This window comes from Acanthaster planci, linkage group LG10 (genome assembly GCF_054643075.1).
Source record: "Acanthaster planci isolate LZ-2023a linkage group LG10, COTS_SCS, whole genome shotgun sequence".
Lineage (NCBI taxonomy): Eukaryota > Metazoa > Echinodermata > Asteroidea > Valvatida > Acanthasteridae > Acanthaster > Acanthaster planci.
In genome coordinates this window covers 5,370,064-5,501,770 of record NC_141786.1, presented here as the reverse complement: position 1 = coordinate 5,501,770, position 131,707 = coordinate 5,370,064, and the positions used below count along the sequence as shown (strand labels likewise).

The window sequence follows — 131,707 nt, the reverse complement described above, 5'->3', positions numbered from 1 at the left end:
AACAATGACCAACGCAAAGGTGGGGGGGGGCTCGCTCTGTCCCATAGTTTGCACCCAGTGTGATTTGATGACTGAAACTATATGAATAGTTTTAAATGTTAAATTAATACCTTCGGGTGTATAATCGGTGCAGATGCTCGACAGATGTTCAGGTATCCGCCTGGTCGCCCAACAAACCTTGTTAAAATTCCTTGCTGCACAAATACTTGGGTAAGGAGGCCGTACCACGGTTTGTAGACCGGAACTGTGTATAGACCTGTACTGGCTGCGCCCGAGGGACCGAAAAAGTACCCGTCTGTCATCAGAGCATGTTGGGACCATTAGAATACCAGCACATATTAACGTACTGCCAAAGATTTATTCAACTTGTCCAGATTGTAAATCAAGCTGGTGTTTTTTTCCCGTCTGCTCTCAATTCAGATTCCTAAATATAGTCCGGCTACACACACCTGTTTTATGACCCATGACCTTGGTGATTGTTATGGCTCCAAAAAGGTCCTAAAAATAGCCATTTCCGATTTGTTTTTTCCTGGGTGTATGGACCAATGACGTCAATGGTGGTGGTGTGGGGGGGGGGCTTTTCAAAATTATTCTTCGTCTTTTTGCAAGACATCCCATATCCCCTTGAAGCCTAAGGACAATGGTTCGATGATCTAGGCACGTTGCAGAACTGTTTCGTGGAGGAGTGCTGTGTATTCCTGCACTTTGCGCGTAAACAAATCTTCAGCTTTTGGGGGAAACAAAACAAAGGAAAACAGACGTGTCGCAAGTTTCTCAAACATGCACTCACCACGTATCGAGGCTTGCAGCTGTCCTGTCACGCAAAGACCCTGAGTTCGTGCGAACTCAGTCGGAAATCTGTGTTTTTTTGGGGGGGGTTTCTTCGAAATTTTCACCCGAGAAGCAACAATGTGCACATGATGCCATCTCTCTGGCCCGCCGGAGACGGCACACGTAACATCCTGATTATTACAAGTCATTGTGGCCTGTACGTGGGGTCGGCTCTTTCCACACCGCGGTCCTGATTTTGCCAACCAGTGGTGGTTAAAGCAATGACTAAGCGTCACTACCAAAGTAAAAGATTCATTTTCACAAAATCACGAAAGTTTCACTGAAATTTATTGAAATAATAAACACTGCACTTCTGAAATACTAAATAAAAATACAACTCTCTTGGAGAGTAATGAGTCAAATGGACATTTGGAGGCAACAGTGAAAATTCTACAAACGTTGGCAACCCACACTTGTCGTAGGCAGTGTAAGTCGGTCTTGAAGTCAAATTGGATTTGTTTACCAACGAGGCAAGTTAAAGTGGGTTCGAATCCTACGAAAGTACCACAAATCCCATCTATGGAGAACCACATCAAAATCTGGGTTGCTCCAGTCCAGCAGTCCTGTACGTGTGGGGTGGGGTACACCCCTCCCCTTAACGCCCGTTGCCTGTGCAGATTAGCATGGCACCCATCTTCCCGGTCAGTGCTTTTGTTAGGCCTACGTGAGGGGGGTATGAACAAAAGTCTACTCATGTGGATTTCTGTGGAGCAAACACACCGTCCTGGAAGATGGCTGCCATGCACGACCTCTTTGAGTCTGAAATTAAAGAGAACTGTGAGTTTTCGGATCTACAAAGACGATCGTTGCTTATGGGCTGGGGAACCCATATATTGGCAGCTACCTTCTCACGTGATATCCAGAGATGGTCGATCTCTTTGCCCGGCCTGCGTAATCTGCATCCCCCCAAGTAGATGTGATACTGTGCAATCTGGGGTAACAAAAATCATGTGACACGCTTCGGTTCTCTGTCAACAGCGTAACGTAAACGCATACGTTAATTTAAATGCATCGTAAACTTGCTGAGGGAATGCCATTGGAGGATAATCTCCAACTGGAGAATAAATTTTAGTTCGTGTATTTGAGAAGATCAAGCACAGGTACTTAACATTATTCGGGTCCCCCACATTAATCTAGACACCGCCCCCTCTGTGCATGCGCCGACAGAATGTGCCGGCGGTCTACACCCCTAACATTTGCGGACTGAAAGTTTTAGAGTGAAACGCGTCTGAGAGAATCAGCGCAACAATGAATCGGCTAAAAATAGTCAATGTTTTCCCAAATTAATAGGTTCCTGTTGCCTGCTCGATAATGCGGAGCCAAGGTTACAGAAAGGTAAAGTAGGTGATAAAAGACGCAGAAGGAGGATGGAAGGCGAATAAACCGTCTTTTCTGTTAGGGCCTATTTCGCCACTTTTCAAAATGGCAACGGCTGTTTTGTGCCGACCAAGATACAAACCAGAACAAGGACTAACAAAAGCTTTAGGCCTACACAGGCGTGCTTCAATAGGTTCGTTTCCAATTATGCCGGTTTAAGGCGTGAATATGCTGCCGTGGATGTGTTGTCTCGGAACATACTCAATGCTACAGGACAACTCCACAAAAGTTCTGATTTAGTTATTCACGATTTGAGGACTTATTCAGGACACATTTTTGTCATTTCATGTCGCATTATAAAGCACAATTTCAAGATCGATAGCTATGTTCAAAAACTGCCGAGGAAGTCCGAAGAACAAATACCTGCTATGCTTCTATTAATTATTCCACCAAGAGCATATAAAAAGATAAGAGGACCTCTCTGCGGGGGGATATTTCATGTTATTCGTCCTTGAACTGCATAGTTTGAAAAAGCTTTTTGGTTGCAATTCTTTTGCTTTTGGATCAGCAGTATATAAAACATATTAAGCTTACAAGTTGACTGCTTCACCTACCGGCGTCTCAATCCAGTGTAAATTAGTGAAAATAATTAACAAATGAAAGATAACGTGAATTTGTAATTTTGACTTGGAGAACGTATGACTTTTAATCACGTAACCTACACAAACGCCTCAAATGATTCTCCTTTACGTCAACGTTCGCTTTACGTCATTTAGCTCGTGTGTCATTGCCGAATCGAGCTGAAAGCTCCTTCAATAAAACACAGTCACCATATCCTGCGTTGTGAAATTTACAGGATGAATGTACCGTCAACTTCTGTTCTGGGGGTGTTCAGAGGTTGTCATAGAACCTTAGCGTACCCCCAAACTAAAAATGAGATCATGGGAAAGAAAAAAGGATGAATGAAGGAGCATTCTCTCGACACTAAAGAGTTGGGCAACCCTGGACGTTTTTCCTTCAAGACCACTGTTATTTTGCTCCTCACCAAGAAGAAGGACAAGTGTTAAAGTGGTGTTTCGCGATTTGATGCCGGCTTTGTATGGTGGATAATTCCTCCGAAAATGTCAAATGTTCGTCCTAACTGCACTCACTCAAGGCTACTTCGTTCATTATTAATGTTTGAGGCTATTCGGTGGATGTTGTGGGCCTAAAACCAGGATGTTTTTAAATAATGATGCAGGGGTTATAACATTTGTCATTATACTACTGCAAAGACCTGAAGGGAAAGTCCTCTTTTACCACAAGGGTGCATGTAAATTGATCATAAATTTGCACTATAATAATGACTGGCCATGCAAACCCAGTTATATAACATGTACAGGTATAGAGGCGAATCCAGGTTTGGAGATCGGATGGGGGCGGGGCAAGAGGGGGACTTTTCTCTCAAAGTGACTTTTCAAAAAAAAATTTCATTTTTGAAAATCTAGAAACTTCACCCAGGAAAAATGGTAGTGTCTTTCACTGCAAAAAAGTTTAAAATTTATCATTTTTACGTTAGGATTTTTGGTGATGTGTCAACATTGCTGGTGTTACTTTTAACACCCTCCAGTGCATTACAACACTTGTATGGGTGTAAAGTAACACCAGTGGTGCTAAAGTAAACACATTTCGGCTTGGTCATCTGACATTGTTGTATTCGAGACCATCACAAGTTCCTTCACAAGGCCAGTCAGACGTTCCTTCACCAGGCCAGTCACAAGTTCCTTCCCCATGCCAATCAGAAGTAACTGGGTGAACTATGACAAAAGGATTTTTTGGTACAGCTAATTTTCAATAGCTTGTGAATTGGCTTAAGACTGAATGACATGTGATGGACTGGTGATGGACGTACAGGGACTTGTGATGGACTCGAATACAACACTGCCATCTGGTGACACCATAAAGTCACCATAAAGTGTTGTTGTAACACCAGAGTTTTGCAGTGTGCCGTTTCTAAAGTGTTAACTGGGGATTGTCCCCCTATGCCCCAACACACTACTGTGTACATGTACAGAGCAGGACATTTATTGTATCATTAAACATCTGCATGCCCCCTCATATTGGCAAATATTTCCGAATTATGGTCGATTAAAGTGACCCGTCGTTTCATGCAGTGTATACTGGCGAATGGCAATCACCAATAATACGCAAGACACCAAGGAGCCTGAGTACAAATGGATCATGGCCTCGACACAGATGTTCCGTTGTACTAAACAAAATGTGAGAGCCGTGTCGTCGTGCAGACGAACTTGAATTCGCTGCTGTCGCGTCACAGAGCAAACTGTCATGAAGTAGAATTGTTCCAAATCCACATTATGGCTGGGAACGTACCATGGTGCTATTGAACATTTTTATGAATGACGTGGGAGGGAATCTCAAAATTTGTTCGAAGCGTCGAAGCAATACTCCCACAATGGCCTTTACCGCTCGTGGCGAGACACATTCAAAGTAACGCCGGGTGCAAAGCCTCAACAAATCCGGTCTATTCATTTTTGGAACTAAACTTCATCCTAAAGGGGATTAATCATTTCCAAGACCCCGCAGGTAATGAAATGAGCGCCGATCTTGTTTTTTTTGTTTGTAATCAAAATCGAAGAAAAACAATCATTGTTGAGGAAACCAAGCCGTGGTTTAGCGCCTTGCATTTCTACGGATTCAGAATACTGCGCGTCTGAATTCGTCTGAGTGCAAACGGTCAATTTGATGAGGTTAATCCCCCAATGATGAATAAAGCTTTCATCTTTTTTCCGCCTTTATTCGCTATACCCTCGGGCATACTTCGTGTTTCCCTCAGGAACACTTTTGTAATAAAAGCAATGCAATTATTACATTTGCAATATCTGTAATATTCCAACGAAGTAACCCTATTTTCCCCAAATGAAATTTAACGCTATTTAGGAAATCTGTATCAAACCAAAATACAATCTTTTCCAGCAGTCTTCAGATCAAGGAATTGTGAGCTTTCATAATGCCTGTGAACGACGAAGTTCCACACACTGATTAAAACGCCAAAACCTGTTTGATAACTGATTAAGCACAGTGTATCGTGACAAAGTGCGGACTTGCTACCCAAAATGAGGATTACCGCCATTAAAAAAAAATCTATCGTGACAAAGTGCGGACTTGCAACCCAAAATGAGGATTACCGCCATTAAAAAAAATCTAGTCTGTTTCCAGCAATATAATTATAGGCCTACAGGACATGTCAGAGGCAATGTAAGAGCGTTCATTAGGTTTACTGACAGCACAAACCTTTTCAGTACTTTGCAGTACCGACGTGATATTACGTTTGGGGGCGCTATATTATTTATGCCGTGGACTAGCTTCCCGGCCACGCACGGGTAGCATGCAGGTCTTCGGTATACGGCCAGTTCATACTTCAGGCGAAAACAAAACAAATTTGACATCACGAACAATTTGCAGCGAAATTTCGCCTAAGTTCTTATGTGTTGGAACTTTACTAAGTCGCAACGCGAATATTATTTACCCTGACGTCACAAATTGGAGTTCGTGTTTTCTTTCGCGTTCAGCATGAACCCGGCTAAGTTTTAGTCAGCACAGGGAGAGAGTAGCACGTTACAGGAAGCCATACACCTGGTCTTCTTGCAAAACATTGGCATTTAGGTGTGACAGATTACAGGTGTGTGTTTGACTCTGAGTACAGGGCTTTTTCTTTCTAGAAAATGCCAGTTGTAGGCGCAACATTACCGTTGTATACTTAAACTTAAATAAATTGTTTGCCATGCATAAAGTGCATTCTATGATTTGACACCTGTTGACGCAGTAGAAGACAAAAACACACTCGTTATTACACTCAACATTTGATAACATCGCACTACACAGAATTAGTTGATTTGATTTTGCGATTTTTTTTCTGGCCAGAAATAGCGACGTTTTGATTTGCCCACCCTATAGCCCGGAATGACTGAGAAAATTGGAACTAGACTGAATGACTGGACTTTTGGTTGCAGTTTCAAATCAACAAGAGGCATTTATAAAACAACCAGCACGTTCACTTGTAGCTAATATATCATTCCTACAAGCCAAACGTCAATATAAATTACACGAACAAAAACCGGCAACGGCCTTCCAAGGTACTATAAAAGTGCAGCTTCTTCGTATCTCTACTCTCACAGCATACGGTGTAATAGTAATTAACCTACGGGGTCCGACAACAACAGCCTCGGCCCAGAAAACAAACCATGCATTTCCGTTGAGGCTACAGCGTGTCTGGACCGGTATGATAAAACCGTCGTGACCTACCGGGATCCAAGGTGTGCATCCCCCGATAAGCACTCCGGGGAAAACTGCATAATCATGAAAGCGTGGGTGATATGGACACAATGAATAGGCATCCTTTTGTTGTTTTTTTCTGTGGAGGTAAGAAAAAACACATGACCCTAAACCCAATAACCACGAAGCAACAAAGCTTGAAAATGAAATGAAACCAAAGATGTTTGATATTATTACAAAGATAATGCTTTATCGAACAAGGCCTAAATGCGTGACCGAACAGGACTTCTAGTATTTACGTTCATCAAACTGAAAAAAAGTTTATAGTAATTCGATTTTTTTCTTTCGTAAAATTGTAGAATGCGGCCACTTAATTACAAAAATCAAATGAGTTACATTCTCAGAAAGACTTCTGCTAGGTTACAAGTTTTAAATGCCAAACTGCGTAAATTGACTGAATTATGAAGAAAACGTGGCATACATTATAAACCTGGACAAAATAAAGTTATATTAATTGCTATAACGGTACCTTTACCAGCAAAAATTGCCAAATTAGTCATCAAATTCCTGAGTGTTTCACTCTGTGGATGGGGAATCCGTATCGCTGAGACATTGTTTCGGCACTTGCTTCGGAGATGTCGCATTCTGTGTTATGGTATGTATTGCTGGTTGCTTCTCTGGTTTTTACAAGAAGTCCCTGATATGAAAGGTGAAGGTCCCTATTTCAAGTCATTATTTCTGCACAAGCTTATTAAATATGAAAAGTATCAAGGGAGTTTCTTTTGAAAAAATCCTAGGATCAACTCCATGGGAGTGGGCTTCCATCTGAGGGCAGAACTGGTAAAATTACAGTTGAAAATGGGTCCAAAGATGGACTATCACATTTGGCGAGTGAGTTTGTTTTGGGGGATGTAATTTGCTAATCCATGCATCAGAAATTGACATGTGGCATGATGAAGGACAAAATAATATTTGATTTTTTTTCCTTTCTGGAACCCCATCTTGCCTGTTATTTGGCCATGATGTTTGTTGATGTCACCCCGTTTTAATGAGACTTTCATTGGTGGACGCGTTGCTCTTGCAGTATCGCAGTGCATAAGTAGAGGGCGCTAATATATTGCTCTGATATACACAGCTCCATGACTGTTGCCATGGAGGCGTAAGCATGCTGGGTCCCTTGAAGAACACGCATTATTTCGGCTTACTGTTTGGGGGAAAGGTGCATCAAACAAAGTTCAATAGCAACAGAAACAACAACCAAATGAAAAAGAAATCTGAAATAGGGAGAAGAAAAACAAAGAACGAATGAAAGAAAAAGACCCTGCCGACATTGATATTAAACTTTATCGTTGAAAATGAATACGGATAAATATCATCCGGGTATGTGACCGTGGCATCAGTTTCAACTGAAAACACCCATGTACATGTAATAAAAAAAAAATCACGTGACAAGGAGACATGCTCGCATCGTTGAGAGTGCCTCGTCCGTATCCACATACAGGTCAACATTGAATGATTTCAGGAAAAGAAGTTGGACAATTACATGCGGCGATTGAGCACTGTTTCTGGTAGAACAACGTCAGATCAGTGTTTCTGCCATGGACAGGACTAGCATTTGGATCTGAAGCAGTGTATTCTTTGACACTTCATGCGTGATGGAACTATTCTGTGGTAGTCTTTATGTAGAAACTGACATGGAACAAAGAACAAAAGGAAAATTCTAAGATCGAAAGTGCATTTAAGATCATTTAAGTTAATGTTAAGGTTTATATCTCCGTCTTGCCTTAGTCCTTATATTCTATAATTGTACCCGGGCGTGGAATGTTTAGGTTACCCCTGGTGGTGGGGGGAGGTAGGTCCATAATCCAGTGTTGGGTGATGAGGCACCAAGTATACCCCCCGACCCCAAGGATTGAGTCGGACACCGGATGTGCAAGTAATCTTTCGTTTAAATTGATGATTCATGGGTCTCATCTCAGCACATCAAGAAAGATCCCCATTGCACATCAAAACAACCCTCTATATAAAATAATTACAGAATTATTTTAAATTAAACGAGCGAAATATTGTACACAAAGTACGATATAGTACTTCCATTATAGTGGAATTATTTTTCTTCACATCATCAAAACAGTGGTCCGGCAGAACATGTAACTGAAATTGTAACATAGCACTTTGGTGAATTTGGTGTCATAAATGCACTCATTGAAAAGCGGCTTGCAACCACTTTTGCACCCACGAAAATATTGCCACATATTATGACAGGGCTATCAACCTTTTCGTTTTACGACTCCGCATAACTTATTCGGAAAAATGAAGGATCATTTGCACCAACACGATTCTGCCTTGCCCCACAGGTCTGGCGCTGCAACTGCGCCATGAGAGTTGTCAAAGTAAAATCTAAATTTCTAATAGCAGAAATTTGAGTTTTTGAAAGTGAAGTAGTTGACGGAAATTAAAAAAACCCTGAAAATCTACTAGCAGAAAATGAAACACGTGGTTTGCCCATTGCACTCTAGGCCTTGGCTACAAGAAGGAAAACCTGATTGGAAAAAAGGATTAGAAGAATCCCGCTGGCTATTTAAATCAACTAACATTCGTAAATTCTTTGGGTATATAGACAGAGGGAAATATGCTATATTACATACATGTGTTTATTTCTCGTCCTTTTGTGTTATTTTCGTGATACTGATTTGGAGTGTTTCTTTGGTGTAATTTTGTATTGCTTTGTTTTTGTGTAAATTTTGGCGTTTTCATACTTTTAAATATCATTTTTGTATTTAAGTGCTCATCTCTCTTAAAATTGATTTTTCTTTAATCGTGTTTCCAGTGTACCTTATGTGTAATTCTACCGCTAAGGTGCGGCACATTGGACCTTTTGATATAATTTTACCATTGTAAAGTTAGTCTCTCATTTACAGATATTCAAAACGTGTTGCTGAAAAAGCACACTGGGTCTAGAGATGGTTATGGGACTAAACTCGCTGCGAAATCTTTTTCTGTCAAGCTGTCATTTTGAAGAAAACAATGAAAGAGGGTTCTTATATTTCCAAGGATGTGTCTTGAGACGCCTTTCTGAATTTTTGCAGCAAGCAGATCGCATTTAATTCCGCGAAGCGCGCGCAAGAGTTGACGCAGGTAGCTATCATAATTTTACGATCACGAAGGTGCAGTCTGCCAAATTTGTCCGTAAGTGTGCCGGACTGAATTTGGAAGCAATTCAAAACATGACGCGTCAATTTTTGATTTGATATAGAGACCCTATATATTGTTTTGTTTGGCATATCTTTCACCGAGATGAGACGTCGTCAGGTTTCTAAGACATCCTCATTTTTTATTTGAACATTTTAAGGCCTCAAAGGAAGATAATGCACCAATATTAATGATTTGTCGTATCTTTAAATTCGCACACGACATAGGCCGTCCTTGCCATCCTAAAGACACGAAATTAAAGGCTGTTCTGATACTAAAACTGAGGTGTGGGTGCCGCTGCACATTGCCGCCCTTTTTGGAAACAAAATTATTTAAAAGAAGCCCGATGTTTTTGATGGCCTCTACTTCACACGTCCCCATAGTAACGATGGAAGACATGGCTTGCCAGAAAAAAAATGGTTCATAATTATTCTACGTAGCACTGAGCGAATGGATCACAGGCAATGCCTTGAACATAATTGGTTTTCCAAGCATTCTTTTGCTACATCGCAACCCCCATTTGCTTCAAAAATCGGAAAAGTTTTAAACATTTGTTCTTCCTGTGTGTGTTTTCCTTGGCTTTCAATCTAAAAAACGAAGTTACAATATATCTTACATGGCATCAAATCATCGTCCCTTGTCGCATAGTTTGGGGGGGGGGCTTGAGAATCTTGAGCCATTTGGGGTAAATTCTGGTCTACGCCACCCCCCCTCCGAACTAATCCTGGGTGTGCCATGGAGCTGCTGCACTGTTACAGCCCACAACTGATGTAGGCCTATTCAATTAGTGTGCAATAATAAAGCACGCTGCCCGGATGAGGAATTTCTTGAATAATTGTTTAAATTCATTCTTTCCCGTGTTTTATTATGTGAATATTTTGCCTTAGTGGTTTTTTTTTGTTCTCGGTAAAGAGGCAGAAGTGAGATTTACTCTTGTTAAATACAGTAAATTGAGGACCGAGCAATTCCAAGAACTTTTCTTTGCGAGGACTATATCCGACACATAAGTATACCTAGATTTGTGTGGTTACCTGTAGATTGTACATTTTCTGAAAAACTGAATATCGCCATCATTCGGCCACACGTAATAAAGAGAGTTTTATGGTCTTATTAGGTTTTTTGCAGGTTTGTCATCCTGTCGAGGGTCATGCATGCTGGATTGGCGAAGAGCTTAATCTTGCATCTAGTTGCTCTCGGTGGGTGTTACCTGCTGACGAAGCTACTTGCCAGTGTACGTCTTTGAAACTGGGCGGATTCAACAGTAACCCCGACGGCCGTTGCATGTACCATTCTTTGATATACCCCTAGGATTACCTGCTATCAAAAGGTAACTCAACTGCACAACTGAAGAAGGTACGTCGGTAGTAACGAAATGGAGGGGGCATCGATCGTCACAGCAAAATGAGAGAGCTAGGGCGCCCTCAACATCTGCAGCTAAATCCCGAAAATACGAACAAAGAAACACTATAATTATAAGCCCTATTTTGTCTTAATCTGGCTCAAAATTTTAATTAAAAAAATATCCGATTTTGGAAGTAAGTTGTGCCCATTTTGCCACGCACCGACCTTCCACTGTATGTGCCTCGTGCGTACGTGTTGCAGACCGATTACGCCCATTGAGTCACGCCATAAGTGCACCAACAGATGAAGCCGGTGGTCGGTGAAGCACTCGGACTATTGTACTGATGCGCCTAGCACTACACCGAAAATGGGCTTTATTTTGGGTAACCACACTTTGCTATGGGAGGACGCCATGATTATTGACGTTTTGATACCTTCTGTACATTACTTACTGGGCCCAATCAGTCTGTGTGAAGTATAGAAATAGCTACGTGCGGCCTACTGATACTCGAACGTTGGGTGTGCTCAGGCATTCGTGTTTGGGCTTGGAAATCGTACGAAGAGCCCAAAACAATTGGCAACAGAATGAGCACAAGCGTTTTGGGTTGTGGATATCGTAATGCTGTTGGTTACGGACAGATTTGATCTTCATACAATGTATCACCAATTCACAATTGGTTGGTCATTACTTCTCCAATTCTTCAGCATGTCTGAAAGCGGCACCTCTTGGTGTAGAGGATCGTCGAATTCCAGACGATCGCATCGCGGTCTCCAGGCAATTCCGCACGCTCAATACCCCATGGCAGGCTCGCCTAACTGTGGGTAACTTGGTGACATTATTCACTTTCGAAGCTTTTTCCTGATTGGACGTTGCCTTTAAATTCTGTGGGCAAGCTACCACCCGTGAGCATTAAGAATGGACTATACAGATAATTGAAATTAAAGATAATAAAAACATTTCATTGAGAGTTTGAAAACCAGCCTCCGGTCCATAATTGACTGCTTTGCACGTTCATCGAACGATACGTTTTGTGATTCTTAGCAAGGGGTGTGCCGATACATAGGTCTGCACTTCATTCACAACCTTACTTTTAGAGTGGATTTTACAGCAGGTGTTGTGTCATTTGACTGAAAACACTTATTTCTTTGCACGGGACACTCCAGGTGTCTTTGTGTTTTGAGGTGAGAAACGCCTTAGACTCAGCCCAGACTCAGGCCCAGAGTAAGATGGGACTGAGAGTCAGGCCAATACTCAGACTCATGATTAGACCGTCACATGACTGTTTACGCAATGCAGGAGAAACATCTATAAGGACTGGCCTTTTACATATGACCACTTCAAGTTGGTTGGTCCTCATTGTGAAGCATTACATTTGGAAAAGAGAGCGATCGTCCAATCTGCTCCATGCCTAGCTCTGACTTAATTTAAATTCTAAGATAGGACATGGGAAAGCTCCTCTCTGATACACACATCGTTTGCTGTTTAGGTACATTCTCCATATGGTGTTCATTTAAAAGAGAAGACCCTGCCCCGTGGATTCAAAAGAGTATTTTCCGCAAAAAGATCACAAAGTTTCGGACGCCATTTTGTTGCCATGCACCGTCTCTTCTGTTCGTGTCTGCGTCTTCTCGTCTTGCGAACCGTTTGCCTTACACACTACCACACGGAAACCAGGCTTTAACCGACCTGTTATGAGTGCACAGATTCGTTCTCGTCAATGCCTTGCACCGAAAGGAGCTTGCATTTTGTGTAAGGTCTTAATGATAACATTGAGTAGCGCCATCTATAGTCACTGTTGGCAACATGATCCGTTTCCAACACTGGCAGGGCTGCGTGATACCGTAGATTGATGAAAAAAAAAAGAGTTATGTACAGTAAGACACAGTAAAATGTCGCCTGTGTAATAATGACTTATCCTGGATAATTGTATGCATGCTAAAGTCACCGCTGTCTTGGGAATGAGCAGTCGCTATAGGAATCACTCCGGAAGACTCCAGAAGTCAAACGGCGCATATGTTAAAAGGATTTCGTAGAATGCAGTACATCAACAAACGATTCCCCTTCAATCCGCACCAGCATGCCAACAAATTTGCTACAAATCGTGGCAATCACATGCATAAGTTTGTGCACACGGGTAAAGAAGAAACACATCACAGACATCTCGATGTCTCCATGCTTAACATCTACTGTGGCCCGAATTGGTTGATACATGTTGTGGACATTGTGTTGATATTTATGATTAGTGGCAGCCCCTTTACCTGAGTGGCTCATATGCCCTAGCTCGCCGCCTATCGTACAATCCGGCTGTGCAAAAGACTCGTAGTTTATCCACTGAGCTTAAACAAAGAGTCTTTCGTCTCTGGTCAGCGCGCTTCGATTTCAACCGGGCGTCATTTCTCTCTCTCTCTCTCTGGAAGCGCTGCTACAGCGCCCTCTATTGCTGCACCTCCTCAATAATTGGGAGGACAGCTCGATCTTTTACTCAGGGCGATAGATCGCGATGAGATCGATATTGAACAGTGATAGTAGGCTATGGATACGAAATTTCTTGTTGTTAGCTTATCATAATAAAGCTGGTATAGTCCCATGACTCGACAACGTGTGTCTGTAATTGTGCAATCCAACCCTGGAGGAGAGGGGGAAAAGCCGTGTTGCCGCATCAATTCCGGAACATCAGTACGACCAGAGACTAATTTTGCGGACCTAAATCTTTAGGTTATTGATAGACCAAGACACACTCACAGCCTTTAAGTTATTGGAATTTGTACAGTTTCATCAATGTTGTCAGTAACTTTGTCAAGCACGTTATTAAAGAGCTATGGTTGAGATATTTCGTGTCGGAAGTTGTTTCGATATTTCTCTGCGTGCAAGGACTAAGAAATATATTCACAGAACTGAAATTCATCTGTAGTCACAGTGAGTGATTTTTGTGCAACTTGGAATGGTAAATACATATTTTAGAATCTAAGATTAACACCTTGCAACAGCTCAGCGCAACGGAAGTCGCTCACAGGGATGGATCAAGCTGCTATGTATGAACAGCGCCCTCTAATCTAAGAAATAAAATCCTGGGGCGACGTCCATCTTGGCGGGGCACCAATGAAAATCGCCAGCTTATTTCCCGAAGAGCTGGACAATCCATTTGAGTGAATATACATTCCTTGTTCTCTTCATAGTATTTCCACTGTCTGCGTATTGTACGAATTGCCTAAGATCACGCTGAGACATTTTGTTAATAAATTTCAACCTCAACAAAATAGTGGAGTGGACAAAGTTTAAATTAACATCGAAACCAAGGGCTCAAATTCCTCTTTTGTCGCGAGAAATGAAAAAAAAACAACAACTAATAAACCTCTTACGTTGATTTAATTAGGCCTCAGGTGTAGGCCAGTGTCAAAATTCGTCGACAGAAATTGAAGATGGATCTATTCATATGGAATACAAAATATTGAACAAAATGTGATTTTGTAGCGAACAATAGCTCCACCCAAAGTTATATTGTCTAATTAAAGAGTTTGATGGAGGATTTTACATCGTTAGTGAGATGTAGAAATGTTTCAGTGATAGGATATACTAAGTGCATGATTGAAGTGGCGTTTGCCCTTGTCGGTACCTGCTAAAATAAAAATAGAAAAATTGATCGCTGTTAAGTCAGCACACCTGTCTTTGATTATGGCCTCCTCCACTTTGTTAACCAAAATATCTGGGAGAAAAATGGGTCGACCTTGTGTGGACGGGGCAGTGGTTTATTAGCGGCAACCGCCGGACGGAAGACAGCGAATCTTGGCAGGGATAAGGAGTGCTGGGAAAAGATTGCCAATTACCTCGTTAGAATTAACATCCTTTGACTGGTGCCCGGTAATTATGTATTTTGTGGTCCGACCAGGGCTCCTGATTGTGCATGTCTATTTATATATACGCGTCCAGGGAACATGGGTTTCCCGTGTAGAAAGTAATTTACAAGGCAATTAAAAATCACATTTTTAGAACGCCGTGAAGTTGACGAGAGCACTAACGCAGATTGGGGTGAAAGAAGAAATAATTAATGAAATCCGAAGGTTGGCTAGAAAAAGGTCCACACTACCAGAGGAATTCGTGCAACCTTCAGCGATTCAGTTAATTGGTTTTAATTAAAGTAATGATATGTATCATCAGGCCAATCTACCCAATGAAGACATTTTAACATGACCGAATATTGATCTTCCTTTTGTGTGGAAGGGGAAGACAGAAAGGCGATTTGGGGGTCAATGTAGAGGCACTCAGGCGAGTATTGCTTTCTTAATACATTGCCATCACTGGACCATGACGAGTGGACCCACCAAAAGTGTGAGCTGAACACACTCCTTGTCCCTCTGCGCTATGATGTCACAAGCGAGTCCAGTACACCTGCCGAAGCTGGAGAACGTTTTATTGAAGTCACTCGAGATTTTCTTTCGTCCAGGCAAGAATTCCAGACTGAAAGAAACTGGGTCCCCGGATACGTGGAACATGTAAGTCAACACCTTGAAGAAAGCCAAGACAGCCAAAAATGCCCTTCGCAAGAAAGCCTTTGAAAATAACGCAACAAACGAGGACAAAAAAGCCTTCCGGCAGGCTGTTAAAACCAATAACGACTATAAAAATTTTAGGAAATTTTCAAAACAGTGTGCAGAAGGGCATATCGGTCACAAAACTATTTCTCCAAAATTTGGTGTCAGCCTTGCTAATCGGCATTTTCCCGAGAAGTACAGCTCACCAAGCCCGGTTGCCTTACCTTCCAGTTCACGGGGATTCTCTTGTTGGATATAATCTCAGCCCAGTTCGTCCAAGGGATATCCGTTCGATCCTTATAAAATAAAAAAGCGACTTCTGCACCATGCCCCGATGGACTATAACCTATGGTATTTTGCGAAAGTTGCCTGCAACACACCATTTTCTTGCAACATTATTTAGCACACCTCTGGCTACCGGAAACCCTCCCAGCAACTGGTCCAGAAGTAAGGTAACTCTCATTCATGAATCATTCGACACGGATAAACCGGAAACCTTTCGAATGATTTCGCTTACATCTTGTGTCAGGAAACTTTTCCACCAAATTTTGTCCGATCGCATTGCCGACTATTTGCTTCAGAATAGGCTGATGAAACAGAAACGCAAAAGCCTTTCTCAAGGGAATCAACGGATACGTGCAACATGCTTTCGTCATGAACGAACTTTTGGCGAATGCTAGAAATAAAAAAAAAACGAACGAACGAACCCTGCATGTTACGTTCTTCGATTTAGCCGATGCATTCGGGTCCGTTGAACATAATCTTATCTGTTATACGATGAAACGCAACAGAATCCCTGACCCTGTTTGCCTGTACATTCAAAATCTTTACTCAAGGCTTCGGGGTGAGGTAAAGGGACCTAGATGGCAGTCCGATTCTTCCAGTTTTCGTCGAGGAGTCTTCCAAGGTGACCCGCTGTCACTCATAATATTCCTGGCAGTTTTCAATCCCATCATCTCACATCTCAAGCTGAAAGAAGAAACTCATGGCTATTGCCTGGAAGGAAAGCGTTACATAACGTTGCCATTCGCGGATGATTTTTGCCTGCTGACGACTGATAAAAGGAAACACCAAAAACTGATGGCAGAGGTTTCGAACTTACCAAGGTCCGTGAACTTGTCTCTCAAACCAGTAAAATGTAAGACCTTTATCTGTTTTAATCGTAGTCCTGACGATTGTACTTTTGTAATTGGCAATACAACTCTCAAGTCCGTGAAGTTTGATTACTTTCAAAGACAAAACCAAGGATATTTTCGATGGTGTGAAAACCAAATTGAGTCGTGTTATCAACAGTATTAATGATTCTATGGTAAGGGATGAGTTCAAACTGCGTGTTTATTCTAACTATGCTGTGCCTTCTCTGAGATTTATGCTCACAGTCCACAAGCTGTGTGATACTCAACTTGAAATGCTTGACCATGTTCACACCAATGCCATTAAAAGTTGGCTTGGCCTTACGACCCTTGGCACTACCCCTGCTTTTGTTCATAGTCCAGATGGACTAGCCTTGCCCAGGCTATCTGACATTTACATATGTATCTAGAAACTCATACGTTAGTCTATGCAAGGCGCTTGGTTAAGGCAGATCCTCGGGTCACCCATGCACTCGCTTGCAAATTGGAACGAGAATCTCAGTGGACTCGAAATATGGGTAAATTTGGATCGAGGCAGTGGCACCAAATCTATACCGATGCCTCCTCCAGATTAGAGCAGTCGACATGGTCAAGAATAGGATTATGACTGAGATTAAAAATATAATTTATGACGATCGACTCAAATGTTGGCGTACGTGCATAAGCCCCCTTGTTCAACAAGGTAACTTGCTAAAACTAATGCACATTCAATCACCGGACCTTACGTGGAGACCATTAATTTATAATTTGCCTAGAGGGGTTCTAAGCTTTGCTGTTCGTGCATCTAGCGAATTTTTACCTACACTCAGTAACTTGTGTTCTTGGGACAAGAGAACTACCGCTAATTGCAACTTATGTGGAAATATGGAAACCCTGAACCATGTTTTGAATTCTTTCCCAGTATCTCTTGAACAAGGCCGGTTTATACTTGGCGCCATAACTCAGCATTTATCTCTGTTAATTAGAGCATATAAATCCAAGTTCGATACTGCTGTGGTGTATTCAGATATTCCAGATCATTCCATTGCTGATGGTACAGTCCCTCCTAACATTTTAGTCACTAGTTTAAAGCCCGACATGGTTGTGCTACATGATAAGAATGCCCATTGAAATAATTGAACTTAGGCCCTACTTTACCTTTTGAAATGAACATAGACTCCGCTCGTGATCGTAAAGTGTCTAAATATAAAACCTTAATTGACGACCTTACAAAGGAAGGTTACAGTCCTCGGCTCTACTGTATTGAAGTAGGTAGCCGTGGGTTGATCTCACTAGAGAATAGAAGGCGTCTACAGGCTACGTTCCAAGCCAGTAAAAAACAAATACAAAATCTCAAGAAGGATTTAGCCGAATAGCTTTGCTCTTCAGCTACACTATTTGGAATATCCGCCACAACATTGCCTGGGAAAACTGTCCCTACTTGAAATTGTAGATTTTTAGCGAATCAAGCTCCCCAGCAGTTAACTCGATTTGTTTTAAATTGGGGGGGGGTCATAACCTTTTTAATATAGTCCACTTTTTACTGTCTACAGTACAGATTTTTGTATGGTGGAAGTTTTTTTTTATTTTTAATTAGTGTTGTTTCGTTTTCGTCCATACCCAGCATGTGTTTCTGTTTCGAAACCGTGCCCAGGGTTCTGTGTACATTCTTAATCTTGTAAAATAAAGACTGAATTTGAAAAAAAACATGTGTATATAAATATTAAACATAATTATGTGACACATACATGTACTCTAATCACAATCACCTCATAGCAAAAGGCAGTGAAACAATCGTGCGACGAATAGCCAAGAAGATCTACTTCAGCAGGTAAAAGAGGATTCGATCGTGGGCCTAACTGCGAACGTTTGAAGTGAATTGAACAAAGAGGACGCGATTTCCGGAATCCTCGTGGCAAATTTGGGAGACACATTTTTGTCTCGATTATCAAATTTCCCGGAATTCCTGAAAACATTCGCCGCTTTATTCGACAGTGAGAAAGTGGGAAGAAATGAGATATTCTTTCCTTGTATCCCGTCTCCCAGATAAAGACCTCACCTACCCGTGGGGATCGTGTATTTGTAATATTTCAAGGAATCCTGTTGAACATGCACCCCAAAATAAACCAGATATCTGCAAGGGTTCAAGATGTTGCACTGGATACAGCCTAGACAACATTAGAGTAAAAAGTGAGTCTCTCGATTATAAAAAAGAAAATTAAAATCAACAACAAGATAGATCTGTCTTTCATTTTTCCTATAATTATACCGCGTGCGTTTCAAATTTCAGAAGGGATTCTTTGTATAGTTGACAGTTGTTGCTCGTATTCACTTCATTGTGATTTTCAATTAAGTAAGTGGCTTGGAATTATCGTTGTCAGTGTTCGGCTATATTTAAAGACAACAAAACGCTTAGTGGTTTTACAGATGAGAAGAAGGATGTTTCGTTTCAGAAACAACTGCTTCAACTGGACTCGAGGGACAGCTATTGGCTTTTCGTCTCTGACTGAATAATTTAAGTTAACGATGTGCATGCGTCGCAATGGTGCCATTGCGAGGGTCGAATTTTCTCGTCACCATTTGTCAATTCCCGGCCCTCAATTTGTCATGTTAATTGTTCCCTACCTTTATTGTGCTTTCCCAAGACACTTGCATTCCAAACGTTTTATTATTTTTCCCACGCTGATCACTGATGACTCCTCTCCAAAGAAGAACAGGGTGAAATCAAATCCTTCAGCAGAAAACCTAATCAAGTCATCAGGCCTTTCCAGCACTGACCCGGCGTCTTAAACGAGCTCATTGTTCCCCGGCACGCGTGACCAAATCCCCGCCACGCGTGAGTCGTCCGCGCCCGCTCAGTTCTCCTCGTCCGTCGTTCTCGCTTCATGGATTTTAAAAGATTACGACCCTGTTTGTGGAAAAAAGGGATAAAAATATCCGTGGCTGGAGTTTTAACTGTTGCTGATTTTATTATTCTGTTTCTTCTGTTGGGGGAAATTCTTTGTTTTGTTTCTCGACAGGGGGCTGTTGGAGCTCGTGTCCATTCTTTGGTATTTGCATTGATGAATCGAAGGTCCGGCCCAGGAGGCTAGCAGTGGGACTAGTTGGCGCGGTTCGATGTATTTTGTGGTCAGGAAGCTTTCCCACACGGTTGCTGGTGTGTGGTGAGGTGTTGTAAACTGAGCCGTTAAATCCACAGCCAAATGTGATCGACACGCATATTCTCTCAACGACTGGAAACAATCTCTGGCGACATGTCATCGGGTTTATTTGAATTAATGCTTTAGTACTCCCCGCCATGCCTCTATGCGCCCGCTTACTCGGATGAGTAATGTGTGTATACGTCCGTCAGACCTGTACTAGTGTCACCTGTTGACCTTGAATAAATGAACTGATAATTGATTATGTTCATGTAACAGGTGTTTCGTGCACCTTTCCCCCTTTGTGATTTTCTCGCGCCATTTCCTAAAAAAATGCGTTTTCCGTTTCTGCTATAATGGTACAACTAATTGCCTATCGGCATCACGGTTGACAACGGTTGCAAGTTCCTTGCGTCTGCACCCTCGTCCCCATGGTGTCGAGTAGTGCGCGCCCACGGCTACCTGCTCTCACCCTGTAATTGGATCTTTTGCATATGTCCAAAATTTGGGATACGTATGTTAATGAGGAATATTCTGGTTCCTGACTGTGCCTTCAGTTAGTGTTTACTGTAGCATACGGTTTGTGGTATTAACACTCAATAATCTCTTCACTGTGTGATGTGATGTATCCGGGAGTTCGATTTTAAAGATATTTAAAAGATAAAAAGAACTTAATACCAATGATTGTATTTTAATGATTAACAGGAGGGAAAGTAGACGTAACAATAAAAGTCACAGTAAACATGAAATTACGTGCAATAAACGTTGAAATTATCAACACCAAAACAGTGAGAAAAATTTGTTTCCTGGCTGTGCTGTTGCAGCACTGAATCAGGGTAGAGGAGGAAATTTCCTTTCCAAGGTCACCATTGGATATTGCTGGAAATAGACTATAACCACTGAGGATGAGGTTGTTGCGCGTGTTTATACCTTTATGAATCCCTTCACCGAACGGCGAAATACAAATACCTCTCACTTGAGGCGGCACAACGGATGTATATCTTTGTCATGAAGGCCACTTGTGAGTTTTCTTTTTTTAACCAATGTGCACTGGTGAAATTACTTTTTATGCCTGTTACATTCCTTTAAAACAGTGTGCAGGAGACTGAAATGCCACTGCTGAAGCGACTCTTGTAGAAATCGATTTTAGAGAAATAAAACTTCACATCAAGTGTTTCATATGAAATCACACATTGGTATGGGTCACCCGATTGTGTATCCCCGAATTTCAAAAGAATTTCCTAGGAACGAGCTTACCAATAATTATAAGCGAGGTGCACTCCGAATCTCTTCGCCGAGCATACATCATGAGCGATCTCCGTTAAAACGTAATGTTTCTTTAAAAAGTAAAAATAACTCCGGTCACTTTTTAAAACTGTGCCGATATATGTTTCACTGATAATGACCACAAATAATGAATGATGTACAGGGGTTTACAGTTGTGTGGAAGGCGGAACCATGGGTGTGAAGTCCTAGTTTAAAACTGCTTTAGTTGGACATGTCTTATCGACACTGAAAGAGGGTTGGAGTTAATCCTCAGGCGGGTGGATTAGATCGATTTCCAATTAATCGCCTAGAACTTACCTTTGCCAGCTATCTTGTCGTGCTAGCGGAGGGATTACCCCAAGAAATTGCTTCTTGCTGTTGTCCGGATTATCACTGCGCAAGCTATGACGTAACCAGTCTGCCCGCGCAGTTGAATGGTGGGAACTTACATGGCAGGAAGAGCAGTGGATGTATCTCTCAAACCTCGGATTCGTTTCATTTGGGAAGCTGAAACAGACAGTAGACTTGGATTATAAAGCAAGACAGACAAGAGCCCAAGATCTGGCCTTGTGTCTTACGATTCCTTGCTCCTCTGACCGTGAACGTTTTTCCGAGAGGGGGTGCGGGGCAGAGCTCCAACGGTTGTAGGGGTCAATTCCAAGTCATTTCTGAGCCATTTGACGAGTTGCTTCCCCCCCCCTCAGTTCTATGTTTCTTTCGCCTTTGTCTTTTTATATACATATAAGCAAGGCCGAACAGACGCTTAGATGCGGGCCTACATGTGGACACTGAAGACAGATGGAAACAGCACTCGTATTTATGCCAAGAAATCAATTAGACGATCTCTAAACCGTAATGGACAAAACTGTACAAATGCAGCATGCACTAAAAATATCACCCATTTTGTCTGGAGAAGTCCATTTAACCACACAAAGCTTAATGTAGATAGGGGTTCAGAATGGTTTGTTCTTTAAATTGCCCCCCAAGAAAAAAAGGCCATAATTTTAGGCCTAGCCTTCAATTGTACACTGTGTTCTGGAAAAAGAGATGGGCATGTGAAGGGATTTGGTGAGCGAAAGAATATTGAAAAAGTCATGCTGCATTTTTCCCACATGTGAATAAAGTTTATTGTATCAGAGCCTGTAGGCTTTTGTGCCATTATCACAGATGTCCATTATTGTCTGATTTTGTTCGATTTTGTTCGATTTAAGGCTACCCCAGCCCAATCCTGAGTCACATTTGAAGAGTTCTAGTTCTACTTTACACTAGTTCTCAATTATGCGTCCATTCAGAAATGTAACTATAAGGTATCAGCGAAAAGCAAGCCATGCACTCAGTTCATAATGCGGATATCAAGTTTTTATTGGTAAGATTACAGTTTAGCATATTAACCATTAGATTAAGATTAATATTGAGATTGTTTTTTTCCTTGAAACACCTTATCTTATATAAGGCCAAATACATAGGCCTAAGCGTAACAAAGGTAAGCTTTTCCTTTTTTCCCCTGAAACTTACAGTTTAGCAACGAACCCTACGGTATAGTAATTCAGTGTCTTCAACTGTTCAAACCTTGTCTTTTCTTGGCTTTGCGGGCTTTTTGTGAATTGAATTGCCCGAATTCTATCTATATTTAATGCTGAACATAAGCTTTCATCTTTGTTTGAAGTTATATTTGAAACTCAGGTTGGCGTATCGAAATACAGGTCAATTTGGCAGGTCCGAGACTGAATTAGATTTCGGTTGAAAGTGATAGAAACTATTTTATTGGATTCTATTGAGACGCATGAATCACTGTTGTATTTGGTATCTCGGCTAAGAGAGGAGATACAAAACCAGCAGGAATGAACAACTGCAGAAAAGAAGCTCGAATTTCAAGCAATTTGGGTGTGCTTTATTGCTTAAGTACACGCACACCCCCTGCATATAGAGATGTATGTATGTATCGCTGGGCCGCAACAAAAAGCGGTGTTATCCATCCCGAGAAGAATCACTCAAAGTTCAATAACGGCCCAACAATAGCGGCATCGAAATCAATTTTGCTGGTCAAGGTCAGGTATCAAATCTGTTTTTGTGTCTCTCTGTTCCCGCTAAATTATCCCCGCGACTTAATTCTTTCTCTCTCTTTTTTTGTACATTTTGATAGATGACCTGAGCAGTTGAGCGTCTTTTTTCTGCTTTTTTTTTTTCCTGTACGAACGCCCCGGGCGGTGCTTGCGCGTGTTGGCCCCCGAATAAGACGCGAGCTGGGAGGTTGGAAGTCGGAACGGAAATTGGTGAAACTTGAGGGAGCTTTTTAAAAACGTAGTCTTCGATCCAGTACTCCGTTAAGTGTGTATACGAGGGAAGACAAGATCATCTATGCCGGAGGGGGAGCAGCAGAGTGACAATGAGACAAGAGTCTACGATGGAAGGACGAAGCACACAAGATTGTGGGTTTGAGGTTTGGGGTCTTATTTCGTCTTTGTTTTTACATTTTCATTAAATTCCAGCAGTTGATTGCATTTTTAGTTTTTAGGATAAATATGCCCACTTACTGCCCTTTTTAGCTATGTGATACGTCAGAAGCTGCAGTGGAAATGGCAGTGACATCTCGCCATCTTTGACGTCTAGAAATCAGAACTTAAAATGGGATTTCGTTCGAGAAAAGAAGTTATGTCAATGATGTTTCTTACGCATGACTCTATCTGGTTTCTCCGGTTTCTTTAAACACAGGATGACGGTATGACAATGTTCTTCTCAAAGATTTTGCCTTGTGCCTGTTTCCATCCATCGGCCTCGTGACTAGTCAACGTTAACCTAGCTAGCCAAGCCGTATCAGTACCTTCCATGTTCAAGTTACAGCTTAGGTTATGTCGCCAATAACGCGATGCACTGACTAGCCGTAGCCGATGATGGAAACAAAACAGTACTATCCAAGAAACTGACTTGCTCGTGTCGGTCTGGGCACAGATTGTCCCGGGCCACAAGGTCAGGCTACACGGACAGAGTTCAACTCTGCTTCGGCCGCGACACGTCAGAGTTACAGGGGTCAGTTTGAAAGGCTGATTGGAATGCCCACAACAAGAAAAATAAACATAAAAATGAAAAAGATATTATGTAACTGCATGGAATCAACCAGCTCTCAGGACAAACTGGCCATTGACTGACCTACGGGGAGGTTATGAGAGCATGTTGGTCGCAGATCTAAAGGTATACAGTTGGTGCCCCGTGCTCATTGCCACGTTAAGGGGTCGACTTCCCTACGTTTAAAAGTTAAAAGACCCCATAAAAAGCATGAACCATTTAAAAGTCTTGTGTTGCATGTTGACAGTTAAGGACAGAACCAAGAGATTAAATGACTTCACCACAGTGACAAGTACATGTAGTAAACCCCTCCCCTTCCCCTTTCCCTGTAAAAAAAATAAAAAATACCCCGGCAAACTATCTTGCATCCTCTCCTGCATGTGAACTATGACTAGAGCTACTTCGGTGGCATGTTTTTTTTCTCCATGGTCTTTGCTTCGATTGCCTTTCTGGGGGTTACTGCATAATACAAAACACTCAAAAATAAGGAGACTCAGTTCGGTGAACACCCAGAATTATTTCGATATCATCATAACCATTTCCATATTTGTCGTCTCCACAAGCAAACATCATAGCGCTGATGTTTTTTTCGTATCGGGTTTAACCTGTCACCATACTTGTGGTTTGAATCCGTGCAAGGAACGGGGGATGGTGGACGACTTACACGAAAAGAAATTGCATGGCCGTGGATATTCACAAGGTGTGTGCGGGGGGGGGGATTGCTGGACACCACATACGCTGGGGGCGCTGTTTACGATACAGCTAATATGGCTTTTCATGTATACTTACATCCATGAACCTTACATCAAAACACCATATTGAAAATTCTTGTACTCTTCGTCCCTTTTTAGCTCTGTTGCATACATTTCAGTTGTTAGGAAGTTCGGAAATGCATATACCTCAAAATCTGCCTTTTTCTCACCACGAACTTGTGCGTCTGGGGGATAGCCAAACAGCTAAGTCCCCGGTCAAAAAGGAAGGGGTGTAGGATTTGGGCATGGATTTACACCCAAGGTGTTACTTTCAGGTTTGGCACTCAAAAGTCACGTAAACCATAACAGTGGTAACTATTCGAGATGGCGACTTGCGTTGGATTTTACAAGGCCTATAGGCAAAGGAATCTCATTCTCTGTTACGTTTCGATCACAACCTCAGACGTTGGAAATATTGTTGAATTCTGTTACATACTGTTAGAGGCCCGCAATATTACTTGCACGTCCTGTTTGTTTTCTTAATCTCATCATAAAAGCAAACACCTGGTGTAAACCCATAAAATGTTCAGCTCAATGAATGACTAACGCCCCAGTCAAAGAAATTAAACTCGGGCAAGAAGCATACCCTCTCTGATGGGTTCTGTAGCTCTTCAAATTTATAACCAGAAAAGAAAAAAAAATCCACAAACCTTCCGCGAGAGAGAGAGAGGGAAGAAATATTGTGTGTCTGTGCACAGGCTGAGCACGAGGTGAAGTCCATAATAGCTGTAGGCCCACTGCCTACAGAGACCAAGAGATATCATGTTATTGCATTTAATATCAGCAATTGAACAAGTGCGTGGACGGTCGTCACCTATCTTGAAGCGGGGGGCCCGTGAGGCTTTGAAAGACAACCCTCCGTGTTCGGTCGGACTCCGGCGGGCTCGCATAATTGAATATCTTAGGTATCCGGATCAGATTGCAATAAAATTAAGGAAAAAAGTCTTGCCCACCGCTTAAAAAAAATGGAAGATGAAGAAGTTGAGGAACAGAAATCCGTGGCAGAAGAGTAAAGACTGAGTGTGTGTGTGAGAGAGAGAGGGGCACAGCAGAGAAATTGCGCCCGGGGCGTGATATGCATCATGATACGAAATGACGGATTGTGTTCGGGCCCAGCACCGGCAGGTAGGCGGTCTACCGCGCGCTCCCGCCAGCGCCGACCGGTTGGACGGGCTATTGTCACCGCGGGGTCGCGCTGCACTCTGCCGCCCATTTTTTTCTTCACTCGTACTGCTTATCGACTGTGTGGCCGTCCTTAATTGAGCGCATTTCGAGGTGATATCCTATTGTGGGCGCTAATGGCCTGCTCCATTCCCCTCCCCTCCGAAAACAGGTGTTTTTGTTGGCAATCAGACACATTTTTGGGCTGTTTGTTGTGGTTACGTTCTCAAAACGGCAAGAGGGATAATTTAATCGATTGTGTTGCAGGCGCCGCTGAAACCGGTGCCATTTACTCCCGGGGAGTTGGCAATTACTCTTGTGTGAATTAAAAAAAAATAATTGAAAATCATTATTCCTCGAATGTGAGAACACAACATGAATGTTTGAACCTTCTATTATAAAGGTTAGTTAATTATTCAACAGTTCTTAGGTCTGTGTTATTATAAAATAGGTAATAAATGCATCTACATCATATGGATTTCACATGAATATGATCAACATGTAAATCTAAAGAAATAGTGAGAAAGTGTTTCGATATTCTAGGGAGAAAAATGTTAGGCATGATGACTGCCTTTAATTTTAAAAATACCCCAAAAAGGTTACCCCAAAAATGTTTTAAAATAAAAGCATCCACTTAATGATGATACCCCCCTTCTGTGGACAACGACGATAACATGTATATTGGATTTGCTGTGATTTTTAAAACAAGATGAATCAACAAAATGCGCTCTTATTTGCCGGATGTAGCTGAGCGACTTTAGGAGTCCCCAATGTGGAACTGGCTTACAAACTAATTTCGATCTGATTGGAAAAACTGTATGTGCAAGACATGAAATCGTTGTAGTTTTAAAGGTGTATGAAACAAAATAGTTGAGAGTCCAAAACGGTGCCAAACAAATTACGGTGGACAAGGATAGCTGACATAATATTGAAAACAAGGCCTTTCAAATTTCCACCCCTGATATGTCTCAGTTTGGAGAAAATTCTAAAAATAACTACAAGCCAAGTGGCTGAGAGACAGTTAAAATAATTTTCACCTTCAACGTCTCGCACAATGAAGCTCCAGAAAATTTCTCTGTATTCGTTTATTTATTTTTGTAATGTCAACCGTCCCTAGCTTTATACAAGCTCAAAGGTGCTCAACCTAAACACACCGATTCATGATAGTTTGGTCCTATAATAAACACAAACATTTACAGCAAAACTCAATTAAGGTAAGATAATAATTCGTAGGAGTGTTTTTTTATACAGTCTGGAATGTAAGAAAAATCAACGTGATCAGAACATAACTATCATTATATTAGTATATATTTATCTTTTCAGCTAAATTCTCTAAACTTTAACAGACACTTGATTTCAGTGAAAATGGAGGTATATGATTCGAAGTGGGTCTTGCCAGCAACGGGGGAGTGGTCAATTTGACTCGTAAGTGGGCTTGATGCCTCACCATGCTTCTCAGGTGCGGCAATAGAGTGACACAAACCACTCATGTTTCATGAGGAATGTTCACGATGACCACGTGATGAAAAAGAGATGCACTCTCAGTAACTATCTAAGGGGTCTGCTATGATGTAAAACTGTGGTGCACTGTTAACGACATATAACCGGGCGGTGTCTTTATTTCATAGACGTTTCCTTGCAACTCATTCCGCTGGCAACTTCGACTCATACCTGATTCACCATAAAACTATACAACAGCAATAAATTATCAAGTGCTATTCTTTTTTTGTTTTCAATTCATTCTAGCGTCTTGAGAAAAAGCCTACGACTGCACGCAAAAGTGAAGTCAGGCCATCTTTTCAAAATACTAGTAAAAAAGGATTTTTCAAACAATATTTACAAAGATACAAAAGTAGACGGCTTTTCACAGAATGCCGCCTCTCGTTATCTCGGTATTGCGGAGTAAAAAGTTTGCTATAGACTAATATATTATTCATTTCAATTGATTCCTTTAAGTATCCAGGCTGACTGACCCCTCATCCAATCAGTCCATTCAATCAATGTACATCAAATGTTAGGCTTCTAATTTCTAAAAAGTTCTACGTTACATTACACAAAGGGTTAATTAAGCTGGAAACGATATTAAAGTCGACGTTTTAGAAAGATTATTCAAATAAAACTATCACGGTGTTTTCCGCTTCGTCACTTCTTCGATGACAGCGCAATGACGTAATGGAATCTTGGAATTAAACATAAAGTGTCCGCCTATGTGTACATTATTGCAATAAAATAAAATTCAGACCAAAGAAAAGGAAAGATTTTCCCCAGATTTCAATACTCATTTCTTTATGTAGGAACGTAACATTTCATAAGTTTGGAATGTAGCACACAATCATGACATCTTTCATTATCTACAATTATACACTTCTTGAAAGAAATTTGACAAAAACTAACTCAACATAGCGTACCAGGTGGCGCTCCAAAATTGCCTGTCTTGTTTAGAAATATACCCGTACTTATTCAAACAAGATTTAATGCTTTTAGCAAAAGTTCGAACAGAAATACAAACCAAAACGTAGCATGGGACAAATCTAACCGAAACAAGTATCACGTGGTCATTCTATACGCGCCACGCAACTGTTGTCACCAGTATGTCTAAAATATCCTCTAGAGAAATGCTTATGAGAGTCCCCCAAAATTGGCACAGCCAACTGCAATACGAAAAATAATCATAACTTAAAAAGTATTCACTCAGTATCTATATTCTATTTAAATAATAAATAGCAAGGGATGTGCTGCACAAAAATAACTTTGTAAGAAGTATTCACGAGCCGTGTGAGCAATAGAACTATAAAATATAGGTTACAGATACACGTTAAAAGAGGTTCTAAAATATCTATTTACAAGATTTTCTGTCGTAATCGGTAACATATGGCATTGCACAATGTTTTAGGCACCGCTTTTTTTCCTGACCTTTTATCCGGCTTTTCTTGAGAAAGAACAATCGTATTTTACACATAGAAAGTAAATAAAACAAAAGCCTGAAAATTAAATGAGGTCTTGCGTGTCCCTGACCTGACAACAAAAATGTACACATTCGCAAAATCAGCAAAAAAGAAGAAGATATAAATCTCAAGCGGGGTCAGGTTGTACGAGGCGAAAACTGGAGAAAAAAACACTGGAGCAGGATTTGTATTTGACTGAAAACGTGGAATGGTTGACTGATGATTATTGTTACAGGCAGTTTGCAATTCCAAAATGATGAGAACAACAGCTATTCCACACAAACAACCTATGGGATAGCCATAGGAGACATCAAAGACGTTCAACCTCGTGCAATGGTTCAAGTTGAATCTTTACTTTTCAATATTCAGTCTTTCGATTTAGAACGCGTCCAAAATGACTTGGCTGCGGCTAGCAAAAATGCCATCCCTGTTGCAGCCGCAAGCTCGTGGCTGCACCCATTTTCCACAGACTCGTGCGTTACGTGTAGCCGCAGCCAGGTGAGTCAGACACGACCGCGATGGTGTCTCCTTTCCCGAGGCAATGGATACCAGTTCCGTGTCGATTGCTTAACTTTACCACTGTGTGGATAAGTCCTCTAATTTGCAAAGTAATACATGCCTTTAAATGGAATGTTAAGAGCTTTTATCTGTCTCTGTCGGTTATTTACACACAAAGCTCCAGTTCACGCGCACTGAATCATGGGACGGCTCCTTAGAAGTATTCGGCTGGTTCCGCATGATACCCGCTTGGTAATGCACGCACGGTACAAGCCACGAAGCTATGTCACCATCTGTGGTGCTCGTTGAAACGTTGAGCAATATCTTGGAATGTACAAAACAAATGGAATCCCTACGGGAAAACGTGGAAAACCTTCTCATCCGATTTATTTCAATATAACGTTAATATTTGACGGTCCTCTAAACCCCTTCACACACATCGAAAATAATGGCCCGATATGACGGTATCGGTATAAGTCGATCTAATACCAAGTGGCATATACGCTTTGCTCATGTTCGACTGAGGGAAAAGTGCTTGTGGATCGTACGTCAGCGACAAAGTCAATTTAAGGGTGTACGAGTGGCCGTGAGAAACGTTATGGTATCTAGTATCGCTTCTGCCAAGCAACCAAGTGTGCATGGCATATGGAGCACTGTTCCAGTTGAGTTACGTTTACAGGTGATTTCAGGATACGAAACTCACTCAACTGTGACGTATCTTTGCTGATCGATTTGGAGTTCCTTTTTCTTCTACCCAACTGGTTTACAACGCCAACAGATATTTCTGCCGAAGTGAAATGCGACACATAATCGTTTAACCTTTACCAAGTAGCAACATGTTGCTCCATGTTGTACCATTCCGACCTGCGCCTGCGTAACAGCTTTTAAATGCGCACAGCTGCCGACATAAGTTCCAACAACATTTCACTTAAAAAAAAATCTCCACCAAGACGAAGACATTTCTATTCTCAACAGACCTGACGTGGCTTCGAGCGGCAGAAAACGGGGAAATCATTCTGAAATTAAAATAAATGACCTCAAAACTGAATAGAATAATACAGATAAATCTGTAAAAAGCTTTCTTCTCTTTTATTCTTCTGTAGTTGGAGGAACGTACTAGTTGCGCGGGGATTCCGGCGTCCAACGGTTCGTCTCTCTGGCGCCAGACTGATTAAGGTTCGTCTGGGTCGGTATCGCCGGTCGCATTTTGCCTCGGCCGGTTAGCGACGATCTTAATGAGTCAACCGATCCATCCCGGGAAGCAAAGAAAGACGGCTGATGCGCAAGGCACACCTTACTAGCAAAATGACAAGTAGATTACATCGATAGATGTTGAAGAAAAGGAAACCAAACAAAAAGTAAGTAGAGATGCCGAGAGATACTATGTTGGCCAATTTTCATCGATCGCTTTTTTCGTCAGGATGGTAAATTCCACTGGTTTTGTTTTTAACACGAAGCGCCGTTTCAGGAAGCCATTATGGAAATTTACATTGATTTGCGATCTGGAACTACCGATAAATAAATTATACTTCGTTGCCTTTAAAACCCGAGTCTCATGATTTTTTTCAAAGAAAGTAAAACCCCAGCATGCATATTAAGACCTGTTTTTAGGCCTCTAGAAAATGACATCTGTATACTGTTGTGATTTTCAGTGAAATACACTCCATTATGAATTTACAAAACTAGCGATTTTCTCAATGGTTTAGATCAATGTTGCTCGATGAATATTATGCCAAGTAACTTTGTCGACCTGGTAATATCTTGCATCAGTTTTGTTAACCCTTGACCGCAACTTCAGCGGCTACCAATAATCCTCGGAAGAAGACACCCTCTAAATCAAACAGATTGGAGTAAGTTGTTACATTTGTATCATCGATGTTCGACATTTTACAACCATGGCACTTTTCAAATGTGTCAGTCAGAACAGAACTCCGCCATCATCTACCCGTAATAGGTCCCTATGTGCGGTGACACGTGACTGTGCGGATGTGCCACGTGACTGCTCGGGTAGATATTGGCGGCGCTGGGCGATGACCAATAGGAGCCATGGGAGCTGAAGAGACCTGCATTGGTCGAAGGGATGGGTGTGCCCACAAAGTTGATCTTGCTGGGATGATGGTAGCCTTGGGCCAGGTAGCTCAAGTCCGACTGGTAGCGGTAGACGCTCGGATCAGCCTGTACCGGCTGCATGGCCTGGGCCAGGCCGGCGAAATCGAACTTGTAGGCGTAGCGCTTGCCATGGACCTTGGTCATAATGTTCTTGTCGTAGTAGTAGCGGAGGGCGCGGCTCAGCTTGTCGTAGTTCATGTTGGGCTTGCTCTTTCGCTCGCCCCAGCGGCGGGCCACCTCGTCTGGGTCCGTCATCTTGAACTCGCCGTTGGTGCCCTCCCACGTGATGCAGTTGGCGTTGGAGCTGTCGGACAAGAGTTCCAACAGAAACTGCCACAGTTGGATCTGCCCACTCCCTGCACATGTATTAAAGAAAGCACACAGGAATAACGTTACTGCTCGGGCAAGGAGGAGGCATAGTCTGCCAACTACAATGTAAAAACACAGAGAACTAGGTGAATGAAAAAAAATGTGCAAACAAGACTTTCTACAGTCGGTGAGTAAAAATGAGAAACATTTGCTCATTGTATCAGGAGAAAAATCATCAAGGTCGGGTAAACTGTGCCAAACAGTTCACCGATTTACCTGTGTAGGAAACAAAAATGAGCAGCGTTTTCACTAAGTATAGACCATAATCAGACTAAGCAGTCGATATACGATCTTAGGCAGGTGTTGCGCACGCATTACGTGCTTCTTAAACCACAAAGGTGTCCTGATTTGCCAAAGAGCGGGCGCCCCAAACTTGAGAACGCGCGCGTGAATGCGGTGCCGCCGCGGTAACAGTGTCTCCACGGACTACTCTCTCAAATAACTGGCGCTTAAGATGTTGCCTTGTCCGTCGCCAGGGCCATGCGTTGGCCATTACCAAGAACCTGTCCCGGTGCAGATCACTTAATAACAGCCCGGACTGGTCTGAAATTGCACGTCTGATTTTATCATGGGTCGTGCTCAGCAAAAACTTTAAGCAATTCATGATTAATGTAGAGTACCGTTCTGGTGCATTCCGAATACATTGAACACTTTTCAACGGAAACAACCGCATTTTATTAATATTGATGTGTTTTGTGGTGCAAGTTTTACAATACTTGGCACAAAAGAATGAAAATAAATGCACCTCTAATAGTAAGAACTCTTGAAACAAACCGTGCCGACATTTGAGGCACTGGATGGAAAGAATACAAGCCATGTATTACCAGAGGATATCGTGCTTTCTGGGTTTCACAAACTGTTCACACAAATTTACATCATCTACACGTTTTCTTGCACTATAGGCACAGACATTCACCTGGGTTATTAACCGTCTTTATTTCTCGGCAATATATTATGGGAAATATCCGTAGATTCGGGGCAGGGCTTGGCTCCAACTTTTAAAAAAGAATTAATGATAATGACAAGAATTTGGAAAAATGCTTACGGTTCCAGACATGTCCTCCTAAGCTGCTTGCTGGGTTTTCTGCATGAGGCGAAAAAATACCGAATTTTCTCTTCAATAATTGGTCGCAAATTCAAAAGTCATTCCAAAATTATTCAAAAATTAATCAGTGTGGTTTGGCATTTCTTCTTTTTTGGGAAGAATCAAGGATCGTTATGCATGACTTTCTAACCAAAAGAATGTGTTAGTGGTTTTTTCAACTGACTCGTTGACATTAGATGGATGGGTATATGTTTATTAGTACTGGGTAGGATTAGTCATCGTGTTGATTTCAAGACAATGGACTGATATTTCCCATAATTCATTGCGTCAAATGACGTCATTGCCAGGGCACAAGAATGGAGGACAAACAACACTGAATGGAAAGAAATGAATGACATGAAGTGGAATGAACTGCATGCACAGAAAAGGCAAGGACAACCGTTAGCACACGCAGACACCTATCCCTTCAGAAACTGACAGGCCTATCACTCGACGGTTGGCAGCAAGTTCGACTTGAAATACAAGTTCGAAGTTACAGCGAGAGGGGAAAAGTTGGCGGATAAAACAGGATGGACAAGATATTCCGTCTGTCAAGCTTGAGTCTGATTGATTCTCGCCGCCTTAGCGGCCGGTAACATTAGAATTACGGCCGCTTGTACGGAATCGATCGAGCGCGGGGAAAAGAGGAAAAAAAAGTCAAACGTAAGGAGTCACGTTTGGAAAGGGGAAAAAAAGTGGGGGGGGATTACGGTAATAGATTAAACAAAAAAACTAGAGGTGCTCTGTAACCTGGAAGAATGGATCTAAACCTGACTGCCAAACCAAACCGGGTAATTGAAAAACGAAAGGTGGGAGATGATATTACAGACATGTTGAGATCTCCTCAAGTTTACAGTCCGTGATGTGCACGTTGCCTGTATTCCCCTGCCTTTGCATTGCATTGCACCCCGTGTGTCGTTTGTCATTTCTGTCTTGTACGCGCATGGGTGTTAAGTTTCATTCGATGGTTTGATTTTCTTGTCGCTACAAGGAGAGAGTGAGTGCACGTTCGGAACAACGAGTCTTGTAAACTCTTTTCAACTTCGTAAACCGATTTTCCAGAGGATTTGCAAGTGCACCAGCGACCAGAAGAAGTCAAAAACAAATCTTAAAAACACACACACACTCATTGGTAATTCTGGCGAAAGAAAATAACTTATTCTCGCTATTTAGACGGCATCATATGAAAGCGAGATGAATCACGCACTGCTGAATACGTGGGGTCACAAGTTTCAAAAGCCGTTCATCCCAATGCAAGTTCGTCAAATCAGCAAAGGATTTGGCTTGATAAAAATGTCCATAAACTGTTGAATACAAATTGAAGACTTCTGAAAGAATACCAGGAACTGTGCCAACTTTGCATTACGACAAACCAAAGAAATTTCACCGTTGTACTGATTTTGTTTTTCAGTCTCACCAAAAGAGCCCATTAATTGATCACCAAAGAATGGAAGACATTATGAGACGCTGGGTGGCGGCAAACATTTCTAATGACACCTCGAAGTGGAGCGGTAACATGAAACCGATACGTTTGTCCCCACCAAGAGTCTCATCTTCAAACTCTCCCACTGACTGGTTAATTTTCCAGCCCATATTACAGTGTGGAAAGCGTTAACGTGTTTATGAAAAAGCTTTATTGAAGAATGTAATAAAATCTGATGTGAACAACATCACATAACATTTCCTACGATTCTATCCAAGAGAATTGCACTGTAAAGCAGAAACAAAAAAGTATCAAATAAGTGCAACTTGATATCTTCATTAAAAAGAGTCGCTCGGTACACGCGCAGCGCTATGTTGATCATAGAAATGAATTTAACATTTCAGTCGGGGATCTTTTATCGGTCGTCATGTATCCCGGCTTCACAGAGTCAACAGCAGGACAATAATGGAGAAAGCCGTTCACGACAACCGATAATTACATTCCCCGAAAAAAACCTATAACCGTGCGTCCACAAAATGACGCAGTCATGTGTAATGTATGCACAACACACGCGCGCACGCAAATTGGCTGATGTTATGTTTTCCTACCCGCGCCGGCCGTGGCTCGTTGATATTGACTCTTAGCATTTAAAAAAAAAATCTTCTCTGCTCTTTCTTTCCCCGAGATAGAGAGACAGAGAGAGTGGTGTTCGGGACTTGGAGACTGGAACCAGAGTTAATTAAGGAGGCCTCAGTCTGATCGTGATTATTGGAGTCACGTATTCCCAAGTCATCCATCACAGCGATGCTGGGGTATCAGGCCAAGGTAAAAGCAGAAATGGGACGATAACGTTGATCAAAGACTCAGACATCAAGTACGAGACGGCCAAAGAGAGGCGCGGAACGCATTTTACAAGGCAGCGTGGGTTTTCTTTAGCCGCTTTTTCGCTCAGTGTAGACAGACGGGTACTTTTCATTTTCAAATCCACAGGAGCTTGACTCAAGCACTTTTTGCCATCGAAACACGGACACTCAAATTTAAATGAGAGAAAACGAAGCCGGGAAGAAAACGGCCTTCAAACCAGGATAGATGCAAGGGTTTGGGTGAATGAGAAGATTAGAATTGCAACCTACTAGCAACATGTTATCACCATCCTGCTGTAAGCCAGTCAGAAGTCATCCGACTTACCGACCCTAAACATAAAGAACTAACAAACAAACACATAAGGAACGCAGACCCTCAAAATTATAACATATGCAATAAAGCACTACAGCGCCAAAGCTGAAATCGAAGCTGACTGATTATACGGGGTGTACCATGCTCAAATATAAGAGATTTGAAGCAAACACATCAGCCATTTTCGCTTGCTCATATACCCAGCTATATATTATATTGAATTCGCCACCTCTTTCTTGTGCAGAGAGACGTGAAACAACATCTATAATCCCCCACAGCGCCTACACAGATAAAATCCATTAAAGCTTCTTTTATTTTTACACGGTTTTTTTCTTAACTCCCGCCGCACTCCGCCGATGTATTTCTTTTTTTTTTTTTTGGCGCCCACTGATTGCTGGAACTGCCCGGCTCTCTCCAGCTCAATCGCGCGCGCCACTGAACATGCGCGTGGTCGGCGGGTTGTACACGTTCGGCCCTCCAGGTAACTGGGCCCCGAAATCAAAATCGCATTATCTGGAGTCACGCACACACCGTATAGGATTCGGGTCCATTAACGACGTCGGGGCTAAGGTTGCCTTTTAAGATGGCGATTAAGTGGGGGAAGATTTTTTTTTCCCCTCTCCTAACCGAATAAAATAAAACCAAGAAATGAAGCTTGGAATCGCCTACCGCACGTTGGCGTCCCATCCCCGTGTCATTTTTAGACGTCTAATCTTCTCTTTTCTGTCCCTTCAGTTAGTGGCAAAGTCCTCAAACAGGCAACTGTTTTTAAAACGAGCTCCTTTTAGGCCTACATGTAGACTAAACTGTTCGTCCACCCTTTTTTCTTTAAAAACAAACACACACCAGGAAAGACGACCCCTAGATAAAACCGACAATGTACAACAACATCATCAAGTCACTTTGCCAGTGTTGCAGAAACATCTTTTTGAAAATCAGACACGAGCCATTTCAATCACAAAACAATTCCTGTTGCTCTTCGCCGAGATACGATATACGTTCTACGCACAGTCTGACTTATGGTATGAAGGACAACGGCTATTGGAACAGATCGAGTTAGTGGCATAAATCACATTATCCCAACCCGTCGGGGCGGGAATAATTGAAGATAATGCAGTCTCACAACAAGGCAGTGATTCGATTTCCAATCGCTTTGCTGCCCCCACCCATGTTTCTCTGCTCAACGCATCTGAATTGTGTGTTTGTAGTATCACAGCTGAAAAGCGTGAGGAATTCAACCAACATGGTGCCGAGGTCAATATTGAGATGGTCATGCGTTCCTTTTACGTTTCCGTGGGATGGTGGAATACTTTTCGGATACCTTCCGTGGTGTGTTCACCTAAGATACCTGGAGTGGTCAGAGAAGACTTCCAAATGTCGTGAAGTGAGGCTCGATTCCCCGTTCTTGGGCCGACAGACATCTCCAAAATAATTAAATTTTGGCATGTTTATAATGGAATTCTATCAACCCATTTTGGTATATGTAAAAGAGACAAGATCCGTAAAGCAGTGCATTCAACTTTAGATAACTCATTTGAGTCTGGTTACAAGTTTATGGAAGATGAAGTTGAAATCTGAAGTGTAATTATCAGGATAGAATTACGATCGATGCAATCTCGGTGTGGGTACTGGACTATCTCGGTGCGTGGCCTTCCGTTCACCCATTTTGATTTATGTGCGCAGGAAAGTCTACGTCACCAGACTGGGAATGCAGTCACCATTAGCGGATTGATCTAGAGGCTAGCCGACACTTCCGCAGAAAAGTCCGCAGAAAAGAAAAGAATCTAACCAAAGAAAACATTCGATGATCTGCAAATGTTGATTTTGAGAAGGCAGTTGTTTCAAAATTCAAACCTACAATCCTATTCACCTTTTGCCCCGAATTCAAGTCTTACCGCCATGTCAGATTTTATCATAGCCAATTAAAAAGTACTCCATTGTAAACCATCTCCATCGCTTGTGCGCTGACTGTGAAATATGATTGTAAAGTGTGTCCTTTTTCCAGTGGACTTGCCACAGAAATACCCTAGAAATTCGATGTGGTTTTTCAATAATCCTAGCATGGTATTGATTCTACAGCCACTCCAAATCCACACGCACAAGAATGACAGGGCAGTGTCATCGCACATGTAACCTCATCACTGTTGCCCATCGCCGTCCTTCCGTGGAACACGATACGCGAGCACGATGTTTTCCCCTCTCCGCGTCCGGGGGAGATAGATGGACGGTCCGGTCGGCCATCCGCGGCGAGCGTGCTCCGGGCCGAGTTGGCGTTAACGAATTCTCAGCGCTGCGATCCCAAACGGTAACCAAACCCCTCACAATCTCAACTTCGTCCAAACACGTTCATCTTTCAATGTTCTCCCTTCTCGTCCTAGCCTGTGGCCTGTCAGTATACGCTTTCTGATAAAAACACTTGTAGGGAAAAGCGAAACGCTTCTCTTTTTAGTCGGCGTGGTGAACTCCGACGGGCGGAAATGTCGAACTCACAACGAATTTCCAGCTCTCGCTCTTGTCCCTACACCGCTACTAGAAAACTTCATTTGTTCACTCGAATTCCCCTGAAAATATCGTCGTACTTTTTTACTTCAACAAAGACTAGATTTTTCATTCAGTCCAATTCTGCATCAACCGACGGTTCTCTATCACGCGGCCATTTAATTTCGAATGTTTTCCTTTTCTTGTGTATAACAATCCTCCAGGGTAACTCCCATCGTTTCTGTACAGCACTCGTGCAAAGTCCTTTTGAAATGATGTTTTTTTTCTTCTACGTCTTCTCGCGTTCTTCTTGTATCAATATCTTCTGGGCCCTTTGTGGCCATTGTGGCTTTGCGATAGAAGGTATTGTAAAAACTGTTCAATGGTATCCCCGAGAAGACGGGAAACTCGACACTCATGGAAAATACGAAATTAATCAACTAATAGTTAATTTAGCATGGGGACAGGGCATTCGGTAGAGATATCCGCATTCGGGCTGGCCACTTATTCACTGACTCACGTACAAAATGCCGCGAAATAGTGCCAGCCCAGCCCCAGACAAAGTCGGGAAAGGGCAACCAACTTTCCCGCCTGAATATGCTTCATGGTGTGTCTTTGCATCGCCAAAGCTTGCAGCTTGAATCACATCTGCCTCCCTCTTTACCTATCACGGCGCATACAATGAAACAGTCTCCGCCAAATAATTTTCAGATCCGTACTTTCCGTTCCGCATTCGCAGGATCTCATTTCCAACTTCATTAGACGACATTCAATCGGTAGTATCACTGAAATATCGTCCGAACACGTGTTCGTGCAAAATAACATTATCACCCCCAAAACATACACCGACTTTGTTCCCGAGAGGGAGAAAGACCTCTGGCAAAGATCCCACCCAGAGCACTGAATTAAGTGAAGGAAACAAGTAGCAAATAAAACAAGAAAATCCAAATAAATTAAATAGCAGCAAGAGCAAGTTCGTTGGACCTCACTGATTGGCGTTTTGAGCTTATAAAGTAACGCACAACTTTGCCCCGGATAAGATTTAAGTATGGGTTCGAAGTTGAAACATTCGTTACACCATTAGTTTTTTGTAAACGTTTGTAAAAATTGGGTTCATCCGGCGACAGCAAATGTGTCAGCGATAATTGGGGGCGCTATAACATCGTAGAGATTGTTTTTGGAGTTTGGGGATTTGCCAGCGACGCTATTGAATACAGGTAATTATATTGATTATTAAGTACTCCAGTCTTCCTCTGTAGTGGAATGGAGCCACTCGTGTGATTGATGACAAAGCTGAGCGTATACGGCTTTAAAGTACAGAAGGATATTCTTGTGAATTCACCCAGACTTAGGACTTCTATTTTTTACCATGCAAAGATCATCTTATGTGCGCTTTTGTGTAATAAGCCAAAACGAGTTCAAGATTAACGACTCAAATACCAATGAGTTGATGCTGATTTGAAATGAGCTACTAGTTTACTTTTACATGAAGACGGGAAGAAAAACATTCCAAAGAGAAGGTCTGTGTTTGATTGTAGGACCTCCCCAAAACAGAGTCACCATAAGGACATTATATGATCCACATCAACTGATAGAGATCACCTTACGCGGGTCGCCATTTTAGAAAGGTCCTCTCCTTTTTTCTCTCTCTCTCTCGCTCGGATGACTACGAATGAGCCGACAAAGCCGTCGTTTAAAATGATCTCACTGCCTTTCAGTCGATTAGTGAACTTGATAATCACAGTTTAAAGTCACGACCAATGATGCATACGGTACATCGAGGGAGAAAGACCGAGCGCTTCACAATGTACCCGCGCAGAGATAGCAGCGAGTGGCCGGGACCGCTTTCGGTGTAAAGTCACCCCTCGCCCCCGGGCAAATCGGCCGGTTAACCCGGCGATGAGAAGACCGCGGCACGGGTGCTAGACAGCCCATCGTGCGGTAACTTAAGACGGTCGAGTGGCCACTACAGGCCTGGTACCTCGCCTAGCGCACGCTACTTGACGCCAATATTGCCGTCGGTCTGCTGGGCCGCGGATAAGCATTTGGTTGGGGAGTTGGTGACTCACTGTACATTTGCATCCACTACCCGACTCAATTTTTGTTTCCCTTTTGCGCCTGTGCAGTCTCTTTTCCAGACTCACAGGATATCAGCAGTATACCTGTCGTCTTAACAAGGTCTAGCGCTGCTCGCATGTTCTTTTCACACATGTAGTCAAACCGTACAAGGTCAGAAGAGACCAAAACAGCGAAAAAAAAACATTCAAGGTTTTAGATGCAAAGCAACCTGAATTAAATTAATTAATTCATGTCCAATTTAGAACTATGTAATAACATTCCTGCTACTCGGAATCCCGAAGAGACAAATGGCTGTTTCCTATAAAATAGACCTGGAACAGACAGCCTCGCTAAAGCAATAACTCCCCCAATACCGGAAAACAACCAGCAGGTAGGCCTTATTCCTTCATCAAGAGCAAAAAATTTAACCATTGTATATTGTCCTATTTGATAACGGAAACACTGGGAAAAGGCTGCAAATCGTCCTAAGACATGGCTGATTAAAACTTGGTGCATTGTTTGCGTGACGAGAGAAATGGGCAAACTCAGTCCCGAAATTAAGTTCTGAGAACATTCCAAGGTTGTGTAATTGGTTTTTCTATCACCGTTTATATTTGTAATTTGAAAGAAAACAAGGTTACATTGACGGCAAAGCGACGGCGGTTGCAATATTGGCTCATGACACCATCATCTTCATTTGTCTTCCGAACAGCCGACCGCGAATTGTCTAGGCGGCGGAAAATAATGAAGAAAGACCGGAGGCCGACATTACACCCCACACAAAATTACATTTTCGCCATTATGTCGCAATTTCCCCTGGAACAACTATTCCGTTATCGGGATATTGAAAGCCTTTAGGGTGTTGGACAACTTCTTTCGAGACGACAGCGACCCCAAACCTGTCTTTAAGCTTCATCCGACGTCATACAAACGCATCGATCACAGCATCTGACTCTTAACGTCTAATAAAACTTACTGTCGAAAACTACCCCCTCCCCGTTTCCCAGGAAATTTGCTGCAGAACGTCTGTGACCACGGGACTATCAGCTTCACGTGTACAGAGGAACGACCGACCTCACATATTAACTCTATCAAAGAAAATTTAATTGTGCCTGTTTCAGAGTAATTTAAAACAGGCCACAACCTCGCTTTCCTTTATCACCCCCCCCGGAAATTTGCACCTTTACGGTCATGACAGAAATGAACAAAGTCTAGGCTCAGATTGTGCCGCGCTTTCGACCCCTACGGCCCCGCAGTATAGCTCTGCAAACATCATCAGCTAGCCAGCCGTGCTTCCGAGCTACAAGGCCTTTCTTTCCTTTTCTCTTTGCCGCCCAAATTAATGCCAACCTCACTCAACTTCCCCGCCATTTCTTCATCCTCCGCCGCATCATGAAACATTTTTGCTACCTTCATGTATATCCTTAATTTGTACTGTAAAAAGGGTCCGTGTGGTTGTTCAGTCATCGCTCTGACACAGAGCTGTGGATGAAGCAAGAGTAAGTCGCCAGTTCTTGTGATGAAAAGTTTGACTGGGTATCTCGAGAGTATGCCCGACGCTAATGAACGTCGTCCTCGTCAGGAAAAATAAAGACTTCGAGAGCGGGTTCGATTCATAGAGAGCATTTCTCACTTCTTACGAGGCATTTTGTCCGATACATTTCCAATTGGTGGATGGAAAAACGCGGTACGGACAACAAACCTGACCGTAAGGTGAATTTACCTATCCCCGTGGAAACATTAGCCAAAAGACAAATGAAAATCCTATTTCAGCTGCCATTTAAAAAAACCCTAAAAACTACAAAAACACCTCTCACATAAGCTACGAACGATGAAACGAAATAGCAGCACGAAGAGAAATGGAAGAAGTGGTGAGATTTTTTTCAAGAATGCCACATCCACCATGTTGGAAATATACGCTACATTGAAATGCTGCATTAAAAGAACGTGTTGAAGTCAATGTGCCTTTTATGCCTTTGTCATAGCTCCCATAACATAACAAGGTCGTCAACGGGCCTACACTTTCGATTTTTGTCTGCTTTCCCTAATTTCCAACATGATGGCCTGAGTTGTCTAATAATGGACAAAATGATAATGTGTGAAATGACTGGAAGGAGAAATGAACGAACGAAATAGACGAAACTGGGGGGAAAGACGAATGTTTTTACAGGAAGACTTACCTGGATTTGCAAGCGTTCTGCTAGTGGGTCCGAAGACTTGGTACGGATCTGCGAAAACAGTGCCAGAGAACGTGGAGTTATAGCCCAGACCCATTTCGGTGTCGAAACTTTGTAAAACTTGTGATGGCTTGTGAGTGTTAACAGAACGGCGCCCTTTGTTGGCAAACTGTTGACTGCATTTAACGCCGGAGAGAAAGGTTTACCGTCGTTGCTTGTTCACGGTTAAGATGGCAACAATCGTTAAACCCTCCCGATCGCTCTGAACGGTGAGCTATAGAGCGACCGAGCTTAGTCTGAAAGGCTGGGGGACCGGGACATCCCGTTCTTGAATATAAAGAGCAGGGAAAAGAGAGTAAAGCTTACGGGACACCAATCCTATTAGCGAGCAAGTGTTTGACTTGCGAATCGGCTGTAAAGATGTTCAAAGGCTAACAAAGGGTGGTGGCACGCGCCGGTGTCAAAGATTCCACGCGCCCGGAGAGTTAAAACCCGGAACTCACGCTGGATTATGACAGGATCTCCGGAGCAGTTTGTAAAAAAAAAAAAAAGCTAGGGGACAAATATTTATCCAGGGGTGCTCTGACAGGGGGTCCAGGCCGATGAGAACAGGGCGGAAGACAATGGGATCGATATTGCATAAAAATGACGTCACTGGCTGCTGAACGGTATGGATTATTTGGCGGTCAGGGTTCTTATTGTTTTTTTTTGGGGGGGGGAGCTGGTAAGTACTTGGGATTTAGTGAATCGGTGAGAAGTTGTGAAGGATGAATAGCACAATTTGTTTCAGCTTATCGGCTCGTAAGTGCACAGGGTTACTGTCCTTAATCGGGAGGGATTTCATGACCGCATGAATGTATACCGTCCCGTTGTGGCATCCCGATAAGTACAGTTTGCTAATATCCCTCGTCGCTTTGTATTATGAATAACTATAAGGACCACATTTCAGGGACTTGCGCAGCACCGATATATTTTACTATGGGTAAAGAGCACCAGAAAGCCGCTAGCTGATCGGACGTCGTTAAATTGATATATGTTGCTTACGGCGGATTCGAGGCTGATTGCTTGGTATAGAATTTGCTGCCCTCATCTATTCAGACGCTCCATGAAACTGGGTACAGTTGCAGACAACAGAAAAGCTTCCACTCCCTATCGCGCTTACAAACACCAACAGGACTAAGAAACCATGACAAAATGTTTCGAAGGAAGTAAACGCGTCGAAAAGCCTTCTGAGTAGCTGCATACTATCTTAAATGATTGGGGGTGATGACATTTTACCATGCGACTTCATCTACCAGAAATCCTTAGGAATAAGGATGAACACTACGTATTTGATAGTAGTTTACCCCTGATATACCCTTTGTTGGTAGCTTAATGCATCGCATGTCATTCCAGTCAGTTGTTGGCTCCTGTGTTTTTTGAACTGTAAACATTCTCTTCACAAATTGGATTCGATTTCATCTTTTTCCTCCTGTATCCTGTGTGTATATACTTGACGATTGGCCGAGCAGATCAGAGTTTGTTCTCAGAGAGGATCCTGAGGGGTTTAAGAAAGTTCTCGATCGAGCAGCTAGCGAGACTTAACCAAGTGCGGACAATAACGTAACGGTTAATACCCGTGACTAAAAAGCCCACACAAATAGCGTCCGTTGGGAGACTGGATTGCTCGTGTGCCGCTGTACAAGGAGGTATTACGGCTGACCACGCGCTGAGCCTGACGAATATAAAGCGCGCTCCCTTCCCTCGCCAGAGAGCACTTAACCACTATAGCAGAAGAAAATCGCCCACAATGAAATGCACTTGCGGTTGGCGTTGGCGAATGCCATTAGTGACCTTTAAAATCAATTTGTCAGGGAGTGAGCTGGCGTTGAGGGCCAAGACGGGAGACTCGTCGTGACGCTGAAAGGACGGCCGAGGAAGGGAAAAGTGGGGGAGGAACGATTATTAAAGATGGGGAATCGAGAGCACAAACAGTCACCAGAAACTGACTACTTCTTCAGTGACAAAGAAAGCAAGACCAACCACAACACATACCGTATACGGCAACGACAGCGACAACAGAAGACGCAATGACGACGACAACTGACAGAAAAGACGGTGATTGTATCAACAGACGGTACATACTGTAACGACGAGTGCAACGGTTATAAGGACGGAATGCAAATACGACACTGGAAAATTGATTAATCTCACGACAAAACAACAAAACAATGAAGACGATAAATGATTATGACACTGACAAAGACAGCGGCGATACCAATGGAAACAAAAAGATCACACACAGTGGTAGGCTGTAAACAGTCTGGACGTCCAACATTTAAAACGCTCTAGGCACTGAACAGATGTTAGTGGGATTTAAAGCGCAAAGAATAAATGGAAATCTGCTTCCCTTGCAATGATATGCTCAGGATTTAGTTGTGTTGTTTAATTTTTTGGGGGTGGAGGGGGTTCTCTTTGAACCCGTCTGGTTCAATTGACCAATGAGGGTCAATGACTTGGGTGCATGCGTGCCTGGCAACGTTATCTTACAAAGGCTGCTGCACATACCAGCCACATGTCGACACATGACTCGCGACGTAGAACGCGATCGACTGGCAGAGGAAATTAATGGGAAGGAAGGAAGGAAGGACGGAAAAGGGGGAAATCAGGGAGACGGATAATCAATGGGAGACAGGGAGGGGAGAGGAGTGGAATTGGGAAGGGGGGGGGAGGTGGTACACAGAGGGTGGAGTGAAACAGGTGGAGAGGGGTACAACCCTGAGTGTGTAAGGGGGAAGATGTTGGCTCAGGGGCTATAGGGTGTGGACCGGGGGAGGGGAATAAACCAGATAAACAATTTTGAATCCATGGAATAACGTCAGGTGGACAATAAAAGATTGAGTTTGAACGGAGTGACGCGATGATACGTAACCGTGGTGCACATGGGACAGCATCCGAGATGGGAATTCTGATCTTTAGTTGGATGGGAAATTAGAGGGATCCTACCTGGTCGGATCTGGGTCGAGGATTCGATGCCGGCCTTTGGAATTGACGTTGTCGTCTGGGTGAATCCTGCCGAGAAACAATGATAGAATGATTGTGAACACTTTGACAAGACGCTACCACTACAGGCTACCTAAGGTTGTTCCAGTCTCGATTTAACCGGTCCTGATCAAATCATCCCTTTGAACACGTTACGTGCATCATTTCATTTGCATACTGGGAACTACGAACCCAAGATGACAATTTGACAAACAAAATAAATTCGTTGGGAAAACGTTAGTTTGCTGCGTACATATTTACCACTTTACTATCTACATATCATAATCATGTTCATAGAACAAAGTCACCCCTTTCTTCTGAAGTCACGTAGCCTTACTACAGAAAGCAATTATTAACAAAATGAGCAACAGCATACAGAAAGAAAACAGGGCCGAATATTTTCCATTAGGTACCAGTGGTCTACACACTGCTAAATGCACACCATCTGTGAACGAAGACTACTCGTACAGACTGAGACGTAAAGAGCACTGGTAAAGAAGACCAATAGAATCACAGAGAGCAGGGGAAAACATGAATTTTCCACTGGACTTCGATTTGGAGGCTTCAGCGCGTAGAAATATACGAGCGTAAGTAATGCCATTTCGAGGCAAAGCTCGGTAAGGGGTCCCGATGTTTAAGAGCTATGAATACATGAGGAGAACAAACCAAACCCTTATTTTTTTTCGGGGAGCTGCATTTAAGAGAGAGAGAGAGAGAAGGGGGATGTCTAGAACGCGCGGATGGCTAAGTGGACGGCTTTTACGCACCTGGGGAGAAAAGGAAGGGATAATACCCGGATGGCAGGAAGTGTTACTCGCTCGGCACGCATGGGGAGCCGTGCCGCAGAGTACCTGCATTTGATGTGCGATCGCCCATGAATGCTCATCTCGACGGAGGGAATAAAGAGGCAGACGACGGGTAACAAGAGAGACTGAGAGAGGGGAGAGAGGAGAATGGACTAGAATCTAAATGTACTCATGGAATCCCAGGCCGCCTGTCGTATGTGCTGAGGAAACACGGAGTCTGACTCGGTGGATTTTTTTCTTTTTTCGCCAGTCTCGCCGATCGTGCAATCGGACTGCACGGTGCGCTGCGGCTGGAAGCCGCGATCGAGCGGATTATGAAAAATTCAGCGGGGAAAAATGGTTGGTTTGTTAAAATCTCGAGGGACAAGAGACACATCAAATATTCATCAGCCGAGTTACATAAACACGACAAAAGTACACCACAGCAAAGGCAGATCAGATTTAAAAATCAAATACACTTCATGTACATGTGATAATGTTTTCATGCAGTCACAATAAAGAGATGCAGGCCACAGCTTGGCGCATTTTTAAAACTTTTGTTTTGAGATTTTTGCGATCGACGTAGTATTGACGATATTTCGTTGGGTCTAGCATCTTTGTGAAACCTCCCAAAATATTCAAATTTTGTTTAGTTCTATCCGTCTGGTATTGAGAGGATAAAAAGCGATCTTTGTGATTCACTAGTGGGAAATAATGAATATTTATCGTATAGTTGGAGAGATTTTGAGTGACCACAGAGAAACTAGGAACAAGGTAAGAAGGGCACATTAGAATTTCAGTTATCTACGAGTTATTTGCTGAGTTAGTGCATGGAAGAAAAGAAGAAACGGTGGAAGGAGTTTTCCATACACGAACTACAGGACTGAAAACTGATGCTACTGCATTGCCCCACAGCAAACAGATTACACAATCTCTCAGGCGGAACAGAAAAGCAACAAACCCGCAAGGCAATGTCTTCAAATACCAAAACACCACACCAGTCCCTTGCCCTGGGGCACGGCTGGCCATATCGGTGCCGAATCAATCCGGTCCCCAAACGCACGGGGGCATGGATGCAGAATTGAATGCATTGCGCAACGTGGAGCCAGCGTACGCAAATCGGAAATCCACGCTGTTTGGCCGGCCGATATACGCAGCGAAGGAGAAAGAAAACTCCGACGGAGGACCTCAGATGGCTTGCTCCTCCAGCGTCGGCTCGCAGAAACCGACAGAACAAAGCGGGAAAGGGGGGGGGGTTGTCTTCGTTCTTTCTTCTCGTTTTCCGCCCCCTCCTCCTTAGTTGCAGATTGTTTTGTGGAGTCGCTCCCACTCATTGTGCACGTCTGGCTGGTTAAGCCGGCGAGTTTTAAGGGTCCCTTGGTAATTTATTTATTATTTTTTTTATCGGGGTGAAATTAGCCGCTGGATGAGATGTTAAATACACCGGGGAACTGCTGAGAGTGATGGAGCCCTGCGAGATTGTGCTCCAAGCACCGGGTACAGATGGCGCGTGTTTTGAGAGAGAAAGCTCGTTTGCCTATGGAGCGCTAAAGAGAGGTTGGGACATTTCCTTCTAACCTTGCTAACGCACTGCCTGAATGTAGGAGAAAAATGAAAACCCCATTAACTACCGTAGTCATTATGTGCAAAGCTTAAGTGCAGCTTTTATCAACTGCGAAGACAGAACATGCTCACACAAATGGTCCTAGATGGGAAAGAGACCAAATAAGGAATCTAGAATTTGGACATCCTCGGCTCTGTCTCCAGCAACGAGGCACTTTTTATGTTAATCCTTTGATATGTCCAGAACCAAACGCACTATCTCCACGCCATGGAAGAAAGCGAACTAATGTCCCTGGAGCAGACACTGACACATGCAGAGCTTCGATTGGGTCTCTCCGGAGTCGACGCCCTAAAATCTCGAAGCTTGGAAGCCGCGAGTCGAGCTGACGAATGGTTATGCGCTGCAGCTCTGATCCCTTACCAAACATAAGTCGAGGACACAAATGGTATATTGGCAAAAGAGGCATTTCTATACAACTCAGTTCAAAAGGTCGTTTCTCTATGAATACACTGGCCGTCATTGTAGTCCAAAAGGAGGGTGGTAGCACAGTGCAAGGATATCTCTGATATATCGTTCTAAAAGACCCGGAGGTTACTCAGTGTTTTGGACAGTATCCCCCCTTTCATCCCCAGAATGACGTGAAAGGAATCAATTACCGCTAAATGTTTCGAATGCCTTGTTGTTTTATTCACAACAAAGATTTCATTAGCTATTGTTGAATCCCCAGGATTTTTACTGCGTAATTAAATGATTCACAACTTTGGTGGGCATTTGATACGACGCTCAAAAAAACAACAACAGACTTTGTATTTTTGTCCAAAAAGCAAAACAGAAGAAGAAGCAATTTGAGCCTTACTGAGGGTTATATCCGATGGAAATTTCATTTCCAGCGCTATTGATTTGCTCCATTCTCCGCTGATTTTTAGGACCATTCGAGGTCATTAGTTTTCCCCGCACCGGAACAATAGAAAAATCGCCGAGAACAATAGCGCGCCCCTCCGGCGTCGCAGACGCGCGCGCACACGGCCGGGTCCCCCTCCCCTCTGTCAGTGCTCACTATATCGATCGCCTTGTACACGGCTATTTACAAGTCATGCGAGCTGAAAATATTGAAGGCTCGCTGGTTCTGGGTGGCCAATAAAAGCGTGGGCACGCATGCTAAGAGAGAATGATGGAACAACGGCGGAGAAGCGTGGGGAAGATAGCACGGTCGGCACCGGTCGATATTATGGAAATGAGGAGGCTAAAGATGGTGCTTAAGTGACTTCCTTGGCGCTGAACTTGACTGTCTTTTGCCTTGGTGTGGTAATTGGCGATATTTATTTGTCCAAATGAAGCATCCTATATTACAATCAAGCCTGCGAGGTGAGAACACAATAAAGCCAAAGTCCTTTGTAATTTCACTCAAATGAAAATAATATGCCAACATAATATCTTCTAAGGTTGTCCCAATGGACAGCAGTAATGATGTTTCTAATGAAATCATTGCTGTAAACGAGTAGAAAAATGGCTAATACTCTCCCCTCTGACCTGACATATTTGGTGCATTAGTAATCATTATTCGAATACTCGCAGTTCTGTTACAGATAAACAATTATTGGGTGTAAAATTACAAGTGAGATGCGATTTTGCACAAACATGAAGAGAAACCTGCACTTCTTATATAACTGTTATTGATTAATGCGTTTATTAAGTTTGCAAAAATTATCGTTGAAAAAGGAAGGCTTCGACAAATCCCGACGGTATGGTAACTGGTGAACATAATCACAGGCAGTTTGTGGCACAGAGCTAATCAAACGAATGTCGACATTAAGTTGAAACATTTTCAGTGAGTAGTTTGTTGGAGATTACTTGTATTTATACTTTTATCCTCAAAGTCAGAATCTTTATTATTTTCCATGCACCTATTTCTTTCTATTTCATGAATGGCATTTTTCTAGTTTCTTTGGGTTGAACTATAACATTTCAGAAGAATTTTGCCGAAGTATAGGTATTAAGTTCTTTGACAAACGTTGGGCGAGACATCATTTTTGTTGGGGAATAACTAGCGACTGTGTTAGGGTGTAGCACGAATTGACCCGGAGAGTGACGCTTTTATTTTTCATTTTAGGGTAAACAGACACATTAACAAGCGTTTATTTCAATCCACAGGAGTAAGCTAAGTCTCAGATCGAACAAGAGGTCTGGCTTACTGTCTCAGTAACCGCGGTCGCCGAGCACCGTGTTCTCATATCGTTCGCATCATTCATCAATGGCCATGGATGGAACGGACAAGTATATTGGAAGCTGTTTCGACAAGTGCTATCGAGGCCCGCTCTCAAACAAATAGGGCTTGCGCGCGAGTGTGCGCTCTGGCCAGCACGCTAGATGCAGGTCCACGGTCACGCCTGGCACCAAAAAAAAAAAAAAATGATCACGATTTAGTTCCTGTAGACCATTCAGCGCGAGCTGAAGGTGCACAGCATGTGTGCCTTTTTGCCCTTCGTGCCTTCTCCAGAAAAAAAAAAAAACGCACGCGAGCGCCCATCTTATCGCACCTACTCAGTAAACATTGCCATATTTATTAGTCAAATATGGATACCTTATTAGGAGTGGCGGGCTTTCGGCTGTACAATACGCGACAGCTGTACCAATGCGCTGTGAATGCATTAGGCGGGATTTAGCGCTGCTCTGTCATGTACGAACAAGGGGACGACATCACTCCACCACTTGAGTGTAGTAGGACTTTTCATTAATGAACATATGGACCGGTATTTAAATAGACGCTAAGCATATTTATGATCCGCAAATTTATAAGGGGACCAAACAGAACAGAGGATACCACATCAAAATGGACTATTTTGTTACCTTTGATTTTCTTTGCAATTGAAAGCTTTTGGTACTCGTATCTTATTAATCTTCCAAAAGTTCCGGATAGGCTCAGCGATGAGTTTTTAGTTGATTTGGCATATCACATATTACATGAAATCAAATTTGAACTAGGATCACGATGAACTTGTAACATGGGATGTTTCAAGTGGAGGTTTTTAAATCTAAAATTAAGATTTCGAGTAGGGTAATTTCTTTTTACACGTTCCTTTTTTCCAGACTGGTTTTATCGTAAGCTGACAAATCAAAGAGGAGCCATCTATTTCCTTCAACCTCTTCCCCAGTAACAGCCTTTCAGTTTCTGATTTGGAGTGTAAATCAGCATTAAAAGTCAATAATCTCATCAAATAAGGCCCGTACTTCATTTTCTCTTCTAGCGCCGTATCGGGGACAGTAATTGCTAAAGGCCGGGGATACATAAGTGTGAGGGTTCCTGGGACAATCCTGAAGTAGCTGGCGCACGCGCGAAGGAGGACCCCGGCTGAAGCGGAGGGAGCGCGGCCGGTTGAAAATTCCGACCCCGCGACAGCTCCTGCCGAAGAATGCGGCGAGGGGCCGGCTCCCCCCGTCCGCGTGCGACCATCTGCTCGCTGTCGCCCCGTGTTTACACGCAGTGCCCCCTGATTGGTGTCGATATGCCCAGGAACAGCTGCCCCGATTAATGTCGCATCGATCCCTCAGGATGCATGAGTTACAAGGGCGAGCTTGTTTAGAAACCGACTGCGATATATGAACGGTGGGGATGTTCAAGTTCATACGGAGGAGATTGGATACATCTCCAATAAAAGAGCTTACCTAATAAAGACCGTTGCGTATGGCTTTCTCCTTAGCACAAATTAACGTCTTGTTTGCTGGTTTGTTTCTTCGAACTAAATAAGGCAGCATTTCCATTCCTTTTCATCAACACGAAACACAAGTCGCTGTTTTGAAAGCAATCCCAACACTGAAAACTTGGAGTGGATAAAAATTCTTGTGCATAGCTAATATTTTGATTCAGATTCTTCAAGCATTTACCCAACGGTGACATGATTAGCTAAGTGAAAAATGTAATAGGACTTTGACCGCACGACCCTAAGGATTTTGCCTGTCCCGTAACAAAGCTGTTTTCAACTTTGACTATGGACTGTAAACATTCATTCCGAGTTTATCCTTGAAAGATTCAATTCGATAGTTCCCACCCATTGGGCACGGTCAACGGGAAAAGCTAAAATCCTTGCATTGCCTGCCTTGAGAAATTGTTGTCGAAGTGATTGCAAAACATCATCCGAAAAACATCGCTGAGGCAGATAATGTGGGCAGAATAATTTCTATCGCCACACCTTTAACACAAACGAGTCATTCCTGATGTAAGATATCTGCTAGACAATGCGAGCAAACATGAACCATTTTCCGTTAGTTATGTCCACGCTCGAAGGCGTAATCGGTTGGCGATCGGGGAAGACAACCGGCTCATTACATACACGACACCGCAATTTTTTTTCTCTCTCTGGCGCGCAAATCCTGAGCTACACAGCATCGCCCCAAAATAGGCGAGGCATATGGCGCAGAAAAAGGGCCATAAAAACCCCACTCCAATCCAGCGAATTCGGGGCCCTACTGTGTTTACCCAGGTCCCACAAATTTCCATAATTATTGGCGGTGATATCCACGGGCTATCTTGTCCCTTTTTTTAGCGAAGATACGACCGGAAGACTACCGTGGGTTAGCTCAGGTTGCCGGTGGAGAGAGGCAGAGAGAAACAGAGAGAGAAAGAGAGAGAGAGAGAGATGAAGAGAGTGAGACGGTGGAAACCAACTTTTTCATCGGAACCAGGGGAAGGCCAGTGCAGATGACTCTAACATGATCGTAAAGGATAGCATTTTATTGGCATAGCGGGTCTTCAAATATGGAATTTGACCCTCTGGAGAGCCTCTTGCTCAGATAATGGGGGGACATTACGAATACAGTCAGGCCAGACATTACTCAATGAACATCAGTCAACCCAATTGGTCATTATTCACTGCTGATATTTTCTTTTCCAATTATGACAGCTACTTCTTGATTTAGGAATTACAGGTCACGATCGAAGCAGGGGTGGATCCAGGAATTTTTCCTGAGGGGGGTCCGGTCACTCAGACATTTTTAATGTCCGATTGTTGTTTATTGTTACCGATGTTCACGTGATGATCCTTTATAAGATGTCAATTCTTTACTTTTTTTTTTTTCAATAATTTCTTCTTGTTTATGTCACAGCGGGGGTGTCCCCTATGGATTTGCGCCTGTGCAGTGCGACTCCCTAAGACTGAAATCCATATACTCACAAAAGCGTACAGACCACCTAAAACAAACGGTCTCGATGATTAATTGCCTTCACTGTCATAGTTTGGTGCCGAAGTTCGCTCGGATCTGAGCAAAGAACCGGGGGGGTCAGCACTGGGAATGTACAAAGACAATGTTCACAGACAGAACTCCTGAATTCCAACTCTCCTTTCAGATTCAGCATACCTTCCCATTTGAAACAAGTACCCAATTACCTGCAATCGACCAACTGCGGCTCAGCTCAGACTCGGTCGTGTGAGGCTCATCATGAACTATGCATACAAACACGTTTAGTTGAATGAAAAAGGGACACTTCCATTAATTCAATACAGAAAGCTACTGCAAACGGTTTTCATGAAAGACACAGGAATCAATGCCTTCAAGACTGGGCCCATGCCGCGGCATCACTGTCCAAGAGAAGACAGTTTCACTGAAATTTTAAACAAATTTGAATCACACATCAAATGCAGATGAGCCTCAATTTTGAAGTAGTCTATCCTAGGAGAAAGGAGCACCCATTTTAGAAATTGTAGGCCTTTACTTTGAAAAAAAAAACAATACAGCACTGCTAAGCCAAAGTGAATTAACATTTAATATCAGCACATCGAACGATGTGCACTTTTTTGGACTTGTACAAAGCTAACCGATAGTACGCAGATATCTGCTAAGCAGGCCTTATATTAACAGACGATCCGCCGGCGTTTGGGCTGAGTTATACCTTATTGCCTTATTTGCTAAGTAGAAGTTCGTTATCACCACGAAATGACTTCTTAGATATGTTGGAATAACATTTAACATTTTGATCCGTCGAGTTGGCCTGTACATAATGAACAAGAATTATCACCTTAATAATGAACCCTTCCCCTAAAACAGTGCCTACTGTTCTTCCTCAGTACTGGAAGTATCAACTTCAGCGGCATCCGGCATGCAGCAGCCGAGCACACCAAGACAGCGGGAAATACAGTCCCTCTTGACGGTACGAGTTTGCCCCCCATCACCGGGGCCGCGGCACTTGAGCATCCCGGCGTTTGCAAGTGGCTGCCAGCGTCTCTCTCCGTCTCGGAAGTAGTCCAAGATGGCGTAAAGCTACTCGGCGCGCTAGCACTTGACCCACCGAGAGGCCAAAACGAATGCATAATTCTATTTCTTCTCTTTCTCTCTCTCCGTTAGTTTCAAACCCTTAGCCGATCCATTGAAAACGCACTGCACCTATTCCCGGGAAGATTTTTGTATTGGTGATAACATAGGCCTAAGTGTGCAGGCTGCACAGGACGGATTAATGTATTCGGGCACATGGCGCATGCGTTGTGCCATGAATGAATTATCACCTGAACATGTTATTGCTGGTACATGTACATTGCGAGCGCAGAAATACCTTCTAATGATAGGTGAAATCAAATGCGGTGGGCATTACATGTGTATAGAAAAACAGTTGACTTAGAGAGATACATTGCTGTTTTGTGCAGTTTTGATCATTAGTGTGAGCTTACTTGGCATGAAAGCATTACATCCCTCACAAGGTGGTGACAAAGAAACTTCTAAATGGTTTGAATCGCCGCGAAAACGACGTTGTCTCGTCAGCCAAAATGAACGAATCTGCCGAGAGATTGGAATACCATGCAGCAACCAAAATATTCTGGCATCGTTGGCGATCATTGATAAATTGACAGTTTTCACTACAAGAGCTTTGGCACTCTGCTTCACGACGTATATTAGTCTTTCTGCTGGGCAAAAATGCTTTTAAAAATCCATTAGGTGTGAAACTGTTCCTCAGAATTAGATTATCGCAACAAAAGTACCTTGACTTCTCAACCACGCTAACCTGCATACCTGCTTAATCGTTTGATATGTGCTTATTTTCCAACATTATCTAACAACCCATTAGGGTGTAAAAACATGGTACTGCATATGCTGTTCAGTTCACTACGGATAATTAGACTCCAAAGCAATACAGACTCGAGTGCAGACAAATATTTTCTTTACTAACTTCAGACAGTGCGTGATATCGATTTGAAATGGAACCTTCACAAGACGTCGACCTTCGGTATAGAGTATTTATGAAAAAAAGAAAAAAAAAACTTTTACAACTGTCTGTAAACGAGTCAGTCTTTAAGACAGCAATTCATGACTTAAGCTTATTGCACTATTATGTCGCAGAATTTCCAGCGTTTTTAAGAAGACTTTCCTGCCAAACAGGTCTTTAGAAAGGATGCCTCATACCTGTGTTTAAAGGACATTGCGCAAGTGGATCAACATCAAGAGGGGGTATGCAAATAACGGCGTGATCTCCAACAACTCCGCAAACCTACGCGGTTGACGTTAATCGGACACCTTTAATTGGCCGATTACAATTGGCTGGTGCGATAACGAACCCTTCCCCTGGGAGCTGTTTTGCCTCAGCCGCCCGGTTGAGCCGACAACGGCTGCATAATTAAATTCACCTTAATTTCGCTTGCGATCACAGTCAACTCGGCGTGTTCTCGGCATTAAATCAGGCATCATTTTGGTTTTCTTTGTATAATGCACAAAGTATAAACCTACACGCATGGATTGCAAGTTTGATCAAGACGCTTTTGATCAAGTTATTTTCACTTAAATAAATCAGTTTACATTATTTCCAGGCAAGCATTCAAGTTATTATTCTCGAAACAAAGACTGGCTTTAAAATATGTTATTTTCACAAAACTGTAGAAGCACACGGTCAGATTTTATTTAATAAAGACCGAATTAAATATGTCAAATGTGGCCAGCAGGAAGATAACCGCAAGATGTGTAGAATTGAAATGCTGCGATTTATGCCTGCGTTCTTGAAATGAAATGATATTTAAGCGTTATTGTCTTATTCTATATTTTTACATTCATCTGCCGAGACACAAAGCATAAGCCTAAACTACAAACTCAAAATAGTTATTTCCATTCTTAGCCTGCAGAGAAAGAAAAACACTGATCAGCTCGAATATCAGGTCGATGGAACCTTGAATTTGTTTCTGCTAAATGCGGAGGATGATTGTGCACGTCGCTGTTTTAATAGATTTAGCGGTTGGTCAACTTTAAAGTTCTATTTTGTTTTTGGAGCACGAATGTTCGGATTCAGGTTTCGTAAAGCCAGGGCAAACAGCTCGAGATCTCGCCGAATACCGCGAGAAATCGGAGCCGTGGCAAAATATTGACAAGGGGCTGGCGTGTCGATTGCGCGCCGAATCTCTGTCAAGATCGCTTTTCAGATTAAACAGAGCAGGTTTTTAATGAAATCTGTTCAGGTTGCCTGCCAACAGGGTCACATGACGAGCGAGGGATGGTAATTTTCCCTGTCATTCGAGGAATAGTAGAGTAAGTACAGCAAGCACTAAAACCCTTTTGAATTATTTTGTAGTTAGTTTTAAGAGAAAAATATTACATAAATGTATCATTTGAAATGTCTGTAGATTTCACTCACGCACTCATCTTTCAATAGATTATAAGGAAAATCAATTTGGATACGTTGAGCTACGGTTGTTACACATGTCTTATTTTTGCAATCTTTGGGGTCATACCAATTGAGTACAATTCAGTGTGAGACAAAAATACAAATTTGTAATTTAACAAAACACTTGTAGAGGTAACTTGATTCTTTACGGATCCAATGCTGTCTCAGGCCCAAAGTACTCAGTCCGTGCTGGATGTACGTCAACGATAAACTATGTAGTAATTAGAAATCTGGAGTTACTGCTACAATTATTTAAAAAAAGGTATTTGCTCAAGGAAATATTGTGATAGATTTAAACTCACCTGACCGATATTTTGTGGATGCTTTCAAATTGTATCCAGCAGAATTAGTGCTTAAAAAGGTCTAGGCATGCGTGAAGCCATGCTTTGTCAGGGTGACTTTTAAAATCACCATCACAACGGCAATAAAAATAAGAAAAAAGTTCTCTTCAAAATAATCCCCCTTTGCTTTTGCAATGAAAAAATACTGCTTGCGGTGAATAAATTACATTACGAGCCGGGATAAAAAGTATGCGATGATTGTCTGGCATACAGCTGGAATCGCTGTTTGTCGTTTGAGGGTGGGATTCTAGTCACCAAAGGTATTCCATTTTGCGAGGAATTATGTCAGATTTAAATTTCATAGAATTTGGGTATAGTGCAAAACTAACTTCTGGCGACAGCAAACGGGTTTATGACTGCATTTCCCGACGAGCATTATTTCTCTCCAATTTAAGATTAATAAAGAACATACACGAAATGAAAAACAGTTTTTTGACCATTTAAATGGTGATGTAAAAATAATCAACGTGCGGTTGAGTTGCTGGAAGAAAAGGGTGATTTTAAAGATAAGACTTCTCCACTTTGAAAGCATCGTTACACAGGCATCTTTCGTTTTTTAATATTCTGGTTACAGCTAGTGTTGTTACACACCGCGAATAATTCCACCCGAAAAATTGTCAAAACAAGAGGTAATTAAGTCACTACATAGTGTTTACAATATTACAGCATTGTGGCATAATCTTCGACATCCTCAGGAGGTGTATTTCAGAAGTACGATTAAGAGCGATTAAAAGAAGAAAGGTTGCTTACCTTTGGAGGACGATACAGGCACGGACGAGGCCCAGCTGTTTTGTCTTCCTCGCACCAGCGACTCCGCGCACGATGGCTCTGCAACAAACACCAGGGAAAAATAACAGATTTAGTTGCCATCCTTCTGATAATCGCGGTCCGTGTTTGAGGAGATCAGCGGGCGATCACACGGCGGCCGAGACGGTCCGAGGGCCAAAAGAATCTCAGCGGGGAGAAAAACTCTCCACCGCCGAAGGTAAGTCCACACGGAGAAGAAATGACGATCGCCCCGTCTCGCGCACCGCTCGCCGCGCGCGCCGACTACGCCGCAGCGGTAAATAAATGAGCGGGCAAGAGGGGAACCCTTCACATGCGTGGAGATGTGAACATCCTTCCTTCCTTCCTTCCTTCCTGCAATACCGACTATCTCGCTCAGCGGTAAGTGGCGCGGGGGGTTTCTCCGGCTAAAAATAACGTCCAGACCATTTCTCGCAGAGCTTCTTCTCGATCGAGGTTTTGTTGTTGTTGTTGTTGTTTTTTTATTATTTTGAAAGGCCTAGATTTCAAGGATGAGAACCTTTTCTTTGTTTTCTGCACTAACGAAGTGTGTGTGATTTTTTTTACCCGTAAGAAACATCTGATGGGCGGGCGTGTCGTAGTGATGGGAGTAAGAATGATGCACCGGCGACCAATGTTTCCCGCCGATTTTGTCCGCCACCGCAGCGAATTTCTCCCGCCGGAGATCCACTCTTGCCGCCTCGATCCCCGCAATAACTTCCAAAGATCCGGACTTTGGGCCGGAACGCATGTGCTCTCTTGGAAACCCGGGACGATCCTCCAAAGCATGCACGAGGTTTGGGATTTGAAGAGGAAGTGTGTAGAGAAAGGGGGCGAGGAGGGGAAAAAAAGGGCGAAAGGGCGCCAGAAGTTGGAAGTGAATTCTCTGTGGTACGCGTATACACTGGCACAGTGTCAGCTCGGAATATAAGGAGCAGACGACATCGGAGTTTGCAGTATGGAGAAGGATGCACGCACCACGGCAACCACCCAGATCACTGCTCGACAGTGATTTATCAAATATTGTGGCCCGGATTCATTGTTAGTGATTTGTTTTTACGGTGGGCCAACCAATACACGTTTTTTGGTACGGCTCTTTCAGTCATAAGTGAGGGAGGGGGGGCGTTAGAGGCTGTACAGGTTGAGCCAGAGTCGACGGAGCCAGTGATGTGACCAGTCCCTGTGGGCCTAGTGGCTTAGCAACGGGAACCTAGCGCTTATTGGCTTGCTGGCTCTAATGGCTGCTCTCCAGCCCGCGCGCATACAACCGCATGAATAGAGATGAGCCGGCCCCAGCCAATCAAGTGGCGCTACGGCGGGCAATGAAACAGCGGGTAGAGGGGAGAAGAGGTGGAGGTCCAGGGGGGGGGATTGCAAGGGAGGACACTGGAGACAGGGGATACCCCCCCTCTCTCTCCCTCTGCAACCGCCTGCGTGCTCCAGGAATGCATTAGCAAACCCAGGGCCCGCACCTCAATCATGAGACAGCGATCTTGTCCGGCCGCGTGCACGAGGTCTTTTCACCCGTGGTCTCTTGTGATGTAAATCAACCTGCCTCGTGTGTCTTCATTCTGCCGAAATGTGGTGGTCAAAAGGGGCTCTTCGGTTTCTTTTCTCTCAGATTTCTGTTATTATTATTAGCATTTTTCGGTTTGCAGTTTCCACCTCCTTTACAATGATAACGACAAGTGGGCGTTGCGCGCACAGTCGCCGTGGTCAGCTCGCCCTCACCGGCACTGGTTTCTTCTCTTCCCCTTGGTCCGGTGGTCCGATTGGCGTTCAGGCGAGCGTGAGGGAATCTCGGGGGGCCTTGTAGTCGAGGTCATTTTACGGCACGTGCGGCAGGCACTGGAGAGGCAAGCCGAGTCACAAAAGGAAAAACAGAAAAAAAACAAGGAAATACCAAATGATCAATCAATCAATAAGTAAAAATAACAGTGATGACATCTTGAGCCTTTCATTATGATAACCTTCACTGGAGTCGACCCTGAATCTCGTAGCTGAATGAGTTGGTTGCCGTGGATTAAGCTGCGCATACTCTTGAGGGCGCATACGTATTGGCGCATTATGTTCTCCATGCTAATGCCAACGTTTGAAATGTCAGCCATATAACAAAAATTACAAAAGACCAAATGTATTTTAACAAACCTTTTTTTTTGGGGGGGGGCTGATGCTTAAATGATTGAAACTGCACCCCTATTAACAATCCCTGAAAGCATAATGATAAACCTGAAATAAGACAACGGCGATTTGAATAAAGCTGACAAAAAAGGCAGCCGTATAAAATTTGTAATATTCAAAAAAGAAATATCATAGGATTAATCGGTACAGCCCTGATATCGAAGAGAACGATTACAAAATGCCCAGTTCAGCTTTCACATGTTTATTTTCTTTCCTGTTTGTATGTTTTATTTATTGTTTTGTTTTCACATCTGTGGTAACCATGGTAAATTGAACACGACAACTTACTTGTACAGGTGTGGACTTGAAGAAACGAGAAAATAACAGAACTGGAAGAGACCTGAATTTCTGTAATTGTCGTTTGGTCCAAGAGCACTTGACATTGATGCTGATACCTTTGAGGCACCGATATAAAAGAGCTGTCAGCGAAGGCAAACGACAGCTGAATATGCCAGCCAATGAAAGATTCACAGACAAAGACGAAAACGAAAAGTAAAAACTCGACGGGACACGACACGACACGAGCACGCCCACAGGTGCAATCCACCTGGTGGCCTAAGCCAGAACAATGGCACAACTCCAGGTGATGACACGAATCTGGACAAACAAAGGGCATCCTCTTTGGAAGGCATACCCAGGTGCCACATCGGGGCTGGCACGGTGGTTCTTAATATTTTGCCTAAGGTAAGTACAAAAGAAGAAGAATAACTCCGCAGTCTGATGAATGGATCCCCGTCCCCTGCAGATATAAAATTGGCAGATTTCCTTCAAAAAGAATGTCAGTTATGTGAGTCTCTTTTCCGACGAGTGTCATATTATGCGTTCAATCAAAGCAACTTTTATTTCATTGACGTCTGCAAACACCACAAGACTGCCAGATGAGCTGTTTCATCAAGAGCTATCGTGGACTGTCACCCACAGGGATTCTTCCAAGCAGAAGAAGTGTCAAAGCCCAAGTTCTCTTCTGTCATGAATGATATCGCTGCCAAAAGAAGCGCCACCGCGTCTAAAACAGTACATATACATCAAAATTGAAGGAAAATTTGATTATTCTTTCAAAATATAGTTTTGTGGGGTGGAAATGTTCGGCTGTGCACCATTCGTCCTACTGATGCATCTCGAACCCAGTCCGCACGTTCATTTCTGGCCGATGCTGTAAAGGTCCTGCAAGAATTCTCGCTAGTGAAAGCTCAGATATCCTTTTTCTGTCGTTTCGGCTCTCGGGTTTCAATATTGGGGCTGCGAAACAATCGTCCCAACCCATTCAGTTGGGAACGCATCCGCCTGCGCTATATTAGGGCAACGTCTAAGTCACTTTCAAGTGTGTGGAAAACTGCCGCCGAAGAATAGAATGAGCGATCGTGGCCAGCCTTGTCATGCCCTATTTAGAATCAATTAGCCAGCTTACAAATATAGGTAGAGGAGTTTTCCTTGGATTATCGCTGAGTTCCCATGTGGATAATGCCCTTGTAGGTTATTGTTGGCAGTGTATATTTTCTGAAAAATTGTATTTAGGCCTATACGCTGACACATCGGTAGAAGGGAATTCCGTGTATGAAATGTTCTGAAATAAAGGCCAACACTGCAAGTAGACGTTAGAAGTGACAAAAATAACTGATAAAAGGAGAAAACAAAAAAGAAGCAATCTATTTCCGCAGATTTTTTTCTCGCATTTTAAATTAACTTGGATCTTTTGGGGGGTTGTTTCCTATCTGACGTAGAAACAACAGCTACTAACAAGTTCAGAGGTCATGGTACAGTGCCAGTGTGATGAAGATAACATAGAAGACATTATGCCTGTTGGTGTCCACCCTGAAAAGAATGCAAAACGCTGCAGAGAAGTTGAAAAATGTACAATGTGGCAAGCCTGCGGGTTTAATCTTCGCGACAGTAGTGCACAAGACTCAGGAAAACAATGGAAAAATGCATATGCCCGAATAACCGTCATTTTTTATACCTTGAATACGAAAGTCGCCATGTACTTCCCCTATATTTTGGTAGCACCATAAACTCAGACCTGGGGGCACAGGCATACAACAAGATCCGACTGTAATTGTTTTTCCGTCTTTCCCCCGTGCATTTATTTTGCAGAGCAGCGCATAAATCCTGGCTTTTATGACGCTAAGCGCTCAGCGGTGCGCAGTTAATGATGCTCCATCATCCATCACACACAAGAAACCCTCGCTGAGAAGTCCTGCAGTCTACAACCCGAAGTCTTATCTATAAAAGGAAGACTTTTTCCCCTGCCACGTATTTTTCAACCTCTCTTCCTCTGCCTACTTTGCCTCCACTTCTTCACCCGTTTTCAGTTTAGTTGGAAACGTGAGTCGCACGCTAAATATTCAACGAAGGGAGACAGAGAATGTCTTGATAACTCGGTTGACCGTGCGCCGGGGCCGACGTGGGATACCCGCGGGTGATCCAGCGCGCGTGGTGAGGACTTAATAACGCGCTCCATCGTTGTGATTTCTCGCTTGGAGTGTGCCTCGTTGCCCTGGGATCTTCGGCAGACACAGGCTCGGCCAGCGCAGTTATACGGAGATGAAAAGCGTTTGACTTTTCTTGTAGATTTTTCCCCCCGTCACTCTCCGGGTTGAATTAATAATAATAAAAAAAGGTGAGTTGTGATGGATCACTGCAGGGGAGATCAGTTGAAACACAATCGGTGGGCATACACACGAGCTCGTCGGTTGTCGTGTAAGTGGCTGAGTCCATGGACGCTAGCGAATATTCATGTGAAAAAAAAAATGAGTGTACACTGTACTGGTCTCCGTGAAAACGGGAAACAAACAAAGGTACGAGCACCGACAGAGAAAATGAAAAGTTTGGGCAGACAATGGAGACAATTTTGGCGTAACAGCATGTAAATCTTGCTCTGTGGTCAAGATGCCTTTTCTCTCAGTTAACGTGTACACACTTCAACGTCTCAGACTGTCTTGGGCCGTGTCCGAAACGGGCTTCCAGAGCTACGGCTAGGTCTATTGTCTACGCGTCTCCACGCATTTCCAATGGAGCGGAGACCTAGACCTAGCTCTAGACAAGATCGTCCCTCGCTAGGGTTTCTCGGTCGCACGTGTGGACACTGTGATGCCTCCGGCCGTTGCAAAAATGGCGCACTGTGGTTCAACAAAGTTAACCGCTAACGTTTGGGATGTCAACAGGCAAGGAAACACAGAGGGAAATCACCACTTACTCATGTACATTATTTTCACGGCGTATCATAATTTCCGGCGAGTAAAGTCCGGTGGAAAAAAAATCAATGATTGGCTGTCCACATCAGACTGGTACCCCTCGTGTCGTTAGCCATCGAATCACGATAAGATTGAAACAGCGTATTAGGTACTACACCTTCACCTCAATGAGCGGATGCGGCAATTGATGCGGCTTTTTTAAAACATGAAGCTTTTACCCAGACGTTTAAGAATAACAAAATCAAACATAAAAATGAGGGCATTTTTTACCGACTGTTTACAGATTTATACACCACTAAACTCAGTTCTGACTTAACTAATGCAATACCTGACATACCACAGAGAAATCCTTTCTAATTACAAAATGGCAGTACATGTAGGCCTACGTATAAATCTGTGTTCCTACACCAACAACTGCAAAACTGTAGAATCAAAAGCATCTTAACAGGGGATTCCGCGCCCACGGTCAAAAAGCTAAATTGTACAGATAGTCATTTTAACATCAGTTTTGACGTCAGTGTATGGACATATATAATTAATTGCGACAACGATGAAAAATCCATGTGTACATTTTGGAAATCTTATAATGGTGATTATTGCCAGGTCACTGCGCAGCACGACTGTATGAATGCTCTATAGTGCGCAATAAAAAAAAATCACCTCGTATTATGGCTACCGCGCTAACGTTGATTAAGAAGACCCGGCATACCAGATAATTTTACCCGGCAAGGTGGTTTTCTTATCATTCTTATTTTCCCCCTCTCTTTCGAAGGGCTGGATAGGTATACTCCGTCTAGCAAATACAATACCGGTATAGTCACAAGGGACAAACGCAGAGAGTTTAATTAAGAAGCCTCCTGCGTCGGCGCCAATGGCGACCTGTGATTGACATGGACACGAAGGGGACTGACTTTGTCTTTAATTAATAGAAAAATATGCAACAGGCCCGTTGTGAAGCGATGAGCGATCTTGGATCAACACAGAGCTCTGCACGCACAAGTTTGATGTATTGAAACCCGACATAAAGAAATGCATCCATTTCATTGCTAATTTAACGTTATTTTCAGAAAGTCTTCAGCAATTTTTTTTAATTATTCTTAAGCATAATGACGACACAGACATGTAACGCAATGCTCTGTAGTAGCTGGTATAAAAGTGTGACTGTCCAGATAAGTTATACCACATCCAGAGTTGGCTGAATTCATTTAAAATTTATGTTATCTGTGTCCTTACCAGACGAACCCCGGACCCTTATTGTGATTCACGGCACCCCTGGCCCATTTTTCGCGTTAAATGGTCCCCAACGCCGGTCCTGCTTGCCCACGGTAATAGCCGTGGTATCGGAATTGTAATTTAAGACCTCGTCTTGAAGTGAAAGTCATCGGTCGACAGAGACAAAGGCAGGGTGACTCACGCTGGAGAAAAAAATCGAGCGTTTTTTTTTAATAATATTCAAGACGAGCCAGTCACGTTGGTTGAAGATTGTCACGTGAATTTAAAATATTAAAAGATGGCGAACGGTGTGGCTCAGCTCTACTCTGTACAAATGGCTTCTCAGAACAATCCCGTTATTTATTTTATACCAAATAGGCTAACTGATATCATTACAGGTTTTCCCCCGTAGCCGAAGGCTCTTGAGCAGTATCAGTTACAATAAAGCTGTCAACTTTAGGCCCATATATCCATGTTTGGTGAGGTTGATGCTGAGGCGCATGCGTAACTCTAGCTACCTCGCGCCAAACTTACGCCGGTTAATGATTTTAATTCTACCCATGTAAATTACACGAATCTCATTTCCCATTCCTGCGTTAGGTATCTGACCAAGTTAGCGATATTTGGCATGAAAACACACAAAATATAAAAAAAGTGTCACCGTTGCATGTGGTCGATTCGACAATAGGAAGGACAGACAGGAAGGAAAACACACACTGGCGTGTTGCTCATATTTTTTTCTGATCATATCAACCACCCGAAGGGGACAGCATCAGCAAAAGTGCAAACCCCACGTCAAGGCCAGCTATGTCGGGCAATGTCTACCAGCTATCATCTCCAATGGTAATTTGCTCATTTTTATGCTCCGCACTGGACTGATTTACAAGGATTTTTTTTTAGCTCTGACCTCTGCGGTTCAACAAGTGCTAAACGGTGTGTCTCCTCCAGCATGCGATCACATAGGAGCATCTGATTTCCAAGCGCGCTCCTTTCCCCTCGTTGCTGTCGTCACACGCGGCGCGCCGCGGTGCCACGCGATGATTGGAAGTCACTCCGTGTTCCCGCGATCCCAACGCACGCACACAATGGTGACTCCTTCATGTTAATTAAGGCTCCTCTCTTAATACCTGAGACCCGGTGCGATCGAAGCTAATTGATCTGCGGTCGAAATTAAAGAGACATCACGCGACGTGGTTATGAAAAAAAATGGGAAGGCCTGCATTAGTGCTCCGTGGGCGTCCGCGGTTTGCCACACGGTTTTAAGGAACCAACTTAGCGCTCACTGAAACCCTGAACCCAATACAATAGGTTCTTAAGAATAACTTGCCTTTTTGCATTAAATTAGTTTGAATTAAATTCTAGGCAGGAGAAAAAAAACAAGAAGAAGACGAACGGTGCGGTTGTATTGTCGTTCGACTGCATTAACGATGAACCACTGTGTTGCACATTCAATTCAACAACCGAAGATTAATCACAAATAGTATCGTTTGTCATTGTCCAAAGAAACTGTGCAATTTAACTGATGCAGAAGTTCTGCATTCAGAAATATAAGAGAGGAGATTTTTTTGCGATTTTATGTGCTATAATTAATGCTTAAAAGATGAGATACCGCTAATTGCAGTTAATTTGGATAAAGGGAAAAAATCAGTACACACATTTTTCCTAAAACTACCGCAAACAGAGCAGGCGTGATAAATAATAATTGATTTTCCAGGAGTCGGTAACGCTGAAATGCAATCGGCATAATCGATAAGATGCACTGCACGATTCTGGTGAAATTGAAATCAGATGTTTTCACAGCAAAAGATTCGAGGTTCAGCCACAGGGGTTAGGGACACAGACGGAGAGGTCAGCAGGGATGGAGGATGAAAGAGGAGGATATGGTAAGAGATGATGGACATCAGGCATGCACTCGGGGACACGGCCATGTTTGACTTTGCCGCGCTCCGTCGCACGGCACTCGATAGCACGGCGCGGGAGATGAGACGGACAAGACGCGAAGCCCCAAACGCGGCGCGGCTTGAGCACATCCTCGTCCGTCGCTGCGCTGCCCGCTCTCGAATTGGAACGGAAAGAGCGGGCAAAGTGGAGCGGCAGGAAGCGCACGCGGGCAAAAAAATTGGCGGGGAAATCGATCTTGTCAACCAACTTCCTTCCGAGGCTTTTCAGTCGCTGGGTGATCGAGTAGGGCAGTTCTTTTCTCCCCCTTTCCCTCCTGCGTGTTCCAAGACGCTGATGGGTCGGGGCTGATTTGTTTGTTGCTGTCTCCAGCTCTCTCCACGTATGTGCAGATTCTGAAGAACGACTTTAGGGGCGGGGCTTGTGTTTGCTCGAGTGTACACACGGCGACGATCATGGGCTACATTATGAGAAATCTACAGGCAAAAGCGGCGGAGAAAATCTATAATGTCGGCGTCCCACTTCGGAGATTTTGCCCATTTTTTTTTTCAATTTCAATCCCGATGTCGATGGGGTGTAACTTGCTGACCTCTGCAAAATGTCACCGTGGCTAGCCCCAGACGGGACGATGAAAAAGCAGGGTTTCGAGCGACTGAGATTCACGTTCTGGCAACACAGTAAACGGGGGAAATTGGCGTTGTCAGCGTCCTTCCGATAAGCGTTTCCCTTACCACGCTTCAAATCGGCGGGGACAGGCCCCCGCTACTAGTACCAGGTACTATGGTACGCTGGGAGGGGAACGCAGGTTGAAATGCCACCACTTTACTCGATCGCTTCAAACGAAAGACAAACAGGAGTAAATGCAGGGGAAAAAATGACGCTGTGGAACTAGATTTCCCTGGATCTTAACAGCGTGAAGTGCTGCATCCTTATTACTGATTGGTTGATATTGGAAACCATTTTTATTCGCGTTTAACCGCATATCTCCAAACTGTTCTCTCAGCGGGATTTTGCAAGTTGCTCTTGCAAAACGAACGTTTCGATTCCGCCTCAGCGCGGCCATTAGCACATCCAACAACCAACGACCAAACAGAAAATATCGAACATGAAAACAATACTTCAAATGAAAAACAGTACTCCAATTGTTAACGAGAGTGAAATAACGAAAGTATGCAAGCTATGTGAAAGATTCTGTTAACTCTTTGGATTAAGTCTGATCATGCCCCCTATTTAAAAAAAAAGTCTAGAATAAGCGGTGAGTTTTAAATTTCGAGATGCAAGATGAGTGTTTCAGCATGGACGCAAACATAGACCTGATTCCTTTCCCATCTCTGCTTTCTCATCCCTCTCGTTTTTTAATGGATGGGTTTAATTTTCCATTGCGATCGTTTTGAATTCGGGCCTCTAATGGCACACCGTTGAGAGTAATGGGGCCTGGAGGTAACGACGGTTTTCTAACCGTGATTGATGGCCATATGATGCCGGGGGCTTTCAGCCCATACATCGGCCGTCTAGTCTGCTGTACTCTACCCTCAGTCCTTGGCCCACAGTAATGAGTCCAGGGGCTCTTTATTTTTTTTCTCCTCGCTCTTGTCATTTCTTTACTGTTCAGTCGGAATTTGGTTGCTCGTGTCTAATGTCAACTTAATCACAAGATAGCCTGTAGTTCTGTAACAATGTTCCAGAACTTTGAATGGTTTAAATGGCTCCTGAAAAAAACCGTTTCCTATGCGCCTGCCTGGGCCATACTATTGAGCCCCAGCAACATGACCTTCAGCCAGAAATCTGGCAAAAGGGTAAACGTTTCAAGTTAACCTCGAGTAATAATTCCATTCGGGAAGTCTGTTGCACACTGCCAGCAAAACTACAGGTTTGAACTACTCAGTCAGAAAACTGTGAATGGTAAGCCTTTGGCCGTTGAGAGACAGGAACTCAGACGCCGACGGTTGTGAGCCCGCGATTCTCAACCCGACTCTTGCCCCAAAACTAAAAGCTGTTCATCATCTCACGAGGATGAATGTGCACTATCCATGGTTGAGAGACAGCCACATAATCCTGTCCATACAACCAGCACGTGCGCTACCGAAATCTCAGTAACCGCTCGCGTGCGAGGTCGGTCCCCGCGGGTTAATGAAACTTTTCCTCTACCCTTCCCCCATCGCGACCCGTGCGCGCCCCGCGTGTACTCGAAGAGCGGCGCGCGCGTGCAACAACAGCTAGTAATTTATGAAATGGCGAGCGACCCTTGTGCGGAGTGTTATTGACGTACAAGCTTGTAGGGTGATTAAGGAGAGAGGACGAAGGGTGTCAAATCCAGAAAGCCGGGGAGGGAAAGAGTTGCTGCGGTGCTAGTAATGGGAGGGGGAGCGTGCGCCGGGCGGAGGTACCCTGAATGCCAGTCGTGTGCCCCCGTCAAAAGTTTCCAGCCCCGGCGGATCTGAAGTGATATGCGGACCGTATTGTTGGTGGGTACGGCAATAATTACTGGGTGCTGGGATCGGCACGATTTGTGGCCCAAGGGGGGAGCGCTCACTGCGGTAAATGGGTGCAACGGGTCCATTGTCTGGGTGCGTGGCGGCCATATTCTCGGGCAAGACACCGATACCGGCTATGAATAAGAATAATCGTGTGTGTCTTCGGCCGACTAATAATTGGGGTTTGTTGGAGGAAAGTTGCAGATGCAACAATAACAGACCGGAATACTGGAAGCCTGGATCTGATGACAGACAGCAGCGCCCGAACAGTGCCCCGTCGTGAACTTGTAACCGCGCAATATTTGCGCGATCGGTTTCAATTGGTTTCATTGGAACAATGGGGACGCCAAAATGGTGTCATGTAAAACGTGGACCTGTAAAGAAATCTAAACTCTTTCTTCTGAAAAAAACACGAAGCAGAAACGTGACTAGCATGAGAGAGATATCAACAGAGAAACATTTGATAATCTTCCCTCGCGCTAATACACACAATCGCAACTGTATGCTCGATATAACTTTCAGGTTCTACTCGCGCTCGCTAGAGACTGATGCATGTTTGGTTGAGTATCCCACAATGCAATGGAAAAACATGGCGGCTAAGTCTAAAGCTGCGGAGGAAAGTAGATACCGTTGTAGCTAGTTCAGAGAACTCGATGTATTTAGTAACAAGCTGCTTCCATTTAACTTTGTTCTGCGTGATGAAGGTCAGATATTGTGCATTTAGCTTTCGGAAAATCCTATTCGCTCCGCAAAATAGTTGAATCGTTACATGACCCTTTGACCTGGACTGCTACTGCTGTGGGTGGCTCACGAGTAATCCAAGATTTGTCCCTTTTGAATGTATTGCACATAACCATACACACTCAAGACGAAATTATGGGTAATTACTATACAAGGGAGGTAGCCAAAAGCACTGATGGCGACGCCTTCGGCGCTAACCTTTGAAGCGGAGCTCGTCCCAACTATCGACTAGTGACTGAAACTCCAGATAAAACAAATTCTGTGTTATCAGAGCTGACCAGTGGAACTCGGCCAGCCGGCAAATACCATAACCTAACAAACTTCCAAAAGGGGTCAGGTATTCTGTTACTGGGCTGTGGATGGCTGCCTGCCCACCCGACTGTTCCCTTATTCGCTTCGATACTAAGCTTACTAGTATACACCGCACGCAGACATAATTGAAACGATTTGTTGCAACATGAGTTTTGGAGCCCGCGAGCACACAACAGTGGCTTTTAAACACAAGTCTCCTGCGCGATTTAATTAAACATTTTCAAGTGTCATAAAAGAATTAAAAAACCGACGATTTTTTTCTCTCCTCGCCTTTCGCTGCGACAGCGCTGAGCAAACTCAAGATTCACAGAATCCGCCATGAACTGTGCAAACACCGAATACCGCGAGTTAAAAAAAAAAAAAAGCAGCCGGCAAACTCGGCTGAGATTCTCGTGCAAATACGCCCTGCCGCGCGCTTTGGTTTTGTTTGAACAACGGTCCAAGAAAATGAATAAATTTAAATGGATAAATACGGGCACAAAAGAGCACAAAGGGGGGATGGGTGGGCATTGTCTGAAGTGGATTAGCTCAATATTCGGCCCTTACGTGCAAACACACCGGCTGCTAGATTTCTTTATTAAAAGTAACAAGTGTGTTTTTGTATTCGGCCTGCGCTTCCGTTCATCAAAACCAGTTAAAGGCAACACTGGTACCCAAAGCTTCTACATATTTAATGTATCAATCCAACAAGATTGTCTGTTTATTCATATTCTGGTAGAAAGAGAGGATTCGAGTTTTTCGTCTGATGAGCTTTATGCAGTGGGACAAAGCCCCATCTTCAGTTTATCAAAGTAACGATGCGAATATTTGTTTCGAAATTTTTAAAGCCAAACTTAATGTCTTGAGGAATCGACAGACTGGTAAAATCGCTGTTTCATACATTGCCAAATGAGAAATTTTCTTTTTAGAGATTGCGACTTCAAACTCTAACCGATTTCATCATTCACTTGCCTCGACCTGCAAATACAGACGCCTACATTTTTTTTCCCGTTCTTGCGCCTCTGGACAATTCTTTCCTCAATTTTTTCCAATAAAAAGACCTGCAAAGTGTAGGCCTGAGGTTGCAAAACAAATCTTCCATTGTTTCTGTGTTTTCTGTGTTTGCAATTGGTTCTTTGCGTGAATACGTTACATTGGAGCACCGTAATTTAATGCGTGTTTTGCCAAGTCCACTAAATTATGAATAAGAAAAGAATGCACGATATTTAATCTCGCCGGTTGATAACTGCGAGACGCGCCATTAATCAATCAGTGTTGTTCATTATCACTGCAGCTATGTCAGTCCGCTTTGGCGATCACAATGGAATAATCGCTCAGCCTCAGTGGGACCACTTTCATTATGTATATTTCCAAAGGCAGGCCGAACAAAGGCCTTTTTTTTCACCTGGCCCTATCCGGACCAATAAAGCCACGCAAACAAAAGAAGTCTCTGCCGGGTAGGAGCTGTTCCTCTTTCGCATTTCAGTGCCTGCTTCTCGCCCTTGTCTCTGTCTCATCCACACTCTCCCCTCTGTGTACGTGTGTCTCTCCCCCGTCGTTTAATGTCCGCTAAATAGAGCCCGCAAAAGGATTGATGGGGCCCCACAATAACGGCCGTCAAACCGCCATGAATATGCGATGCTGTCCCGGGCACACCGGTGCCCGTAATTAAACCCCCGCGCGCGAGTAGCCGACCAGCGGGCGGATTGCGCCGGTCGGCCGCGCGGGGCCTCCGCGCGCATTAAGGAGAGACACAGGGAATAGGAAAAAGGGCAAAGAGAAGTATGAGACAGAGGGGAAAAAAAGCGGGAGTCCGCAATATATAGCCACGGACAATGGCACGGGACCAGGGACTGAAATTTCGAAGAGGACCGGAAACGCGCGTCTGTGCTGTGGGAGGTTGAAGCCCCTGATGGATGGATGAAGTGTCGGAGACAGGGTTATGGCGGTGAGGGGGGGGGGGGGCGCGAGACCGGAGAGAAGGTACAGAAAACGGGGAGGGGGGGTATAAAAGCACCGGCACATGTAGAGTAGGTAAAAGGAAGGGGGAAAGATGCATGGATGGCAAAGGGGAAACGACAGGCAGATCTAGAGTCAGGAATTGATGTACCGCGTAGAGGGGACGGGGCTAATCGAATAATTACACCGTTGGGATTCACCGCATGCAAGCAGTTATGAACGAGTTAAGCTTCGGCATGGACTTACACCGTTTGCTATTGGCTACTTATTTCGTTTTGGGCACAATGTACCGATTTCGCCTAAGTTACGTGACCTATAGTAGCTATCAAACATCAGCAAACATAGCGCCCTTCCATGGCAGACTGTGTTATCAATGTTATTTACAACAAAATAAAGCCGCTGGTCAGTATGGTAATGAGACAACTGACCTACTGAGTATTGTACTGACAACTGGAAAAAAACAAAATAATTTTGTAAAGCAACACTTACGAAACACTTTGCTACGGGAGAACGCCATGTTTCTTAATGTCTGATACCCGCTATAGGTCACTTGACTAAGTGGGTGCATCCGGTCTATTTGGAGAGCAAGCAAAACGTTCTTATAAACCAAACTAAGAACGGTTTAGCGATTGTAGATGTCATAACTTTTTAATGTAGCTGACTCTTAGTGTTTCTGTCGAGAAGTCTATAGACGGTTCATGACATAGGAAATACCAACCCCATTAATTATGTTGTCTACTGATACATTTATTTATTCAGTAAATATCAGCACATGAAATTAGTTAGAAGGTAGCACACCGTGCAAGGAGAAGGCATCACCTTGTTATCGGTTAAAAATTCATACATCAGTCTCTATGACGAAATGCCTAATCTTTTTGTGGCGTTATACTAAATTCAGAGAAGAACAGTTACTGAGCGAAACGATGTCTCTCCTTCGGCCCAGGATGACTCCCTTAACACGAAAGTCACTAAATCCATCACTTCAGCAAAATCAATTCTTGCCCTGTGAGTCCATAATGGTCCGTCCACATACGGCTCTTTCATTCTCCTTCTCTGCACCTGAATAATTCACGGGCTCACTGGCCCACTCATTGAAAAAAAAAATCCCAGGAAGATAGAAGGAAGGGTGAAAATTCGAGGCGCCAATCGCACGGGAACACTTATTTCTGCTTGACATTACCGCCAACAGCCAACATTATACGCCACTAATATCTCCAAATGCCACCTCAAATCCGTGTTTTCATTGCATCGGCGATGGCGCGAGGGGCCGGGGAGCAAGTCGATATGCCACGGCACCCCAGATCGACCGGTCCGCCGCGCAAATTGCCCCCGCACTCACGGACGCTCTTGGCTTGTTGTTTTAACCACTAAGACCGGCATGGATTTTGTTTTGAAAAGTCGGGGAGGCTTTCTAGAGACAACAGAGTTGGTTCATTCGCGATGACTCCAGGTCCCCGACACAGGATTTTTTTAAATGACTGTCGGAAATAGACGCGTTAGGTCCCAGCATATCGTACGACGGCGCGTGACTAAAGCACCGTTATCATGTGTATATTCAGAAATCCAATAAGAACCCTTCATCGTCTCCATATTTCAAGACCATCCCCTTTTTTATTTGAAGCGTTTTGAGCTGGAAGTGAATTTGACCTCTGTGATTGGCAGACAATAATAATGGCACTGTTTTTGACAAGTCTTCAATTAAGCCAAAAACGATGTCCATTATTAGCAGATTACGAAACTATGACAATTATGCATACCATCGAAATAGTACCACATAAACAAAAGCAATGAAGAACAATCGAAACTCCCTTCAGGTGTGTTTGCTGGAAACTTAATCAAATCATCCCACAAATCTTCCTGGAATCAAAGACGGATGTTTGTGACGGGTTATCGGTTGAAAGCATAGGTGTAAAGATGGGAACTATCTTCTTTCTTTGAAAAAGAAAAAAAAAATAATCCTGATGCGAAATAGGTGATCTGCATGGAGGGCTTCTGGTAACTACGGACAGGGTATCTTATTTTGAGTATAAAACCTTGCCAGAGCAAGGAATGTTGTGGGTAAAATCTGAATACTTGGATAATAACTAATGACAGATTGGATAACCTGGAATTCAAATCTATCCACGAGTCTCTGATATAAATGCTCTGAGTTGCACTAATCACGTTTCTCGACGAAACTTCCCTTACGACCCAGGCTAGACAGATAGAGCAGTATAAAGTCACCATTTCAAGCTGCCGGAAGGGCAAATTTGCCCACGAGAATGCCATCTCAAAATGTCGTCGCGAAAGCTACGACAGGCCAAGGTTCCCCCTCGCGACGAACCAACTGTTGGCCTGACCAGACGGAACACATCACGGCATTAAATTAAAGCGATAATTTCCCCTACTTTCCTATTCATTACTGCACTCGGCAAACACAGGCAGCGGGTCCCGCGTTGTGTTTGCTCTGCGACGAGCTAGCGCACACTTAGGGTGGGTCTGGACGGACACGAACAAACTCTCTCGCCATTTTCAACCCCCCCCCCCCGTTTTCCACCTCTTTTCTTTAAAAAAAAAACGAGACATCGTGCTCTAACCTAACCAGGGATCATCTTGCAAGCATTGTTGTTATTAACAACGCGCCAGCTCGGGGAACATATGCTAAGTGACATCGTCAGTGCTAAGCCGGGGATACGCTCCTCCGCGAGCGATGGCGGGCTATTAAAACGGGAGAGAGATAAAAAATGCACGGTACACTTTGTCTCTTTGCCTCGCCTCCCTGAATGCCTAGGGCGACCAACACCGTCTGTTTTTAAAAAGTGGGCACGCTGGCTGCGCGCTTCCATTTAGCCTTTTGCAGTACCGCAGGCAATTTTTTTCTTTTATGGGAGTAAGTATTTTCATGACAGTGGCACAGAATGATGGCCTCGTAGTTCCTTCCTTTTATTTCCTCTGATTCTGTTATTCTTGCAAGGAGAGAGGAACGATGGCCATTTTTGAAGCCGGTCTTTTCGTAGGAGTAGCCTCTGCGCGATTACTCGACAGATTCCCGAGGGAAATCGACTATTCATTTGGATATCTCCATACCTCCCACAATTTGTTGGTGAGATTTTTTTTGTCGGCATGCAGAGACACGAAAGTTTCCATCGTTCTATACATGCACAACAACACCTTGAGGTCAGGGGTACAAATTTGAGAATGATTACTTAAGGCACATGAATTTATATATATATTTTTTGCCGTGCAGTTGAGCTTGAGACAATAAGAAGTTATTTAACCATGCACTTCCCTACCATGCCCACCGCCAAAATGGTTACGGTAGTTATGATGATTGCTTAAATGCAACAGCACACATGTAATACATATACATGAATCATAGTGCTCTCGTAGCATTCGGGAGACCAAAGTCGATTGGGATCTTCAACACAATACATACCACATAATCTACAAACGGTGTAGAGTCACGCACACGCGCAGTGCATGGGATGGTACATCATTTACCCAAGGGGGGGGGGAACTCAACATTTTTGAAAAAGAGGGAGAAAGCCCGAATTGGAGATGAATTCTGAACACACATCAGGCAAACTGTTTCTCCTCCAGGTGAAACTTTGTCTGCTTAAACTTCTATTCAATCAAAAAACAAAACGGGGAAAGGGCCAGTCAGCTACGTCCCCCTGGCACCACTACTGATCAGGGAGTGTGTCGCACCAATACTAATACATGTATATGAGATTCCAGTGCATTACTGACAAATTAATATTCGCTGATGTACCGAGTACTATTTGTTAGGTTGATCCATGAGAGCAGTCTGTTCTCGGTTAACCATGAATCCCAGATGGAGCTGTCCGTGTTTCGTGCGGCTGGGGACCACTCAGTGTTAAACTACGCGTGTCCCGCACACCGGACGATGATGACACCTACTATACGCTTGTGGGAGCCTCTAGGGCCCAATGAATCGCTCGACATGATTATGCTTGCTTTATGAAATGTGTCACGGCGGAATAACCGACACACTGCAGTGTGGCTGAGTGAATTAGGAGAGAGATTTCTGAGGCTGTGGGTTGCTTTATGCAACCGCCCTGAAAGGCAGCAATCAAGGGTGTGTTTTGTATATACCAAGAAATCCATCAGATATGTACATTTTAATTTTGTCAAGATGGATTCCGGTATGATATAAGTAGAAAAAATAAGTGCTTGTGCTATTAATACATAAGTGGGCTGTTTCTATGTTTGATTGAGCGACTGGTTTTAATGAATATTTTCAAATCTTGGCTGATTGACTGGGCTATCGATTGTTCCATCAGTGGATATGTGTGTGTTTAACTTGGTGATGTTTTCATGTTTGAAGCTTGTGCATTTTGACCCTCGTATTGTTTTGCGGATTGTTAGAATCGAAAGTATTTGTTTTAGTCGATCGTTTGACCAATTAACTGTGAGACCGCCTTCCATCTGATGAATCTTCTTTTTCTTCTGAATTTGGTCAAGCTAAAGCAGGCAATAGGTTTGAATTATGTTGCTTGAAACATCAGGCAACTTAGGACAGAAACACGACTCCGTTTGTTGATGTGAGCACCACTGTCAAACGATCGCCTGGAAAGTGTGCTTAACAGCGTCCAGGCAAACAGACATGCAAAATCTTCGCTGGTGACACTGATTCTGATCATCTCCTGCTCGGATCCCTTTTCACATTGATGTCTATTATCTGTCTGCCTGGCCCTCTGTCCCTGGTTGGTATTGTGCGCAAGGTACCTGACTTTACCCCAGCGGTGCATGGCACTGACTCTCACGGAATTCGCCAGCACCCGCGACAATCCTCTCCCCAATACACCAAACACTGTCACAACCGTGGAAGATAAGATGGCCGCAACACCGGCAGTCCAGAATCTAATAACGCTGGGTAAATGGCTTTCTAGCTACAACCATAATCGTTATGGGACCTTATTAGATCCCATTCACCTCAAGGCGTGCGGCGATTGCCATCTTGTATTAAGCGGGACCGTTTTGAACTCCCCGCAAGGTCACCGACGACTGTTGTATGAACCAGCACAAATCAACCCAAAACTGCAATGGTATGACTTGCAAACCGAGGGCCTTTCACTGCACAAACTCATTTAAAACACTAATCATATTCTTCATACTCATCACATGTAAAGTATGGCATAGTTGTGAGTTGAAAAAGTTGACTGTTTGTTTTCATTTCAGTTGATTATCATGCAAGCAGGATGAAGTTGCCCCTAATGAAAGGTTTCATAAATCGACGCACATTATATTAGACAACAATTACCACTTTCAGAGCAAAACAAGGCATTCATTAAACAGGAGGCAGCGAAAGAGATTGGAATGAGCATGTAACAGCCACCGACCTCGAGGTGGGTTACTCGAATTGTTGAGCGTAGCCGGGCAAAGCGTGATGGTAGAGCCATCTTAGCGATCTCAAGCAACCGAGGCCCGCAGCTAGCAGGCTCTGCGCGCGCGGCAGATAAGCAACTCTCATTATTTTGTAAATTGGTCCATTTTTTCATTAAAAGGTGATCGTTCGGAGGGATTAATGTCAAATCGAGAATACGGAGTAGCAACGGAGGGGGACCCTGCGCATGTCGCGTTTGCAAGCCTTCCCCGGGTCCCGGTGATTAAGTGAATTTTAATTAAGGTATAAATAAAAGCGGAGATGGAAGTTACCGCTATGTGCGCTGCTTATGATGATAGTTTCTGAATGAGCAATTCGACGATGCATTATGAGCAAACAGCTCATCAAAACTGTCTGACAGAACCGATTGTATCAAATATTATTGAAGGCACTTTCAGTGTTCGTCAATCTTCAAACTAGGAAACTATACTAATACAGGTTTAAGCAAAAAAAAGTCATACCACACAAAATTTCAATTCGTGGTATCTGGACATCAGACTTAAATGACTGGTTTACTTACAAGAGGAGCCCTGAAGCTATGTATGAATTTGAATGATATGGAGATATACTGTTCAATAGTTCCATGTGCAATTTTTTATCTTCAATCTTCTTCTTTCTGTTGACCTCGTTTTCTTATCACGAACTCCTCTTGGTAAGCATGAAATGCCTTCGGGCGAGGTGGAGGAAAGGTTGGCCTTATGAAGACAGAAAATGATTGCATGAGTTTGGCATTTATTTTTTGATTTCTATACAATTCTCTTTAAAGTTGTCCGTGTAAAGATTCTGAGAACAAGGACAGATGAGGCTGGAGACTGTTAGAGGAGCGTATCGTTGGCTATTTACACTGCCGCCATTGGAGACCCGAGAGGCAACTAATGGTCATCATATTAGGTCTGCCCACGTTGTATTTATCATCGCTACAGTCAGAGCTGACGGTTATAAATGAGGGATGGGTTGAACATCAGGAAAGCCCCGTCCAAGACGGGGGTCCGGGTATATCCAGCAGGGATGATATTACTTCTTCCCCCTTTAACGCCGGCCCGAGCACCGTCAACCAAGAGACAGTCTTAACAATAGATTATCACGTCGCCCGCTCCGGACCAGAAATTGCTACTCCAAACCTCTTTCCGACGAATTGCCATTAATTAAAATGGTGCGCCTCATCCTGTTTGCCGGCCTGCGGACTGCGGATGATCGCGCTTCGACTTCAGAAGAAGACGAAAGGGGAAAAAAACACTCAACAAACCCAATAAAGGATATAAATCCCACCCAAACCGGCAACGCTCTCGCAATCTTAATGTCTGAGGGACTTCACTTTTTCCCCGATGATCGTTTCTGTATTTGATTTTATATCACTCGGACGAGGATGCAAGGCTTCCCCCCCCCGCGCATGCGTACATGTTCCCAACGAGCGCGCGCTCACCGAAGCGAGAGGAGATTTCGCTCGCAGCGCGACGCGATCGAGGAAGAGGCAGATTTCTCCGCAATTAATTCCAAGACGAGCTTCCTTCCTTTCCCACTCTCTTCAACATTTCCCGATTTGACGAGCTCTCTTCCTGCGGTTGCCAGCTCCGATCACCGGCTTTTTTTCCCCCCTCCGTATTCCTTTTCTTCGACGGCAATATCCCCGGCGTGTGCCTCGGCCGACCGCTGCCGAATCTCGGGGTTGTAATAAAATCGCCCGCGGTATATGTGTTGGCCATCGGAACATAAATATCCTTCGCGGAGCCAATATTCGTTTCGCAAGGGCTTTAGTGGCTATATAATGAGACATTCAACTCACGGCCGCGAGCGAGCAAAAGACGCAGAGAATAAAAGTCAGCGCGGGTTATGAACCGCCATTGGACAATATTGCCCACGAGTTTCAATGGCGCGGCACGCTTCATTTGCGCGCCATTCGGTTCATTTTGTTTTGGCGCGAGCGGGGTGCATCTTGGACAAACTACTCCCCGCTGCGAAAGGCAATAAGGAATGTACAGTGTGCGAACATCCCATCCCAAGCCAGACAATTCAAAGAGAATTCTCAACGAAAACAAGATAAAGAAACGGAGGAATAAAACATAACTGGCTAAAATTGATTTTCATTCTTGGCGGCAGATTCAGCTCAGGTGAGTCGAGTATTTCTCACGGACTTGACTGTAAGAAGATACCAAATGACACCAATAACGCCGAATTATACGCGCGCCATGCACTGGAATCAAATTAAACGTGCCCATCACCACCGGCTCAAGATCAGAACCAATTCTCAGCCCCAAATGCCCGGTATAAAATACGATACACAGTGAGCCAGGCCAAACGAGGGAGATGATATACGGGCAATCATCCTGAGCGGTCTGCCAATATCACTTGCTCTCTCACTCTAATTCTCCCACTTCTCGACTGAACCACTTGTTCCAAAATGTGAACACAAAGGACGGGGCTAATGGTGTCCATCAGCCAATCAAGATTTGGCCTCGAGTAACTAGTGTGACTGGGTTTCCCGACAACACTCCCGATACCAACGGAGTGGGGGGGGACCCGACACAATGAGCGAGCTCTGATGATGGCTCGGCGCGACGATCGTTCCATCTCCAGCCACTCGCCGAGGCGAGAAGTGGTTGGCGGAGATGCCCTAAAATGCTGGGGGCTGCTCCAGTTCCACAAAAGACACGGGCCAAGGGAGACAAAAACAAGGGGGTGCAGAGACGAGGGCAGCGGAAAAAGAGAAAGGGTCACAGAAGACATAATGGAGGACAGTGATAGAATCCTGGGTAAGGATTTCAGAATAAGAGGGAAATGTCTTAAAGTCGCGATACAAGCAGGGTTACTTGTAGATATTCCAGCAGTTCCTCTTTTTTAAATGCAGTTATCAAAATGATAAAGTGCATCAGTGGGCTAGAATTTGATGGAGACTGCTCAGTTCAACCAAGACTAGGTACAACTTCGTTTGAGCAAATTCAATTCATCTGATGAGTTCCAGCGACGAGTCAAGTTTTGACAAGCGTTTGAATCGACACCGATATATCCGCAACCATTTCTGCCTCCCATTTCAACCATACCAGACTGTTGGAAACATACACTGCCAATAATGAACGCCATTCCGCTCAAAGAAGCAGACAAACAGACCACATAACGTTGGCGTACAAAGCAACGGAAACGCCAAGTGATGGATGGACAGAAACAAATATCCACGTGTTACCCGAACGTCTATACGTGGCCCTTTTGCTCAAAGTAGCATAAGGTTCCAAACCTGAATCACGAGCTTGAAGTTTTTTAGCGGATACTCTACAGACCATCAAATGAACGGACGGAAGAACAGACAACTACCGGTCCAATACACAGATCACACACGTCTACATCAAGCATGATACAGAGTAAACCCAAAGCATAGATCACCGACAGTGGGTCCGTCCAGTTGCCGTTCTTCACCGACATACGTAATACGGCGATCTTTCGCCCTCATCTGTTCTTGAAAAAAACAGCACACGTGCGTAAGACTCTTTCCACCCATGTTTTATCGAATCTAGACATTAGCAATCACGATTTACGCCGTCCTCCGTCGATTTTTTTCAAACCTTTTGTCATGTATGTTGATCTCTCATATTTGCAATTTAACCATAACCCGGGTTCAGCATATACGGACTGAAAACTTGGATGAACCGGCCAGCAACCGGAGTAGCCTCCGAGGACGTCAATGATTTCATATTGGTCTCTACTGAATGAGGTCCGGTGTTGAGGCAGCGGCCGAGAGGGAATGGAACAGCCACGTGGCCCGGAATATGGGGAGAGGGTCTGTCCCTGGCGGAAGGGGGCAATTATCATTGGTACACTGCTTAGAGCAGGGTTTCGTTTTCTCCTCCTCGGGCAGCCTATACCTCCCGACTTATTGCTGATGGGGGTGGGGCAAGGCACCACGATTAGGTAGTTTTCACAGGGGTAACTCACAGGGCCATGAATCAACACAGACTGTAATTACGAGGATCACCTTTCTTCTCAGCGAGAGGCCAGAGAATCGTGGTGGGGGGGGGGGGACGGGGCTAGACACTGAGGCAGCAAGCGGCGGGGCGGCGTTCTCTCGCGCGCGTCCGCTGGCAGCCGATTTTTTTTCTACATTCATGTGAAAATTGATAGTCGCGCACAGGATGTGAAATCTTAGACCAATCGTTGGAGGCTAGGATCGGGAATTGAAATCCCGCCAAAGCTGAAAGAGAGATAGTGAGGAGAAAGGGGTAGTGGGGGAAAACGCAGCCGCAAAAAGCACCTGCAACAGGCAGAAATTCATAACGGGGGATCTCGACAACAAAGGGACTATTTCCTCCCTCGCTCTTGGTGTAGGCCGGCAATCCGCCACCGAGGAAGAAAAAAATCAATACCATTTTTTTTTTTTGGCCATCGCGGGTAATGCTCGAAACAGCGAACTACGCGCTCACAATCACACATTCATCCCTATACCCCGATATATACACGTGAAGCCGGGGACTATTGGTCGGCGGCTACTCGTCCCAGAGTCCACTCATCAGCATACTCTTCTTTTGGATATTCTTCATCGGCGAACTAGCGCCGTAGTTCCATGCGCAGTGGTCTTGAGACGCCACGTCACGAGCCAGTTTAAACCATAATGAGCGCTGACGTGCCTTCACGGAACTCGGTTATTCTTGTCAGAGACGACACCAGGACTGAATAAAAAACCCACTCGGCGAGCCGCAGTCAGCCACCGTTTGAGGTCCAGCAGATCCGAACAAAGCAAGCCTCGTCCGCCAGGCATATCGCCCGCGTCACTTTAATTGCCCGCCAAGACGAGCTAAACCGACGTTATAGGGAATGAAATGCCCCTATTGTTGCGAGATTTTCGGACTGAGCGCGCACCAAAGCCGACCGGGGGCTTTTAGTACACAATTTCCGCGCCGAAGAAAACATTTAGGGTTTAGCGGTCCGACGAGCATTTCCGACGGGGGGGGGTTGGACAGCGAGTTCTGGAGTCATCTACCCCACATCACCTCCGTCACCTCCCTGCGCCTTGCCTAAGAGACTTACTCACGCTTGCTGGCCTTTTGCTGAAAGCAAAATTATTTTATTGGTGTCATCGGTGAAGAAAGAAGAGGGAAAAAGTGAGAGAGACAAAAAAGGAGAGAAAAATGGCGAAGAAAAGAAAATCACCTGTTTCATTGGTGCCGTGGTAGTAGACATATTAGGGATCACCGACCGTGCATGAAATTCGAGGTGATAGAGTGAGATTCAACAGATGAGCGAAGGGGGGGATGTCTCAGCTGCGAATGGGTCAAGGAACTGATAAGGTTATTCTTGGCTGATTATTTGTGGCTGAACTCTTTGTCTTGAAATTCGGTGAAAGCACATTGAAGGAATTACAACATAACGCACCAAACTGATTGCACGTTAATGAAATGATACCAAGACAGAAAAACGTTCCCCTTAAGACGATTCCTGCATTCTTCCTTTTTTCACATCTAACTCTCCACCCCTCTCGAAAATTATCAGCGTCGACTAAATTAGTGGTTTATGCCTGTAGAGAGCTCTATTTACTCAAACATAAGTCAGGACGACAAAGTCAAACACTGGTAAATGTAGGCTGTGTTAGTCACAATTAGAGTAATCTTCCGTCCTGACAGAAGTGAAATATTTTCATTTTACCTGTTCGCTGCATCCGGGTATTTGTGTCCACGTGCGTGCTGACGGGGTACGGAAACGCGGTGGCACTTACTGTGTGAGCAACAAGAGAAAAATAGTTCTTACAAGCTCTTTAAAAAAAAATCACCCCCCCAAAAAAAAATGAACAAATAAATCTGATAATAATTCGTCATTAGATGTACACATTGTCACACTAAAAAAGAGTTCAATCCTATACAAAGTTTCGAATGTCAGTTGTGATGGTCTGTACTGACTGGCCAAATTTTAATCAGTTGAAAGAGCTAACGTAAAAACGTTGGCGACATCAGAAGTAGCAAGAGAGAATTTGTAACCAACAGGGGAAAAAAATTACAACATCATGAAAGCTCATAACAACGAAAACAACACCATCAGTCTTGCCAACCCTGTTGGAAAAGCAAGACGCATCGCGTCCGCCTGCAACAAGGTCTATATAGGTTAAAACATGCATACATTATACCTTTCTGCATCTGATCTGGGTAGTAACTTGTAGCATTACACGCGTACTTCTTCTCGCTGATTGATTGAGCCGTTCCAATATTTGTTGCTGTAGCATGGAAAGAAGAACCCAGATCAACGTTAAAATCACCTTGAACATGAGAAACTTATCACATTATTTTAATGTTTCAAAAGTAACACACGATTATTGGATTATCAGGTTGGAGCATGCAAGGTACGGTCCCCTTTCCACCTTTGCGGCTGGAGTTGAGTTCATGCAGACTAGTCTGACACGTCGATTGGGTATTAACTAAATCCCGTATGACTCCGTCGACAAATTTCCATAATTATTTCGGAATGTCTTCCTACTTCTAAGGTTGAGCATTTCTCCAGAGTGGTCTCTTCACGATCAAGTGTATTTGCACGTTTTGGATCAGTTGGATTTCTTCACGATTTCACGGCTATACCAAGAACAAATTTAGCTGTCTGGCAAAACACTGATGATAAAAATAAAAAAAAATGGTTGCCCACTCAAGGCGAATTCTCTCGTCAAGCACATCCAACAGCGAAGCAAACCTTTCAAGGCAACAGTAACAGTAAACGTGTCAAATGACTGACATAAGGCTAATTAAACTCGCTTTGTTTTTCACGTTCATTTGAAGGAAGAACCTCCTTTCGCTTCAAATTGTCAACATCAGCGTGCGTGCTAACATGGTGACGTCTTGAAGTCATTAAAATATAGCTATGTGGGTATATGAACGAATGCAAATTATATTGGGGTACGTTTTGAACTGACATATCAAAATTGATCACAATGGAGGGGATTCGCTATACACTGCGCCACCTAGAGGTTGCCACAGAGAGGCCATTTTTTTGTTAAGTTCACAGTCGACAAATACCATGGTCGCCGTGCTACGATTTGCGATGAGCACATATCAGTAGAAAACTTTGGGAAAATAGTTCATGCAATAGAGAGAGAAAGGGATTAGTTAAAACTATTGCTGGAATACAATACGCCCTTAAATCTCCTTCCCTGGCAAAAATCGATAATGCAAGTTTCACGCGCACAGCCGGCTAATAGAACTTGTCGATCATTCCCCACAATGCTCTGCGAACAATGGCCTTTTTGTGGCCTCTTGGAGGTGCAGTGTACCTAGAATTGTTACCCACATTCACGGGTCAATTTCACGAGATCCGTTTTTGTTTTCTTTTTTTCATTCTCTTTTTCTGGTCTCAATGAAGAGAGGCAGTCTTGCTTATAGACGACGTACAGGCACTACGGTACCCCTAAAGAGTTTAAACCATGTGCCACGTAAAACACGGCACCCGCACCCTCAGTGATGGTGTATTAAAGGTTGTGATGTTCGTATTAATATGTAGGCCTACAGCTGTTGTATATGTTGCGTGGAGGTGGTGGTGATAACGTTGGCGACAGTGATGACTTTGGTGGTAGTGAAGAAAATGATCGGAGAGTGGACAGAGACGGGTTGCTTTGCTGGTGGTGATTGGCTTGGTGGGGAAAAGAAGTGCTTTAGTATTTTTGTTGCCCTTCAGTGATGTGATTTAACGAGCACTGTCTGCTCAGTGCTATATCCAAGAGCTTTGAGGAAACAAATCATAACCCTGCTCGGGTAAAACTTTAAAACCTGGTCGGCCGACTCGCAAGTTGGGCTTGTAATAGCGGCTGTCATGGGGACAGTAACGTCACAGCGGTAGCAACGATAGCCACAGAGGTACAGACAATGGTTCAGCTTCGGTGGCAGTAGGCCTGATGACAATGATAATGTTGAGAGTCACTCGAGAGAGACCAGCAGGAATTTTCTGCACTGCCAGCCCTTTCTATGACATTCTGATAATTGCAACGACGGAAGTCACAGCTAGGACCGGTGAAGTCTCTGTTTGGTCGCCTGCAATGCTCGCCAATGGAAAAACAGTCGCTTGTTTTCACTGCCCGTCGATCTCTGATAAAAGTAAACGACGACATCCAACTTGGAAGTTTGTCAAACCAGCGGCACAAAGCTCTTTAAACAAAAGAAGGCACCGTGGTCTTTTTTCTTTCTTTTTTTAAAGAGAAATGAAATTGCCTTGTTCCAACCATCAAACTCGACCAAGAGACTTAATAACATATATTTGTTCGTCGAAGAGAAGGAGGGAATAGCAGATAAAGGGGAGGGAATTCCGGACAATAATCATCACGCCATGGACCGAGCGATCGAAGAATCGGAAGGTCGCTCAGGGGATACACGGGCTCCACTTCCCCCTTCGACATTCAGTGCCAAAACATAAAGACAGTCAGTGTTTTGCTTGTCAACACCACATCTCCCCGCGCGAGCTCTGCGCGATGCGATTTTCATTTACGCTGAGATTTTTTTTTTGCTCTGATGTTGTGGGGCAGACGGGGGGAACCGAGGACAAGAGAGGATCGTGGAGGGGAGACGAGGCCGCGTTTCCTCCGGAACCACGAGTGAGTCGGCCCGCTCCGAGGGCTTGTTTGTAGTCGCGTGGGATTTTCATATACATGTACAAACCCTCTGCACAGCTAAGAAACGCCGATATTAAAAAGCAAGAGGTGAAGACAAAACAAACACAGGCTGTTCTCTTTTTTTCCCGTCTTCTGCTTTTTTTTCTTTTGAGGAAGTTAATTGCCAAACTCCATGTCGAATAAAGCAGTGACGGAGACATAAAGTGAATTCTTAAAGATGGACTGGCAAGGCGCGAAATTTTTGTCTCTGTCGACTTTTAAGATCCGCCTTTTCATTTCACTCAATTTTTATGTCACTGAAGTATCTTAGAGCAAAATTTTCCCCAACCAGGGTAGCCGTGATGGCAGGCCAAAATATTAACAGTACGGTGTCTTTGAATGCAACCATGCCACAAACATGCATGCAAAGACAGTGGATACCATGCCAAGGCCTTGTCATTGCCACTTCCCGTCCTCTGTAGGTTTTTTGGTTTTTGTTTGTGTGTCTTCAAATTGACCTCAACAGTCATGTATCCTGCACTTGTTGGCGTACTGAGGACCCTTCCGGTTATTGCATCAAATTGGATCGAGGCGTGCGCATTCTTGAATCTTCTGTTCCCTCAGTATCAGAACTAACAGAACATAAATTGAAAGGCGCTCTAGGTTCCTTCCTAAACGAGCTAACACGAACCAGCAGGTGGAAAATGTCTGTTAAGACTCACTTCATGTGATCAGGTGTGGCGTGAAATTTGCACTCCACGGAAAACGGGGCTCACTGACTGGCGTGCGCGTGATTTTGTGCGCAGAGCAATGACTACTTACACGGTTGTGGAAGGCAAGTAGTGTTGTATAATTATGACGAAAGCGGGATCGCATGCATTCCAAATTTAATATGTAAGCAGTTCAGTTGGGCATTTTGTTGAGGATAAAATGACATCCACAGAGCTCCTCTGTACATTCTCTCCTCCCATCTACACAGTAAGAAAACAAGGACTACTGATCGTGTCCACCTGCATGTGGAGTTACCTTGCGAGCTGGGCGGGGCTCTTGGGGAAGGCTGGAGAGCTTTGTCTACATCGTCAGATGTCAGGTTTGGCAGTGGTGCTGCGGGAAAAAAAAAGGAAGAACGTGGGAGCGTTGAGAAATAAAGCTTAGGGAATGGTTGGGAACTCAGGTGAGCATAGAATGGCACGTCCTTTGCCTTTTCTTTCCCGTATCGAGTCCGTACTCGAGTTTGTCATCTCAGTCAATTTTAGATGCTCTTTCATTTTCCAGTCAGGAATTTCTCCGGTCTCTTGAAGAGACTTTTTCTCTCCCCCACGCTTTTCCCCATAGCCGTCGGGAAAGAAATTTATGGCAAAGTGGGTGTGGCATTGGAGTCATATGAGTGAGCTATTGCGGTTCGAATCCCAACCGGGAAAGTCGATGGTTTGAAATCCCCCACATTCACTTGAATTGTACACACCAGCTCTCCATGAATGATTTTCTCCAAAGTCTACTTCAAAGCTGTGTAAACAGCCTGGTTTGTTTATTCCCTCTCTCCGTTGGGAAAATAATCCCTTACTCATTCAAATTTGAGGCTAGGAAATTAGAAATGTCGATTTTAGATGACAGTTTGTGTCATTTCTTACAGGACAGTTAAGCCTTACCAACAAAACCTATGCAAAATGAAGGTTATCAAACACAAAGCTAATGAATAAATCCAACAATTATTATCTAGGAGCATAATCACAGAATGCATTACGAATCAGGCCGTCAGCATGGGTCTCTAACGCAACCTGGCTCTCTGGCTGCGGGAGAAGTCCAGTCACCCTTCTCGGCTCAGTCGGCTATCAACCCACATTTTGGTTTGTTATTAAATGTGCAGGCGAGATGACCCCATATCCAGACGGCATTCAAGGTGCCGTCGTGCTTTATAACTCCATTATTTTCCGTAATGACGTAATACAGAGTGATATACAATACCAGATCAATTTAATAGCAGTCTTTAGTTTCTCTCAGTTAGGGGCAGTTGGCTCAGTAAAATGTAAGGAAATTTATTTTCATGTTTATTCAACGAGTAATATTGTGAGGCGTTTATCCGCGACAATTAAAGGAACGCACAAAACACGACCATGTCGTGAATGTGAACCGTTCAGTGAGCCCTTTAATTAGCTTGGAAGAAGAAACAGCCGTATGATAGAAATATACATATTTTTTTTAACCTACCAAATCGACTTTGATGACAACATCACATATCTCCTCGAACTCACCGCTTTGAGGAGTTGCGCTTTGCACACTTATTTTGCTTTGGACTTTGTTCACCATCAGATCTTCTACGGCTCCGGCCGCATCGTATAATGGCCTAGATCTCATCCTGCAACACCGGTGCGCTCTTTTTAAAGTTGTCGCCTAATTGCCAATGTACACACATCACAATCGCGCATTAAGAGACCTAAAAGCTTTGGGGAATTGCAAAATTGGCCCACATCGTTAGAATGGTCGCGTCGCACGTTCTCCCCGTCCATGATGGTACTTGCATTCATAGGTAACCAAATTTAGCTAAAATGCCGGTAGCCCTTGGAACAGTCTCGATTATTGAGCTCAAGTTGACGGTGTGTTAGGACGGGAACACGATTGTACAACAGACGTGGCCTGTACTTTACGCCGGCAATGCTTCTCGACCGTAATCCAATTACACAAAAACCACATGCAGCGGAATTATACATATACATTATACAATTTGCCATCGATAAAGGGATAATTAAGAGAGATTTTACAATTTCAGGAATAGCTACCCCTCTTTTTGCCAGCTTCATAGCTTCAGATTTGACAGCAGTTAGGCGTATTGAGACATCAGCTTGCTATGGGAGCACAGTTGTAAAAGGTCATCACGGCTGCTGAGTTTCATGTGCATGTCAAACAGCGCCACCAAGCGGTACCCATGTACTGGTACTGGAGGGGAGTCTTGCTAGCGATTGGGGTGAAAAAACAAACAAACACCCCAACCAACAAACAAACAAACCAACACCCCTAACCAACCAACCAACAAACAAACAAAACATGTATATCATCTGCTTATAACTGCCATTCGGGGGTAGAAGTTTGCCTCATTTGCCGAAGACAGGTATTCTAAAGATTTGTGCCCCTGCTCGAACAAAACAGCGGAAGAAACGACTGATTTGCTATGTCTTAAACGATTTATCGTAGTGTATTGTTTCCTAACTCTATATTGTAACCTTCGTATTGTAAGATGTTGGGAAATGGGACATTTATTCAGAACAAACTGATACATGTGAATGTACAACAAAACCTGCATATAATGCGAAGAGCAGCATGGTAAATTAAGAAGAAGCTATTTCTAAGCAGAAGTGGATTTACATAAATCATTTCAATTTTCCAAACCGAAATGTGGAATTCAAGGCAAAGTGTAAGAATATGGATTTTACTCCCAGTATATAAAATACTTTTCACATTGTATGCTGAGCTTTGAGCGACAAAAGGCTTCCTAACAAAATGATTATTTAAGGTATATAATGAAACCTTTGTTAAAGGTTTTTCAGTCTTCTGTTTGATATAAGAAAATTTAAATTATTCGACATTTTCTTGAGCACAGCCAAAGTGGCGTTGAGCGGCCATTTTCCAGCTCCACTGAGAGACTTCAAAATGTCACAAATAATCTATTTTCCTCCAAAGGCACTCATCGCTGAACGGGCTGCCTTTTTCCCCCCTCTCAACCAACATTTTTCTTAAAAGGGGATTTCGAGGCTCGAGCTGATGAAATGTCAAAAGAGATCCAAAGCTTAAATCAATCTGACGTGAGTCATGTTTGCCAAGAAACAATTATATGTAGAGGAAATCTGATTTTTCCCGGGTTTGACTAACACACTTAGGGAAGAACTAGGTCGGCCCAAATATGATGGGCCGATAATTGATAAATGCTTTCAGATGCTAAATTTGATTTCTGCGCGAAACGTAGACAGAAAATTACTTCATTCGTTACCGAGATTGGGGCCGAATTAAGATAAATTTGACATGGATGCCGAGCGGGAAGACACTGTTATGTTTTCGAGTGAGCAGGGGGCCACTTGCACGCGGACTGAATGCGTAAGGACCTCAAAAGGTAGCTAAGGAGTAGCCACGGCATAAACATTTTCGAACAACATTGTATCCTTCTGGGAGAAGTAAATAGGCCTAATATCTTTTATTATTACTTTGGCAGGTTAGTACTCATAAAGGAGGCCGAGTAAATATCATTCTCTATTTAGTTGACAGGAAAGATGTGATTACCTGTGAGCCGCAGTTAATAAAATATGTGACGGGTACCAATTTAGGGTGTTCGGACCCAAAGTGGTCAATTTTGTTCGGATACAAAATGTTTAAAAGGGATCACGGCGTAGTACAGAGAATAAAAACAACGTTCTGCCTTCGTTACTGGCAGAACTAAAGCTCAGTTCATTGCAAGAGCCACAACAGGGAGAGGCACAGACAACGTTTATTTCAGAATCAGGTTTTGCAGTCCTTCAAAGTTCGAATTTTAGTTTGCTTTCGTTCCCTTAACGATATTAACGACAGTTCAGGGAGAGAACTTTGAAACGAATTATCTCCATTAAAGATCAATCACATTGCTTTGACGTATGGTCATTTTAACAGGGAATTGGTCCTTGTTCCCCATAGCGTGGCAGCTTCTGTTCACATTTATAATCGTCGCTTTAGGACTTCAGTTCCACCATGAGAACGCTGTGAGTAAAAATGTGCCGATGAGGGCGGCAAACAAATCTAGCAATTTAATGATGTCATAATACGGCTTGTTGTGAATTCCTTCATTTAGTTTCCTTGGCCCAAGAATGCAGCCAGGTGGCTGTAAGTAAAAAGCCGGACTACCGTCGGTAGAATACCACAATAGCCCATTCTCCGCGTCCATGAAAGCCTAGCTAGCGTTTGCCCCTCACAGCTGACGGGGCCCACGTAGCCGGGAAGGTACCTATGGTCTACGGTTTGACTGTGATGTTTAATTTATAAGCTCTGCAGGTTGCGAGCAGTCTTCATTTAATGTTTGTTAGGCCTCGGCAGCAGCATGTCAGTCTTTATTCCAACTCGGCAGTTGCGAGTTATATTGGTTCAATAAAAAAGTGCCTTCACTAAAGGCTCTTGTTCCCCCAGAGTTTCTTGACCTTGCGGCCGTAATAAGGGGTTTTATAGCACAAGAAGTGAGAAAAACCGGTTAAGTAAGTTCGATGTCATTCTCGGCAAATGGCCGCTGCCATCTGCCTGAAATTCATCGGGACCTTACTCCGGGTTCAAATTAGGATGGTTCAGCTTTACCATACGATCCGGTGATGATCAACACTGTCGATATAAAAGCAATTCCAAGTCGCTCTTACTGTCCGACCTCTTTTCACGGTTAATGAAGTGCAAACAAGCACAGCGCTCACGCACGCGGGCGCGTTCGCCTCGAAATAATGAAACAGTCGTATAACTGCAGAGCCGTAGTGTGACGTCATCAAAATAGGCTCCATTGGATGCTCCCAACGAGTTTGCCTGATATGAAAGAGGACTCCAACTCGTGCTTTTGACGTACGTAGCATCCTTTGCTCCGTTTTTACGTAGTGCATTGTTTTAAATATAACTGGATTCCATAAAATAGAAATTGTGAATTACCAATGGAGTCAGTCATCATACGTTATCGTACTGGCAAACTCTATCTAAACAGACCACAGTTCGCCAAGTGATCATTTTGCACCTAGATTTTAGGGCACAACTGTAATCTATTATAGGAAAGGATTGATTCAGCACTAAACTTTCGGAAAGCCCAATGTTTGAGGGGCATATTTAAAACGGATTCCTTATTAAGTAACCTTTTATTCCCACTCTCATCAGACAGTCCAAGAAATGGCTATTCTATCACTACCACCCCAAACACACACATAATTGTTATTGCTCCTGTCTAGGAGGGCATAATGGCCCTGTTACACTCGGAATGAGCGTATTCGTCCCTCATCATCCGTACAGTCCGTACAAACGAAAAGTCGGCACATTTGTTTGCATCAACGTACATTGTAGTACACGAGCAATAGTACGCAAATGGCTATTGGACAGATTTGACGTTAACCCTAACTTGCGCCCCCAAGCGTCAATTAGTGAGACGGTGAGACCTTGCTCGAGAATTCCCAGGCTGTGGTTGTTATCGACCTACGATGTACAAAGAGGAGAGGAAAAGGCTAGTTAGGCGCGGAAATGACCGACAACAACCCCGAGCCGCGTCTACAAACTAGGCGGCCTAAACCTCAGCGCAGACCTCGAGATGGATACAGCTTTGAAAGGCGGCTACCACAGCAGCAGTCTGAATTGACAGCGCAGATCGGAGTTCACCACAGAAAGTACCTGTTTCAACTATAAGGTCAAACCAGTCAAACATGATTGATAGCCCACTTGAGAAAAAGGAACAAGACGAAAACAAAGACGACATAAAAACCGCTCGGGCGTCATGTCATTTGGCCGTGTACTAAAACCCCGAGGAGGTGACTTTCCACAATGAAGACTTTTGAGAGAAGCTCCAACTAATACGGGAGATTTACAAAAGTGCACCTTCAAGAGTCTACAATGCGTTGACCAATCAGAGTGCGCGAAATCTGTCAACCCAATGCGCGTTCGGAAAGGATCGACTGATTTCGCGCGTTGTGGTTGGCCTTGCAAACCCTTGGAGGCGCACTACTGCGAATCGTCCATATTCCTCAGCAAACCCAACAAGCCGATAAACTGTTCGGATGCGGTGGCAGCTGTAACTTTGTAACTCGATCGCTACCGAAGACGCCCACCCAACTTTGCCGCTTCTAATTCTGATCCTGTCGAGCAAGCAATCGATTTTTCTGTGCTACTGAGCTTTCCGAATGTCCAATGTTAAACTATTTCTCCTAGTGAGTGCATTGACAGTGACAGACTACATGAAATCTGTGGTGTACATTACTGACCCGTCTACCCGGAACCTGCCATGACTTCGTCCCATTCTTGCTTTTAATTCAATTCGGCATCCACTTCCGGCTTGTAAGATTCCAAGTTCAACTGATTGATAGCTGCCTAATTCTCAGTGTTGTAATGACCTCGGACGCCTATGTACCACATCGCCTTTGTGTCTTCAGGAAAGGGTACACCGCACTTTGCAATTAGCGATGTCAGCATCTATCCTATCTTGAGCGAGGAACGGAGCATTTCACATGACATCATTGCACTGAATGACGGACTGAGTCATTCTAGCATGCATACTCACCACCTTAAGAGCAAAGTGCACACACAAAACTTTTCCCAACAAATTATTCACCGCCGTCAACCCGACGTTGATATCCAGTCCTCCGCGATACATGAATCATTGGCAGAGACATCATACATTTCCCGTGAACCGTTTTGGTGCGCCATCTTTGATGTTGGATCGTGTCCAGGGAACGGTAATTGTAACTCTACGGGAACGCTACTACTGGGTGGCATCAGACTTAAGGCACCTTTCTACCTGCGCGTCAACATTTGCGCCACGCGTTGTGCATCCGTCCCGTGTGTTATGTTAATGGAGCTGATTTTCGTGTCCGTGAAAGTGAAACGTATGAACGCATCATATACGCAACGCACCCCCCCCCCAAAAAAAAAAAACCTTCATATGGAAAGGTGCCTTTACGCGTGGGTTTTTAAACTTTCAAGAAAGTGTACAAATCATGACAACCTATGGGCCTGAGTTGAACCAGGAGAGTGCGCAGTTTCCCTAGTAACAGAGGTTCCTTTGACAAGTTCACGAACAACCATTAAACGCAAGCGTTGCAGTTGCATCGCTACCATCAAAATGAATATCCCCGACCAATATTGCTCTTTTTAACCGACGAGGGCGTGCTTCTGCTCAGGGCGGATCGGTTGAGGAGGGATGCAATGCGCACGTAACACGTGCTCTCGAGAGTGGCGTAACTGCAGTAATGGCTTCTAATTCTGGGCGTCAGATTAGTCTTTACAGCTACGTGCGATAAAAGGAGTTATACTCTCAAGAAACTAAGGCTCTTATTACACAAGGCCAAATTCGCAGTTGGTTTCACATCAAACATGGCGGCAAGGTATTGTGGGAGATTTGGGAGACTTTAGAGGAAAAGTGAAAAGGGTAAAAGTAGCAACCTACACGTACTTGAGGATAATGTAGTAGCGAATATCAATCTGACTGCTCAGTGCGAAAAACTATTTTGACCATCCAGCTATTTGGCACGATTCACAACCCTGCGTAGCTTGCAAGTAACTTTATTTCTAATGACAGAAGTAAGAACGGTGTTGATGCAACAGACAGAACTGTTTGCCTCGTGCATACAGTACGGTGTGGGCACCGTGTTCTTCCAGTGGTTCCTTAATTGGCCAATTGAGCAGTTTCCCTTCTCCCGGCCAACAACTTCCACAAATAAAAAGGACAAACATAATCTAGGCCCCCAGCGAATAAAATTATGTTTCAAAATTGAGGGCACTCAAAGTGGTTTTATTTTCGTACTTAAAAAAAAATTATATTGCTTCCGTTGATGTTTTGATTTTTTATGTTTTCTGTATCTTATTTGTTTATTGTTTATTAAACGAATTGTGCTAATAAAACAACTTACAAACAAAATCTCTAATTATTGTGCTTGATAACAGCACCAAGAACTGAAAACGTAGAGTAAGTGTTGAAATGTTGCAATAGGTCAAAAAATATGTTACGGTACCTAACAGGAGACGTGAAATTAAGCACGCTCAGAGAAATTCTCTTTATAAATCTTACAAATTGAATAACGACGCTTACCTTTCACCTTTGTACCCAATGCATGTGGAGAAACAGCTCTTTGACTGCAAATACATGTATGTTTTTCCCTAGTAAAAGCTCGCTAACATTATTGCTTTGGATATGGACAAAAATTCGTTGAGCAAAGATGATAATCGCTTGTGAACAAACGCTCGGGGAGAGTAACAGTATAAGGGTTTGGTTTTGTTCTTTACGTCACACTTGCAATCAAACTATAATTTATGGATTGTGATTGCTGTGCTCTCATTGCTCTCGTTTCACAAATTGTAGTCCATCTTGGTTGATTAGTGGTTCGTTAAAATGGATGTACAAGTATAGGACCTGTGTATTTTAGCATGACAAAATTTCGGGTGATGACATGCACGCGTATCAGTGCCTGAAATGGGCCCGTCGGGGCACAGTGACACATAAAAGTACGCGAACAATGCTTGAGGAGGGGATGTTTCTGCCCCTGAAACAAACTCAATTATCGCCCTGGCCAATGGGTGAGTCTGTCACGGTCAGCTGGTACGTCCAGTGAAACAGACGGCGTGATATGGCACGGTCCAGGCACCCCCTTACACCCATTTTCACGTGATGTTATTCCTCGTGTCTTGTAGCCTCGGGGCGGATCCCCCCAGGCATCTGGAGTGAGTTTGATAAATCTGTAGCGTGTCACGTTGCATCGGTGGCGAAACTGATGGGCGGTACGTGGGCGGCTCAAAACAGTCACCTCGACGGGGGCACATGGTCTAGTCCATTCGAACTTTGCTGGGTGTCATGATTTGAACTGTTCTGTTCGATCACTTACAGCCAACGCGCTGTACTCGAAACTGATGCACGTTCAACATGAGGAGATCAAAGCGCTCCGCAGTTTTACAGCCGGACCTGACGCTCCAGTGAAACACACACAAGTAAAATTCCCCTTCGTTTGCATAACTAAATAACGGTCGTCAGCCTTAAGCCATTAGTAAGCTTCTATGGCAAAGTTCGGTCAGCGACAACTCGTTAACCACTAGTCGATTTTGCCTGGTGCCCAGTACATTATACATGCATAGGTCAAGATCGCACACTGGTTGACAGTGTAGTTCGTTAATCGAACTTTGCTTAAACTTGTCCATTTAGATTGGTGCCGGAGATGCATGACGTTCAGTGACTTGCTTACTAGCGCATTTGCTACCATCTATTTGGCTGGGTTCCAGACGCACAACAATAAAGATTTTTATCACAGGAGGGATTTTTTATGACCACCAAGGACTGGAAAAGAGTCTAAAGGAAGTGGTTCTAGAACAATGAACCACCAAGAGGTCACCACTGGGAGCATTTTTCGTAGCGTATTATGGGAAAGAGACAAAATCACCAACATCACACAGTGCTTGGTTTGTTTTTAGATGGGGGGGGGAGCCCAGACGCCTGGCTTCTGTAAGGTTTTGGACGCAGACATGGAAACTCAGATCTGTCTTCAAGATCAGTCTTCAATTCCGGCAGAAACTTAATATTTAATCGGGTCCTTTTGATCTCATCATTGTCTGCTTAATTAAAAAACGGTGTTAATAAGCAATGAAATAATCCACCCCCCTTGCAATAAAAAGCCGAGTCATTTCGACTTCCAGGTTAACAACTTCGCTTCACGAAATTATGTTTCTATTTAGTATATAAAATCGGAACTGTACGTGCAGCAGAAAGTGAATACTAAACACAGTTAGTGTAATACTAAACACCCTTTTTCACGATGACTAATCAATGCAAAATGTGCTGAACGAGACATGAACTTTTCACACGGGTCAAATGATGCAGGCTTATTTTGTAGTTTCCTTTTTGTTTGTGTGTGCCAGTTTGAAAAAAATCAGATTGAATTAACTTTGTAGCATTATGTCGAGCTTATTATCAGCGTCGCACTGAATACACAAACAAACAAAGGCAGCCCACCGTAAGCTAGATTACTCTTGCTTCAAATTTGGAATATTGGCGATCTGATTTCTAAGACAATTAATATACGCTAATCTTCGAGCACCTAGCTTAATCAGTAAAATTTGTTTGTTTTGCGAGCGTTCGCGGTGGGACGAGTGAACATTTACCCCGATTCCCCTGAGTACAGAGGGCGCTGTCGATTAACGGAAACACTGAGGGCGCTATCAAGGAACACCGGGGGACCTACCTTGCTTCAAGAAGTTGAGGTGGGACAGGAGGACGTCGGCGTTGTAGGAGCTGGTCAACCGCGTGAAGTCCTCGCGGGTCATCTTGCACAGCTGCTTGCCATCAATGCTGAACCGGCTAACCATCACGTCCTGGAGGGAGTACTCCCGTACTGCCCACTGCACCCACTGCTGGACATGGTCAATGGTCCACATGTTGGGATCTACAGGGAGCGAGGGGGGGATCAGTGAATTTTAATGCTTAGGGTTCAAACGCTGTTTGCACGATCTAAAGGCAAAAGAGTGACAGTCATCCCGCCCATGACACGGTCAGTCATGCACATGACATTTACAGCATCAGCAAATTGTCAGTGTCGGAAATCGGAATCCTTAGCTCTGGCTCTTAATTGTATTATCGGCGCGGAGTTTCCTGAAGGCACGCCACGCTGCCTGACTGCTCAACAGCGTGTCCGATTTCCAATATGTAACTGCGGGACAAGGGACGAAAACCACCCATTCCATCCAGAAATCATACAACTTGAAAGCAAGTTGGCCTGGGCCAGTCGCCTGAGCGCATCCATTCTTGGACAAGTTTCGTCTTGGGATATTTGACACAAATACTGATTCCTGAATCGGAAAGGAAGGGGGGGTATGACAATTCCATTTATGTCTGCAACTTTTTTATGATTTCGTTGGTACCCAGCGCGGGTTTTCACTCGCCCATGCGGAGACAAAAACGCCATGTCTTGCAATGCGCCTGCCCAGTTTATTTTGGGTGAGAGTCTGTATATGAACGTGTTATCGACGGCAAAGTTATCTAACGAAAAATAAACTCAATCCAGTAATACGCCTTTAACTTTCATCTTCAAGTTTCGGTTTCCCCCGTGCTCATCCCTAGTAGCCTACGACCACTCAATTAAGAACAGCACTTTCCAAACAACGAGAGCACTTGGCGGTTGAGCATAGTTTGCCTTTCCGCAAATAAGTTTTTTGCCAAACAAGAAGACCCAACCGAAGGGAAGTAACGAACTTCATAAGAACCCCATAGTCCATTGTAAGGGGAAGGTACGATTTGAATCCAACCTTTGTTGTTGATTTAAGTTTCTGATATTCGTGGAGTTGAATACCAATTTTCCAATTCTGTTTGTATTAAATTTATCCACCAGTTGAACTCGATAGTCTATAAAAAAAACCCTGCTAACTGACAGCAAACTGAGTGTCGTTAACGCCTAAAAAATGTAAAGCCGTAAACTACTATCCGAAGACAACAGTATAGCTAGTTTCGGCCATGCAAAGTCGACTTTTCAACCCGGAAACTGAAGTCGTATATTTTGTCTATTGCATGTTGAGCAAGTAAGGTCTTCTTGCGGTTTGACCTCTTTTAACATTTTGTGTGTTTGCCCGCGATATAGAAAGTCTGTGTTTTTACGCGAGATAACAATAAAAAAAAAACCCTTCTCTTTTTCCCTTTGTGTTGGGATCAGATCACGGATGCCCATCCTTCCTGTTTAGGGAAGGAAAACAAAGTACAACCAGGCACCCGGACCGTAGCTGATGTGAAGGCCATCTGTCTGTGATGTCACTGAGGTCATGACCCCTGCGGGACGTACAGGGCTGAGGCTGGAAAAGTTAGTGTTTTCTACGTGTACATTTAGTTCCTGCAAGCCTGCTACATGTCACAATTATAGCGGAAGAACGGGAAGCAATCAAGGCAGTGGCAACTGAAGTACAACAAAGCATGACAAATCTTTGTGTTGTTAATCGCTACTTTGAGGTGGTGTTCGGGAAGAATGTTTGGAAGTGCAGTTGTTTTGCAAATGGCAGCTATTGTCTCACACCCCCCCCCGCGGCAAATACTTGGACAAAAATCATGCCCGGGCTGGGCACAACATTGGACCTTTGAAATTTAAGTTGGCCCAAAATCCAATTGCCAGTTTTTATAAACAGAGGGAACCTGCATGGCAAAATGTCAGAAGTCACACAAACAAGGACGACATGAAGAGATTTTTGTCCATAAAAGGTACAATACGTCATACCATCTCTGTGCACAAAAGGGGGGAAAGTCGTCCGTTTAAAGTCCGGCTATTCAGGGGGGGCCACTGAGACCGGGAGACAGCTGAGACCGCCACGCCAGTATGCATATTATCTGATATCCCCTGGTATGACTTCAATGGGGTAATGATAAGCTGTTACTTTTGAGATTTAAGTCAAAAGTCGCATACAGATATCACAAGCAACATGCGTTTGTTTTTCATGCAACGTTACAATTACTTTAAAACGCGAACAGGGAGGGGCTGCATGCTCACCTATCCCCATTTGCAAGGAAGAGGTCCACGATTTAAATTAAAGCTTATATCGAGTCTGCGATAGTTGAAGATTTCGTGCTACGACGATTGTAAGACGTGAATTACATGACGTGCTGAATTTTGCAGTTATTTTGTGCACTGAAGTAAAATGAAGGGTTTCCTAACCAATTGCAATTTTAACACTATCAAAACAACAGAGTTAAAAAGAAACATATGATGTGGTGAATTTTGACAGCTAAAGATTAGGAAACTGATTGTTACGGATGATAAAGGTGTTGAGCTATATTTCGACGATGTGCTCATTTGAGTAGTTTTTTTCCCTACCTTGATTCAACCTGGTTAACTACAAGCAACAATACAAGGTAGAAATTAATGAGGTCTCGTGAGTGAAACCCTGATTGAAATGGAATCTCTGAGTCCTCAACTTTTCGGAGACACGGTGGGCAAGTTCAAGAGATCTACATTTTCCAACTACTGGTCTGATTTCCCAGGTAACCAGTACAAACAATCTAACCCGAGTGCCAGGCAAAATCCTCTACAGTGACTGACAAAATGGCATCCCTCAAGCTTGCCCCAAAGTTTCTCCTCGAAATAATAACTGTCAGAGCAGTAACTAGATTTCCTTTTGCTTTCCAAGTTCGCTTGGTATACTGCTTACATGTTCATTCTGTATGATAGGCCTTGGCAATTGTGTTTTCCCCTTCTTGCAACTGTCTGTTCACTGTGGGACCCACCCCGCCCACCGACAGTCACCCAAAGACTTCACCACAGTCGCTTGGTGTATTGGGAATGTCAGCCGCTAAGCTCTTATCTAAATGGGTGTACACAGCTGCCGGCCCGGTGACTGATGGATGCGCAGGAGAAAATTCTGCAACGTAACTTGGCCCGACCCACTCTACCGGGTTAATCTCTCTCGTTAAACCTCCAGATTACTACCTTGTTTTTTGATCCCCTAATCGGCAGGGGTTAAAAAATCCGGGGCTATAAATCGTGGTATTTGGGACTTTGATTGTTCGTTTCCTGGCGGGTTGCTAGACATGTAAAGATCAGGCAGGGTAATCGAAAGTGGGTGTTTGAACGAAAGTCAGGAGAGAGTTTTCCGCTCATGCGAGATTTTTTTTTTTAATTACATTTTTTTTTCTTCCAGGAACATGCTCAACAGTCGGTATGTTCTTCGTTTAAAAATTTTCCCTCGCGCGGTTTTGATTGCTTCATATCTTGGTCTACATGCTGTCAAGCTCAGTTTGTTTTACGAGGTAGACGAAAACTGAAAATATTACACTCCATTCTGGCGATGTTCCAGTTTCGGCCCTCGTGAATATAAAGAAAGAAAATGAAATAAATTGATAGTCAACATACATTAACTTCCTTTTGTCATTCGCTTTTAACAGTAAGGCTACTGGACCTGTGATAAAAGATGGAAGGCGCGGCTTCTTATTTATCAATTTATTTTAATTTTGGAAAGAGCTATCAAATATCGACAAACGTAGAGTAGTGAAATGCATTCAATTTCTGTGGCCAAACCCATGGCCAGATAATCCAACAAGTTAGCACTTTGTGCTGGTGCCTAGGTGAATCATTTAGGGGGCCTAAACGAAACATGTGGGACCTAAGAAATAACCGTAGGTGTAAAACGCACGAACATTTACGCACATACGCGACTAAGTGTCTCTGTATCTAAAATGTCGATGTTGGAACGCTAAAAAAAAAAAAAAAAAATTACTGATAGTCTATAACTTTCTCCAGATGAACCTCAACACGATATGCCATGCTCTAGCGCTAGAAACAGGTGTTTGTATTACGGAGCACTGGTGTCAAGGGACCACGACGCGCTGATTCCAGCCCTGTGCATGCCCCAAAACCATTATGTGCGTAATTGCATGTCTTCAGTTTGTATTGGAAGGTGGTACTTGCATCCTGCTATAACACAAAATAGGGCGTTACCATTGGTTGTACGAAACTACGGTTTAGAAAGTGGAATTAAAGCTTAGAAGGTACTTTGTTCACGTGTTTATTGACCAAACCGCGGTTAAATTGGTCAGTTAAAGAAATTGCAAGTCACCACTTTTCCCAACAAAAGAAAAGATGGTCGAAATGTACAACTTCCCCGTAGGTGAGGGAACTAGCAATGTCACGGGTCTGAAGACCAGTTTTGGCAAAGAGTATAGGCCTACGTGTGTGCAGCTGGGTCGTGAGCGCCCGAGGATGAAGCGCTTAACAGTAGCCTAGTTCCCCCCCCCTCGCTCCATTATGGGGGAGGAAGTCCGATATTTCTTCAATCGAATCAACAGCTTTCCGTTCCGGACAGGGGTTAGCCTTCCCCACGATGCCTATCGCATTCGCCCGGCGTTTCCGGCTGTCTTCTGACGCTTGCTTGCTTGGCCGAAGCTCGATGGACGCTGCTTGCCAACAACGCACCATCGGGATGCATGGGGCCTCGTGTTCTGCTGAACGTTAGCTTTTTTTTAGCGGGGGAGGGGGATTTTTCGGATGGATTTTCTCGGGGATTTGGCAGTAAAAGCTGACGCATGGAGATGACTTGGCCCAGGCTATTGCTAAGATTGAGTAGAGGATCGGGGCCTGTGCGACATGCAGCATAATAATTACCAAGAAGTTCACTAAAAGTAGAAAAACAAAATCGTTTCATGACAAAATGACTTTTTCCACAGAAACACAGGAAATAGCATGGAAGGCTGCGCAAACACCACGGGAAAGTATTCATAAATTGATCTGGCATTCTGTTTTTGTAAAGGGGCTCAAATAAAATGGTGGAAATTTGATTATAAAAACGAAAAGCGATTTTAAAGGCATACAAACAGAAACACGTTCACATCTCCATTGTCTCATATTCTACGCTGATATTTTTTTGGGGGGGTGTTTTGCTATTGGAAAAAAAATGGGGTCAACTTAAACTTTATCAATTCAATTAATAGTTATTTCAGTAGACGCCTTATTAGTTTATACATCAGTCAATATATATTTATATTTTGAATGCAGATTACGTGTATGTCCGGTTCACAAGTGAACCTGGCGTGTCTTCATGTCTCCTTAAAAGTTTTCTTCTCTAGAAAAAGACAAAATAACAAAAAATCCAGCAACAGCAGACAAGTGTTGGAAGTAGATTTAGAAGGAAGGGGTGATAATCGGTTTTGATATTTTACATACAAATCATTTGCAACATTTCTAAAAGTAATGAGTGGCGAATTTTCTCAGACTATTATTAGTAAGTTTCAGGATCATGGCTCATGCTATCTGAGTGTCACCGTGAAAACATTAATGAGCCCAAATCAGAGACTCAGTCATTTTTCAGCATTGCAAACGCAGAACAAAGTTGAAAATCACAAGGACTATAGCTTCCTTTTCGGTAGAAATTTAATGTTTAATTGAGTCCTGACAGATAAACAAATTCAACTGTAAACAAAAATAAAGGTAGTAATTACTGCATATTTAAACAAATATTTTTAGTCGCTTGGAACTCGCCTGGATACATGTTTATTTTCACTTCTGTAGGTTCATTTTGTTTGGAGACAAATGAATTCAATTTCCTTGCATGTAATAACGCAATGAATAGAATGACTTGGGCGGTTTTTCAAATTGATTAAAACCCAAAGTTTGTTTCATTGAAAATACCACCTTTTGGCTTTTGTCTTATTGTTTCAAGCCTGTAATGTTTCGTCTCAAATTGAATAATTCGGAATGTCGACAGGCTTACAGATAACACAAACACGAAACGTTGCAGGATAGATGGGAGTAATGCTTTGAAGGTTGTAAAGTAACAGGAAATTAGTTGTGTACATGTACGACTGTTTTGAGGCCGACGGGATATGAGGTAAAAGCAAGGAGCAACGCCATCATCTGAAAATGAAGATGGCAGATAGACCATGAAGCTTGTAAGGATGACCATTAAGAATAAATACAACAAAAACTTAGATGCGCTGTGTCTAATTAGATTCACAGGTGTCATTCAAGGTTAAAACGTACGGATGTGATTTCTAAAAAAAATATATATATATATCGTAAGATGGCAGTGACTAGCCGCGTCGCTGGTTTGAGGGATGATATTGCATTTCAAGGGCTAATCACTGTTTTGGCTTGACTGAACCATAGCAATCCTTTTAAATGTTAGTTTGTTTTTCTCTTCCCGCCCCCCCCACACCACGATTCTATCGCAATGTATATTTAGCGAGCGCTGGGAAAAATCCACAGAGTTATGAACTGCCGAATCCATCGACGAGAGAGAGAGAGAGAGGCAAACACGACCCTCGGCGCGATGCCGAAGTGCGAAGGGCAGGTGGTCCCAGTGATTAACTTCGGTACCGGGACGAGGGCTTCATTGATCGGTGGCCAGGACTGGCGACGGTGCGCTGGCTACCCGGGCATTTTTTTCCTGCCCGTGCGGCGCGGAGGACAGGTGATGGACGGCGTGTTATACAAAGCGTCTTCTGCGGCCGTGCGCCTGTGCCCATAATGAGATTCTTGGCGGTGTGTTTTCCATGATGTCCGATATGAGATGAAAATTTCGCGAGTTGTGGAAAGGCGAAAGCGTCTCATGGAAAGCTTGCAAACCTCAAGCAATACGGATAAGGTGGACACGGGGATTTTTTGCACTGAACGGGCCGTGTACAGCTTTTTAGAAAGCTGTTTTTTTGGCATCTTTTTAACCTTCAAAATGTATCATACACGTTTATGCTGCATTATTGAGTAAACTGACCTGGAAATGGACTGAAATTCAAAAGAGGCGACACACGGAGTCAAAGGTTACAGTGCCCACATTCACCTTTGGGTACACCTGTCGTAAAATGACGGTGCTTCAGTTACGCACTGCTTGGTAACGCGAGCAGTTCCCTTCACCACTTTACATTATGATGCTTTTTGCTTTCTTGTTTTTGTTTTGTTTTGTTTTGTTTTGTTTTTTTGGTTCATCGTTTTTCTGTGCGTTTTCCCCAGTTACTCGTGTTAACTTGTTTCTCTGTTAGACTTCTAAATCGTACACCATATTTGTCGAGCCCATTTTTTTCTTAGCTTAATGTTAAGTACTCTGCATCCTTCGTGGGTAAAAAAAATGTTTGTAATGCACAGATGGACCGCGAAGACTTGATGGCCCTGTATTCCTAAATTTATCTGGTAGGAACAGTGAGCACGCTGGTCGAGAAATGTGCATGGATTGAGCCTGTACACCGGGGTCTGTATTCTCGCAGGGCTAAAACTTTACGACGCATCCAAACCATGACTAACATTACTTCTCAATTCGCAAGGAATTTGCCCAAGGGTGCAAACGCGGTCATTTGTCGTGTGTGATGTCCTTATCCCTCAACTTGTTGCAAGAGTAGTAGGCATTATGCCAGGACATCCAATAGCACATGACATGGCACCAAAACGTGACCCCTTGACTGGCAATGAAAATACGATATAACAAAACGTCTTATGAAAATGCAAGTGTTTACGGAAGGGGTTTTGTCCTTCCTGATTTTTTTACGCTAGAAAGAAGGCGCTTAGGGTTTAAGCACATTATTTTCCAAACCCTTTTTAGGAACAAATTTTAACATTTCACGCACGACGTGTTCAGACATTTACATTGAAATGCTTAAGGAGATGTGTTTAAATGCTAAGCGTATTTCACTGAGCTAAACGTGTACCATGAAAAAGCGTTTAGTATTTGAACATATTCCTGAACGCATTTCAATAAGCTTTTCGTGGGTTAAACGTGTAAAAAGGTGGACACAAAAAGTGGTTAAACACTTTTTTAACTGGGGAGACGTAAAATATTATTAAATTATTAAAATAGGAAAAAAAATCGACAAAGGACTGGAGTAAAAAATTCTCTGGTGCGTCATTGCTTTATAAAATGTGAAAAAAACTCCTGAAAAAGTCTTGAGGAATCTTTCAAGCGGGCCCGGAATGAAGTGCTGGTTTGTTCATGCTGGCAATGACACAAACGTTTGACAAGGATTTTGCCAAGGATGTGGAGAGCCCAATCGACTTTGGGCAATATCGACTGGCTTTCACTTGGAGAGTGATAAAGCATGCAAGCGTATTGGTGGCTGGGTAGATTTTTCACGTGACGGGACATGAAGGGCAAAGGCATTTCAAGAAGGGTACCATGTCCGTGGAGGCGCGTGATTTTCAAATCTGGGTATTTCTATGGCGATTTCACGTACGCAAGAATGTTGAGAGATTTCCAAGGCGGGCGCGTTTCCGCGCACATCCATGTACAAATTGAACGCTGACTGTCAAATATCACTGACCGAAATTCCTCTAAAGCAACGTGTACATAACTAATTATTAAAAAAATGGATCACTTTTTTTCAGAGAAATACGCATTGAAACTAAAATACAAATAAAAATTAAATGCTCACAAGTAAGAAAAAAAATTAATATACTCACAAGCACAAAAGGTTCCTGTGTATAGGTTTCTCTTGGGGGTCTTTTGTCTCGTTTTCCCTTTTACTGGGGGAGGGGGGGTGTTTTGGTTCCTTTTTCGTATCCTTTCTAAACTTAACTACACTGTGGTGTGAGCCAACGTGGGTCAACTGGGGAGTCCACGTCATCGTGCCTTTGATACAAATAAATAAAAAACAAGGAAAAGCTGCACTTACCAGCAGGCACGATAACCCGCTTCTCGTTGGTTGTGACGTTAGGCGGAGGTGACCGGGCACGGTCCGATTCCGATCCGGGGTATGGCGGGCATGGGTATGGCGGTGCTGCCTGGGTGGCCTCGGTCATCGTCCCGTGGGGCTGCCTCTTGGTCACGCTGCAGTCCAGCGGGGACTCGGCTTCCACCACCCGGCCGCCGATGCTGCCGGCCTCGTGGCCGTGGCTTCCGTGGTCCGGCTCCTGCTTCATCCTGATCTCCTGTTGCCTGCACTGAACCCACTGTTGCTGTTGCGGCTGCTGTTGCGGCTGCTGCTGCTGTTGTTGTTGTTGGGGGCTGGGCAAGGTATTGCTGTGGTCGACCACCGGCGAGGACTGCGGGGATAACTTGGGTTTCGGGACGGCGCTCTGGAGCGCCGTGGTGTGGTGATGGGGACTAACGGCGGAGGAGACGGCCGATGTCTTGGGTACCTCCTGGTGGTGGTGCTGGTAAGTGCCTTCGAACATGGACTGGTCTTCCGAGACTACGGACAGCGCTTCCTGGAACGACAAGAGGAAGTACACCATATTGAGTGGCTACAGCAGTACGGGTTGCATGTATGGTATTAGACAAGGAAAATAGCCACTTTGAGAAAGATCCTGCTGGGATCGAAACCGTCAGCCTATTAACTTTCCATTTGTATTAAAGGTAAGTAGTTCGCAATAGTTTTGGTATGTCCGAAAACCTCGTTTGCAGCGAAAATGTCGTTTGGTGTTTATTGCCTCTGGCTATGAACAGACTGTTTAGCACGATAAGATTCAGTCAAACAAAAGTGAAACCTCAGATTCAAAAGTCCAAAAGTTTTCGAGGAGGACGCGCATGCTATCGGAAAACAACAGAGCACCCTAAACTAATGCAGTTCCCCTTTCTAGGAAAGAAAATACGGTTCCGAAACAACAGGAATCAAGACGTCGAGTTTAAAGCTTGGATTTTGGGCTTAAGTACCGGTAGATCAGAGCACTTGTTGGAAATTGCACAAAGTGCTTTTTTTGCAGGCAAGGTATCGTATTTAATGTTGGAAAGGGGATGAACAGGTTTCAGAAGGGTAGTCCACAATATACCAAGTAACCACAGACACATCGATTTCTACACTTTATTCAGAAGCTCAACAAAGCCAGCTATTATTGCACTTTTTCTTTATCCACCAAAAGCAAATTCAAGCTCTCCAAAGATGCTCGAACATCCATTTCAGAAAGTAGTGCTTGTTCAGTTTATTCACCTCACCACTGCGAAGGGCCATCGATTGCACTTCACGTATGCTTTAGTGGAAATATTTATGGAATATGAAATAAACGATCTAACGTCGATACAATGCAAGTTCTAGCTGGGAAGGTCCCCCAAATTGTGTTATCGGAAGTAGCGACATGTAAGCGCGTGGCCCGACTCCGTTACCCGGATTACAGAGAGGATATAGTTTATTTCGGAAGTACAAGGTGACGATGACACGTGCTGGGCCCAGATAAGGATCTGAGGGGAGCTATTTGGCCTGCGGTCCGGGGTAGATAAGGTCAAGACGATCGGCATCCCCATGGGGGGTGGGGGCATGGCCGGCACGCGCTGACGGCTTGGCACGCGAGTGCTTGGTTGTAAGCTCTACTGGGCTTGGGGGACGGATGCCGGCTAGGTTTCAAAGTTTTGGATTCGAGTTCGCGTGGGAGAGGGGCTTCGGGGGTCACCGCAAAACCCAGCTCGAAGTCCAAGGGAAAATGCAAACTTGAGTCCGAAGCGCTAATGTCATAATAGCGACTTCAGAATGGGGGACCTCCATCACAGTTTGAAGTAAGGTATGAGACAGAGAGACCCCCCCCTGTGTTGGTCATTGTCTCATTGTAGTCTGAGGAATTCTTTTCAGACATGGGGGGGGGTGTTAGGTGACAACAGTGCAGAGTGTGTATAGCGATTGGTTTAGACATGTTGGGGGTACCCCTCGGTCTCACTTCTTGCTGGATATAATCACAGCGCACGGTGATTGTAGGCCTCGTTATGGGTAGTCAGGATGCACTTAAGAATATGATGCAAGATTATACCCAGCAAGAAATAAGACCGAGGGGTACCCCCCCAACATGTCCAATCCCTACACACATTCCAGACTGTTGTTATTTAACACACACCCCCCAAGATGTCTGAAAGGAATTCCCCAGATTCCAGCGAGACAATGACCAACACAAAGCGGGGGGGGTTCTCTCCGTCTCATACCTTGCTGCATATGTGCAAGATACGGGGCGGAGAGAACTCCCCCCCTGCCTTTGGGTTGGTCATTGTTTGATCGGAATCTCAGGAATTCTTTACAGACTTCTAGCGTGTGATGTGTCAGGTAACAATAGTCTAGAGTGTGTAGAGGGATTGGACATGGGGGAGGGACCCATCGGCCCATATCGTGCACGGTATCACTGCAAGGGATTCGTGCTCGCTGTAAAATGTAAATGAATTAATGAATGAATCATTTATTTCAATGCTGTCATTCTTTACAATAAGCAAACGTGATTCACATTACGTAAGTACTGAGTACATGGCCATTGACTTGAGCAACATTACATAATGTATCATTTTACATTTGATAAATTAGATGACAATTTGTAGGTTTAAAGTTAAGAGAATCAGTTGCAAAACCTCTTACCAACATTCACTCTCAGAACAGATACTAAATACGAGAATCTCCAGTACTCTCCTAACCAGTACATGCATGCAATGCACACGTAGCTTGAACTGGGCACGTGCAAGGCCTCACAACAATAAACAAATCTTTCGTTATAACAGATAGGCACGATGCTGACGCACGCACGCATTGGACCCCTGTTTTGTGGAAGATTTGTGTCGCCCACTTCTGTTAAGGAACAACTGACAGAACGAATGCTGGTTGTTCCCCACCTGGGGGGGGCACCGCGAGTGTATCGCTAATTCGTACATGGATGAGTCTGTCCTTGAACATAACCAACCACCTGAACTGTAACTCGAAAACGGGAACCCCACTTATCACCGTGCATCAATTACGGTGTGTCATCCTCCCGCGTGAACTGTCACGGAGTATGAACATTCACCTCAGTAATGTACCTGTTCAAACAGGTACCTGTCACTGCACGGTAACAAACCGGCTTTGTTATTCCACACGTTCACACGTACCACCGGCCAGTATTCTGACACTGACTACACAATCCTATATTGCATGCAATTCTTTCCTCCTTGCCAAGCTGCGGTTTCAAGTGAAAGTTTTTCACCTTTCTTTTTTTAAATCCACGTGCAGTTACTATAAACATGAAAAAAATAGCAACATTTATAATGAGCATAACTTGCCTGTCTTGCACGGTAAGAGAAGAATCCAATGATTACACGTGATCTGCCCCCGGCAATCTTTTTCTCCGCTGTGAATGCATTGTTTCGTCAAATGCAGGTCAAATGCTTCATGCGTTTAGACATCATTTCCATCCATGAAGCCGCAAAGATGGTTGCCCTTTCAGTTTTTGTTTCCGCGTTAGGACCGCAATGAGACATTGAAAGTAAAACCGTGTGCTGATGCACCAATAGGATATTGAACGTGATCGGTGGTGTGCAAAACAAAATACGAAATCCCGCGCACAATACTGCGCGACTCATCCTTATCGTAGTCCACACATTCTAGGCATGAGTCACAACAAGGCGTTGTCATTTCGACTGCCACCCCCTCTTCTCCTTTCTGCCCCCTAGGAATCCCAAAGAGTGCGTTGTGGAGACTAGACCCCCAGATCTTCCCCAGTCTTCAAATAAACTCAGTCCTCATATGCATTGTTTCTGGCACCGTTTGACAGGTCAACCATTGTAAGAGATAAGTCACGAGCGCACTTGGTGACCTTGTGACACTCCAAGGTATGCTGGAATCAGTCAGTAACTGTTGTGGTTATTTTTTCCCTCTCCTTTTCACCAGGAATTGTAATTTCCAAGGTACTTAAAATGAACTCGTTCTTACCGACTAAAATATGTGCTGTAATCAGAGTGTTTCATTGATTTGGAAGATATGATGAATTCATTAATTGGAAATCATGGAACTGGCATGTTGGAGGCGGACTTTCCCCAAGACTTCTCAATAATTGAGCACTTCATGTAAAATATTGAAATTGTACATGTTAATGGTTCTATGTTTGTCATTGTTCTATGTGTGCCATCGTAGCGAGCATTAAATGACATCATCCAAAGTTACGCGTGCTCCATTTTGCATAATCAGGGGTGTTATCATTAACAACCTAAAAAAAATCACCGTTTTGACTTTCATGAATCACTGGTCCGCTTCTTAAATTAATCAGTAAAGTGACATAATATTATATACATTTTGCCCTGATGAATACATCAAGGAATGAAGAGGCAACCTCCTCACCGCTAGATGACGTGCGCGTACATGTACTTGCACTGTCAGAGGCGTTACGTACACAAAAGGCACTGGACGAGCGGCAGGTGAAAAAAACAGCCTCGAGACGGGCTGCTCTTTCTCTCTCTCTCCTCGCAGTTTGTTTTGGCGGGAATCGAATTGCGAGCAGCCGATTGTCGTCTGCTGGCTGCGCGCGGTCTCCGTCGGTCCAATCGTCCCTCCGTGCCCTTGCACGTGTTAGATTATTCTAAGATGAATGCATGGTTAGCATAGAGAAGTGATAATAGCCACGGGCGATCGATACGTAGCGCCAACCATTTGGACACCCAACCCAAATCATTTACAGGCATACTATGCCATACTATAGCATACTATCGAATATGCTATTCGATACGGGGCTGAAAATGTATTCTCCGCAAAGTCCACAACGTCACCCTCTACTTGAAGGTTTACAAATTGAATATTTTAAACGTGGAGTGAGTTATGGGATGTAACGATGACCAACGTGATCACATCCAGTAAAAGAACACAAGAGTAAAGCAGAGACATTCGTCCAAACTGCTTCAGCATGAACAGGCACGAACAAACAAACGAACGAACGGAAAGTGATGGATGGAGTAACTATTTGACAAACACTGATGTTTGATATAGCGGATGCTATATGGACGAAAGATACACTTACTTCCAAGGGTACAAAGATTGGGCATTATCTGTGTTTTGTCATACATAGAGACCAACTATAGAACCTAATGACCGGCAGAGGCATTATGGGTGTACTGCGCTAATTCAAGCTCCATTGAAACAGTGCAAAATCAACAGAGTTCGGAGCCCTATTGTGGGCAACCGAGGCCCCCGAGGCCTCTAAAACAAAAAAACAATGTGTTGTTTGTGTTGGGTCCTTCAGATTTTGTTCGATTTTCAAATTTTAGTAGATTAACAAACCCAAGTTTTAATTATCCACCAGAAACAAACTCACTCCCCATGTGAACGTTTCTAAGTCTTCTCGGCAGCCATTTTTTAATGACACCCCTCGCTTTTCTCAGGCTCTTCTGACGATTTTTTTCAATCACATTTTTGTCTGCGCTCCCCCCAGATGGGAGCCCTCGAATCTAGAGAGTTGATCTGGGTCATACTTACACATTTCCACAATTACTTGGCCCACACAGCCTCCTCTTTTCGAAAGAAACTGTAGGGGTACTTCTTAAGAGCCTGAGCAGAACTTTACGAAGCTGGTGCAGGTGCCACATAGCCCTCTGGGTATAACTTGCCACTCCAAAGTACATACTTTGCGTGCGCAAGTGTAACAATCATGGTACAAGCAGAAACGTTTACCGGTGCTATCGCTCTGATACATTTTCATCTGGAGAGCATTCAAGGATATCATCATCATCATTCATCCCAAAGGAATCATCCAATCACAGCCTCTTGTGGAGACCTGTGTCGGGGACGTCAGCACTTGTAACACTGTCAAAAGTACACCTAGTGCAAACTGAAGAATACTTTTCCGTTAAACTCGGGTCAATAAATTTCCAGATTAAAACTGTCGACAAGACACAGAAAAACACCCTGATTAAGTCAATTATGGAGCACTGACGAACGAACATGGATCCATGCCAATTTTCTCTCCGTCGGGCGACAACACAGATATAAAAAACGGACTGATAGCCCCCTTCCTGTCTGGAGACGATTCACGATCTTTACTGGTCTGGATCATAAAGCTTTGGGGTCTTATCACATCCATCTCTGACGATACAAGGAACAGAAGAGTGGAAAACTCACAACTGAATCGGGAACACAGATTTCTCTTGAATTACCCATGGCAGAATGGAGTCGCAGCATTGTCAGGAATAATGGCAGTTGTCTCTGCCACGGGTGTGGTTTTTCCCGAGGGGGTGAAGATGTCAATTAGTCTTACTTTCTTTTGTTTTAATGCCAGCTTCTAACAAAAGGGGATTAGTAAAAGTTAATCAGAATACCAAATTTGTTACTGTCCTTTTTTAAACCGACTTTTTAAGTTGCTTGAATTTTACAAAGAAAATGTTAGGGGCCACTCAAAATTTTCACTGTTTTAAAATTTGGGTTTTTTTTCCAAAATATATTTGACCCACCCACCCAATCCCAATTTTGATTAAAAAAATTGTTCATTCAGTACATTGTACATGCATTCGATATAAATTCAAATACATGTAAAAATCTATACGTAACACAGTATGACAAGATGATGGCTGGAATTGCAATAAAATGTGCATGTGGAAGATACGTGTTTCATTTTTAATTATTAACTTTTACTCTGTCCAGAAATTCCGAAGATTTGCCGGTATCTCTTATGGTCTGTCCATGGTAGCAGCCATGTTGGTTTTTACGACCGCGATCGATCGTGCATGCAACAGCATGCCGTGTCCAATCCGTTTGGAAATGGACCTCCCGAGCTACGGCTAAGCCTACAGTCAACCGCGTCTTCACGCACATGCATATGTTGGCCTACATCTATCGGAACGGAGACGTAGACCTAGCTCTAGCCAACAGATTTGGATGCAGTTTGCTACTGTTTGGTTAGTCTTTGATTACAGGCAATGAACATTTCACCTTTATTAGCCACTGGTGTTCAATGTTCACTGGTGTTCAATGTGCACCGGTAGGTTTATAAACACGCCTGGTACCCTGCTACATTTGTGGGGCCTATTGATCACCGCTGCAAGCGCCTATCCAAGTTTAAGAGTAAAACCACCTCCTTCCATGTTTTACACGTACATAATTATGTACAGGCAAGGTCAACCTGTCTGTATATGGAAACGAAAGTGGAAAAGATTGCTTTTTTGAAAAATGATGACATTGTGCGCACACTAGATGTATTTCAGGCAAGTCAGTTGATTTTAATGTAAAAAAAGTGAATTTCGATTTTCAATTTATATCCTTGACCCACCCACCCACTATTTCGAGAAAAAGTCGACATTTAAAAAACATTGAGAATTTTGAGTGGCCCCTTAACAGAACATTTTACGAAATGTGCCTGTACAAGGTTATCGAAGTAAAGCCATTTGAAAAAAAATCCAAACATTGGTCTTTCCACCTAACTTCATTTGGATGATGGAAAGACACCCAGGCAGCTGTGAGCTGTTTTGAAGTTATTCTTATGTTCTATTTCAGGAGGCATACTCTCATCAATATGACAAGACGATCAGGCAGTGAGGACTCTCACATAAAATACTACCAACCTTACAGCTGGTTCATACTACATGTACAGGCGAATGTCAAAGCAAGGTGAATTTGACATCACAACAGATTTGCAGCGAATTTCGCAAGAACTGAAGCGTGTCCAATTTCGCGATTTCGCGGTCCGAACATTAATTTTTGAACCGACGTCAGACATCCACGTTTATGTTCACTTTCCTGCAGGGTATCAACCGGCCTTTGGGATCGCTTTGGTCTTGTTTTGAATTTCCCACAAAATGCAAAAAATGTTTCGATTTTGCTTCCCCCCATTTGAATACTGCTGTAGCAAACCCCAAATGCTAACCTATTGACGAGCCTTGTAATTTGATACGCGGGTCCAACAGGGCAAACGACACGGTTTTCAATTGTTACAGAGCATTCGCTCTTTGTCAGAGACTCAATTCTCGTGCAATACGCATTCAACTTCAGATCCTGCTGAACGTCAAGAGAAAGAGCACGCGGCGTACCCAATCCCACGTCCCCCAGGAAAGGGCTATCGGAAGCGCCAGATTACGAATGTTCCCACGTGAGAACGAGCGTTGCGTGTTGTTGTGTTGCAGACCCCAATTGGGCACATTCGGCCTGTCGGAAATCGGACTGCTGTGTGGGCGTTCTCAGCGTCAAAGTCTAGACGAATATTGGACGTGGCACTTCCAGACGCTTCTTGTGAAGCCTGTCTCTATTTTTGGGCATTTGAAAGAGAGAGAGAAAGAAACAGCGAGGAGGGGCGGAAAATGGCAGCTTGACACTTATGATCGGTTCCTGTTTGTCTATTTGTACTCGGAAAGGAACAAATTTGAACGGATCGGCCGCTTCATTGGCTGTGACAGAAACAACTGAGCGAAATTATTTTTGTGAAGAACTATGGTCAGCGGAAAGACATAAATACCTCTTAACTGTTACGGCGAAGCGGTGCCTTCTGATTACCACTGGAGAATGTTCAGTTGAGCTGTCCTGTGCATTTGTGACCCTTCCCTTCAAAGGATGGGGGCGGGACCGGCAACATTTCCTCAGTGGTACCTCAATTACACATGATAAAAATGAGTCTTTGCAACGGCTGCATTTGCTTATCCGAGCCATGTCCTCTTTGCACGATCCCATTTATAGGAATAAAATATGACGCACAACGTTCACTCAGCCTTCTTGATGGCTACACATCGTGGGAAATCATTTAGGAACAGAAAGTCTCCACAATATTCTGTCACGGTGGTACTCCTTTCCAACTGAGTTTTTCTTCAGACCGCATCTGAAGTCAGTCTGTCCACCTCTTCCAGATAATTATTTGCAAACCTTCAAAGTTCACTCTTGTCAATAGGAACTCAATCCAAGATAAAATAGAGCGAAGACTGTTGAATCCAGCAGGAGAATCGATCTGATTTTACTTGACCCTTCGATCAAATCTAGAGTAGGCTGTTCTCTATAAAATCGTCTGATCCATAATTGCCGTAGAAGAAGAAAACAATCTATCTCTAGTGCAATTCGACAACCAGACTTAGGCTGCATCCGAATCTCTTGTCTAGAGCTAGGTCTAGGTCTTCGCTCCAATGGAAATGCGTGGAGACGCGTAGACAATAGACGTAGCCGTAGCTCTGGAAGCCCGTTTCGGACACGGCCTTCGAAGCCATTACTGCGGAAGCATAACACTCGTGGACAGGTGGTACGCGCGCGTTACATGTCTTTTTGACCAATAGGGTGTCGTGATTTGCCAAATGCACGCGCGCGTCAAGCTGAAGAATGTGCGCGTGAGTGTAGTGTCGCCGTAGTTATGGCGTCGAATCGGAACAGTCTTTTGCCAAGTAATGTTACTATTTGAAACAGAGGAGGCAGTGTGGGCACGCACAATATTCCTACGCGGAGTACAGCAATCGTCCATTGTTTAACACTTCTCATGCTCTAGGCCTATCCTAACACGAAGGATTTAACATTGCGTTTGAGTCAAATCCTACTATCTGGTATATTTGTTAGACAAAAATAAAACAGGACAGAGAACCTCAAATACACCCAAACAAACCAATCTCTTGCAGACTTTGTTTCGATCGAGATAACTTAAGACTCCCCTTCTAATGTATCTAATGCTCGGTTAACAACCTCATTAAAAGTGTTCAGCCTATGTATCACAGCAATGAGATTGGAGAAAACGAAGTGACTGAAAGACGTTACCCTGAATCGTGATAGTGTTTGTACAAGTAGGATTAAATCTTTACGCCTATCTCAACAAAACTTTTCGGGGTCTGCGAATTCCTCTATCACAATAAGTGCGGTGTCCAAAAAACAAAACAGACCAGTTGTCTCAAACTACAGAATATGTCCTCACTAAAATGGCCAGTTATTGCTTTTGTCTTACCCAGTTTAGTCAGATGTCACACATGAACGAAGAAGTAATCCATTTTAGTGTACAAATTTACTACTTCAGACTTACCCTCCAAATACCTTAGAGTCCTTCAAAAAGGGTTCAGTACGTGATGGACTGGATCAACAAGTAATTCCCAGTTCAGCCGTCTATAATCGATAAACGGTCCTTCGTTTAATCGATTTACGCTGGTAACTGTTCACCTTTACTCACCGTCAACCCGAGGGCCAAGGGTTGGTTTTCAAGTCGGCAGTGACTCACGTTTCGCGAGTCGCAAAATACTACTGAAGACGTGACGTCGGTGATGACGCGTTCTCGGCAAAGGTCTCAGAGGAACCGGCAATCGGACCTTGTACAAGCAAGGGGACTGTCAAGATACGATCGGTGCGGCTGAACCGCTCAGCAATCATGCAAGTCTTGAGCGGAATATGTATCAGCACCCCCTTTGGAAAGAGAGACAGAGAGGGTCGAGGTGATTGGGCCAGAATTCTAATTGATAAGCCGTCTTCAGTGATTTTCAAAAGCCTTGCTTTTCACTCTGTGCAGAGAAGGTGCAACGCAGACAGTCTCTACTGTCGGCTGTGCGAGCAGAAGACCATTTCAGAATGTGCTGAAAACTCATGTGACTTAGGACAAATGTGTGCGACTAACCTTGGCAAGGGTGTATAAAGTTGCTTGAAGTCAGCCTCTACTGTAAGCAGTCGGGGTTTGCTTCATCAGCCGGGGGCTCAGCTTCCCAAATGCAAGGAAATGGACGGGCCCTTATCGCGGCGAGCCAGGGGGGAGTTGGGACAGGAAGCAATCAGGGAAGCGGTGGGGCAGGTCCTGGGGGACCGGCGCAGAAGCCGTGACCGGTCATTTCTATGAGCTAAATCTAGACTGGGAAGTTAGGGGGACGGGGAGTTGAGGTGGGCTTGGGGCTATCCCCCCTTAAACATTTTGGAAGGAAAGGTGAACGTTATAATCCACCCTAAAACGATGGTTCCGGGTGCAACCCGTCGCGATCGGGCTATCTTCATTTTGTCGATGTTGTTGTGGCACAGATAAGGACACAGCAAAGTGAAAGTGACGTGAAGGTTACGAAGCCAGTATGTGCATACCCCACTCGTATTCCTCATCCTTCGAATGGAACCACAGCACTGTCGTCTTTTTTTTTTTAAGGGAGAAGAGCATTCTGTGCCGCTCAGACTTAACATAATTGACTCTACGTACTGTCGCTTTCGATACTCAAATCACCATTTATTTCTCTTTTAAATTGTAATCGTGTTGGGAGAGGAAAGACGAAGTAAGTTTAATCTTGTTGTAAAACCTTTATGGTATGTTATCACAGCTTTGTTGCTTCTTAAAACTCGGATCCTTCTTACAGCTGAATGCCTTATCATGACACACAAATGCCTGAAGTAAAATCAGACTGGCGAACAGCCAAGGTTGATTCAACCCTTGCACCATTCAGTGTTGCAATGTGACAGCCGCAGGCTGTCGGGGGAGTTGAGTTCCAGCTTCTCCGACGGTTCACATCCCGTGAGAATCGGTGTCAAAAGAGCCACCAGATCTGGTCACAGTGATGTCATGCCACCAAATTACGCGTGCTCGTTAGGCCCTGCCTTCTGACACAGCTCTTCGGGAAGAGCCCAACAAATGGCTTCCAGGGAAGTATAAGACGGGGCCGTTCCAAATCATAGACAAACAACGCTATCAAATTCTGTCGGGTTTGGTTTATGGTGAAGGCCAAGTGTCTGCGTGAGCACACATGCAGCAGCCCCAGGTGGGTAACACAAGGACTGACAATCGCAAACAACTGATGACTTTATCGATTAATGTGCGCTCGACTCGAGCCCCAAATGTGTGAGACTTGTTTAAAATGGCGTATTTCGATGGCAGGTGTAGGCACTCGCAAGTGCAGACTTAGTTGAGGCGGTCCCTGAACTCATGTTTAGCAACCCGTGCGTTTCCGTGTCCAATAATACCTCGAAGGGGGAAGCAAGACTGGAAGGAAGAAATTACGGGACCATACTCACTGCTCCCATCACCGGAGTCAAAAGCATAATAACAAACGGCTGGGTGTCCCTCCTGAGTATCATCGCGATGTCGATTACTTATCGATCGTTTCCTCCAGATTGCGTCCACAGTGTTGAGCCGGTAATTTCTCGCGAACTCCCCTCCATGGCATTGCCAATGCTGCATTGTCGAGCCAGGGTTCTGGTTAAGTAGGGCAGGCTTCAAAAGCTTGTTTGACAAAACTATAGACCTATCCCAGTACAGAGGATTATGCCCTTGTTTCTTGGGGTGGGGCTGTCAGTGAAGGAGACATAATGGTAGACTTTTCACAGTATGTTAAAATCCTAGAAAACAGCTTAGAGCTTTCGAAAAAAAATTCTTCAAATCTGTCGGCGAATCTATATGTTTGAAGCTTGAATGTGACAATCTAAAGATATGGGGTAGACTCGGCAGACATGTATGCCCAAAAAAATCCGACTGAAGGCCCTGAACTGATATGTTTTGCATAGACGTCTATCGGGTACTCTTTCAGATTGAGACCGGAGCTTTCTCAAGTCATTTGAGAAGCTCCGTTAGAATTGTTTGGGAGAAATGGTGAAAAACAGTTAGGAAATGGTCCTCTTTGAATCGATAACTGATGTCAACTTCAAGAATAGAAAGTGTTGTTCAACATCTGTAATGTAATGCACAGCATAACCAGTCCGATTTCAACGCCTGGGTATATCTTGGGTGGATATATAATGCACGCTACGCAGGAAATATGCACATCCTGTGTAGAATTGAGCTGCCCGAGTGCATCGGAAACTGCACGCAAGAAGCCAGCCAATTTGACCTTACAGATTCCCAACCCAATGGATTGTTGTTACAACAAAGGAAGTCGGCAAGCCCTCCCCAGAATACGCTTCATTTACTCTCTCCCTCTTATTCTCCTTCGCAAAACGCGTGACATTCTGCGATCGAACTATTGTAGTGTTCTGCTACCACTTGCGTCGACATTAATGTGATGTGATTGAGCACATTAGCCCAAGAAATAGCTTGTCCGCAAAGGGTCTGGTTAGTTTAGTATTAGGTACTACGGCAATGGCGTAGCTAGGATTTTACTAGTGGGGTATAAAGGGACAGCAGCATTTTATGGGGGGCACCGACTTTCCCTGAGTGGTGGGAGGCAAGTTTTTGTTAGGCCTTGTTCAATATCCATTGCTCCGTTTTTTCAGGGGGGGGGGCGGGAATTTGTGGGGGCCCAGGCCCCCTCCCCTAGCTACGCCACTGCACTACGATTACGATAAAACTAGGACAAGAAATGCCTACATTATCTGATATGTTTATTGATTACTAGTACATAGCAGCATGTAGGTAGGACGCTCAAATGTGGAGGCTAATAAAATACATGACGAAAATAACAGAACTGAAAGGGCGTTTGCTGTCTGCTTGGTCTGACCATCTTTGGTTGAAGACCGCTGCAGGTGAAATTACGAAATCCCCATAGATGTGGCACTAACCTCCGTGTACAGACACGCATTTAGGCATCGGTAAGGAAGCGGCGGTAGACGCCCAGCCACACCCGGATGGTAGACACACGAGAACCGCCGGACGGGGGAGGGGTAGACTTGGTACATGGTTGCCCGTAGCACGGCGGCATAATTCTCCGTGTTTCCCCCTGCCCGCCCGACCGGGGCTGACCGCCCCTCCCTCGACTGTCTAGTCGGTGCTTTTTCCCCCACGACGTTTCCAGCCGGCTCTTGCTGTGGGCGGCTAACCGTCCACTCCGCGTCCGACGTAAAGAGGGTCCGTCACCGTTTCCTGTCTCCAGTTCAGCACAAGAGGTAGGGCCTACGTTGATCAGAGAATGGACGTAGCAAGGCGATATCGCGCGAGGACTGATGCTACGACTGCGCGCCAGTCCTGCGGCGATTTCGGTTTATTGCGACGCGACTGTCTACGATAATCGTCTTGTGGGACGTTCCACTGCAATACGGGATATTTATCACACTGCTTGTGTTTCTTATCATACTGTACACATTAATAACTTCACGGGTTTTGCTGTGGGCACAAAAATGACATCACTGCACCTTTACAATGGGAAACACTATGCACGAGTTGTAGTCAGTGTTCTATTCCTTCTCACAAATCTCACAGATTTGAATGATTGCGAAAAAAATACAACTGCTTCCATCATTTAGAGTTGCCCCACCGAGTATGAAATACAGTGACGAAGGAGTGATGATCGATGACCTGATGTAAGAGCTTCAGAACTAAAGTGTTTAGGTGGGGATAAAATTTGTGCCAGAAAAAAAATACTCCACGAAAATAACTCGTATAATATGAACCAGATTTGTTACTACTGGATAGTCTTTACTGATGTTGGATCGCTCAGGTCGCATCAAACTATTGACAGACAACTATTGTAGGAGACCCCCCTACTTTCTTTAACCCTCACCAATGCTTAATTAATATGGAAGTTGCAGAAAGCGTGTCACACAAATTTCAACTCATCTGGTTCCTTAAACAAAAATGAGAAACTGAAAAACATCAATGCCAAGTGAAAGGCAAATGGACAAATCTCGGCGCCATTAGTTTGTCGTTGTAACGGAGCAGACGTGCCTCGCATCAGTGTGTTGGCGTGCCCATCTATCTGACATGACACCAGCTGACAACATAGGCATGTGGTTGCCCCCACACCCTCCTGACGGGAATCCACAAGAGTGGGCTCAAGGAGGATTAGATGCACAGCCCCAGCATTGGGGGAGTCGCGCTTGTCAAAGCGAGTTTCCTGCCCCCTCCGTCTTGGGGTTCGCCCAGGCATCCGTAGCTTGGGGTGCTAGCCCGGCCATGCGGTCGTTTTAAAGAGTGATATGGGGGGGGTATATTTTCGCAATCAATTTCATGCACATAATCTTCCCAAGCTTTACACGTAGAGAACAAAACAGAAACTGACCTAAACAGTACTACGTATACAATAAACAAGCATTAACGTATTTGGGCTAAATCGGACGTGGCTAGATGCATGCCTACTTAATCTTTGCTCTATGCTTTGATCATATTATGTTTGTAGCGCGCCTCTGACAGTTGATAGACAAGCGTTTGATGGACTACTTCTGCCTCCGCAGCCGAGACTGATTAGGTAACATGACAGGTTGGAGGCTTTTGATAGAAAGGAAGATTTATTAGCATTTTGAGTAGGTACAATTTACTGTACCCACTATAGCGATATATGGAATAGTCTTTTTAGAAACAATTCACGCTCGTCATGTAAATAATAAGATTATTTCTCAATATTTTGGTGTGCGGAGGACATGAGACTGTTTGGAATTACATGCACGTACAGGTCAAAAGCAGAGTACTATTTCTGGTTAATTTTGAAACCCACGGCAACTTCTAAGTTTCTTTGTTTTCAACTCGTATTTGAAAGAGAAAGCTTGCATGTCAAAGCTGCTGCACTGTAACCCAACACCTTTGAGGAAACGATCAAGCGGGCACACACTGTACTGTCACTGCTTTTCGCAAATAGACCGACCAAAATTGTGACAACACAAACCTGCTCTTAACTCATGTGCTGTTATAGTGGGGAGACATTTACATGTGTGGATTTATGTGTATGAAGGTTTTGCGCGGTAGTCATATTGCGTGCAGTCTTTTTTTCCCAAAGGAAGACCTCCTTGTACATACCCAGTGGAAAAAAAAGCACTGGCCTGCAAGATGGCAGCTATGCAATCCCTCTATGCTGTCAAACATGTACAAGTTTGACTTATCATAGACTCGGTGAATAAACTGAAAAAAAAAATTCACGAAGTGATGTGATTTTCTGTCTCTCACGCTCTTTGTTGTGTCTTCGTCTTTCAATGTGGGGTACAGAGGGGCATTAACATCTCATGGGGGGTGGTCAGTCGAGGAGGTTTTCTTCATTAGGGAAGGCAATAAGGGCATCGCGAATGAAGAGGGCGCACGCCCAAAAACCCTCCCCGTGTACAAGTACATGCCCAGGCGAGTGACCACGCGCCCGACAGACACAAGCCACGGGCAGCGTGTCTTTCGTCGGCCTGAAACCTGAGTCTTCATAACAAGAACAAACAAGTTGGCAGGGGGAAGGAAGTGAGCCAAATGCAACGGATTATGCCCCGGATTGATGCCCCCGTTCAAATATCAACAAGTTATTTTGACTTCGATGCCCACCATAAGGGAGTCGGAGTGCGCTCCTTTCCGGTTCAGAGACACAGAGGTGAACGATGACGATAACCATGACGCCCGTAGACTTGATTCAAGCCTGGTCATCAAACATCACGATGTGTTCTAATTGAAAAGTAATTATAACCTGTCCCAAGTGAGCGAACCTCGAGGCATCACATCATTCAATTACCTCACAAAGCACTATTGCAAATAGAAGCTTCAGCACACTTGGGAACGATTAGTTTTAAACTAAGACCGGGAAATTGGATGATCATCACAGAATACAATTTTGAAACTGAAAAGTGGTCCGCTAGTGATGCAAGAGTATGTTTCAGAAGTAAATTACGCCTGGTGTTGAAAGAAACAAACACCTGATAAATCAAAATTCTTCAGAGACAGAGTCCCATAGCTGCTTTCGATTTCCAAGGTCTGAACCTTATGTGAAACTATCACAAGGAAGAAATACCGTGAATTCGTCAGCAAACTTCAGAAAAAGCTGCAATTCCAAGAACGCCTCCTTATTACAACTGATTTGATTTCATTCAGTCTAGTTTTAGTCTTTCAGTACCTCCAATGCAAACGTCAAATTATGTTGTTGCGATTTCGAACGCGAAGGTTGTGTTGGTAAAGCCCACACGTACGCCAGCGTGTATAAGCCAATTTGCACCAACAACCCAGTTACGGAAGTTGTTCAGCCTATGGCCCCGTCTTTCGTTGAAAACATCGGCGGCGCCTGTTGGGGCCCGTCCAAGATGGCGGTCGAAACCTTTCATTAGCAACTTCCTACAAGTCCTGGGTGAAGTCTCACAACAGATTTGCAGGCTGTGCGAGACCGCGTTGTGTCACTTGTAAATGTCAAACAGTTTTCCCGTTTTACTTATTGAATTTTGTTGGCCTTGCTGGGATAATCAAATTTTATTCTCCAGGGCACTCTATAACTTTTTTATCTGCAGGTATTGAGATCAAACCAAGTAGTGGCAGCAGTCAACCCATAGCCCATGAGCCTCTTCTCATAGACCAACGCTAGCAACCAGTGCATCTGATGGTCCTATAGGATGATTATATAGGTCCTTTACCCTTGACGTCGACCTTTTACAATCCCTTGCAGTCTGCCATATTTGAGGTCTCATAATGCCGCACGAACTACGGGAACTTTTTCTTGGCGTTACTGAAACTCTGTTTTGAGTATCATCCCGACTTCTGTGATACTATGGAGCTATAAAAACACAGCTCCGTGGTGATACACAACACGATTTCGTGTCAGCAAGAAACATGAAAGGCCTTCGAGTTCCTATCTGACATCGTATCTATCTCTGCATCGGTATCGCCTAACAAATTATAGAACTTGAATCGTTGAGAATTGGGAACGATAATGACTTCATTGTTAAAGACCTATACCCAAGATGCGGCAAGCTCACAGGACCCTTTGCAGATGGTAGTTAAGAGGGACATTGATCGTTAGCGTTCCTTGGGGCGAGCTTCTGCTCCCCTCGGCAGACATGTTACTTTTTAGGACTTTGAAGGAACTGAAACTTCTTTTTACGAATGAGAAAAGGAATTTCAATCAAACAAGCAAATAAATAAAAATCCCTGTCCCCCAACCCAAGACCAGGATAAGTCACTCCTACCAACGAAGATTATCGTGTGCCTAAAAAAAACAACAAAAACTTGTTTCATTAACGTCAACCTGATCCACATGACGATTAAAAGACGCTGTCAGAAAGCATTTGATTCCTTCTGTCAGTTACATGAGTTAGCAAATTGCAGAGCTTGATTATCAGTTCACGTCGGGTGACATTAACTTTATTTCATCCGAAACCACGAAACTATGATGTCATTTTGGATTTAGAAATGGTAAAGATGTTTGAGGGTGTTTTTCTTTCTTGGTGTCCATTTCGAAGGGAAATGGTTTGAAAAGCAGACGTATTTATATCAGCCGTCATTACAGGGGAGTGTTGACAGGTAGGCCTACACGGAGTTTTCTTCATTCATGTGATTAGCTCTTAACAAACCTTGGTGTTTGTTCTTACTTTTTTTAACTTGACCATTAACAGCTATAATACAATTCAAGAATCTTTGATAAGTTTCATCACGCAGCAAAATTTCCAAATTCAGCATCACCAACGGATTGGTTTCCAACATCTCACAAGGATTCTTTCACAATAGTTTGTGCGTAGCAAGTGTTTGAAACATAGACAACTCTGCCCGCTGCCGACTCTTTTCCCAGAGGAGTGGCAACAAAATGACATACATTACGAGTTGTACCTAAAAAATTGTCTTCTATCATGTCAAGAATTCTTTTACTCTATTTCTGTGGAATTCTGAAATATGAGAGTCAGTTCCTCCCTTGAAAGTGCTTGCCAATTGAGCGCAAGTCCAGCAGCGTGTGCGAAATAGCAGCCTAACACATTGTCATCAGCATGACAATTCCAACGGCATTTGCTTACGGTGAACCAGGTGCAAACGATGCAAGCTTAGAGCTTGGGTTACGGGCGCGAACCACGATGCTGGGTGCTGCTCATCGATCGACGCCCGAGTCCGATTGTTGAAGGCATGTCAGATAGCGTAGGCCCAACGTTGAGTTGTAGCCTTTTTAAGGGCGAATAAAACGCCATACTGGAAAAGAGAAACAATATGGCGCCAAAGGCAATAAAACGGTAAAATTGTTCGTGGGATGTTGGAGATACTGAACAGTTTCATCTGGCGTGAGAAAGTTTGGTCACTGAAAGCGAATCGATCCTCGCAGTTTAAAGAACACGTGAGTTCCACAACCGAGAGAACACTGGGAACGCGACCGTTGTGTCTGCTGCCTCATGGCGTTAAAATCTCTTAAACGCGACGGTCACGTGTTTGTCTCAGATTTGAGGTCTTCAAATGAAGGTATTCAAATGAGCTGAGACGTAGCAGTCTTCGACCAGTGTTCATCCTGTAACTTGCGACTACATGTGAAAGGGAACCCGACTACTGTGTTGAGAAATACATGTAAACCACCACAGTGATGTTTCCAACCCCATGTCCAAGGGGCCGTGGATTCCTACAAAGGGTAAAATGCCACTGAGATAGTGTGGACGTTTAATGTGGCGAATGAACGGACTGGAAAGCCGAACAATGTAAGCAAAAAAAAAAAAAAAAAAAAAAAGAGGTCATGTTAATAGTCAGAGAAATATGGAAGAAGGGACACTGGAAGTAAAAACGACCCTGGATCCTTTGCGTTATCTGCTGGGGTTTGACGGACTGATGAGGCAAAACCAAAGACAAAGATGGATCGCATCTCGCAACAAACATCGTGGAGAAACTGTGTGTATAGAGTTTACAAATTTGGTAACCATGGTAACGCCATCACAAGTCCTTTGCACTATCCATTACTGATGGTGGTAAGCGTTGTGACAGCTGTCCACGGAGCCACTGTTACGTGACAGTCACTCCTTACAAAACAGGACACATTTGTTTCCACCATTACAAGGGGCCCATTCACTCATTGAGGACCATCCACTGCAACGTCGCTGGATTCGTCTCTGGTCGCAGCAGTGGTGGCGCTGTCACTAAAATGCGTGGATTTGTATTCAAAGTGGATCGATAAACTCTTGGTAGCAATGCAACCGCAGACACGACTCTACACATCATGGTCTTGTGATCAGTGGGTTTCCGAACTTGTGTTATCAGTGCTAATGCTTACCGTTCCTTCATTAGGACTGAAGCGTGCCAACAGTGATTGTATCAACTGACGTACGAAAATCTGCTCTACGCGAGAGCTTCGTTGAGAAAATATAATCATCCGGGTTGACTTTCAAATTTGTCAGGAAAGCGACTGTGACAGTTAGCCCTATACTGATACATGGACATGGCATTTTAATGCAACTTCCAGAGAGAATTCAGAAATCACAAGCATGAAACATGAAGCATAAGGTTTGCAATAAAGAACACCCCCAAGCCGTAAAGGTTAGAAGACCCCTAAAAACATAAACCACGGTTTTTATTTTGCGTGTAAGGACAAAAGACAAAATTTAAACGGCTTCGCCAACAGCGATAACTACATATGTTAAACACCCCCACGTACGAACAACAAAAATGCCTAACCCCCCCTGGAAAAAAATCCTGGATCCGCCCTTGCATGCATACAGTCTAACGATTTCTCTTCCAGCTCACAACCTGCCCTGGACCTAAACGACTTTCCTCCTCAACACCAGGGCAACGAAGAGAACTGAGACTCGGAAATGTTTTTTTGTATCCCCTGCCATCATTTTGCTGAATACTGGGACGGCAGGAATTAGGGAGATTGCACACATCACCTCTAGGGTCTGGCCGGGCTTGTTTGCAAGCCCGGGTGGCCACAAAGCGAAGCATAACACTCGGGGGGAAAAACACCTCAATATCCACCGCACATTTTGGTTCAATTTCGGAGGAGCTGCTAACAAGAACATCGCTACTACCTTTGCCCCCCCAAAAAGGGGAGCAAAAATAATACCCATGCCGTAAATCACCCCAGACAAAAATCGAGTCGCGGTCACTTCACTCGGAGTAAAAACTAGGGGCTTAATGATTGAGCGGCCAACGGTTATGGCAATAACAGGATGCCAGTGTTATTAGCATCTTAACGAGGCGCGAACTTAGTGCTGCAGTGCCCGCTACAGAACTCCAGGTACACGGCCACACTTTCGGGCTTGTTTCCCCCTAACGACCCCAGCCGGTTATGTATGGTCAAAGTAATGTTTTGAAACCAAAACATAAATGTTTTATTTCGGAAAATACTAATGAAAATGGTGAATTACTTTGTAGCATTAGACGCTTTCCATGTTGAAGGAAAGGCATGCCATCAGAGATACGTTACCTTATAATACCTTATAATACCTTATACCTTATAATATTAAGCTCAGTTCTTCGCAGAAACCAAGTCCACGATGACGCACACGCCACTTTCAAAGAACTTATCAGCACTAATGAAATATAAACTTAGTACATTTAAACTTTGGCTTTAGACGAGGCCAAAACTGTAAGCACCATTCTGTATCAACGTGGCAGTTTAAAAGCAGATAGGAATACCAACAGGTTCTCGTTTACAAGGACATTACGTATTTTTAGTTAATCTTAACAAGTGCACGAATGTTAATCACAATGAAGCCATACCGCAATACACCTGCCGTTTGACGATAGTACAGGAAGTCTAGTATTCAGTAGTCCAATCATTCAAAGCAATCACTTTGAGCAATAAGATGCATCAGTCCCAGGTCAACTCCTTGGATATGTCAAAACTCCCCAAATAAACAACAACCGTGTTCCCTCCCGTCACAAACAGTTTCCAATTAGTCTGACGAATGACAGAAGACTTCCACTTAAGACAATTCGCCTGTCGGCCTCTCCCTCCAAAACACGCAAAAATTTCAGTGGTGGAGTCGTTATGCAACTAGCCGAATTAGCACCGGTCGAGGGCCGTTTCCCTGCTCTTGTTAACGAACATCCCTCGTTTCTATAATTAGCCGCGGCCGCAGTTAAGGAGATAGACAAAAACAGTTCAGAGAAAATTGGGCCAAATTACGGGACAATTAAGTCTCGATTACGACCCGACCGCCCGTGTGATATTTTCGTCTCTGGCATGCAGGAAAACTTCCGAATGCAGCCGGGAAAAAATACAGGCTGCAATCAGAGTCACTAGATTAGCATTGTCCTTGAATCAGCTTGGCAAGGACATTGAGTTGTTCTAGACAGAGAAAAACAACACTTTAGATTACCACTGCCGGTGTTTATTGTTTGAAGGCAGCACAAAATCGGGATGTCACATGACTTGACAAAAGTGGCAGATTTCCCGACCAACGCTGTTTTTGTCGTTATATTAAAACAAAGCTATGTCAATAAGTCATCCTGATTATCCTGGTACTGTGCACTAACTAGGGAAATCCCCTCAGTCGACCACTAAAGGTCGGGGTCGAAACAAAACTTATAAAGGCTGTAATCGGAATGCATTGGAATCGCTTGCCTGTATTCAATATCAAAACATCTTTGACGGCTGCCAAATCATAAGCCTCATTTGTTCGCGTACATCGACTCTGCAAAAATGTTGCATAGCATTATCCGCCCTGAGCAGAAGTGCACCCTCACCGGCGAAAGAAAGACAGATGGTACTAAGTTTTAACCGTTTTCTAGCACGTGTTCGGCGTGCACGCGAAGACCACATAATCTAGACTAAAATCGTTGCGCGTACTCAGCGTGTTCTGCGTCATACGCGCACAAAGTCACTTGCGCACCTATGCGGTGCATGAGTACTAAAAGACAATCAATTTCATTTCAAAACACGCCCTCCTTTGTTCCTGCTGAATGGATAGACCAAACATGATGCCGACAGTGGTGGCGACCTTCCTGCACAGTTGGTCTTTTACTGTATCCAACATGGCTGTCGCCCAGAATTTCCCCGCTGTTTGGTGAATATAAATGCCAATATTTATTTGTTTTTAAAACTATTCAGCCAAATAACACTGCATGCAAAATAACACAGATTCTGAATTTTCTTTGGTGAAATTTATCTATACAAGCTCGATGCCGGAAAGAGAAATCCAAACTTAGCAAGCATCGCAGATATCAATACATTTCGTCAACAGCACTTCACCATTTTTCACTATAAGAAAATGTAATTTAATTCGTTTCAAAATAGCAATTTGAAGAAGACGATTAATCTTAGACCAATTTCGTTCCTTCAAGAAAACGGAGGTGATAGGAACGAGAAAGACCCGTTGCCCTTTAGGAGAATCCACGGTTGCCAATATGGCGGATACTGACTGCTCGAGAGAACCATTTTGTTTCCAGACAGAACTGCATTCTTTGAGGTGGAGTAACATTGCGATTGTTTGCAGAGTTGTCGTTCGCGATGGTGCCTGGACAATGCGCTCCTAACCGTTTGGCCGACGGTAGCTATCAAGACAGGTGTTCGATGCCGGACTCCCCGTAGGCATCGCGCCTTGATATCCCATCAGCTCTGAATGCCGCTTTAATCAACGGTGCTAATCTGATGTTTTCCGAAATTCTTCAACTTAAACACAATGCACACGACGATAAATATTTTATTGCATGTATCTGGCTGAAGCAGGTACGGCAGGACCCAGCGTTTGAAGCGCAGCTGTACGGGAAATCGAGGAACTTTTTGCTTCGCTAGAATAGTTTTCTTGAAGAATAAACGGAAAAAAAAATGTACTTGTGAATTCATGGCACTGTTGACAGCTCCCTCTAAAGCTGGAAATCCTTCTTACATGTCAATTGGAATGATTAAGAATGCAAAGTTAAAATGGCACTTTTGAGTTGTTTGGCTGATCAGATGGATGGTTGATTGCTCAATCGGATGGTTCTCCCTTCGCGTCTGCTTGTTCGTAAACCGCTTAGTTCCCCTTCTGTCTTCTGTTTCTTCTCGTGATGAGTGTTCAGGCCTTTTACGCTCTGTGTATAACCAGTGCAGTGCATTATACATAGCTGCATGATGTCCTCGCACGTTATTATCCTTAAACGCTCCTCCGACATTCCCAGTTTCCCCATGAACGAATTTTCCCCCAGTCGACTCCTATTGCCGTCATTCTGAGGACGGACAGGTGAGGCGGTGACAGGCGACTTGCGTGATGGGCACTTGGTTGCAATATTGCCCGCCGCAGCCCTCCGGCAGGTGCCGCTTCAAACGGAAGGACACCGCGGACTCTTCTTCGCATTATTTATTCAATAACCTGACACTACTGCATCTTGTTAACGGCTCCATCAAAAGAAGGAATGAGTTCCCTGTTTCATCGATCTCGTTTTAAAATCCTGGTTTGTCCTTCACCGTGGCAGTTCCAAAATGTACTGCAAACTCTAACAGCTCGTTGGAAAAAAAAGCTTGTAAAAAATAATCATCTCGTTAAAACTAGGTTTCCTGTCTTTTTGGTAACTTCTCGTCCCTTTTGGGGACATCTTGGGATAATGTTTAATTTGATTACAACGCGGAAGGAAAATGTGTGACTTTGTATAGCCAATTGGATTGTCTCTTTCAACACAGAAAACTGTGGTCATTTAACGACTTCTGTATAATTGCACACAACTGCAGAGTTGCCACAATTATTGATGTTGTTCTTCGAGGATATTTACCGTGCAAGCTAACCGCGTTACATATGTGACCTTTGCCTTTAAATTGGTTGGTATCCCACAAAATCTAAGACAATAAGCAGGAACTGAAAGGAGACATCACGCGTCCATCTGGGAAAATTCACACATCTGATGACCTCTGACACAAAGCTGGTGCCCTGAACCCACTGCAAAAATTATATCCATTAACGGCACATTGCAGGGTATTTAACTCGACATAAAAACGGGAAACGCTGGTTTCCGACCCCCGTGCCCACTAGGAGGAAGGCCATTTCAATGGTGTATTAGCGAAGCCCAAATGAAACATTTCCTGGAGCCTTTACCTGGAGCACGATAAGGGCCTGGGTCCGCTGCAAGCAATGATGAAAAATTTCCCCTTCGGGGCTCGGGTCCGAATGGATCCAATTTAAGCGCAAGCGGTCGGTGAAGGTGAGGGAGCGCTCGCAGGTGCCCAGTCGAACGCTGATCGCGCGGGCCTGACATCAATTCGTAATGCAGAACAGGGGGTTTGATCTTTCCTGTGTGGGTCATGAGCGTCCCCTCACTTCACCTACCTCCGAGGCAATCAAATTGTGGGTAGTGTGCTCACCCATAGGGCAACCCAATTTCGCCATCAGTTGGCGAAATGCATTTTTACTGCATGTGCATTCCGCATTGTGCGACGTTGTGGGTACATTACCGATCAAGCGGTATAAACCACGTGAAACAGTGATGTGTAATGTGCAGACGACTACCGTTCGAGTAGTTTCAAAGTTGAAATCCGTTATTAACCGAGCCCTCATGCGTGGAATGCAGCTAAGAAATCAAACTGAAGATGTGTCACGAAATGTTATCCATTAACACGGTGCACTTTCAGATTAACATACACTGAGCAGTCCAGCTGTATCGATTAATACCATCAACATATAGAACCCAGTTCAAGCAAGCAAGCAATATGGCATTTATTTCCATATCGGTGAAGATCAGGAAATTAAAGTAAACAATAACAGTACAAATATATAAATCAAGAAATTATCAGAGAGTAACAAAACAAGAAATACATAAGTAAGGGAAAACCAATATGGGGGCTTTTTCAGAAGCCGGGAGGCTTGTACTGAAAAACCCTAGACAAAACAAACTTTACAGAGAGAACAAACAAAATGTAAGACAAAAAAAAAACAACAACAATAACAGCAAGAAACTAACTTAGGGGGAATACCTTATGACGGAAATAAAAATAATGGAAAATGACGATAATAAATTTAGTACTTATATGACATTAAGGAATTATGCGGAAAGACATGAAAATTACAAAAAAGAGAGATAAAACCCACAAGAGTGTGATGAAAAGGTAAAATACATTAGGAAAGAAGGAAACTAAGCTGTGTATTGGGAAACTAAAAATAATTTGAAAGAGGCCTTGAATCGACCAAACGACAACTGTGTTTTCAAAGCCTTGTAAACACCGTTCCACAAGCCTGGCTGCTGAGATCTAAGTGTTCTAAGAGTGTATGCTGTGCGGGTGAAAGGAACGTAAAGATTGTTAAGAGACCGAGCGCTGTGCCCATGAGTATCGTGAACTGCAGACAAGTAAGATGAAAAGATAGAAGGAAGAAGTTTGTTAATGAACTTATACATGAAAATGCCGATGTGAAATATGTCAATGTCAGTTAGAGTTAATGTGTGGGGTCTAGAAAAGAGAGGTGCAGTATGGTACCGAGGGTGTGAAAGTGTGCAAATTCTAATGGCTTGCTTCTGGAGTGTGATCAAAGGAAGCATACCTATAGCAAAACTTATATCTGTTAAACTGTTATGTCGTTTCCCACTCAAGACACATAACGAGGGACCAGGAGGCAGAAACAATGCTCATTTTACAATTCCTCACCTTCAAACATGAAGGTGTCTCAAGTCCCGACGGCATCAAGTTAGCATGTAATGTCTTCTGGGGCCAATTTCATAGAGCTTAGAGCTGCTTAAGCACAAAATTTGCTTAAGCGGGAAAAAAACGTTGCTTAGTAAACAAAGGTTACCAACTAAAACTTTATCTGATTGTCATGCTAACCAAAAACAGCTAAATACGATCCCAAAACAATATACATCACATGGAGTTTTGGCGGGTTACTTGATTTATCAAGCAAGGTTTTCTTGTGCTTAAACAAATTTTGTGCTCTATGAAATTAGCCCCTGCAGAGAGAGGTTTACAGTAAAAAACAAAACAATCAATAGTAAACAACACACTACAGAGACCAACGGGGCTTATACTTCATAAACAAGACACAGAAATGCAGCATTTTGGGAACGGGGAAAAATCGAATTATTGGGAGGGATGTTGTTAACCAACCGAAACCAAGCTTTCACCCGGGAGCGATCCTGTGATATCCTGTGCACAACCGAATTCCGCCATGTCAGAGGCGTGACAGATTGGCTAATGTGGCAAACTAAGCACCCACACA

General features: G+C 43.8%; 1 protein-coding gene across 5 annotated transcripts; it reads right to left on the bottom strand.

Moving 5' to 3' along the window:
* Positions 1-27,032: 27,032 nt before the first annotated feature.
* Positions 27,033-118,891, bottom strand: LOC110980579 (transcriptional regulator Erg-like). 5 transcript variants are annotated; one of them, XM_022237408.2, is made up of 11 exons: positions 118,520-118,886; positions 105,089-105,623; positions 96,210-96,410; positions 86,326-86,403; positions 82,861-82,947; positions 82,386-82,454; positions 57,388-57,465; positions 45,280-45,345; positions 42,298-42,345; positions 32,944-32,982; positions 27,033-31,885 (listed from the first exon to the last, which is right to left on the bottom strand). In XM_022237408.2, exons 1-11 carry the CDS (start codon positions 118,634-118,636, stop codon positions 31,362-31,364), a joined length of 1,842 nt encoding a protein of 613 aa, XP_022093100.2. In that variant the 5' UTR covers positions 118,637-118,886; the 3' UTR covers positions 27,033-31,361. The 5 variants fall into 5 exon arrangements, with proteins under 5 accessions (XP_022093100.2, XP_022093101.2, XP_086998440.1 ...); XM_022237409.2 differs by lacking the exon at positions 118,520-118,886 and adding an exon at positions 115,674-115,727; XM_087142314.1 differs by lacking the exon at positions 118,520-118,886 and adding an exon at positions 115,236-115,650.
* Positions 118,892-131,707: the final 12,816 nt, after the last annotated feature.

Excerpts from the sequence above, each read along its gene's own strand:
- LOC110980579 (XM_022237408.2), bottom strand. The coding sequence starts at position 118,636 with ATGTACCAAGTCTACCCCTCCCCCGTCCGGCGGTTCTCGTGTGTCTAC. Across the intron at positions 105,624-118,519 it reads ATGCGTGTCTGTACACGGAG|GAAGCGCTGTCCGTAGTCTC; the intron begins GTTAGTGCCACA and ends TTGTCGTTCCAG. Across the intron at positions 32,983-42,297 it reads CAGAACGCTTGCAAATCCAG|AAAACCCAGCAAGCAGCTTA; the intron begins GTAAGTCTTCCT and ends CGCCTCATGCAG.